Source organism: Arabidopsis lyrata (assembly GCF_000004255.2).
Source record: "Arabidopsis lyrata subsp. lyrata unplaced genomic scaffold ARALYscaffold_8, whole genome shotgun sequence".
NCBI lineage: Eukaryota > Viridiplantae > Streptophyta > Magnoliopsida > Brassicales > Brassicaceae > Arabidopsis > Arabidopsis lyrata.
This window is the reverse complement of record NW_003302548.1, coordinates 10,788,591-10,898,304: the sequence shown is the minus strand read 5'-3', so window position 1 is coordinate 10,898,304 and position 109,714 is coordinate 10,788,591. Positions and strand designations below refer to the sequence as shown.

Below are 109,714 nucleotides of genomic sequence, written 5' to 3'. Positions count from 1 at the left end.
ATGTGATACTGTAAATCTTCATCAAGTTGCATCTGATAGTCGACTGGATAATGAACCCAGTTGGGTATGAACGGAATAGGGAACGTTTGTCTTGCATTGTTGAGGTGAAACGCATGAGTTTGGAAGTTCTCGTATGCTTCGTTATCTTGAAGGTTGAAATCTGGACGAACTCCTCTTGAAAAATCACCGTGATGAATGAGAGTTGGAAGGGCGTGAATCTTGCTTGATTTGCGGTTGACCTTAACGGGACGATGAAAGAAGTAGATCGAATGCGGATTGAAGAACGGGCTGAGTCCTCCTCTTTTCAGCTTTTTGAATGTTAGATTCGTCGCATTTGCGGATTTTCGTAGTTTTCCACTCCAGACAGTTAATGGTGAAAACCAACCTCAGGAATGTTGAGAAGCAGTCTCTTTTGTCTTGAACAGTGTTGACGTAATGATACAGCCATTGGATGTCGAAAACAATTCCTACAGTGTAGACGGCACAGAGATACCAGAGGAAACAGAGAACTTCTTCTGGCATATTTGAATTTTCGATCCTGTAGAGATGTGCAAACGGATAGTCAGGATGAATTCCCATTGGAGCAATGTGGTGACAGTTTACCCCATAGTTTGACAGGATGGTAGATTGATATGAAAAGAGCCTTGTGCGTAGTAGTTCATGAAGCTTGTTTCTGCTGATGAGTTGATGAACATCTTCGGGTACGTCTGCTTCAAAGTCATAGTAGCTCTTCTTGGATTCGGATGAACTGGCCATCATGTGTATCTCGTAGGGCGTTTCTTGTTTTACTGGCTTTCGACTTAGCATGTCTGCTAAAGTGTTCTTGGTGCCCTTTAAATAGACTGACTCGAAATCGTACTTTGAGAACCATTCACTCCATCTTAGTAGCTGCTGATGCGGGACCATCTTCTGCTTGAACTGTAACATTTTGGGAAACGAAGACATATCCATTTCTATACGAAATTTGTGTCCTATTAGATGAAATTCAAACCTCTCGATAGCTTTTTTGACTGCTAAAATCTCCTTGAACGTTGAGTGATAATGTTGCTCTGAATCTTTGAAACGACCACTCTTGTATCCACAGATTTGTCTTTTCCCATCCATCTCTTCAAACAGTATTGCTCCCCAATACTTATCGCTAGCGTCTGTCTGTAGAATACGCATGCCTGAGGAAGGAATCTTTAAAGGGGGCAGCTTTTGCACTTCTGCTTTTAGACTTTTGATAGCTTCAGTTTGTCGTGATGCCCACAAAGGAGGGTTCTTCGATAACATCTTCTGTAGAGGTCTCGTCATTTTGGAAAGGTGTGGAATGAAGTCTCCCACATAATTGATTACTCCAAGAAATTGTTGAATTTGTCGCCTTGTAAGATTTTCATCGGGAAAATCTAGAAGTTCTGTAGCTAAATGGGCATGTGGTATGAAACTTCCTTCTTTGATATGCATGCCAAGAAAATCAATATTGGGCTGGGCTATTATCATCTTTCTGGCTGATAGCATGATTCCGTTTTTCTTGACGATGTCTTGAAACTGTTGTAGCGCCTGAATATGCTCTTCTTCATTCTTCGAGAAGATGAGTATGTCATCAATGTATATAAGAGCTGTGTGTAACAATGGCTCGAATATACGTAACATTGCTTGTTGAAATAGCGATGGCGCCGTCTTGAGACCAAAGGGTAAGACATTCCATTGAAGGTGTCTATTTGGAAGGCAAAACGCAGTTTTGTATCTTTCTTCAGGATGAATGCCGAGTTGCCAAAATCCTGACTTTAGATCAAACTTCGAAAATATTTTTGCACCTTGGAGATGTTGGAGGAGCGCTCTTTTATTTGGTAGTGGAAACTTGACGTCTTGCAGATATTGGTTCAGCGGTTTATAGTCAATAACTAATCTGAGTTTTCCTCTTGCTTGTTCTGCACGATTATTAACGTAGAACGCTTTGCATGCCCATGGAGAATTTGTTCTTGAGATGATACCTTGATCCATCAATTGATTGCATTCTTCATTTGCCTTCTGCAACAATGTTGGAGGCATTCATGCATGGCTTGCCTTTGTTGGTGTTGTGTGTACGTCTTCCTTGAATGGTAGGGATACGAAGAAGCTTGAGTTTAACCATAGCGGATGATTACACTTCTGAAGGAATTCCGTGTGTGAATCAGCACATGATGTCATCTTTAATTCTTCTTCAATTTTGTTGAATTCTGCAGATACTGAGTCTTCGATTGAGAACAGGCGATGCATCGTGGTAAAAGCCTTGTAGAGATTTTTCCATCTCACGCCTCTTGGTTCTAGAGAAATACCGAACTTCTTCTTCAGTATCGAATAAGTATCCCACCCAAGGATTAAGTCTTTACCAGGTGCAGATGAACCTAGTACTTCTTTAGTAACTTGACATCCAGGGAAAAGCTCTATCGTGATTGGTTTTGATTTTAGCTTAACCGTTAGGGATCCAGCGTTTGCGACTCTGAAATCTTGTTGATGAGGCATCCACATGGTTCGTGAGAGAATCTTTGGATTTATGATTGTTGTATGAGCTCCTGTGTCGAAGAATGCGATCGCATGCACTGGCTTTTCTCTTTTGGAGGGATCAAAGATGGTTACTAGTAGCTGTGGTGTCTGGAGTTCATCTTCTTGAGGCATCTGGGTAATCTTGAAACAACAATCGTCTTTTTCATCTTCGGATGAGGATTCTGAAGATTCCTCATAATCTGAATAACTGCATATAGCATCATTTTCGTCACTATCGTAAGATAGTATTGACTCAAGATCGTGGTTATCGATATCAAGATCTGGAGCTATCTTGGTTATCGAATGAATGAGATACTGCTTCTTCTTTTTAGACTTGTTTGGACAGTCTTTTGCAAAATGCCCCGTCTTTCTGCATAGAAAACATCTCGAACTTTTCTTGAAGCTTTTCTTCTTCCTAAAGAATCGCTTGCGTTTAATCTTGTTGAAATATTTCGACTTCAGGAATGATTTCTTGGATCTTCTTCGGTCTTTTCGTCGATCTTCACATGAACATTTTTTCTTTTTCGAACATTTGATGTTCAGATCTGGGCGAGCACATATCTTTGAAAGATGCTTTGACTTGTCCATGAATTCTGACCAAAACTCTTTTTGCTTACAAAGCTTGTCAAGGGTTCTGAACACGTGCTGCTGGATTTGTCCAATCGAGATTTCTTCGATTGTCTGCCCTTGATCTCTGATATACAGCTTTGTTTGTTGACTCAGGTAATCGTCTATGGATGAGAGATACACTTGCTTCAGGCTTGGATTGTTTAGACCATTGAGAGCATAATACCTTCGAGTTTGTCGCTCGAAATGCTTTGCTAAATCTCTCTTCTTCAATGAACAAAACTTTGCAGTGTAGAACTCTTCTTGTAGTTGTTCTTTTAAATGACTTGGGGTGCCAACGAATTCTCTATGTATTTCTCCAAGGAGTAGGGGTATCGTTGTCTGATACACCTGCTGCTGCCGATATTCTCCAAGCGAATTCCACCATTCTTTTAATGCGCCTGAAAGTCTCGATGTGAATTGTTGTATCACCATTTCTGTTGGGGAAGTGATTGCTTCGGACGTCATCCACGCATGAAACTCGTCGAGACGACTATTCCATTTTTCAAAAGGAATGTCATCGAATGTGAACACCATTATCTTTGATGCAAATTGTTTCTTTGGTATTCCTTGAGCTTCATAGCCCATCTCCTCGTCACTTGAAATTTCTTCATAGATTGGTGATATGTCTATATTTTACTTGTTTTGAGCATCCATTTAGCATCACTTTATCATCATTTCGTCATTGTTTCATACCATTCTTCATCATTTGTCATCACTTTGCATGATTAGGATAGTTTTACATGCATGTTGCATATTTGAGTTGTTTTCAGGTGATTTGGAGCTGTTGGTGAGCAAATTGGAAGAAATGGACCAGAACCCATCAGTATGCTCGACCACGAGGTCGAGCACCATCATCATGACCTTCCAAATGCACTCGACCACGACCAAGTCGAGCACCAAGTCGAGCACCAAGTCGATCACCAAGTCGAGTACCCTCTCCTTCACCAACTCGACCAACCACTATACCTCGTGGTCGAGTACCAGCTCCTTCACCAACTCGACCTACCACTCGACCTCGTGGTCGAGTACCAGCTCCTTCACCAACTCGACCTACCACTCGACCTCGTGGTCGAGTACCAGCTCCTTCACCAAGTAGACCACGACTCCAGATCACGACTCGAGCACGCAGTCGAGTATCCTCCACCAACTTACTCGACCAATCACTCGACTGCACGCTTTAGAGGCTTCTCAGATCCCAACTCAACCAGACACTGAGCATAAGGAAGAGAAGAAGATGAAGCGGGACTCGAGTGCATACTCGACCTAGTCACTCGATCGCATCACGACCAGATCAAGAAACCGCAAAGGAGCCAGCTTTGCTCGACTTCTTCACTCGATTGCACGAAGCCGAATGTCTCCGTAAACCGCCTTAATACTTTGTCGTCTTGTGATTTAGAGTTTCCTAGTATTTGCTATAAATAGGTAGTTTCTCATAATTTTGAGAAAAAGTTTTATTCTGTCTAAGTTTTATTCTGCAGAACAATTAGTGCTTTCTTCATATTTGTAATCCAGATTTCTCTTAATCTATTGAGTATTTGCTTTTGATTTCTTATACAAAGTTGTTCATCTTGTTGAGATCTTGCTAATATGAAGTTTTTATGTATTTCTGGGTTTGTGTTCTTGGTTATGAATTTTGAGTAGTGATTAGGGTTCTTGAGGATGGGTTAGAGTAGTTTAGAATCCTTGATCTGCTAGGTGGTTGAGTTTGATTGGTAGATCCCTTCTGGATTAGTTGGTCTTAATGCTGATTGCTTTCTGATCAACTGGAATCTGAGCCCAGACATTTCCGCACCCAAAAGGTGTTCGATGAAATGTCTGAACCACTAATTCCAGAGATTCGTGGCTCTGTACCAACGTATTGGTTACAGGGAGCGTTTTGGCTTAGACTTGTTGTTTCGTAATGCCTGTTAGGTTAGCTCTCGTCAATGGTGATTGAGTCTGGGACTAGCTTTGCTTGAGGATCTCTGTTGCGGTAGCACTTTGATTTGGCTATTGAACTTGTTGTCTAGGGATAGTTTGTTGAGCATGTTAACCACCTGTTAGATTAAGGAGACTTCACTACTCGATTACCCCATCCTCGGGAATTTCTCTTCCAATTGATTTCTTTGTTCACATCGCTATTGATTGCTTGATCTCGTTACTTGTTGCTTAGTTTTTGCATTTTTACTTATTTCACTTGAAGTACTCGACCACACCATGCGGTTTGGAAACGGACTGTGCAGTCGAGTACATTTGTTGCAGTTTCTGTTTGGTACTCGACCTGGCACTCGACCACATCCAGTGCTTGGCATCAAGCTGTGTGATCGAGTGTGTTATCTGTTTCTGTTAGAATTATTGTTTTCTGCATGATCACTGGAACTGTTAACAACATCAAAACCTGTTATTGCTTGGCTTGACTCTGTGAAATCTGATTGCATCTTGATTGCTAGCATCACACCCATTTGGATTGACACCTTAAATACTACAATGACATGATAGTGATTTAAGGATAATTGATCTTAGTTAAAATTCTACTATCAATTTGGCGCCGTTGCCATTTGGGTGTTTGTTTGTTACATTTGAGATTTCAGACTTGCTTAGATCAAGTTCTATTTCAATATTCACTTAGGTTACTAACTTTTTGTTTTTCTTGTTGTCTTCTTGATCCAGGTACAACCCTGCTGTATGCAAACTCGATCAAAAGGCAACCAGAACCTCCTTTTCAACGATAACATTGAGCGTATTGACAGAGAACTAAGGGAAAGGAGAGACACTACAGACCTTGAACACAACCATCCTTTCAGAATGGCTGATGAACAAGATGTCAACAATCTGCCTGCAAACATTGGTGCTGGAGATGCACCAAGAAACCACCATCGGAGGCAAGGAATTGTGCCTCCTACTGTCCAAAACAACAACTTCGAGATTAAAAGTGGTCTCATCTCGATGATTCAAGGAAACAAGTTCCATGGTCTGCCTCTGGAAGATCCCTTAGACCACTTGGATAACTTCGACAGGCTTTGCAGCCTAACCAAGATAAACGGTGTTAGTGAGGATAGTTTCAAGCTGCGCCTGTTTCCCTTCTCACTGGGAGACAAAGCACACCAATGGGAAAAGACATTACCTGCTGGCTCCATCACATCTTGGGACGATTGCAAGAAGGCCTTCTTAACAAAGTTCTTCTCAAATTCAAGAACTGCAAGGCTTAGGAATGAAATCTCCAGTTTTACCCAAAAGCAGTCTGAATCCATTTGTGAGGCCTGGGAGAGATTCAAAGGCTACACTATACAGTGTCCACACCATGGTTTCAAGAAGGCTTCTCTACTAAGCACACTTTACAGGGGAGTTTTGCCTAAGATCAGAATGTTGCTGGATACTGCTTCTAATGGGAATTTCTTGAATAAGGATGTTGAAGACGGCTGGGAATTAATTGAGAACTTAGCTCAATCCGATGGTAATTATAACGAGGATTTTGATCGCTCCAACAGAGGTATTGGAGAATCGGATGCAAAGCATAGTAAAGAGATGAAAGCTCTTAATGAGAAACTGGATAGGCTTATCCTTGGCCAGCAGAAGAATGTGCACTTTCTACTTGATGACGAGCAGTATCAAGTCCAAGATGGGGAGGGGAACCAGTTAGAAGAGGTCAGCTACATCAACAATCAAGGCGGCTACAAAGGGTATAACAACTTCAAGACTAACAACCCCAACCTTTCTTACCGCACCACCAACGTTGCTAATCCACAGGATCAAGTGTATCCTCCACAACAACAGCAGGGTCAGAATAAACCTTTTGTTCCCTACAACTAAGGCTTTGCTCCCAAGCAACAATTTCAGGGGAACTACCAGCAGCAACCACCACTTGGGTTTGCACCTCAGCAACACCAAGGTCATGCTGCCCCTGATTCTGACATGAAGCAAATGCTACAACAGCTTCTCCAAGGACAAGCATCTGGCTCCATGGAGATTGCTAAGAAGATATCTGAATTACACAATAAGCTGGACTGTAGCTACAATGACTTAAATGTCAAAGTGGAGGCACTGAATTCCAAAGTCCGATACTTGGAAGGACAATCTGCATCCACTTCTGCTCCAAAACCTATAGGTCAACTTCCAGGTAAAGCAATTCAGAATCCAAAAGACTATGCTCAAGCTCATGCTATCACCTTGCGCAGTGGTAAAGAACTTCCAACCAGAGAGGGACCTAAGCCAGCCACTGAGGACAGTGCAGACCAAGCTGGGGAGGATTTCAGTCTCAATGAAGATCAAGTTGACAAACCAGCTGAAGTACTCGATGGACATACTCGATCAACAACTCGAGTAGCGGCTGTACCTGCTGAAAAACCAGTTGCTGCTAAGAACAAGGAGAAGGTTTTTGTTCCTCCTCCTTACAAGCCCCCACTTCCATTTCCTAGTAGACAAAAGAAAGCGTTGGCAGATAAGTACAGAGCTATGTTTGCAGAGAACATCAAAAACGTTGAAGCCAGGATACCTCTTGTTGATGCTCTCGCGCTTATTCCGGATTCCCACAAGTTTCTGAAAGAATTGATCAGGGAGAGAATTCAAGAGGTTCAGAGAACAACAGTTGTGAACCATGAGTGCAGTGCCATCATACAGAAGAAGGTTGTCCCAGAAAAGCAAGGAGACCCTGGTTCATTTACTCTACCATGCTCCCTAGGTTCATTGACTTTCAATAAATGTCTTTGTGACCTAGGAGCATCAGTAAGTCTCATGCCACTCTCAGTAGCTAAGAGGTTGGGTTTCAACAAGTATAAATACTGCAATATCTCCTTGATCTTGGCTGATAGGTCTATTAGACTACCTCATGGGTTATTAGAAGATTTGCCTATCAAGATTGGAAATGTGGAGGTGCCTACAGACTTCGTAGTGCTAGACATGGATGAAGAACCAAAAGATCCCTTGATCTTAGGAAGGCCCTTCTTGGCTACAGCGGGAGCAATCATAGATGTTAAGCAAGGGAAGATTGATCTTAATCTGGGGAAAGATTTTAAAATGAATTTTGACATCAATGATGGTATGAAGAAGCCGACAATAGGAGGACAGACCTTCTTACTTGAGGAAATGGATCGGCTAGCTGATGAACTGCTAGAGGAACTTGCTGAAGAAAATTACTTAAAAACTGTTTTGACCAAGAGTGGTAAAGCTGGGTATCTCCCTAGTGAAACTTTGAGTTCTGAGAAGTCATTAGACTCACACAAGGTAGCAGTTGGTTCAGAGGTCTACAAGGGTCTGATGGGGTCCGAAACAAAGTTTATGGGAGGAAATGAAGTAAGTTAAACACATGCTAGACCAACTGATTCCACCAACAATTCGAAGAAGACTCCAACTTGCCCTGAGAGCTCATGCTCGACCGAACAACTCGAACAACAACTCAAAGCAAGCACTCTGGCATCTGATGATTGGTTGGAGCTAAAGGAGAGGTCAAAATGGCAAGACAAAGCCATAAGGGAGTTAACAGACACTGTGAGAGAGCTGAAGGATCAAATCAAGGAGCTCCATGGAAAAGCCAACCTAGTGCCACTCAACACCAAGGACGTCCAAAATGATGGAGCCACTACTCTGGTCAGCAAGGCGGGATGTGAATTCACATTGAAATGGTCTAGAGAAGAAGACCATCCTCTCGATCAAAAAGAAGATTTCTTCAAGGATATGGCCACTGAGTATCCAATTGCAGACCTATCAAGAGAGCATGTTGAGTTTGATGATACATCTGCTGAAGAAGGAGAGGAGACCTCATTTCCCCTCTGCAAACCACCTTAAGCCTAACGAGTGTGAGAAGTCAAGCTTAGAGACTTAAAACAAGCTCACTTGGGAGGAAGTCCCATGTCTATCCCTGTACATATTTTCTATTTTCCTTGTTATTTTTAATGCGTTTTAGTAATGTTTTCAGGAGATAAGTGTCATGAGCTGAGTGAAGTGGATTCTGGCTCTGAGTGTGCAACAGAACACTCGACCACATCCTGCAAAGAGCAAGTGTAGCTGTACGATCGAGTATGAAATGGGTCTCAGTTTCAAGATTTTTGAAGTTTCAACATGTCACTCTATTACGCGAGGCCACATGCTGATGAAGAGTTGCAGTCGAGTATGATGTGATTTTTGATCCAAATTTTTCAAAATCAAGATCATACTCGACCAACAGAAACCATATGGTAATGAGATGACATGGTCCAGTATCAAGAAGGAGAAGGAGCAGAAGCACAACCGTAAGACTCCTCAATGGCCTGGCAGTACACACAAGCAGGCATTGATGAGCACATCAACTCCTTTTTCAGTTGAGGTAACAACTCCACTTCCCCATTGTTTATACCATCTCATGTCTTCTTTCTTTATTTATTTGTCCTGAGTACTCTCTTCCAAATTTTTGTTACACAGAGGACTGTGTAATTTAAGTTTGGGGGAGGGCTCATGAAGTATCTGATGAGTTCGCGTTGTTCTTGTTTTCAAATTTTTCTTGCATTGTATATATTGTCTGCATTCATCTTTGTCATTAAAAAAAAAACCTAAAAATTTGAAAAATTTCTGAAAATGGTTTCATAAAAAGAGAGTGTTCATGTAGTTTGCATTGTCATTTTAGGATTGTTTTAGTATGCTTTCACTTAGGATTGTTGCATCATGCATATGCATAGGGGATGATAATGATATGACCTTGTAAGCATGCTCATTTACTGATTGAATTCAATGCCCTCGTTGTTAGTTGTTTAATGCTTGTGATAGAACTTGAATTAAGACTGCACCATATTTGGAATTCACAACTTGACTCTCTTGTTTTAATTGAAGCATGCTTGATGAGATTCTTTTCCCTATCTATTAGAACCTGAACTTGACTTGTAATTATCATGTCTTTGCATTGTTGTTGAACTTGTGGCTACCAATACACATACTTGGATTTTCTTTCACCTTCTACCGCTCTTGCTAATCCAAGTAGCTGATTCCCATCATTGGAACAGTTTCCCCCACCCTGAACCTAACCTTTCTTTCAAGCCCTGAATAAATTTGTGTGTGTGTGAGGCCTATTTCCGGATTGAGCTTGGTAGAAAGTGTTAGGTATGAACCGACAAGAATGGTATCCCATGTAGTTCTAGTCCACGCTTTTTGGGCTAGATAGGACTAGGTGGGAGTTTTACTTTGGGTTTGGGAATGTGTTTGGAATAAAAATGAGAAAGAAAGACAAGTGTTATTGTTCTTAGGAGATGGAAGTGAAACAGAAAAGAATATCTTGTTAGTCTAGTAAAGGATTTGGGAAGCTTGAAAATAAAAGAAGTTAGGCTCTGTGCAAAGTAAAAAGAAAGGCAAAAGCCTAGAGTTGTCTTAAGTCATGAGATGAGAAGAAGAGCTTTAGTTGTTAAAGAAAGTCTCAATCCACTAGAAAGTCTAAAAGAAAACCTCTCCTTAGAACAAAACCAAAAAGAAAGAATGGGTTGATCCAAGAGATTATTGAAACATGCCTTGAGTGCAAAAGGGTAGAATTAGGATCATTTCTGGGGTTTAGAGATAGGACCATCTATGGAGTTTGATATACTTATGGTTATTTGGGTAGATGGGGTCTGTTCTTGTATGCGTAGGTTGGTTCTAACCTTTAGCATTCTACTAAAGCTCTGTCCATTCATGAGAGTTTCCTGTTACTGTGAAAAAGTCTGAAACCATTTACAGAGGAACCATCTTTGTTTCTCAGCCTTGTCCTTTAAACCAAATGAGTTCTTTAACAATGTTTTGCTTGATTCATGGTTTGAGCTTAATCAATGTTAAAGGGAATTGATGATCTGAAGGTGTGTGTAGATTGGAACAAATGTTAGGTTGTCTTGTGATGAATATGGCTAAAGTTTTTAAGTAGAGTTTGGTCTCTAAGCATTCCACAATTACTAACTTGGACATTGAGTTCATTTGCTTTGTCTGCATGCTTTGGTTCTGAGTCCCCGCTTTCAAACCTCTCCTCCACCTTGTTCTTAATTGTTTGCTTGAGGGCAAGCAAAGACTAAGTTTGGGGGAGTTGATATGTCTATATTTTACTTGTTTTGAGCATCCATTTAGCATCACTTTATCATCATTTCGTCATTGTTTCATACCATTCTTCATCATTTGTCATCACTTTGCATGATTAGGATAGTTTTGCATGCATGTTGCATATTTGAGTTGTTTTCAGGTGATTTGGAGCTGTTGGTGAGCAAATTGGAAGAAATGGACCAGAACCCATCAGTATGCTCGACCACGAGGTCGAGCACCATCATCATGACCTTCCAAATGCACTCGACCACGACCAAGTCGAGCACCAAGTCGAGCACCAAGTCGATCACCAAGTCGAGTACCCTCTCCTTCACCAACTCGACCAACCACTCGACCTCGTGGTTGAGTACCAGCTCCTTCACCAACTCGACCTACCACTCGACCTCGTGGTCGAGTACCAGCTCCTTCACCAACTCGACCTACCACTCGACCTCGTGGTCGAGTACCAGCTCCTTCACCAAGTAGACCACAACTCCAGATCACGACTCGAGCACGCAGTCGAGTATCCTCCACCAACTTACTCGACCAATCACTCGACTGCACGCTTCAGAGGCTTCTCAGATCCCAACTCAACCAGACACTGAGCATAAGGAAGAGAAGAAGATGAAGCGGGACTCGAGTGCATACTCGACCTAGTCACTCGATCGCATCACGACCAGATCAAGAAACCGCAAAGGAGCCAGCTTTGCTTGACTTCTTCACTCGATTGCACGAAGCCGAATGTCTCCGTAAACCGCCTTAATAATTTTGAGAAAAAGTTTTATTCTGTCTAAGTTTTATTCTGCAGAACAATTAATGCTTTCTTCATATTTGTAATCCAGATTTCTCTTAATCTATTGAGTATTTGCTTTTGATTTCTTCTACAAAGTTGTTCATCTTGTTGAGATCTTGCTAATATGAAGTTTTTATGTATTTCTGGGTTTGTGTTCTTGGTTATGAATTTTGAGTAGTGATTAGGGTTCTTGAGGATGGGTTAGAGTAGTTTAGAATCCTTGATCTGCTAGGTGGTTGAGTTTGATTGGTAGATCCCTTCTGGATTAGTTGTTCTTAATGATGATTGCTTTCTGATCAACTGGAATCTGAGCCCAGACATTTCCGCACCCAAAAGGTGTTCGATGAAATGTCTGAACCACTAATTCCAGAGATTCGTGGCTCTGTACCAAGGTATTGGTTACAGGGAGCGTTTTGGCTTAGACTTGTTGTTTCGTAATGCCTGTTAGGTTAGCTCTCGTCAATGGTGATTGAGTCTGGGACTAGCTTTGCTTGAGGATCTCTGTTGCGGTAGCACTTTGATTTGGCTATTGAACTTGTTGTCTAGGGATAGTTTGTTGAGCATGTTAACCACCTGTTAGATTAAGGAGACTTCACTACTCGATTACCCCATCCTCGGGAATTTCTCTTCCAATTGATTTCTTTGTTCACATCGCTATTGATTGCTTGATCTCGTTACTTGTTGCTTAGTTTTTGCATTTTTACTTATTTCACTTGAAGTACTCGACCACACCCTGCGGTTTGGAAACGGACTGTGCAGTCGAGTACATTTGTTGCAGTTTCTGTTTGGTACTCGACCTGGCACTCGACCACATCCAGTGCTTGGCATCAAGCTGTGTGATCGAGTGTGTTATCTGTTTATGTTAGAATTATTGTTTTCTGCATGATCACTGGAACTGTTAACAATATCAAAACCTGTTATTGCTTGGCTTGACTCTGTGAAATCTGATTGCATCTTGATTGCTAGCATCACACCCATTTGGATTGACACCTTAAATACTGCAATGACATGATAGTGATTTAAGGATAATTGATCTTAGTTAAAATCTTACTATCAATTGGCTCTTCTTTTGGAATATGTGACTCATCTCCTATTGCAAACTGATTTGGAAGAGATTCATCTGTTTCTGATTCATTGACTGAAGAGGTTGAATCCGAAAGAGCTGAAATGTGAGTCATTGTAACAATTGGTAGCGACTGCTGCTCTTTTGATTGGACTTGCAATTCTTGTCTTTCGTCATCAGATGTTTTCACAAGATTGTCTAGTAAACTAGACATCGAAAACTCGATCATCGCAATCTCTTCTTCTTTTGCAACATCCTCTTTCTTTTCATCTTGAGCGTACTCGTGGCTTGATGAAGATGTGAAGCTTGGCTTCTTGGATGGATTGATGTGAAACTCAGAATCCTTTTGACGTCTTGGTTTAGCTCTTGCCACATTTGCTTTGAAATTGCTGGTCGAAGTTGTACCAAATCAAGATGTAAAGGCTTCATCAGAGGATAAGAATCCAGGTACAGGCTGTTTTGGTTTTGGATCTTGATATCCAAACAGAAATCCTGGAGAATATGATTCTTGATATGTGGGTAATCCAGATGACATATAGTCAAAAGGATTATACACATTAACTCGCCTCTGATTCTGGACTAGACTTTCTAGGCTCCTTTGAAGATCTTTGAGTTGATATTTAAGATTGGTTTGTTCAGCTTCTTTACTTTACTATTGCTCCCCAATACTTATCGCTAGCGTCTGTCTGTAGAATACGCATGCCTGAGGAAGGAATCTTTAAAGGGGGCAGCTTTTGCACTTCTGCTTTTAGACTTTTGATAGCTTCAGTTTGTCGTGATGCCCACAAAGGAGGGTTCTTCGACAACATCTTCTGTAGAGGTCTCGTCATTTTGGAAAGGTGTGGAATGAAGTCTCCCACATAATTGATTACTCCAAGAAATTGTTGAATTTGTCGCCTTGTAAGATTTTCATCGGGAAAATCTAGAAGTTCTGTAGCTAAATGGGCCTGTGGTATGAAACTTCCTTCTTTGATATGCATGCCAAGAAAATCAATATTGGGCTGGGCTATTATCATCTTTCTGGCTGATAGCATGATTCCGTTTTTCTTGACGATGTCTTAAAACTGTTGTAGCGCCTGAATATGCTCTTCTTCATTCTTCGAGAAGATGAGTATGTCATCAATGTATATAAGAGCTGTGTGTAACAATGGCTCGAATATACGTAACATTGCTTGTTGAAATAGCGATGGCGCCGTCTTGAGACCAAAGGGTAAGACATTCCATTGAAGGTGTCTATTTGGAAGGCAAAACGCAGTTTTGTATCTTTCTTCAGGATGAATGCCGAGTTGCCAAAATCCTGACTTTAGATCAAACTTCGAAAATATTTTTGCACCTTGGAGATGTTGGAGGAGCGCTCTTTTATTTGGTAGTGGAAACATGACGTCTTGCAGATATTGGTTCAGCGGTTTGTAGTCAATAACTAATCTGAGTTTTCCTCTTGCTTGTTCTGCACGATTATTAACGTAGAACGCTTTGCATGCCCATGGAGAATTTGTTCTTGAGATGATACCTTGATCCATCAATTGATTGCATTCTTCATTTGCCTTCTGCAACAATGTTGGAGGCATTCCTGCATGGCTTGCCTTTGTTGGTGTTGTGTGTACGTCTTCCTTGAATGGTAGGGATACGAAGAAGCTTGAGTTTAACCATAGCGGATGATTACACTTCTGAAGGAATTCCGTGTGTGAATCAGCACATGATGTCATCTTTAATTCTTCTTCAATTTTGTTGAATTCTGCAGATACTGAGTCTTCGATTGAGAACAGGCGATGCATCGTGGTAAAAGCCTTGTAGAGATTTTCCCATCTCACGCCTCTTGGTTCTAGAGAAATACCAAACTTCTTCTTCAGTATCGAATAAGTATCCCACCCAAGGATTAAGTCTTTACCAGGTGCAGATGAACCTAGTACTTCTTTAGTAACTTGACATCCAGGGAAAAGCTCTATCGTGATTGGTTTTGATTTTAGCTTAACCGTTAGGGATCCAGTGTTTGCGACTCTGAAATCTTGTTGATGAGGCATCCACATGGTTCGTGAGAGAATCTTTGGATTTATGATTGTTGTATGAGCTCCTGTGTCGAAGAATGCGATTGCATGCACTGGCTTTTCTCTTTTGGAGGGATCAAAGATGGTTACTAGTAGATGTGGTGTCTGGAGTTCATCTTCTTGAGGCATCTGGGTAATCTTGAAACAACAATCGTCTTTTTCATCTTCGGATGAGGATTCTGAAGATTCGTCATAATCTGAATAACTGCATATAGCATCATTTTCGTCACTATCGTAAGATAGTATTGACTCAAGATCGTGGTTATCGATATCAAGATCTGGAGCTATCTTGGTTATCGAATGAATGAGATACTGCTTCTTCTTTTTAGACTTGTTTGGACAGTCTTTTGCAAAATGCCCCGTCTTTCTGCATAGAAAACATCTCGAACTTTTCTTGAAGCTTTTCTTCTTCCTAAAGAATCGCTTGCGTTTAATCTTGTTGAAATATTTCGACTTCAGGAATGATTTCTTGGATCTTCTTCGGTCTTTTCGTGGATCTTCACATGAACATTTTTTCTTTTTCGAACATTTGATGTTCAGATCTGGGCGAGCACATATCTTCGAAAGATGCTTTGACTTGTCCATGAATTCTGACCAAAACTCTTTTTGCTTACAAAGCTTGTCAAGGGTTCTGAACACGTGCTGCTAGATTTGTCCAATCGAGATTTCTTCGATTGTCTGCCCTTGATCTCTGATATACAGCTTTGTTTGTTGACTCAGGTAATCGTCTATGGATGAGAGATACACTTGCTTCAGGCTTGGATTGTTTAGACCATTGAGAGCATAATACCTTCGAGTTTGTCGCTCGAAATGCTTTGCTAAATCTCTCTTCTTCAATGAACAAAACTTTGCAGTGTAGAACTCTTCTTGTAGTTGTTCCTTTAAATGACTTGGGGTGCCAACGAATTCTCTATGTATTTCTCCAAGGAGTAGGGGTATCGTTGTCTGATACACCTGCTGCTGCCGATATTCTCCAAGCGAATTCCACCATTCTTTTAATGCGCCTGAAAGTCTCGATGTGAATTGTTGTATCACCATTCCTGTTGGGGAAGTGATTGCTTCGGACGTCATCCACGCATGAAACTCGTCGAGACGACTATTCCATTTTTCAAAAGGAATGTCATCGAATGTTACAATGACTCACATTTCAGCTCTTTCGGAGGGTCTTAAAGCTAGCACGAACGGAGGGTCGTGTTGACTAAGTCTAGACGACGAGTCGTATTTACAAGCAAGGGTTCATATTCCAGGTAAAGGGAGCGGTTCGGGCCTCATTGTCATCTGTGTTGCTCAACCTACTATTAGGAACTGTGAACCCCGGCGAGTACTATTGACTGCCGTGTTCGACCGTCGTATTGACGGACCACTTATGCTAACCTTAAGAGAACAATACAGAATCGCGACTGTGTTTAGAATAGAAAGAAACAAGGTTTATGAAGAAGTTAGGAAGTCTGGAAAACCTAGAGAGAAGTTAGAGAAACATGAGAGAGAAAGCTTATTATGAAATTTTTATGATATTTCAAGTTCTGATCTCTTACAAGGGGTACACACTTATTTATAGGAGGATTTAAGGGGCTGACATAAGCGCTTACCTCAGCGATACATCATCGCTTACATCATTGCTTACATAATCATTACATCAGCGATCACATCATCGCTTACATCATTATTTATTTTACATGATTTTAAACATATTATATTTTATATTTTCCATACCGTTTAATGATCCATTTCGAACTCCAGCATATGTTCTTCGCAGCATCCATAATGATCATCTGGACATTCATACGAGTCTTCAATCATTCGTGCATCTTCTCTTGGTTGAACATTTATGCAGAATTTGAACTTCTCTTCGATATCTTCAACATTTACTTCATCATCTGGAGATTGAGCGTCTTTGAAGTAATCGGCACAGTAATCTTGAGAAGTCACCTGGGGAGTTGTCTCTTCTTGTTTATCTTCTTTTGGACTGCTTGGTCTTCTTTGGTCAAACTTCATCATGTGATACTGTAAATCTTCATCAAGTTGCATCTGATAGTCGACTGGATAATGAACCCAGTTGGGTATGAACGGAATAGGGAACGTTTGTCTTGCATTGTTGAGGTGAAACGCATGAGTTTGGAAGTTCTCGTATGCTTCGTTATCTTGAAGGTTGAAATCTGGACGAACTCCTCTTGAAAAATCACCGTGATGAATGAGAGTTGGAAGGGCGTGAATCTTGCTTGATTTGCGGTTGACCTTAACGGGACGATGAAAGAAGTAGATCGAATGCGGATTGAAGAACGGGTTGAGTCCTCCTCTTTTCAGCTTTTTGAATGTTAGATTCGTCGCATTTGCGGATTTTCGTAGTTTTCCACTCCAGACAGTTAATGGTGAAAACCACCTCAGGAATGTTGAGAAGCAGTCTCTTTTGTCTTGAACAGTGTTGACGTAATGATACAGCCATTGGATGTCGAAAACAATTCCTACAGTGTAGACGGCACAGAGATACCAGAGGAAACAGAAAACTTCTTCTAGCATATTTGAATTTTCGATCCTGTAGAGATGTGCAAACGGATAGTCAGGATGAATTCCCATTGGAGCAATGTGGTGACAGTTTACCCCATAGTTTGACAGGATGGTAGATTGATATGAAAAGATCCTTGTGCGTAGTAGTTCATGAAGCTTGTTTCTGCTGATGAGTTGATGAACATCTTCGGGTACGTCTGCTTCAAAGTCATAGTAGCTCTTCTTGGATTCGGATGAACTGGCCATCATGTGTATCTCGTAGGGCGTTTCTTGTTTTACTGGCTTTCGACTTAGCATGTCTGCTAAAGTGTTCTTGGTGCCCTTTAAATAGACTGACTCGAAATCGTACTTTGAGAACCATTCACTCCATCTTAGTAGCTGCTGATGCGGGACCATCTTCTGCTTGAACTGTAACATTTTGGGAAACGAAGACATATCCATTTCTATACGAAATTTGTGTCCTATTAGATGAAATTCAAACCTCTCGATAGCTTTTTTGACTGCTAAAATCTCCTTGAACGTTGAGTGATAATGTTGCTCTGAATCTTTGAAACGACCACTCTTGTATCCACAGATTTGTCTTTTCCCATCCATCTCTTCAAACAGTATTGCTCCCCAATACTTATCGCTAGCGTCTGTCTGTAGAATACGCATGCCTGAGGAAGGAATCTTTAAAGGGGGCAGCTTTTGCACTTCTGCTTTTAGACTTTTGATAGCTTCAGTTTGTCGTGATGCCCACAAAGGAGGGTTCTTCGACAACATCTTCTGTAGAGGTCTCGTCATTTTGGAAAGGTGTGGAATGAAGTCTCCCACATAATTGATTACTCCAAGAAATTGTTGAATTTGTCGCCTTGTAAGATTTTCATCGGGAAAATCTAGAAGTTCTGTAGCTAAATGGGCCTGTGGTATGAAACTTCCTTCTTTGATATGCATGCCAAGAAAATCAATATTGGGCTGGGCTATTATCATCTTTCTGGCTGATAGCATGATTCCGTTTTTCTTGACGATGTCTTGAAACTGTTGTAGCGCCTGAATATGCTCTTCTTCATTCTTGTTGAATTCTGCAGATACTGAGTCTTCGATTGAGAACAGGCGATGCATCGTGGTAAAAGCCTTGTAGAGATTTTTCCATCTCACGCCTCTTGGTTCTAGAGAAATACCGAACTTCTTCTTCAGTATCGAATAAGTATCCCACCCAAGGATTAAGTCTTTACCAGGTGCAGATGAACCTAGTACTTCTTTAGTAACTTGACATCCAGGGAAAAGCTCTATCGTGATTGGTTTTGATTTTAGCTTAACCATTAGGGATCCAGCGTTTGCGACTCTGAAATCTTGTTGATGAGGCATCCACATGGTTCGTGAGAGAATCTTTGGATTTATGATTGTTGTATGAGCTCCTGTGTCGAAGAATGCGATTGCATGCACTGGCTTTTCTCTTTTGGAGGGATCAATGATGGTTAATGGTAGATGTGGTGTCTGGAGTTCATCTTCTTGAGGCATCTGGGTAATCTTGAAACAACAATCGTCTTTTTCATCTTCGGATGAGGATTCTGAAGATTCCTCATAATCTGAATAACTGCATATAGCATCATTTTCGTCACTATCGTAAGATAGTATTGACTCAAGATCGTGGTTATCGATATCAAGATCTGGAGCTATCTTGGTTATCGAATGAATGAGATACTGCTTCTTCTTTTTAGACTTGTTTGGATAGTCTTTTGCAAAATGCCCCGTCTTTCTGCATAGAAAACATCTCGAAGTTTTCTTGAAGCTTTTCTTCTTCCTAAAGAATCGCTTGCGTTTAATCTTGTTGAAATATTTCGACTTCAGGAATGATTTCTTGGATCTTCTTCGGTCTTTTCGTCGATCTTCACATGAACATTTTTTCTTTTTCGAACATTTGATGTTCAGATCTGGGCGAGCACATATCTTTGAAAGATGCTTTGACTTGTCCATGAATTCTGACCAAAACTCTTTTTGCTTACAAAGCTTGTCAAGGGTTCTGAACACGTGCTGCTGGATTTGTCCAATCGAGATTTCTTCGATTGTCTGCCCTTGATCTCTGATATACAGCTTTGTTTGTTGACTCAGGTAATCGTCTATGGATGAGAGATAGACTTGCTTCAGGCTTGGATTGTTTAGACCATTGAGAGCATAATACCTTCGAGTTTGTCGCTCGAAATGCTTTGCTAAATCTCTCTTCTTCAATGAACAACACTTTGCAGTGTAGAACTCTTCTTGTAGTTGTTCTTTTAAATGACTTGGGGTGCCAACGAATTCTCTATGTATTTCTCCAAGGAGTAGGGGTATCGTTGTCTGATACACCTGCTGCTGCCGATATTCTCCAAGCGAATTCCACCATTCTTTTAATGCGCCTGAAAGTCTCGATGTGAATTGATGTATCACCATTTCTGTTGGGGAAGTGATTGCTTCGGACGTCATCCACGCATGAAACTCGTCGAGACGACTATTCCATTTTTCAAAAGGAATGTCATCGAATGTGAACACCATTATCTTTGATGCAAATTGTTTCTTTGGTATTCCTTGAGCTTCATAGCCCATCTCCTCGTCACTTGAAATTTCTTCATAGATTGGCTCTTCTTTTGGAATATGTGACTCATCTCCTATTGCAAACTGATTTGGAAGAGATTCATCTGTTTCTGATTCATTGACTGAAGAGGTTGAATCCGAAAGAGCTGAAATGTGAGTCATTGTAACAATTGGTAGCGACTGCTGCTCTTTTGATTGGACTTGCAATTCTTGTCTTTCGTCATCAGATGTTTTCACAAGATTGTCTAGTAAACTAGACATCGAAAACTCGATCATCGCAATCTCTTCTTCTTTTGCAACATCCTCTTTCTTTTCATCTTGAGCGTACTCGTGGCTTGATGAAGATGTGAAGCTTGGCTTCTTGGATGGATTGATGTGAAACTCAGAATCCTTTTGACGTCTTGGTTTAGCTCTTGCCACCTTTGCTTTGAAATTGCTGGTCGAAGTTGTACCAAATCGAGATGTAAAGGCTTCATCAGAGGATAAGAATCCAGGTACAGGCTGTTTTGGTTTTGGATCTTGATATCCAAACAGAAATCTTGGAGAATATGATTCTTGATATGTGGGTAATCCAGATGACATATAGTCAAAAGGATTATACACATTAACTCGCCTCTGATTCTGGACTAGACTTTCTAGGCTCCTTTGAAGATCTTTGAGTTGATATTTAAGGTTGGTTTGTTCAGCTTCTTTACTTCTGAATTGAGATGTATCAACTTTCATTTGTTTCGCCATAGCCATCATTTCTTGGTGCAAGTTGCTGAGTTTCTGTTGAATCTATGATATGGCTCCTTGCAGACTGTTGAATCTTCTATTGTTGTTCTCCGACATTTGATCAACCTTGTGGGTAATGGATGACAGTAATTGATTCTGAACAAAGGCATTTTCTGTTTGCCAGTTGAGAACCTTCTCTGCTTGGCTTAATTCGTCGGGTCCAGAGGAGTTGATGTTGTTTGGAACAATTTTTGGTGTATGCACAATATCGTCCTTGACAAAGTCTTTTGGCGGAGGAAAATCCATCTTTATCATCATGAGGTGCTGGTTTGAGTCATCCTTCTTTGTTGAATACTCGACTATGAAGTCGTAGTTGTCGTCACCAAGTGGACCTACTGTGGGATCTCCTTCAAGGTAGCGTTTATAAAGTGGATCCTTCTTTTTTCTCCGTCTTCTTCGCTTTTCATCATCTGATTCATAAGGATTAAGCAACGGGAGAGTTGTTTCTGGCAATTGATCTCCGGGAACGTATTCAATTTCATACAAGGAATTTATTTTAGAAAGGGAATTATTTCTTTGGATTTTTGGTAAAGTAGATATAGCAAATTGAGAATCTATAGAAGGATTTAGCTGAGGGTGTTTTGGAGGTTTAGAAAGAGACATGATTGAGAGTTTGTTTTCCAGAACATTCAAAACGATCAGTCATAAACAATGATTCGCTCTATCTTAACACAAGTCTTGGCTCTGATACCATTATCTTAAAGCTAGCACGAGCGGAGGGTCGTGTTGACTAATTCTAGACGACGAGTCGTATTTACAAGCAAGGGTTCATATTCCAGGTAAAGGGAGCGGTTCAGGCCTCATTGCCATCTGTGTTGCTCAACCTACTATTAGGAACTGTGAACCCCGGCGAGTACTATTGACTGCCGTGTTCGACCGTCGTATTGACGGACCACTTATGCTAACCTTAAGAGAACAATACATAATCGCGACTGTGTTTAGAATAGAAAGAAACAAGGTTTATGAAGAAGTTAGGAAGTCTGGAAAACCTAGAGAGAAGTTAGAGAAACATGAGAGAGAAAGCTTATTATGAAATTTTTATGATATTTCAAGTTCTGATTTCTTACAAGGGGTACACACTTATTTATAGGAGGATTTAAGGCGCTGACATAAGCGCTTACCTCAGCGATACATCATCGCTTACATCATTGCTTACATAATCATTACATCAGCGATTACATCATCGCTTACATCATTATTTATTTTACATGATTTTAAACATATTATATTTTATATTTTCCATACCGTTTAATGATCTATTTCGAACTCCAGCATATGTTCTTCGCAGCATCCATAATAATCATCTGGACATTCATACGAGTCTTCAATCATTCGTGCATCTTCTCCTGGTTGAACATTTATGCAGAATTTGAACTTCTCTTCGATATCTTCAACATTTACTTCATCATCTGGAGATTGAGCGTCTTTGAAGTAATCGGCACAGTAATCTTGAGAAGTCACTTGGGGAGTTGTCTCTTCTTGTTTATCTTCTTTTGGACTGCTTGGTCTTCTTTGGTCAAACTTCATCATGTGATACTGTAAATCTTCATCAAGTTGCATCTGATAGTCGACTAGATAATGAACCCAGTTGGGTATGAACGGAATAGGGAACGTTTGTCTTGCATTTTTGAGGTGAAACGCATGAGTTTGGAAGTTCTCGTATGCTTCGTTATCTTGAAGGTTAAAATCTGGACGAACTCCTCTTGAAAAATCACCGTGATGAATGAGAGTTGGAAGGGCGTGAATCTTGCTTGATTTGCGGTTGACCTTAACGGGACGATGAAAGAAGTAGATCGAATGCGGATTGAAGAACGGGTTGAGTCCTCCTCTTTTCAGCTTTTTGAATGTTAGATTCGTCGCATTTGCGGATTTTCGTAGTTTTCCACTCCAGACAGTTAATGGTGAAAACCACCTCAGGAATGTTGAGAAGCAGTCTCTTTTGTCTTGAACAGTGTTGACGTAATGATACAGCCATTGGATGTCGAAAACAATTCCTACAGTGTAGACGGCACAGAGATACCAGAGGAAACAGAGAACTTCTTCTGGCATATTTGAATTTTCGATCCTGTAGAGATGTGCAAACGGATAGTCAGGATGAATTCCCATTGGAGCAATGTGGTGACAGTTTACCCCATAGTTTGACAGGATGGTAGATTGATATGAAAAGAGCCTTGCGCGTAGTAGTTCATGAAGCTTGTTTCTGCTGATGAGTTGATGAACATCTTCGGGTACGTCTGCTTCAAAGTCATAGTAGCTCTTCTTGGATTCGGATGAACTGGCCATCATGTGTATCTCGTAGGGCGTTTCTTGTTTTCTGGCTATCGACTTAGCATGTCTGCTAAAGTGTTCTTGGTGCCCTTTAAATAGACTGACTCGAAATCGTACTTTGAGAACCATTCACTCCATCTTAGTAGCTGCTGATGCGGGACCATCTTCTGCTTGAACTGTAACAATTTGGGAAACGAAGACATATCCATTTCTATACGAAATTTGTGTCCTATTAGATGAAATTCAAACCTCTCGATAGCTTTTTTGACTGCTAAAATCTCCTTGAACGTTGAGTGATAATGTTGCTCTGAATCTTTGAAACGACCACTCTTGTATCCACAGATTTGTCTTTTCCCATCCATCTCTTCAAACAGTATTGCTCCCCAATACTTATCGCTAGCGTCTGTCTGTAGAATACGCATGCCTGAGGAAGGAATCTTTAAAGGGGGCAGCTTTTGCACTTCTGCTTTTAGACTTTTGATAGCTTCAGTTTGTCGTGATGCCCACAAAGGAGGGTTCTTCGACAACATCTTCTGTAGAGGTCTCGTCATTTTGGAAAGGTGTGGAATGAAGTCTCCCACATAATTGATTACTCTAAGAAATTGTTGAATTTGTCGCCTTGTAAGATTTTCATCGGGAAAATCTAGAAGTTCTGTAGCTAAATGGGCCTGTGGTATGAAACTTCCTTCTTTGATATGCATGCCAAGAAAATCAATATTGGGCTGGGCTATTATCATCTTTCTGGCTGATAGCATGATTCCGTTTTTCTTGACGATGTCTTGAAACTGTTGTAGCGCCTGAATATGCTCTTCTTCATTCTTCGAGAAGATGAGTATGTCATCAATGTATATAAGAGCTGTGTGTAACAATGGCTCGAATATACGTAACATTGCTTGTTGAAATAGCGATGGCGCCGTCTTGAGACCAAAGGGTAAGACATTCCATTGAAGGTGTCTATTTGGAAGGCAAAACGCAGTTTTGTATCTTTCTTCAGGATGAATGCCGAGTTGCCAAAATCCTGACTTTAGATCAAACTTCGAAAATATTTTTGCACCTTGGAGATGTTGGAGGAGCGCTCTTTTATTTGGTAGTGGAAACTTGACGTCTTGCAGATATTGGTTCAGCGGTTTGTAGTCAATAACTAATCTGAGTTTTCCTCTTGCTTGTTCTGCACGATTATTAACGTAGAACGCTTTGCATGCCCATGGAGAATTTGTTCTTGAGATGATACCTTGATCCATCAATTGATTGCATTCTTCATTTGCCTTCTGCAACAATGTTGGAGGCATTCCTGCATGGCTTGCCTTTGTTGGTGTTGTGTGTATGTCTTCCTTGAATGGTAGGGATACGAAGAAGCTTGAGTTTAACCATAGCGGATGATTACACTTCTGAAGGAATTCCGTGTGTGAATCAGCACATGATGTCATCTTTAATTCTTCTTCAATTTTGTTGAATTCTGCAGATACTGAGTCTTCGATTGAGAACAGGCGATGCATCGTGGTAAAAGCCTTGTAGAGATTTTTCCATCTCACGCCTCTTGGTTCTAGAGAAATACCGAACTTCTTCTTCAGTATCGAATAAGTATCCCACCCAAGGATTAAGTCTTTACCAGGTGCAGATGAACCTAGTACTTCTTTAGTAACTTGACATCCAGGGAAAAGCTCTATCATGATTGGTTTTGATTTTAGCTTAACCGTTAGGGATCCAGCGTTTGCGACTCTGAAATCTTGTTGATGAGGCATCCACATGGTTCGTGAGAGAATCTTTGGATTTATGATTGTTGTATGAGCTCCTGTGTCGAAGAATGCGATTGCATGCACTGGCTTTTCTCTTTTGGAGGGATCAAAGATGGTTACTGGTAGATGTGGTGTCTGGAGTTCATCTTCTTGAGGCATCTGGGTAATCTTGAAACAACAATCGTCTTTTTCATCTTTGGATGAGGATTCTGAAGATTCGTCATAATCTGAATAACTGCATATAGTATCATTTTCGTCACTATCGTAAGATAGTATTGACTCAAGATCGTGGTTATCGATATCAAGATCTGGAGCTATCTTGGTTATCGAATGAATGAGATACTGCTTCTTCTTTTTAGACTTGTTTGGACAGTCTTTTGCAAAATGCCCCGTCTTTCTGCATAGAAAACATCTCGAAGTTTTCTTGAAGCTTTTCTTCTTCCTAAAGAATCGCTTGCGTTTAATCTTGTTGAAATATTTCGACTTCAGGAATGATTTCTTGGATCTTCTTCGGTCTTTTCGTCGATCTTCACATGAACATTTTTTCTTTTTCGAACATTTGATGTTCAGATCTGGGCGAGCACATATCTTCGAAAGATGCTTTGACTTGTCCATGAATTCTGACCAAAACTCTTTTTGCTTACAAAGCTTGTCAAGGGTTCTGAACACGTGCTGCTGGATTTGTCCAATCGAGATTTCTTCGATTGTCTGCCCTTGATCTCTGATATACAGCTTTGTTTGTTGACTCAGGTAATCGTCTATGGATGAGAGATACACTTGCTTCAGGCTTGGATTGTTTAGACCATTGAGAGCATAATACCTTCGAGTTTATCGCTCGAAATGCTTTGCTAAATCTCTCTTCTTCAATGAACAACACTTTGCAGTGTAGAACTCTTCTTGTAGTTGTTCTTTTAAATGACTTGGGGTGCCAACGAATTCTCTATGTATTTCTCCAAGGAGTAGGGGTATCGTTGTCTGATACACCTGCTGCTGCCGATATTCTCCAAGCGAATTCCACCATTCTTTTAATGCGCCTGAAAGTCTCGATGTGAATTGTTGTATCACCATTTCTGTTGGGGAAGTGATTGCTTCGGACGTCATCCACGCATGAAACTCGTCGAGACGACTATTCCATTTTTCAAAAGGAATGTCATCAAATGTGAACACCATTATCTTTGATGCAAATTGTTTCTTTGGTATTCCTTGAGCTTCATAGCCCATCTCCTCGTCACTTGAAATTTCTTCATAGATTGGCTCTTCTTTTGGAATATGTGACTCATCTCCTATTGCAAACTGATTTGGAAGAGATTCATCTGTTTCTGATTCATTGACTGAAGAGGTTGAATCCGAAAGAGCTGAAATGTGAGTCATTGTAACAATTGGTAGCGACTGCTGCTCTTTTGATTGGACTTGCAATTCTTGTCTTTCGTCATCAGATGTTTTCACAAGATTGTCTAGTAAACTAGACATCGAAAACTCGATCATCGCAATCTCTTCTTCTTTTGCAAAATCCTCTTTCTTTTCATCTTGAGCGTACTCGTGGCTTGATGAAGATGTGAAGCTTGGCTTCTTGGATGGATTGATGTGAAACTCAGAATCCTTTTGACGTCTTGGTTTAGCTCTTGCCACCTGTGCTTTGAAATTGCTGGGCGAAGTTGTACCAAATCGAGATGTAAAGGCTTCATCAGAGGATAAGAATCCAGGTACATGCTGTTTTGGTTTTGGATCTTGATATCCAAACAGAAATCCTGGAGAATATGATTCTTGATATGTGGGTAATCCAGATGACATATAGTCAAAAGGATTATACACCAAAAATTGTCCAAACAACATCAACTCCTCTGGACCCGACGAATTAAGCCAAGCAGAGAAGGTTCTCAACTGGCAAACAGAAAATGCCTTTGTTCAGAATTGATCAAATGTCGGAGAACAACAATAGAAGATTCAACAGTCTGCAAGGAGCCATATCAGAGATTCAACAGAAACTCAGCAACTTGCACCAAGAAATGATGGCTATGGCGAAACAAATGAAAGTTGATACATCTCAATTCAGAAGTAAAGAAGCTGAACAAACCAATCTTAAATATCAACTCAAAGATCTTCAAAGGAGCCTAGAAAGTCTAGTCCAGAATCAGAGGCGAGTTAATGTGTATAATCCTTTTGACTATATGTCATCTGGATTACCCACATATCAAGAATCATATTCTCCAGGATTTCTGTTTGGATATCAAGATCCAAAACCAAAACAGCCTGTACCTGGATTCTTATCCTCTGATGAAGCCTTTACATCTCGATTTGGTACAACTTCGACCAGCAATTTCAAAGCAAAGGTGGCAAGAGCTAAACCAAGACGTCAAAAGGATTCTGAGTTTCACATCAATCCATCCAAGAAGCCAAGCTTCACATCTTCATCAAGCCACGAGTACGCTCAAGATGAAAAGAAAGAGGATGTTTCAAAAGAAGAAGAGATTGCGATGATCGAGTTTTCGATGTCTAGTTTACTAGACAATCTTGTGAAAACATCTGATGACGAAAGACAAGAATTGCAAGTCCAATCAAAAGAGCAGCAGTCGCTACCAATTGTTACAATGACTCACATTTCAGCTCTTTCGGATTCAACCTCTTCAGTCAATGAATCAGAAACAGATGAATCTCTTCCAAATCAGTTTGCAATAGGAGATGAGTCACATATTCCAAAAGAAGAGCCAATCTATGAAGAAATTTCAAGTGACGAGGAGATGGGCTATGAAGCTCAAGGAATACCAAAGAAACAATTTGCATCAAAGATAATGGTGTTCACATTCGATGACATTCCTTTTGAAAAATGGAATAGTCGTCTCGACGAGTTTCATGCGTGGATGACGTCCGAAGCAATCACTTCCCCAACAGAAATGGTGATACAACAATTCACATCGAGACTTTCAGGCGCATTAAAAGAATGGTGGAATTCGCTTGGAGAATATCGGCAGCAGCAGGTGTATCAGACAACGATACCCCTACTCCTTGGAGAAATACATAGAGAATTCGTTGGCACCCCAAGTCATTTAAAAGAACAACTACAAGAAGAGTTCTACACTGCAAAGTGTTGTTCATTGAAGAAGAGAGATTTAGCAAAGCATTTCGAGCGACAAACTCGATGGTATTATGCTCTCAATGGTCTAAACAATCCAAGCCTGAAGCAAGTGTATCTCTCATCCATAGACGATTACCTGAGTCAACAAACAAAGCTGTATATCAGAGATCAAGGGCAGACAATCGAAGAAATCTCGATTGGACAAATCCAGCAGCACGTGTTCAGAACCCTTGACAAGCTTTGTAAGCAAAAAGAGTTTTGGTCAGAATTCATGGACAAGTCAAAGCATCTTTCGAAGATATGTGCTCGCCCAGATCTGAACATCAAATGTTCGAAAAAGAAAAAATGTTCATGTGAAGATCGACGAAATGACCGAAGAAGATCCAAGAAATCATTCCTGAAGTCGAAATATTTCAACAAGATTAAACGCAAGCGATTCTTTAGGAAGAAGAAAAGCTTCAAGAAAACTTCGAGATGTTTTCTATGCAGAAAGACGGGGCATTTTGCAAAAGAGTGTCCAAACAAGTCTAAAAAGAAGAAGCAGTATCTCATTCATTCGATAACCAAGATAGCTCCAGATCTTGATATCGATAACCACGATCTTGAGTCAATACTATCTTACGATAGTGACGAAAATGATGTTATATGCAGTTATTCAGATTATGACGAATCTTCAGAATCCTCATCCGAAGATGAAAAAGACGATTGTTGTTTCAAGATTACCCATATGCCTCAAGAAGATGAACTCCAGACACCACATCTACCAGTAACCATCTTTGATCCCTCCAAAAGAGAAAAGCCAGTGCATGCAATCGCATTCTTCGACACAGGAGCTCATACAACAATCATAAATCCAAAGATTCTTTCACGAACCATGTGGATGCCTCATCAACAAGATTTCAGAGTCGCAAACGCTGGATCCCTAACGGTTAAGCTAAAATCAAAACCAATCACGATAGAGCTTTTCCCTGGATGTCAAGTTACTAAAGAAGTACTAGGTTCATCTGCACCTGGTAAAGACTTAATCCTTGGGTGGGATACTTATTCGATACTGAAGAAGAAGTTCGGTATTTCTCTAGAACCAAGAGGCGTGAGATGGAAAAATCTCTACAAGGCTTTTACCACGATGCATCGCCTGTTCTCAATCGAAGACTCAGTATCTGCAGAATTCAACAAAATTGAAGAAGAATTAAAGATGACATCATGTGCTGATTCACACACGGAATTCCTTCAGAAGTGTAATCATCCGCTATGGTTAAACTCAAGCTTCTTCGTATCCCTACCATTCAAGGAAGACGTACACACAACACCAACAAAGGCAAGCCATGCAGGAATGCCTCCAACATTGTTGCAGAAGGCAAATGAAGAATGCAATCAATTGATCGATCAAGGTATCATCTCAAGAACAAATTCTCCATGGGCATGCAAAGCGTTCTACGTTAATAATCGTGCAGAACGAGCAAGAGAAAAACTCAGATTAGTTATTGACTACAAACCGCTGAACCAATATCTGCAGGACGTCAAGTTTCCACTACCAAATAAAAGAGCGCTCCTCCAACATCTCCAAGGTGCAAAAATATTTTCGAAGTTTGATCTAAAGTCAGGATTTTGGCAACTCGGCATTCATCCTGAAGAAAGATACAAAACTGCGTTTTGCCTTCCAAATAGACACCTTCAATGGAATGTCTTACCCTTTGGTCTCAAGACGGCGCCATCGCTATTTCAACAAGCAATGTTACGTATATTCGAGCCATTGTTACACACAGCTCTTATATACATTGATGACATACTCATCTTCTCGAAGAATGAAGAAGAGCATATTCAGGCGCTACAACAGTTTCAAGACATCGTCAAGAAAAACAAAATCATGCTATCAGCCAGAAAGATGATAATAGCCCAGCCCAATATTGATTTTCTTGGCATGCATATCAAAGAAGGAAGTTTCATACCACAGGCCCATTTAGCTACAGAACTTCTAGATTTTCCCGATGAAAATCTTACAAGGCGACAAATTCAACAATTTCTTGGAGTAATCAATTATGTGGGAGACTTCATTCCACACCTTTCCAAAATGACGAGACCTCTACAGAAGATGTTGTCGAAGAACCCTCCTTTGTGGGCATCACGACAAACTGAAGCTATCAAAAGTCTAAAAGCAGAAGTGCAAAAGCTACCCCCTTTAAAGATTCCTTCCTCAGGCATGCGTATTCTACAGACAGACGCTAGCGATAAGTATTGGGGAGCAATACTGTTTGAAGAGATGGATGGGAAAAGACAAATCTGTGGATACAAGAGTGGTCGTTTCAAAGATTCAGAGCAACATTATCACTCAACGTTCAAGGAGATTTTAGCAGTCAAAAAAGCTATCGAGAGGTTTGAATTTCATCTAATAGGACACAAATTTCGTATAGAAATGGATATGTCTTCGTTTCCCAAAATGTTACAGTTCAAGCAGAAGATGGTCCCGCATCAGCAGCTACTAAGATGGAGTGAATGGTTCTCAAAGTACGATTTCGAGTCAGTCTATTTAAAGGGCACCAAGAACACTTTAGCAGACATGCTAAGTCGAAAGCCAGTAAAACAAGAAACGCCCTACGAGATACACATGATGGCCAGTTCATCCGAATCCAAGAAGAGCTACTATGACTTTGAAGCAGACGTACCCAAAGATGTTCATCAACTCATCAGCAGAAACAAGCTTCATGAACTACTACGCACAAGGATCTTTTCATATCAATCTACCATCCTGTCAAACTATGGGGTAAACTGTCACCACATTGCTCCAATGGGAATTCATCCTGACTATCCGTTTGCACATCTCTACAGGATCGAAAATTCAAATATGCCAGAAGAAGTTCTCTGTTTCCTCTGGTATCTCTGTGCCGTCTACACTGTAGGAATTGTTTTCGACATCCAATGGCTGTATCATTACGTCAACACTGTTCAAGACAAAAGAGACTACTTCTCAACATTCCTGAGGTGGTTTTCACCATTAACTGTCTGGAGTGGAAAACTACGAAAATCCGCAAATGCGACGAATCTAACATTCAAAAAGCTGAAAAAGGAGGACTCAACCCGTTCTTCAATCCGCATTCGATCTACTTCTTTCATCGTCCCGTTAAGGTCAACCGCAAATCAAGCAAGATTCACGCCCTTCCAACTCTCATTCATCACGGTGATTTTTCAAGAGGAGTTCGTCCAGATTTCAACCTTCAAGATAACGAAGCATACGAGAACTTCCAAACTCATGCGTTTCACCTAAACAATGCAAGACAAACGTTCCCTATTCCGTTCATACCCAACTGGGTTCATTATCCAGTCGACTATCAGATGCAACTTGATGAAGATTTACAGTATCACATGATGAAGTTTGACCAAAGAAGACCAAGCAGTCCAAAAGAAGATAAACAAGAAGAGACAACTCCCCAGGTGACTTCTCAAGATTACTGTGCCGATTACTTCAAAGACGCTCAATCTCCAGATGATGAAGTAAATGTTGAAGATATCGAAGAGAAGTTCAAATTCTGCATAAATGTTCAACCAGGAGAAGATGCACGAATGATTGAAGACTCGTATGAATGTCCAGATGATCATTATGGATGCTGCGAAGAACATATGCTGGAGTTTGAAATGGATCATTAAACGGTATGGAAACTATAAAATATAATATGTTTAAAATCATGTAAAATAAATAATGATGTAAGCGATGATGTAATCGCTGATGTAATGATTATGTAAGCAATGATGTAAGCGATGATGTATCGCTGAGGTAAGCGCTTATGTCAGCGCCTTAAATCCTCCTATAAATAAGTGTGTACCCCTTGTAAGAAATCAGAACTTGAAATATCATAAAAATTTCATAATAAGCTTTCTCTCTCATGTTTCTCTAACTTCTCTCTAGGTTTTCCAGACTTCCTAACTTCTTCATAAACCTTGTTTCTTTCTATTCTAAACACAGTCGCGATTCTGTATTGTTCTCTTAAGGTTAGCATAAGTGGTCCGTCAATACGACGGTCGAACACGGCAGTCAATAGTACTCGCCGGGGTTCACAGTTCCTAATAGTAGGTTGAGCAACACAGATGACAATGAGGCCCGAACCGCTCCCTTTACCTGGAATATGAACCCTTGCTTGTAAATACGACTCGTCGTCTAGACTTAGTCAACACGACCCTCCGCTCGTGCTAGCTTTAAGATAATGGTATCAATCCATTGTTTTTTTTTTTAGTTTATTCTAGGCTTGGGCATAAAACTCGAAAACCGAACCGAAATTGACCAAACAGTCATAAAGCCGAATGGATTTTAATGTTTCTATCTGAATCTGAACCTAACCAAAAACCGAACAGTTATCCAAAAATCTGAAATAAGATTATATATCCAATGTATATTTAGTTATAAATTTATATCCAAAAATACTAAAGATCTAAAATAACCTAAATATCCAAAAATTCATACTGTTTTTTCTTTCCGAAACAAACCGTAACTTGATGTTTACCTGAACCGAAACCAAACCGACTAGTAGTAATAAATCCGAATGGATACAACCCGTTGAAGTATCATCTCAGCTTCCTTTCTACCTAATTGCTCATGCCTCAAGGCATCAACAGCCTCTTGATACTTCTCATGAATTTTGGCCAGCTACAAGATAAAAGGAGCGATATATACACCAACAACAGAGTTGAAAGAGTGAAGCTGCTAGTGCAGGTCCTGACACACGAGCAGGAACCTTAGAAATTACTGCTTGGCTTTCCTCTATCATGTTGCTGGTCCCAGAATCATCAACCCGCCAGGACCAAAGGTGTGTCAGGAGAAAGATGTGAGAATTTTATCTGATCCGTGCACACTAGGACACTCGAGATATTAAAAATATTTGAGTACAACTAAAAATCTACTTCGACAAATCAAATACTCTTCCAAATCACTTCACTGTAAACCTAAAAGTCCTCCTAAACTATGTAAAACTTTTAGCAACAGCAAGGAATTAAAAAAAAACTTAGTGACTGCTGTTTTTTTTTTAGTTGTAATGTCGGTTGCAAACAACAGAATTGGATGCAAAGTGGATCTTTTGAAGCACAAAATATCACTTGTCCCCACTTTTACTGATTATTTTCTCAATTTGATAAGCAATTGTAGCAAATCCGAGTGGCAAGTATACAAAAATTAAAATTAAAAAAGCTGGCATACCTTGTGAAAATGCTGAAAGGTATCAAGATTTAGCTCATCTGTTTTCCTAGTTTTCTCAATTTCTACTTCACACTTCTCAAGTTTTTGTTTTAAGGTCTTCCTTCTCCTGATGTTGCAAAAAAGAAAAAACTAACTATCTCACTAGAAAACCAATTTAAAGATAGGTTGTTCGACTCAAAAATAGTTTGACAATAACAAAACGTATTGACACAACAAGTCTGTCCGGTTTGGCTTGGGTGCTTAATTACCTTAAGTGCATGTTTCCGACTAGAGAGATGTCTGGAGAAACTGTTAAAGCCTTGGCCACCAAAATATTTGCATAATAAGCAAAACCAGCTGGCAGATTTACCAAATTCACCGTACGTATCCTCTTCAAGCGCCCCTGATTCTGGAGAAGAAAAAGAAACAAAGGAGCTAGTTCAGCAACAGATTTGCTGGTTATTTCAACAACACTGTCAGAGAGAGAGAGGACAAACACACACCTGCCAGAATTAAGCTGGATGGCGTCTTGTTGAGGAGAAGAATATGAATACGGCCGAAAAAGATTGTATCCACTCTGAGGTGGAGGTAAGTATATCGGATTGCATATGCCCAAAATATTAGCTGGGGGTGGATTCTTAGAAATCCACCGAGACATAAGCAACTTGATGTCATCGAAACCTGCTTCAGAAGAAACTAAAGACTTGGGGGAATGACAGAGAGTGATTCCAGAGGAAGAGAGTGCTCCAAGGATGTAATCAGGGACGTGTGATAGATGGCCAACGGCAGTGATGGTGAGAGGACCAGAGTAGCCATATTTCTCCAAAAACCGTGACCAACAGTGACAGTTGCATCAGGAACAGGGGACGCCGGGTTGAGGTAGCTAGCAAGGCCGAGACCATCAAGGAATGACCTGACTTGCAGGCTCCACATAAGGTAATTGGAGCTGGTGAGTCTTGTAACATGAGACATATTGATTGTGAGAACAGATTCAGTGTTTAGAGGGATATTTTCAGCGTTTGAGGTTGCCATTGATGACGGCGGAAAGAAAAGAAAATTTTAGGTCTCTTAGAACGAGAGCTCTTGATACCATGTAAATATTGAAGGTGATGATTTTATTAAGAAGATGGTACAATCTCTTTATACAAAACAGAGGAAGCTAAGAAAGGAACACCTAATCATACGTTAATGCTAATGATATCCTATAAATGATTATAGGGATTGACTAATCATAATAAAGACTAAATATACTATGTACATATTTAGCTAATACTTTGAAGTCAGCAAATGAAAATAATTTCAACCCAACCAGTACAAAGACTAATTCCAAGCCAAAAATGTTGTCTTTGATAAGACAGATGAACACAATTAAGAGAAACTGAAGGGGGAAGATCATTAGTCCATATGTTATCAGATATCGAATCACCCACCTTTACCTTGAAACTGAAGAGATTTGATTTCATCCTCGGTCAATATTGAGGCGCTTGTACTGGTACGCTCACCATTAAGTGATCCCCAGGTAGATTCTGCCATATTTAAGGCACTCTCAAGCTAGACAATAAAAAATTGCAAAAAAATTTGTCTCTTTGTCTCCATCAGGAAACGACGTCGTTCACACGTGGCATCCATGTAAGCAACCGTTGACGGACTTCTAACACCGTCACGGCTTAGGTATAGATTTTCACAAATTAGTTAGTTTGGGATGTGAATTTGAAATTTCAAATAGTTATTGTATGGATTTGCACTATAGTCAGTTTGGAGTATGAATTGAACATAGTACTTTAGCTGAGGTATGAAATGACCGGTTTTCACAACAAAGGTGCAGTAAACTAGAGTATTCAGAAGACCACTGTTTCATGAAATGGAACAACAGGATGGGTAATAAAATCTAGTCAGTTTCTAGAATCATACAATAAAAACCAACGTCAGCGTGAATATGCACAATGGTCAAAATGTTTCTTGATATACAGAGCTTTAAACATCCTGGCTTTCATAATTTCTCTGAACAACACGCCATTTTTCATGTTCTGTTTCCAGGTCATTCTTCAAAGTGGACATTTGGATATTCATTGCTTCAATTGGGAACTGCAGTCAGTTGCACAATGTCAATTTAGGGACGAACATGTGTGTGTGTGTATGTGTGTCCACGAGAAAACAAAAAAAAGATACTTCCGTTACATAGTAGAACATTTAGTTTTTAACTAAGCTTTCTTCTCTCAGACTTGCAAGTCTGAAGTTCATGGGCAGATTCCATCTGCTTTACTGCAGTTTCATTCACCTGAGCTTTACTCTTGTACTGCATGATGGCTCACAAGGTCAGTTAATAGTCATGTTGAAATCAAAACTAACTTGGCCAATTCAGGAAGTACCTGGAGCATGTGGCTTTTGCTACATTCTACTTCTCCCCTCAATTTTTCAATTTCTTCCTTTGCGGTACGCAGTTGTACGGACATCTAGAGTAAATAATTACCACAGCCAAAAAAAGATTAGCAGACCACCTTACACAACCATATAATGAATTTTATATATAGCAACAAGTAAAAGGTAACTCAAACAGTAGCTTAAGCGAAAGCCTCAAATCTACATGATAAAATTCAACTAACTCAGTAATGCTTACTGCAGATCCTAAATCATGCCTGAATCTTATGTACAACTTCCAAAATAATATCATAAGCAGCCTTTTGCAAATAGATTGCAACCAGGAAATCCAAACAATACCATAATTAGGGAACTTAAATCCCCATCTCAGAATGTAAAAATGCTGAAAAAGAAAATTTGAAGGACATCACTGACCTCATTATCTCAAAGAGAGCAATTCCACCGCTGTCCATATCTAGAGCCTAAAAGTGAGAAAATGAAAGTCGTCACAAACTAGTAATAGCAAATTCCAGAAATTGATTTGGGCCTGTTCACAAGTAGTAAAATGATTTTCTGGAAATTGGTCTTGGCCTATTCACAAGTAGTAAAACCAATTGCCAAACCACATGGAAAGACTCACTTCGCAAAAGCAACACCAGAAAAATGGCAATCTAAGAAATGTCGACCAGGGAAAGCTATTAGGGTATGTAACCGAAGGAGCCGGATAGAGTTCTGATAGATGCTAGTGATGTGCAGCACTTCGATGCAGTATGGAATTGGTTCATGTATTCAAGAGTCTAAGTTATTACGAAAGGTAAAGACTTGAAACAGCACCTCAGCGACAGAAGCCTTGGACTCTTCTCTTCTACTGAGACAGCCTTCAAGGCATTACAGCATTGTTCAAAGTTTGATTGCGGTCCGAAGTAATATTCCGCGCATTCCTCCTTTCTTCTTGCAATTCTTTTTAGCTTCAGCCCTTCTCTCTGTGAATATCCCGTCCAAAACATCAGTTAACTTCTACTCTTCTACATAATATTTTTCAAGAAACTTAAAAAATGTGCAGCAAAAGAATTTATCAAATATGCTATAGACCTCAAGTTGCTTGATATGCTCCTCTTGTTTCCTTCTCTTGGCAGCTCTTGCTTCCTGAGTTTTTTTTGTTAAGTTATATCATTTTCAATCTGTATTGCAGTATAGAATTAGGAAACTAAATCAAAGGTCGTTTTCTTACCTCACAAACTTCCTTTGTACTTTGTACAGTATCCAAGGTAGCCTGCAGAACAACAGGTCAGCAAAAAAAAAGACTACGCACAACTTGAAATAGATTTGCACTACTCTCCTGTTTCCAACTTGAGGTAAAGCAGAGACTTCATCAGAAGCTCTTTTTACAGCATTTGATAACACCTCTTTTTCTTGTTTTAGAACCGCGACCTATAGATGAATGTTACTACCTCCATAGATAATTTTCTGGAGATCTCTTCCGCTGCGGGCAGAGACTCAGAATTCTCACTTAATTTCCTCTGGTTGTCAATTATTAGCTGTGAAGACTCTATGTTTCTTGCCAAAACACCGTTCATTTCTTCCCTCTAAGATAAACACAGGTAAGGTGAAAACCTTGAAGATTGCACAAGCTGTTGATGAAATGAATTTGTGACAAGATCACCTTGCATTCAGATTCTTTCATGACGCCCTCTAGTTTTTCCGTAGCAAAATATGCCCCCATCGCCAACTTATCCCGTTCAGACCTTATTGCAATTATTTCACTCCAAAATCCAAAAGAGAAAGATGAAAACAGCGCAGTTAATAATATTCTGATACAGTAAACAAAATATACAGGAAACAATGACAAAAATCGATAGCTACAGTTTGAGTTTCATGGATATGCTACATTAAGATACAACCCAGTTTTTCATGTTGTTTCTCTATGAATCATTTATTTCCATGTAACTTATATAGGACACCTACACTGGTATTGCAAACACCTAAACTCAGATTAGTATTTTCAGAAAACCACCTGCATATGCAAATTCGTTTCACACTAGAGACTACGCTTCCCACACTTTATTTCCTTTGCTATAATAGTCTGGGTTCTAGTTCTCAACTTGACTATCCAACTAGAAAATGTGTTACATATCCAGCGGTACCCTAGTTTATCAAACAAACTGTTTGGACAAAAACTAATAACTTGTTCAGCAAGTGAAAGATAAAAGACAAGAGGATGATAAAATATACCTAGCCTTTGCAAAATCTTCTTCGAGACTCAAAATGCATTCAAAAGCTTTTTCTTGGGCTCTTTTAGTAGCTTCCTGGAACAAGCAATTCAATCAATAAGGTGAATCCCAAACAACTACTTTGATACGCTAGAAAAGTGGAAAACAAAGACGAGGAAAGAAACATTTAGCAATCTGTCATACCTCAAAGCATATGTAAGAAGTTCTTCCTTCCTGGCACTACAGCTACACGAATACGTCTCTGTCAGCCATTTGAAAGCTAGTGTGCCACTGAAACTATGTTTCTGTAGGTCGGATATATATATCTTTCTGCAATAGAGTGTTTTCACGTTCCGTCTCCTCAAGTCAGCCTAAAATCAGATAAATGTATAAGAACAGCACAAGAACGCATCTTGACCATCCACTATAATAATACGAGGTACGTTTAGCTCCATAATGAACTTCTCCATATTTGATTGTTAAGAGATAGAATCATGAAGTTTTTGCTTAACTTGACAATATGATACGGTGCACCAATCCTATTATCGCAAGAGCCACATCAGGAGAAGAATGATGCGTTGACTGAGGACGTGGACGAGAACAAAGAAGAAGGGAAAGGCTCTGGGTGAGACATAGGCTTTACTGTAGAGTACTTCGAGTATAAATAAGCCGTTGGCAACTCTGTTTCTTTTTATGCTTTTTCTGATTTGTTGTGATTCTGTGAGAGAGATATTTGGTCCTGGTGATGCGCCAGAAGAGAGTCTCTATGTTGAGCTCTTGTAATCGTTGCTAGTGTGAGAGGTGAACGATTATATATCTTTCATAGATCAATTGCTACTTTGGTAATCGATCGAATCTTTCTTAAATTCAAATCAGAGTTTCTTAAAAGCTGAGTTTATACTTTATTCTTATTTTCTGGGTTGATTGAGTTGATCGGAGTACATAATTATTGAAGAAAGATCAGTTTCAATGGTCAGATGAGGCTCAACAAGCGTTTGAGCAATTGAAACAAGCAATGATATATGCGCTTGTTTTGAGTTTGCCAGATTTTAATAAGCTTTTCATCATTGAGTCTGATGCTTCTGGGACTGGAGTAGGCGTTGTTCTGTTGCAAGACAAATGACCAATTGCTTATTTTAGTCATGGCTTGACTACTCGTGAACTGTTGAAACCCGCATATGTGAGAGAATTGATGGCAATAGTAATAGCAGTTCTCAAATGTAAGCATTATTTGCTTGGAAGAAGATTCATGGTCCACACAGATCAGAGAAGTTTAAATTTTTTGTTGGAACAGAGAGGAGTTAATATGGAATATCAGAGGTGGCTCACTCGGTTGTTGGGGTTTGATATGGAAATTGTGTATAAGCCTAGTGTTGAAAACAAAGCAGCAGATGGGTTGTCAAAAATTCCACATCCGATTTCTGTGATGTTGTTAGCTATAACAGTTCCTGCAGTGATTCAACTACATGATTTGTATAAAGAAATTACAGAGGATCCGGGAATTCAAGCTCTTATTTCTCAACTACAACTTCAGACCTTAAAGAATGCGCATTATACATTGGTGGATGGGAAGTTATGGTATAAGAGGAGATTGGTAATTCCTAAGACATCAAAGTGTATTCCTCTGTTTCTACATGAGTTCCATGACAGTAAAGTAGGAGGTCATGCAGGCGTCCTCAAAACGTTAAAGAGGATTCAAGAGTTTTTTCACTGGGAAGGTATTTACAAGGATGTGCAGAAGTATGTCTATGAATGTTCGTTCTGTATGTCAAGAGCACAAGTACTCCACTTTGTCTCCAGCAGGTTTGCTGTAGCCTTTGCCTATACCTACAACCATTTGGGAAGATATCTCGTTGGATTTCATTGAAGGATTGCCAACCTCGGGTGGAGTTAATGTGATATTGGTTGTTGTAGATCGGTTGAGCAAATTCGCACATTTTATTGGACTGAAGCACCCTTTCTCTGCTTTGGATGTGGAGAATAAGTTCATTACTGAAGTGGTGAGACTACATGGATTCCCAAAATCGATTGTCTCCGACAGGGATCGTCTGTTTTTGGGCAAGGTATGGACTGAATTGTTTCGTTTGTCGGGTACCAAACTCAAGTTCAGTACAGCCTATCATCCGCAGACCGATGGTCAGATTGAGGTTCTAAATCGCTGCCTAGAAACTTATCTTCGTTGTTTCGCATCTAGCCACCCCAAGACTTGGGCTAAATTTCTTCCATGGTCAGAATTTTCATATAACACATCCTTTCATTCTTCCATCAAGACTAACCCCTTTAAAGTTGTGTATGATCGTGATCCCCCACAGCTAATTAAATTTGAAGTTGGGTCCACAGAGAGCTGGGAGTTGGAGGTTCAGCTCAAGGAACGTGATATCATGTTAGAACGGATTCAATTAAATTTGCAGCGAGCGCATGATTTGATGAAAAAGGTTGCTGACAAGAAACTTTGTGAGGTGGTGTATCAGGTGGGAGAGTGGGTGTATTTGAAGCTCCAGCCATATCGTCAACAATTTGTGGTTCTCCGAAATTGGCACAAGCTGTCTGCCAAATTTTTTGGTCCATTTCGCATCCTAGAGAGAATTGGTGCTGTTGCGTATCGCTTGAAACTGCCTGATGCGTCAAAAATTCACAATGTTTTTCACATCTCGCAGTTGAAAGCAGTTATGGGCAATCATCAATCTGCTCAGTCTGCAGCGCCACCGGAATTGATTGAAGAAGAAGTGTTCTTTCCGGAGAAGATACTAGAGGTGAGGTTTAATGCGATTGGCGGCCGCGAGTTTCTTGTCCAATGGCTGGGTCAATCGTCAGATTGCAATTCGTGGATGTCGTCGCGGGAATTTGTCCGGTTGTTTCCGACGTTCACGCTTGAGGACAAGCTCATTTTCCGCGACGGAAGTATTGATACGGTGCACCAATCCTATTATCGCAAGAGGCCACATCAGGGGAAGAATGATGCGTTGACTTGTTAGGATATGTATATTTCCATCTCTACCCTTTGATGTATACCCTAGTACTCTTTGTAACTCTATATATTGATGTCTCTAATATGAGAGGAGACACGGCAATTCATTATCCAATATGGTATCAGAGCCTTTGCTCTTCTAAAAACACTCTTTTCGTCTCCTCTTTCTCTCTTCATCTCCCTTCTTTTTCATCTTTTCGTCTCCCTTCTTCTTCATCCTTTTCTCTTCATCTTCCTTCTTCCTCAAAGCAATCCTCTTTCTTGTTATTCATCTCTAATTCTCTCTATTCTCAACGATGGCCCTTACTCCTCCCACCAATGACAAACCATTCTCTATAAGCCAAATCAAAGCTTACGTACCCATCACTCTTGACATGACCAAACTCAATTATGATACATGGAGAGAGCTTTTTGAAACACATTGTAGCAGTTTTGGTGTTCTTGGTCACATCGACGGCACCTCCTCCTCCACACCGGAAACTGAAAAGTCATGGAAGGAACACAACGATCTTGTCAAGATGTGGATCTACGGGACAATTACGGAGTCCATCCTCGAAACTGTTCTCAAACCAAAGTGCTCCGCTCATGACCTTTGGACTGCCATCGAAAGCTTGTTTCGTGATAACAAGGAAGCACGCGCTATGCAATTAGAGAATGAACTGCGAACCACAGTTATTGGAGATCTATCTGTTCATGAATATTGTAAGAAGCTCAAGTCCATCTCCGATCTCCTTGCGAATGTTGATTCACCGATCTCCGAACGTGTCTTAGTGATGCACATCCTCAATGGCTTGTCAGACAAGTTTGATAGTATCATCAACGTCATCAAACACAAATCGCCTTTTCCGGGTTTCATTGAAACACGGTCGATGCTACAAAGCGAGGAAGATCGACTATCGAAGCACCTGAGGTCTGTCCCTAGTAGCGCTCCTCCTTCTGCTTCTTCTTCTTCACCTACTCTTCTCTACACTTCATCGGAGCCATCCCAGAATCATCCTTCTACTCACGGTTCCGGTAACCACTCCTACTCCAATAATTCTAATTATGGTGGCAATCGTGGCAACCGTGGCAATCGTGGTCGTGGCCGTGGCGGTCGCGGATATCGAGGTCGTGGAGGTCGTTTCTACAACAACAATTATTGGCAGCCTCCTTATCCATCATGGCCTTCTCCTCCTTATCACAATATGCTTCAACCATCCTCGCATACTCCCCTGGGAACGAAAACAGATTGCCTCATAGGTCCATGTCTCCATAAAGATGCAAATAAATTACCGGTACAGATAAAAGATTTCTTTGGGAGAGGAAAACATATGGCTCCAGAAGCACAGAATTGGATCGTACCTCTTTCTTCTTGGATAAATTCGGCTTTCTCTTCTAATTCGGATAACACCTACAGAGCAGGATACCAAGAGTAAGTTAACCGGAGAAGAAAGATGGTAGAGCATGATTATTGGTAGTATCTTAGAAATATTTCTTAGCAATATTTAAGTAATATATGTGTAAAAGTGATTGTTAAGAGATAGTATTTTTGAGTTAAGATTTTTGTGTGATTAATGGTAGGCTTTTAACATGTGGTTCTTAGAAAGAAAAAAATTAACATAAAAATAAAATTTATAATTATAGAAAATTTAATTATAGTTGCAAATTAAAAAAATTAAAACATACATGAGATACAATTTATAACATAAATAACAGAAAGCATAAATGTTTTAAACTTAATTTCTGAAATATTTTGTCCATATATGCTCCGTGTTTAAAAAATCGCTAGGAGCTAGTCGGGCGTTCGGTATAGGCCTAGCGATTAATCGGAAAATCAGATTAAAATCGGGATTAATCGGGCATTAGTTTTATGGTTTTTTTTTATATTTTTATCGCATTAACACATAAAACTATATTTTGAGATAAATTTTTATGAGTTTTATTACAAATTTATGATTTTTATTAAAATTTGAACATAAGTTATTGTAAAACATCACAAACTCCCAATTTAAATGATTGAATAACAAAAATAAAAAGTTTTTTTATACTTGAAATCTAAAAATAATCGGGATATGTAAATTAGGCGGGGAGTAATCGGATTAGGCGAGAAGTAATCGGATTAGACGAAAAGTAATCGGATTAGACGGAGAGTAATCGGGTAACTGATTTCTTTAGAGGATTAGTCATTAATCGAGGCGAATAGGGTGGGCCTAGCGATTAAGCGGGGAGTAATCGGGATAGGCGGAGATTTTTAGAACATGGCTCTTAGCTAAGGAACGTTTCTTAACATTAAAGCACAAAATTGATTAAATTATATTGCATTAGATGTTAAGAAAAACTTAAGATTTCTATAAGAGCTTGCCTTTAATCATGCTTATGCCTAGTGAATTGTGGTTAAAAAATTACTAGTGAAACATAGAGAAATATAGAAAAAAAAAACAAAAGTGGGAAAGATTGGAAATCTAAATTCTAAACAAAGACCTGGTAATAATAAGTTAAGTAGATCATACTTTTCTATCCGAATTACCCGAATCCAGAAAAACCGGAACCAAATCCAATTGGAAATCCTGAATGTCCAGAACTACTTATTTTTATACTATAAGACCAAATCTGGACTTTATATCAAACCGACATTAACAAAAACAAAAACAGGTACATATAATCAATAAAGAATAGTTTTGTCTAATTTTAAGAATATAGAAAAGGAAGAAGGTCTTTTGCGCAATTTTGTATAAATTAGGACGTATAAATTAGAGAAAGGACCAAACAATTGCAGAAACCCTAGCATAATGGGGCGGCCGAAAGCGATACCAGATGATGACGACGGCGACGACCTTTCACAGTTCACAGGCTTCGAGCTCGATGAAAAATACATGAAGAGATTGGAGCACAACAAGAACCGCGAGGCTCTCCAGCGACACGAGGAGCAGAAGAAGAAAGGTCTCATCGACGATCCCGAGGAAGATTCTGAGCCTGAGTCTGAGCCGGATTCTGATCTCGGAAATCCAGAAAGCGATCTCAAATTCGTTGATTTGTTGCTTAAGGTAAAGAAAAAGGATCCTATTATTAAGAACAAAGATGCTAAGTTCTTTGAGTCTGATGAGAGTAGTGAAGAAGATGAGGTTGATGAGAAGGATAAGAAGAAGAAGAAGAAGAAGAAGAAGAAGAAGTTGTATTTGAAAGATGTTCAAGCACATCATTTGCTTGAGGAAGGTCCTGAGTTTGTTGAGGAAGATGAGGAGAGGAAGGTTAGGACTTACGCTGAGCAGCAGGGCGAGTTGAGGAGAGCTGTTACGGATGCTTTGGAAGCTGGAGGGAATGAGAGTGATGGAGATGATGATTTTTTGAGAGTTGTGGAGAAGGAAGGAGATGATGATGTGGAGGTTGATCAGGAGTTAGCTAAGAAAATTGATGAGTATTTTGGTGAAGAAGCTGAGGTTGTTGAGAATCAGTTTTTGAAAGATTATTTGGTGAAACAATTGTGGAAGGAGAAAGAGGAGAAGATTATAGATAAAGCAGAGTTGAAGGAGTTGAGTGAGGATGAGCAAGCTGTTTGGGATCAGGAGGATTTTGAGGCAGGAAGACCGTTGGAGAGAAGCTATAGGCATGAAGAGAATGCTGGGGACATCGTTATGGGTCAGTCTAGGGTTGTGAAAGGGTCGGTGAGGAAGAAGGATAACGCGAGGAAGGTGCAGAGGAAGAGTAAAGAGGAGAGAATGAAGATGGCTGAGATTGAGAGGAAATAGGAGTTGAAGCGATTGAAGAATGTTAAGAAGAAGGAGATGAAGGAGAAGATGAAGAAGGTGCTTTATGTTGCTGGTTTTAAGGATGGAGAAGAATGTCCGTTAGATGCGAAAGATTTTGATGATGAGTTTGATCCGGAGGAGTATGATAAGATGATGAAAGCTGCGTTTGATGATAAGTATTATGGTGCGGAGGATTCGGATTTGAATAGTGATGAGGATGATGATGGAGAGAAACCAGATTTTGACAAGGAAGATGAATTGCTTGGACTTCCCAAAGATTGGGATGTGACTAAAGGTGGGGATGTTTTTACAGCCGCTAGAGAAAAGGGTTTGAAGCACAAGGGGAACGTTTTGGGGGATGATGGAGAAGAAGAGGAAGAAGAAGTAGATTGTGGATGTCGGATTCACACACTCAAGTATTTTTATTAAGTAGGAAAGATTACTCTTGAGGGACAAAAATGAATATGTAAAAACTATAAATTGCTACGAAAATTGCTATAGTATTTCTTTCTTGAGAGGAAGATCCCCCTTACATGGCCATTGGCCTTTGTATTTATACATAGGAAAACGACATTAAAATGGCTAATTAAGTATAATTATTCTCTCTTAAATGTGTCCGTTTTGATCTTCGGCTTTAATGCCTCAACGTTTGAATTTGAATTGACTCTGATCTTCATGGGCCCCGCCTTTTGGCCCAAATGTCCTTAAACCGATTCAACCGTAATTTCGATGCCGGACTCATGCCAAAATGCAGTCACTTCGGATTCTCCTTGTGGCGATACCCACTTCGACTGTTCCCTTGGCTCACGGATTCGACGGGCTTCATCCTTTATGGGCATTTATCTTGACTACGTGGCAGTCTTTGGTTGGTCTCGGACTTCTGGTGCGGGATCCGACACCAACAATTAGCCCCCCAAGTTCTTCGAAGTGCTATTCCAATTCGGAGGACTTTAAATGCTTTAATGACCAAAGATTGCGTTCCGAGGAATCTTCTGATTTTCCCGCCAAGATCCCATCAGTCCTTTAATTTCGGTGCTACCCATATTTAGTCGCGTGACATCTGTCGCCATTATGACCGCATATCGTTTTACTATTAAAGCGGGAAAAAACCTTCCCACTTCTTCCACGATTTCCAAGACGGTTCCATCATTATCACCTAGCTTGCGTGAGGTAACCTTCTTTTTCATTATTACTTTTACTCTTGATCTTTGTGGTTAAAAACTCCTTCTACTTTTCTCTCCAAATTCTTCTTTTTCCCGAAACTTGAATTTTTCATTCTTCCCAATGACTTCCGATTCCGATAGACCCGAGTCTCCGTCTTTTGATAAGAGGCGTTCTAGCAATGACGAGTGCACCCGCTCTAATGATATTGCCGGTCCACACTATAGATCCACCTGCACCCTTCAGTCCCTCGAACGATTGAAAGAGCTCTGCCGAATTCCACCGGGAATTATGGCGGAGGCGCAGATAGCTGATCCTACGGAGTCCCCAGAAAACCATCGCGACGGCTATTTCTGTGTATATGAGATCTATTTTAAAGGTTGCGGGCTGACTTTTCCTCTTCCTGAAGCCCTAGTTCGATACCTAGCGGCTCTTGAAATCGCTCTTCCTCAATTAACCCCCAATCTTCTCCGTACTGTTCTTGGAATTATAACAATCGCGGCGGAGGCCGGATACGTTATCGGAGTCACTGAACTAAATGAGCTTCTAAGCGTGAGAAGTTCATCGAAGAAAACGGGGTATTTCTCAGCATATCCTAACGCCAACAGGAACATCATTTCACATCTTCCGAACAAGGATGAAAATTGGCATCATCCTTGGTTTCTGATTAAGAAAACTCCCGCTTCGATTGGAAATCTTGCAGATTTTCTCCCTTCGAAGTGGTCTGCGAAACCTGGTAGAGATTAGGTCGCCCGTATCTTTCCCGGTTGTTTCTTTATCTTTATTGACTAACACCGTTGTTTCATTTCGCAGCTTTCGTCGCTTCCACTCTCCCATCTGAAGAGTTCATCGAATTCTTCAAAATAATTCTTGAAGGGGAAACCCTTTGGAATTCTTTCACTCTTGAACGATTCCTAGAAGCTAACCACAGACTCAGGATGAGTCCACCAGGTCATCTTCACCAACTTCCGCCTCCTCCCTCAACTCAGGGGATGTCATCTCGGGCCCTTGCGGCCAAGCGTAAGATGCTTTCCAAGCCGATGGCTGAGGCTTGCGAGGAGAAGAAAAAAATTCTCGCGACTTCTATAGACAAGAAGGACTACAGTAGGACCCTGCTGGTTGATGATGGCAGCACCGAAGGAGCCAGATCCGTTGCTTCTTTCAGATTAACTCCTCGTCGCGATCGTCATGATTCACGTTCTCCTCGGAGGGACCGATCTCCTCGCCGTGATTCACCTCGTCCTCCCCGAGATGATTTTAGCAATGAACCAATTAAGAACTTGGTTCGCCGGAAGAGAGACAAGTCCTCTCGCAGTGATTCTTCCCCGCAAAGGGAAAAGTCAAGGGCCCGGACTGATCGTTCACCTCGATCATCTCCTCCTACTGAACCAATGGGTCCTCCACGACCGGTTGATATGTCTTCCCCTTCCCAACCTGACAGTGAAAAGACTGCCCGGAGCGCATCTCCCAAAAAGGGAGATTCTGAATCCCGAGATGCTTCCTCGAGGTTAAAGCCTGCTCTTGTCCCTCAAGTCAAATCGCTTTCAGGTTTGGTGATTCACACAGTCTTAAAAGTTTTTGTCTCTATTCAGATTCCGATTTTTACAACTCTTCTTCCTTTGCAACTATGGAGAAGGAAGGCAGCGTTTTCCGATGCTTCAAGACCCGATCGGGTTCGATCTTGCCAGACTTCGACAAGTGGCGCCCTGCGATTCGTGAACGCTATTTGCTTCATGCTCATCATTCATCCCGGGTTAGTTCCGCTTTATTTTTCCGATTATGCTGCCGTTCATCGAAATGACTCACCATCCCGATTTCATGCATAATGGCAGGCTAACGGTGAACTTAATGACATGATGGAACATTATGAGGGGCTGATCCTTGGTCGGGAAAAGGAGATTGACGCGTGGAAGAAAAAGCTTTCTGCTCTTGAGGCTGAACTAAGCTCTTCTACCGGCTCCAAGCACGATCTGGAAGACAAGGTCGACAATCTAACATCCGAACTGGCGAAGATTAAGGGGGAGCTGCAGGATCAGTACGACCAGAATTTCAAGCTCCAGGAAGAGTTTTCTGGTGTTCAGGGTAGGCTTCAAGAATCCGAATCAAACGCTGATTCCCTGAACAACCAACTTATTGAGCTTAACGCGAAGTACAAGGCGATCGCCAAATTACGTGATTCCGAGTTGGCAAGGTCGGCATCGAAGGCCAGAAAGGAGGTTAAGGGACGCGGGATGGAGTTGATCCAAGGGGCCATCCGCTTCATGCAGACCGAGAAGGCTAGGTCAGACTTGGAATCAGACATCAAGGAGCATGAGAGCAACCTGATTCTGTTGGACCAAATCCATGAAACAGATTTCTCCGAGGAGCAAGAAAGGACCGAACTGTCGACTAATCTTTCTGAAAAGCGGAGTCGCTTGGCAGCTCTTCCCACTTCGACCTTCAACCCGCATGACTTCGAGGAATTCTTTACTGAATCACCTCCTATAAGTGAATCGGGTTTAGACTGAGCAGGTAACGCTTGGCTCCTGACGCTTACCACCCTTTTCTTACCTTACGTTTTTTTTTTTTAAAATTAACTGGAACCGTCCTTCCCAGGCTCAAGTGAGACGGAAGATGTCGTCCCACCCAAAGTTCCTGTGACACCGGAGGTCATCCCGGAGGATGGTTGTACTGTGGAGAGCGGACCAGGAGTTTTATCTGACCAAGCACCTGCCAAGGAGGCGAATGAAGCTTCGACTGTTGAGCCGGAGTCCGAGGTGGCTGTTGCTCCGTAGTGGCTGTGTCCACTTTAAATTGGGAATTGTCCCATTAATTTTAAGACTTAATTTCGAACTTGTTTTTGCCTAAGGAGGCTTTATTATTTCTTTTGAACAAGATATTTGCCTGAGGAGGCTTTTAAACCTTTCTAGGTTATGACCCCAAGGGGGTTTGGTTAAAATTATATGCGGGTTTGCAAAGTCCGCTTTTAACCTTTTGTGGCCTTGTGGTTATGTTTTCGAGATTTTTAGGCTGATCAGACCTTTCTCTTTAGAATGCGAGAACTGAGCTTGGCTTAAAGCGAGTTCCCCACTTCGGGTTTAGTCAACTCGATAAATTTATTGGGCTTGAGCCTTAGAAAACTTTGTAGTTAATGCGACGGTTGCTCTTTCCCTTCTTATTTCTCAAAAGTAGGGAAAACGGCTCGTCTTTAATGCAATAACTGCCTTTTCTCGATTTTCCAAAAATGGTTTAAACCACTCGGGCACACTACCATTATTGGTTTTATGGTTCCAAGACAAACCCTAAATCATTATAAATAAAGGCTTACCTACTTCTAAGCTTTATTTAAACATGATTTTAGAATCTTACTTGAGAAATATTTCGAGAATGGAAAACGAAAAAGTAGCCCCCGTTGATCCCGGCAGCCCACTTTTCTTGTCCGGCGACGGCTTTGAACCGGCCGGCGTTCTCTTCCCTCACGCCGTCTTTCACTTTCCTTCAAAGGAGAAGAAAGAGGCTTGCGACTTTATTGACAAGGTAAATATTTAAAGTTTTTGATTTAAAAACCTTTTGTTTCATCTTATTCATTCATCTTTATGCTAGGTTGCCGACAAACACCGTCGCTTGTGTGAAGAGAGGCAACGGCTGGGCCTCAAAAGGCAAACACTCGAGGCTCGCATCGCTCGGGTGGAGAGGAAGATACGGGCCTTGGAAAGTGATCCCTTTCAATGGGAATGGCAAAACTTTGACTCTGTCGCTGAGATCCCGAAGATGTTTCGGATGTATCTCCGCGCTAAAGGAGTCCCGGGTCCCGTGAACGCCCCGGTCTATGCCGTTCCATCTGACAGCGAAGAAGAAGACGAAGAGGAGGCCAGCACCTGTCGGAAACGCGTTCGGGATCATCCCGAAGTGGATGCCAAGAACAAGGCGTCCACTTCGAAGACTAAACCGGCGATGAAGGAGCCTGTTCCTGAGCCTCTTCCATAAATGTTCTCTAACTTTTTCACTTATTTTGAACTCGTAATGGGCTTCGGCCCCTTTTTATTTATGGAAACATTTGCAATTTTCCTTATTTTTCAAATATTCTCGAAAATGCGTCTTTTAATGCAGGATCTGTTCGAGGGCATAAATCTCTCCGCAAATCACTCCATTCCTAGGATAGAATCCGCAGCTTGCTAGGGATATAACGTTCCTATAAATTATAGTCTCAATTTCCCTCTACTCCTCACCATTCTTTTCATTTTAGTAGGTATGGAGTTCAATCTTCGCTGTTCAGAATCTATGCCCGACTTCTCCAGAATCGGAATGATAAACGAAGATGTTCCAAATGAGCCAAGCAGGCAGCCTCCTCCACTTCACAGCTTCTTAAGATCTCAGATCCGAGCCCCATGTGCTTTGATCAGGGATCTCCCAATCAGAAACCAAGGAACAGCGACGGCGTTCATAGAGGCACTCGCGCTCCAACACCGGAAGCTTATGTTGGAAAAGAGGAGACTCCGGAAGAGGATTAACCGGATGCAACGCAGGCTTACTACGGTGTCAAGAGACCTTCACATCCTTGAATCTCACCCCGGAGAGTGGACTGAGCTTGGAATTTCTGACTTTGCTCGAATTCCGGACTGCATGATGCCAATCCTCGATCTTGCTGGTCAAGGAGTTGAAGTGTTCTGCTCGTCAACAAGATTTTCATAGTCCGAAGTGTACGATGAGGGACATTCCGTCTTTCGAATAAACGCTCTATTTCCAATCTCTTGTATGTTCGCATAGCCGAACCTTTATTTGCTTCACTTGTTTGCACAGTCGAACCTTTTTCCTTTAATAAAGAAATAAAACAAATTTTTATTAATAGCTGAACTCGTTTCCGAGCTGCCTACGTACCCATTTCGGGATCAAGCCACACCGTAGTTCATGTACATAAACAATGCACGTAGCTTTAAACATAAAACTTCTTTAGGTTGATCACATTCCAAGGTCGCTTGACTGGATTGTCTTCTAAGTCTTTCAACCTATAAACACCATTCCGAACCACTTCGGTAATAATGTAAGGTCCTTTCCAATTAATACCGAGTTTACCGGCACCTTCTTCCTTTTTGTTGTCAAAGACGCGCCTTAATACATAATTTCCCACGGAGAACGGCCTACTTTTAACCTTAGAATTGTAATACCGGGCTGCTACCTACTGGTAATTCTGGATCCGAATCAAAGCTTGATCACGCCTTTCATTTATGGTATCTAGTGAATCATTAAGCATTGCTGAATTTTCTTCCTCATTTAACGGTGCTTCTGTTCGGCGAAGTCCGGGCACATTGAGTTCAGCTGGTACTACCGCCTCCATGCCATAAACCAAAGAGAATGGAGTTTCTCCTGTAGGTCGCCTAGGGGTTGTGCGATAGGCCCACAGGACGGGTTGGAGTTCTTCATACCATCCTCCCTTTAGATGATTTAAGCGTTTCTTGAGATTGCTCAATATCGTCTTGTTCGCGGCTTCGGCTTGACCGTTTCCTTGCGGCTATCGTGGAGTAGAATAACTAACTTTGATTTCCCAGTCCGCACAAAAGGTATCAAACTCGTGTGAAATGAATTGTGGTCCATTATCAGTGACTATTTCGTACGGAACTCCATGTCGACATATAATGTTTTTCCAAATAAAGGTCTTCACCGCTGAATCCTTGATACCAACATACGCCTCAGCTTCAATCCATTTCGAAAAGTAGTCCGTAAGGACTAAAAGGTATTGTACACCTCGAGTTGACTTGTGCAATGGTCCAATGATGTCCATTGACCACCTCATAAACGGGTATGGAGCGGAAATGGAGGAGAATAATTCCGACGGTTGATGGATCAATGGTGCATGGAGTTGGCAGCGCTTGCATCTTTGGGCGAACTTAACACAATCTGTGATCATAGTGGGCCAATAATATCCCATTCTTTTAACTTTAAAAGCCATAGCCCTTCCTGATGAATGACTCCCACATAATCCTTCATGCACTTCGCTCATAACGATTTCGACTTCGGGCCCAAAAATGCATAATAGGTAAGGGTCACTGACACCTCGTCTATACAATGTGTCTTTTGACAGACAAAATTTCGCGCTAACGATTCTCATTTTTCTGGCCTGCCATTTATTCTTTGGGAGCTCGCCTGTCATAATGTAGTGCTTTATTGGCTCCCTCCAGTCAGCCCCCCAGTCTTTAGCCGGAATTTGGTCGACCTTGTGAAATACTCGTGGCTCCGGTTCGGGATGTTCGTTTGGTTCAAGAACATTCTCCTCGATTAACGTCTCGGTTTCTAATATCGTTTCTGGAATCACATCTTCTGCTAAGAGAACGGGTTCCTTGTCAGATGTGTTGGATCCCCTTGACTTCCTCCGTTTGTTGGGTGGAGGTTCGATCTCTGGTTCGCCACGGTCACGTGCCGCTGCTCGAGACCTTGTAACGACGAGGGTTTTCTTGTCGTCTTGAATGCTTCGCTCCGAAATGCATTCCACTGGAATAACTCTTTTCAACTCAGGATCTGATGTTGACGCCAATGCGGCAAGTGCGTCCGCAGTTGTATTCTCCCCCCGAGGTATGCGGATTAATTTGAATTTCGAGAAATTTTTAGATAGATCCTTCACCACTTCGAGGTACGCTTCCATTCTTGAGTCTTTGGCTTCATAGTCTCCATTAAACTGGTTAACTACTAACTGCGAATCGCAATAAGCCAATATTTCCTTAGCTCCAACTCCTTGTGCTAATCGAAGTCCGGCAATCAGGGCTTCGTATTCTGCCTCGTTGTTGGAGGCATTGAATAACAACCGGAATGATTGTTCTAGAATTTCTGATGTTGGAGACTCCAACTTGATTCCCACTCCAGATCCTTGCTTTGTTGAAGACCCGTCTACGTGTAATTTCCAAGTTTGGTTCTCCAGTTGCTCTATCGTTCCAGGTATTGGTAGCTCGGTTAAGAAATCTGCTAAAACCTGAGCTTTCATACTGATCCGGCTTTTGAATTCTATACCGTACTCGCTTAACTCCACCGCCCATTTCGCCAAACGTCCGGACTGACTTGGACTATGAAGTATTGTTCGGAGTGGTTGGTTGGTTAATACTTCAACCGGATGGGATTGAAAATATGGGCGCAGCTTTCGGGCCGAAGTCACCACCGCGAGTGCGAGTTTTTCCATCATTGTGTATCTGGTTTCCGGATCCGTCATTGACTTGCTTACGTAGTAAATTGGTTTCTATTCCCCGCGGTCCTCTCGAACCAAGACTCCACTAACCGCGTGGTTTGAAACCGACACGTACAAATAAAGTTTTCCATCCACTTCCGGTTTGGACAATATAGGTGGAGTGGTTAAGTATGCCTTAAGCTGCCCAAAAGCTTCTTCACACTTCTCATCCCAAAGGAATCCTTTGTTCCCTTTTAGAATTTGGTAGAAAGGCAACGACTTATCTGTTGATCTCGAGATAAAACGATTCAGAGCCGCAATCCGCCCAGTCAACCGTTGTACTTCTTTGAAGTTTCTTGGAGAGGGCATGTTTAGAAAGGCGTTAATTTGATTTGGATTGGCTTCAATCCCTCTTTCTGTCACGATATAACCAAGAAATTCTCCGGATGGGACTCCAAATGTGCACTTCGCCGGGTTCAGCTTCATTTGATATTTATTGAGAATATCAAAACATTCCTCTAAATGCTTAACGTGATCCTCTTTCTTTAACGATTTAACCAACATATCATCTATGTAGACTTCCATTGTTTTCCCGAGATGATTATGGAACATCTTGTTAACCAACCGTTGATAAGTTGCTCCTGCATTTTTCAAACCAAAAGGCATTACCTTATAACAATAGATACCTCTATCAGTGATGAATGACGTTTTTTCTTGGTCTTCGGGGTTCATCATTATTTGATTATAACCCGAGAAGGCGTCCATGAATGTTAACAGCTCGTTCCCAGCGGTGGACTCTACAAGTCGATCTATATGTGGGAGCGGGAAACTATCTTTGGGACATGCTTTATTTAGGTCTGTGAAATCGATGCAAACCCTATCTTTCCCATTCTTCTTTTTGACAACGACAGTGTTTGTTACCCATTCCGGGTATTGCACTTCTCTTATGGACCCTATCTTCAAAAGTTTATCCACTTCGTCATTTACTATTTTGGCTCGCTCCACTCCGAGCTTTCTTCTTTTCTGTTTCACCGGCTTGAAGCTCGGATCCACGTTTAGCTCGTGACAAATTATATTTGGATCTATACCAGGCATGTCTGCTGCTGACCACGCAAACGATGTTTTGTTTCTCCTTAAAAGTTCGACCAAAGCTTCTTTTATTTGGCCAGTCAAAGTTGCTCCAATTCGGACTTTCCGATCTGGTTTGTCTTCTTCCAATACCACTTCGACTACTACATCCTCTTTTTCCTGCCCACTAGGAAATTTTTGCCTTAGTCCTTCTTTTGCGGGCTTTGTTAATTGCTATTGGATCTTCAAACGGTGGCTAGCTAGGTAACACGTCCGTGAAGCTTCTTGATCTCCCCGAATTGTTTCCACCCCATTTGATGTTGGAAATTTGATACATTGATGGTATGTAGAGGGGACTGCTTTCATTCGATAAATCCAGGGAGTCCCGAGGATGATGTTGTAAGCTGCGGGCTTATCGAAGACAACGAAGTCCACGATCTTCGATACCTTTTTGGCAAGGACCGGTAGCTTGATTGTTCCGAGAGACATGGCTGACTCGCTTGTGAACGCAACTAATGGAGATGGGGGTCCTACTATGTCTCCTCGGCTGATTCCCATTCTTTCTAGAGTACTTAAAAAGATCAAGTCGACCGAACTGCCTGTATCGATAAGGATCCTTGATACTTCGAAGTTAGCAACATCAAGGGTAATGACTAGAGCATCATCATGCGGTCTTTCGAGATGCCGCGTTTCTTCTTCGTTAAATGATATTGAGGCACCTTGAAAATCTTCTTCTTTGCTCAAGCTTGCTTTGAGTAAGATATTTCGTCTATGTTTCTTGATGGAACTTATCGAATCTCCGCAAAATTTGGAACCTCCTAGAATAACATTGATCTTACCCTTCGAATTCCTTGGTTCTTCCTCGTTGGTTAACCTTGGTCTTTTGGAATTTTGATCTTTGGAACTTTCCTTTGCTTCGTGGTATTCCTTCACAAAATCTTTTATATCGAATTTGGAAAGATCTCCACTGGCCCAAAGCTCTGCGAGGTGCCTTTTAAGAACGCTACAATCCTTGGTTAAATGTCCGGTTAGTTTATGAATGTCGCAATATAGACTTTCATCACGGACCCAAGTGTTTGATCTTCCTTTCCCTTGGAATTGCTTTCCGACGGTACTGTTGAAGGGTTGCGACCCAAATTTCTTTGGTCCTTTGTTCTCCCTGGGTTCGAATTTTTTGGTAGGGACGGTGATTGCCGGCTTCTCTTGCTTATTTCTTTTGGCAAAACTTTCTTTTTCGTCCTCTACCTCCATCCAGTTGTTTGCGCGGAAGAGTGCATCCTGAATTGTGTCTGGTTTATGAAGTATTAAGTCTTCTTTAAACCTTGAATCATGTCGCAATCCTTTTCGTAGGGCAGATAAAGCTGATTGCTGCGAGATTCTTGGGAGCTTTGACAGCACTCCTTTGAATTTGGTGATGAAAACTCGAAGTGACTCATTTGATCCTTGCGATAAGTTCCAAAGATCGGCATCCGAAACGCTTTTATCCATAAGGATGGAATATTGCTTTAAGAATACGGCTGATAGTTCGTCAAAATTGCTGATTGAACCCGGCTCTAATTGGGTGAACCACATTAGGGCTTGGCCACATAGATTTTCCGAAAAAAGCTTGCAGTAACCTGCGTCCTCATCAGCTTCATCCAATTCGACTCTTCCAGCAGCGATCAGAAAAGCTGCGAGATAGCTTTTTGGATCCTCCAATCCGCTGTAAGGGTCCAACTTAAGTTTCCGGGAATCTTTGATCCTCAAACTTGCAATTCGCGAGATGAAAGGTGTTCGCCTAGCTTCTTCAATGACTCGATTGATGTCTGGCTCCGAACTTGTAGCTTGATGAAATTTTGATTTCATTTCTTTTAATTCCTGGCTAACCTTCCTCATGGTCTCGAACTGGTCGAGGTTCTCCTGCTCGTATTGAGCTGCAAGTTGTTCTTCATCTCCGAGCTGTGTCTCTTCTTCCAACGTCTGAACTACATTATCAGTAGCACCGGGAGTTGTTTGTCCGCTGGTTTCATTTCGTGCAGCGGAACTTGGCGAGTTGAATATCCCTCTTCGGATTCCCACAAGGTTTCCTGCACTTAAAGAGCGAACACGAGTTTGTATAGTACTGACGTTTTGACTAAGAGATACCTGGGATGTTTGCAACGTATCGACGGCCTTTTCCACATCCGAGAACTTTTGTGATATGTCCGACATGGTTTGCTGCATAGCTTTGAGGGTTTCGGCCAATGATGTCTCAACGGTGTCTCCTCCGGACATTGTTGCTTATCTCGGAAGTGTAATAAAGAAAAATCTGACCACTCAAGAATCCTATCTCCCCACAGACGGCGCCAAAATGTGGATGTCGGATTCACACACTCAAGTATTTTTATTAAGTAGGTAAGATTACTCTTGAGGGACAAAAATGAATATGTAAAAACTTATAAATTGCTACGAAAATTGCTATAGTATTTCTTTCTTGAGAGGAAGATCCCCCTTACATGGCCATTGGCCTTTGTATTTATACATAGGAAAACGACATTAAAATGGCTAATTAAGTATAATTATTCTCTCTTAAATGTGTCCGTTTTGATCTTCGGCTTTAATGCCTCAACGTTTGAATTTGAATTGACTCTGATCTTCATGGGCCCCGCCTTTTGGCCCAAATGTCCTTAAACCGATTCAACCGTGATTTCGATGCCGGACTCATGCCGAAATGCAGTCACTTCGGATTCTCCTTGTGGCGATACCCACTTCGACTGTTCCCTTGGCTCACGGATTCGACGGGCTTCATCCTTTATGGGCCTTTATCTTGACTACGTGGCAATCTTTGGTTGGTCTCGGACTTTTGGTGCGGGATCCGACACCAACATAGATGATGAAGAAGAAGAAGAGGAACAAGAAGAAGTAGATGAGGAGAATGAGGCAGAGGGTAAGAGGAAGAGAAAGCGAAAAACGTCACTTGTACAAAGAGCCAAAGAAGCTTTGATGGAGGAGTACTACAAGTTAGACTATGAGGATACAATTGGAGATTTGAAAACAAGGTTCAAGTATGCGAAAGTACAACCAAACAGATTCGAACTGGATACAGGAGAGATACTCACCTTAGATGACGCAGACCTGAACCAATATGTGCCATTGAAGAAGATGGCTTCTTATGTGGAAAAGGATTGGGAGGTGAATAAGCACAAGGTTAAGGAGCAGAAACTTAAGATCAGGGAGTTGTGGGAGGGTAAACACAATGAGAAGAAAAGCAAGAAGAGGAAGAAGACTGATGTTGCTGAGACGAAACCAACACCGAAAGCAGATGAGGAAGGCGAGGCTGAGGCTGAGGCTGAGGCTGAGGCTGAGGTTGAGGCTAAACTATCGAGAAAGGCGAAGAGAAGAAGGCGTCAAGCAGAGAAGAAGCTTCCTGCTAGCAGAATGGCTGCTTATGGGAAGGCATAATAAAAAATGGGAACTGATGCACCATCTCTTTTCGTTTTAAGGTTTTGGGCTTTCAATTGTATACATTTTGAGTGTATCGAATTTACTCTTTTTATCTCCTAAAGTTAATTAGATCATAGTGAGTTTCAGCTTTATCGTTTTCTACTATAAGATTCTAAGATTATCAGTTTTGTTTCATTGTTCTTCAGTGTTGGAATTGATATCCTTCATTCTTCGTTAGTCTTGATGCTTGTAGACTCAAAGCTTATTCTTAAAACTGCCAACTTTTTTTTATTTCTGTAACCCTTTGTTAAGTTATCAATCATCAACAGAAACTCCAGTTTCAATAAAGTAGAGATCATGTTCTCTTGTTTAGCAAACCTCTCAGTAATTAATTTTGTAGCTATTGATCCACATCTTGACAAGTAATAAACTACATTTCTTTTCTAAGCAACAGAGGGCACTTGATGGTTATAATGAGTTAAAATAGTGCTGCTGCAAACAAGATGTGACAAAACAAACTGCTTTATAATAACTTAGTTAGCAGAAACTTCAGTCTTAAAAGAAACCTCTCTGCCTATCTCCTTGATTCCTGCTGTTGGTGACTTGAATTTGGGAATTCCTGTTTTGAATCAGACAAAGTATGCCCCTAATGACTTTCTTAGCCTGGCCCATCCTTCTCAGGATATTTCTACGGTGTACAGAACAGGTTGCTTTGCAACTAGTTCTTCCGGGAATATCCAAAAGAAAACTAAACAAAGAAAGAGGCCAAGTAAAATCACTAGAAAGCTCAAGATGGCTGCCTCTCTAGCTCCCAAGGAAGCTGTGAATATTGAGGAGGGTCTCTGTTCGGGGTTTTTGGTTGATAGGAAGTCTGGTTTAGAGTCTCAAGTACTTGTTGAAGCATCGGGTGTACCTACCTTGAAGATGGGGTTTGAGTTAGGTTCGCAAGTCAAAAGAAAGGCTGTGGAAGAGTTGCCATGCCCATCAAAGCTCTCCAAACCCAAACAAACAAAGGCGATCCTAATGGAGGGATCGCCCAATGTTTAATGAGCATAGTAAGCTGGAATTGTCAAGGATTGGGACGGTCTCAAGACTTGGCAATTCACCGTCTCAAGGAATTGCGTAAAATACTTTTCCCTGAGATGTTGTTCTTGATGGAGACGATGCATGTTCGTGATGACTTAGTTGATCTACAGGAAGTCCTTGGCTATGCGAGGGTCTTTACTCTGGAACCGGTGGATAAATGTGGTGGCCCTGGCCTTATTTATTAAAGCTGGAGTAACAGTGGATCTTAAGTACATAGATAAGAATGTGATGGATTTTCAAGTTCAGTTTGGTGCTTTCACCTTTTTTGTGTCCTGTATATATGGAGACCCCGTTTTCAAGAAGAGGAAAGATAACTGGGAAAGATTGAGCAAAATTGGAGTGGGAAGAAGAGACCCTTGGTGTATAGTTGGGGATTTTAATGATATTCTGCATAATGGGGAAAAGACTGGTGGTCCAAGAAGGAGTGATTACATCTTTAAACCTTTCTCAGACATGTTGAATGCATGTAACATGATAGAGCTGCCTGGACATGGAAATGGGTTCACCTGGGCTGGTAGAAGGTATGATCTCTGGATTCAAAGTAGATTGGATCGATCCTTTGGAAACAAAGAATGGTTCTTCCTTTTTCCAGTCTCTAACCAGTCATTTTTGGATTTGAGAGGATCCGACCATAGGCCTGTTCTGATTAACCTCATTGCTTCCCAAGATCATTACCGAGGTCAGTTCAGATTTGACAAAAGGTTTCTGTATAAGCCAGATGTTCAGGAGACCATCCTTCATGCCTGGAACTCGATCTCTGCTTTTAGGAGTGACAATGTGGCTCAAAGGTTGAGGGTCTGCAGAAAGGCTTTAAGTTCTTGGAAAAAGAAGAACAACTTGAATGCAAAGGACAAAATCCATCAGCTGGAGCATGCTTTGGAAATGGAGCAGTCTTCCTCTTTCCCTAGATTTCTTGTGGTCTGTAGTTTGAAAAAGGATCTGGCCTTAGCTTACAATGAAGAGGAAGAATATTGGAGGCAAAAAAGTAGAGACAAATGGATGCACAGTGGAGATAGAAATATAGGGTTCTTTCATGCTTCTGTGAAGAATAGCCGTGCAAAAAAGAGGATTGACATTCTTCTAGATGTTAATGGGAATGAGCAAAAATCAGAGGGAGCCAAAGGAGAGGTGGCGTCGGCCTATTTCAACAATCTCTTCACTTCTGCAAATCCTGTCACTTTCAACCATTGGTTTTACGATTTCCCTTCTAAGGTAACATCTGCGATGAATGACAGGCTTATCCTCCCAGTTGCAAAAGAAGAGGTCAAAGAAGCTATGTTTTCCATCAAACCATCAAGTGCGCCTGGTCCCGATGGTATGTCGGCTTTTTTCTTCCAGCATTATTGGGACATTGTTGGTGATCAGGTCATAAAGGAGGTTCAGTCTTTTTTTTCTTTCTAGGGATTTTCCTGAGGAATGGAATTACACTCACCTTTGTCTCATTCCCAAAGTTCAACATCCCACAGACCTATTAGTCTCTGTTCAGTTCTCTACAAGGTCATTTCCAAGATCCTTGTAAAGAGACTCAAACCATTGCTCCCTGGTTTGTCTCGGTCTCCCAATCTGCTTTTGTTGCTGACAGGTTGATCTCGGATAACATTGTCATCGCTCATGAGATTGTTCACAGCTTAAAAACCAAACCAGTCATTGCTGTTGAGTTCATGACGGTAAATACTGATATGTCTAAAGCTTTCGACAGAGTGGAGTGGAGCTATCTCAGGTCTCTGCTTTTGGCCTTGGGTTTTCATGTGAAGTGGGTTAATTGGATTATGAAATGTGTCTCGTCGGTGACATATTATGTGCTTATTAATGATGTTCGTCATGGACTGATCAAGCCTCAAAGAGGTTTACGGCAGGGAGATCCTCTTTCTCCTTTTCTTTTTGTCCTTTGCTCTGAAGGTTTATCTCATCTGTTAAACAGAGCTCATGCTGTTGGAAGTATCCCGGGTATTCAGTTTCATGAGGATGGCCCTTCGATTCACCATCTGCTTTTCGCAGATGACAGCCTATTTATGTGTAAAGCTAACCTGGATCAGGCCGGTGTATTACAGAGTATACTCTCTAGCTATGGGAAAGCTACAGGTCAGGAACTGAATTTATCCAAATCTTCTATTACCTTTGGTGCACATGTGAATCTTGGGGTTAAAGATATCATTAAGGCTAGGCTGGGAATCTCTTCAGAAGGTGGAGCCAGTACTTATCTTGGCCTTCCGGAGTGTTTTAGCGGATCTAAAATTGAGATGTTGAGTTACATCAAGGAGAGGTTAAAGACAAAATTGTCTTCTTGGTTTTCAAGGACCCTTTCCCTGAGTGGTAAGGAGGTCTTACTCAAATCGGTTGCTATGGCAATGCCTGTTTTTGCAATGTCATGCTTCAGATTACCTAAGACCACTTGTGAAAACCTTTCTAGCGCTATGGCTGCCTTTTGGTGGAACTCACACGAACATGAGAGGAAGATTCATTGGCTTAGTTGGGATAGGCTTTGTTTGGCTAAAGATCTGGGAGGTCTAGGCTTCAAGGATATATCTCTCTTCAATCAGTCTCTTCTCGCCAAGCAAGCTTGGAGACTCATTCAACATCCTAACTGTCTTTTCTCTCAGTTCCTAAAGCACATATATTTCCCTTTGGTTGGTTTCCTTGAAGCAGTCCTTGGCTCTAGACCTTCCTTTGCTTGGCGCAGCATTCTTTATGGGAGGGAGCTGTTGCTAAGAGGTCTTCAGAAACGTGTTGGTAATGGTAACTCCATCAAGGTTTGGATGGAACCTTGGCTTGAGGATGGTATTATGAGGATTCCTTGGATGAAAAATCCCATAATTGACTTCGAACTTTCTGTGCGGGACCTCATTGATTTTGACAGAAGAGATTGGAACCCTCTGTTACTTGATGAGCATTTCTTTCCCGAAGACATTATCAAGATTAAAAAAAGGAAACCGGTGGTGGATCTTGATGATTTCTTTGTGTGGAAACATAACAAGAATGGAGATTATTCAGTAAAATCGGGTTATTGGCTGGCTTGTGAGATTTTTAGAGAAGATATTAATTCTCAGGCAGCTCTACAACCATCGATTAATCCTCTAAAAGCTCAAGTCTGGAAGTTAACTACCGACCCAAAGTTAAAAGTTTTCATGTGGAAGGCCTTAAGTGGTGCTCTAGGTGTCACAGATCAGCTAATACACAGAGGCATGAAACTGGACGGTAGATGTCAGGTGTGTGGGAAGGATGGTGAAAGTATCAACGATGAAAAAAGAAGTTGAAGTCAAAGGCAAAGGTCACTCTCGTGCTCTAGTGATCAAGGTGCCCTTCCTCAAGCAATCCGATTTGCTTTTTGGGATTTTAGAAGAACATCAGGTGGGAGTCAATCCGCTTACTGGAAGACAGAGAATTGCCCCAGAGGTCTTGGAAGGGATGCGGCAATATGTGAATGTCTCTAATGCTGATGAAAAACTAATAAGGATTGAAAGAATCAAGAAATCAGTCAGAGAAGTGGAAAGTGATCCGGTGATGGCTAAGTCCTTCTTGCAGCTAGAGTCTCCTCCGTTGGTATCTACTGGATCGAGCAAAGCTAAAGGAATTGTATTCTCTTACAATGATCAACAGGCCCTGCAGCCTTCCCTTAAGGCTCCTGCTAGCAGTTCTATTTTGAATGTCATGTTGCTAGACAAATATGGGCTTTGTCGGATTATCCCTCTCCTGAAGCTGGTTTTGACAAAGGTGCTGTTTTCTCTAATATTCATCATTTGCTTATTAATAGAGACAACAAGACTTGGCCTCACCATTTAAGAAAGAGTTTCCCATGGATTTTATGGAGAATTTGGAAAAATAGGAATCTTCTATTCTTTGAAGGGAAAAGATTTGATGCATGCCAATCAGTGGCTAAGATTCGTGAGGATGTTGGAGACTGGTTTTTGGCGCAGAGATTGGAAAGGTCTGGTTCTCCGATTACTGCAGGACAGGTGGTTCCTCCGACTGCTTCATTTGCTCCTACTGCTGAGGTTCATGATCTACAGGAGCCTTTACTTTACCTATTTGGAAACCACCCCTCAGATCTTGGCTGAAGTGTAATATAGGGGTATCTTGGTCGAAAAGGAACAATTTGGCAGGAAGTGCTTGGGTGTTACGAGATGAAGAAGGGATTGTTTTGTTACACAGCCGTAGATCCTTTACAGATGTAATCCATAAGGATCAAGAGGTTTTTTTGAGTATTCTGTGGGCAATGGAAAGTATGATTAGTCATCGATGTTCCAAGGTTAATTTTGCTCTACAAGATGTTACCTTGGTGAGTATTATCTTGATACCGATTGCCTGGCCTTCTTTCAAGTATGAGTCCTCCGAGTTACTTCGTTGGTTGGAATATTTTTTGGAGTGGAGTGTTGTTGTAGAGCTTCCACTAGCTAACAGAGGAGCCTTTCTCTTGGCTCAGAGTGTCACTAATGATTGCAGACTAAATTCCTTTGTTGCATCAAGTCACCCTGCTTGGTTGTTTGGTCTGTTTGAAAGTGAGAGAATTTCTTCCTCTGTTTAAGCTTTTTGTGATGGTTCGATTAGGCTGTTTTTTGTGTAGCCTCATTCCTTTGTATTGGCCATGTTCATATAAATGGCTTAGTATTTACTGGGAATTCGTCCCCTTCCTTCTCTGTTGCTTCAGAAGTTGGTTCTGTATTGTAACTTTAATCCTTTCAATATATTTTCTCCAGATGAAAAAGAAAAAAAAGTTTGATCAATTGTTTGGTTTAAGTTTTGGTTTGGTAAATCTCTCCAACCCATGATATTATTTGATGTTGTTTATTGTGTTATGGAACCACACACATATAGTTTATTGTTTTTTTAATTTCATGCTTGATCACTTATTACTCGATTATTTAATATACTACATGATGCGTTATCGTTAATTAAAGAATCACTGGTTTGAATCGGTTTAGTAAATTAGTAAACTGATGATTTGAGTTCTGAAATTTAATGTTTATTCATGCTTCATTGAGACTCATAAATATCTAATCTCTTTGACACATGTGATATGTGTTATTGCTTCCACGTTGACTTATGTTTCTTTATACACACATATGGTTTTATTGATTTTTTTGATCTGTTCGTATATTGTTTCATTCCCAATGAGATTGATTCATGTTGTTTGCTTTATGAGAAATTATTCTGTATTAAACATATGTTAATTCAAACTTATACTCCTTCCGTATTCGAATACTTGTCGTTCTACACTTTTTTTTTTTTGTTAATTAGTTGTCGTTTTGACATTCCAATACAACTTTTGCATAAGACTTCCTAAATTAACCTCAATTAATTGATCACAATTACTCAGTCTAAATTACCAAGAGACAAAGATGAGGTTAAAATAGTCATTTTCAACTTTTTCTTAATAAGCGTAATTATAGTTAAAACGACAACTATACGAATACAGAGGGAGTAATTTATTAAACATATGTTAATTCAAACTTATAATTTATCGTAATTGACGTTTATATGATATATGTTTTGATGATAATTGATCAAATGTTTTTTTTATTATTTCTTTGAAATGAAAGATTTAATATAAGAGATCGAGCAAATAATTATCACCAACGATGTTATTTCCATTTCAGATCTTTTGTGGTGATCCCTTCGGTTAAAAGTTTGAAATGAAGGAGTTAATATGGAAGATGTGCAAATGATTATCATCATACACTTCATCTCTGTTTCGGACGTTTTAAGAGGATCCATTCGATAAAAAGATAAGTATTTTTATAAAATATTTTATAAAAATAAGGATTTAATGGTTGTTTGGATGCTTATTATTAAATCCTTAATAGTTGGTATACCGTTGGTTTAACTTCGTAAAAACATTTTTAGATGTGACCAAAAAAAAAAAAATGTTTTACCCTTAAATTATACATATTTTTGGCTAAATTATTTGCATTGTTTATTGAATGTTCTCGCATAGTGAATAAAAATGTAATTTAAAATAATTGATGTTTTATAATTTCTCAAGTTTCAAAGCTAGAAGGGTCTAAAATGGGATTCAATTCGAGATGATAAACCTAGTGTTATTATCTCGAGGGGGAGAGTTAAAGAATCCCATATAGCATAATAAGTGAAACATCTAGAAGATTATGTTCACACTAAAACTAAGACTAATGAATTCTTCATAAAATAAATCTATGGGATTTTAGAACGAATCATGTTGAGACAACAAGAAAATGTTGAATACCCAAGGCTCTAAAAGTATTTTAGAGAAATTGAATATATACTCTATATGATTGTACTACATAAAGAGTAGTTTAATGAATATACTTGTGTATACTAAACACGAAGTTTACTAAAAATCTCATTGTTTGGCATGACCGGTTAAGCCATTCCGGTTCAGTAGCGATGCGAAAGAATAATCAGAAATTTATGAAAATATTCATTGGAAAACCTGAAGATTTTTTCTAGTAATTTCGTATGTGTTGCTGGTTTACAAAGCAAGCAGATTATATGGCTTTCACCGACCCCATGAATTTGGATAGTGTCAATTTTCTGGTACGTATATGAGAAATTATTGTGGACTGATCACCCACATTATATTCTTGCTATCGACTTGCAACCTGGAGTTTGCGAGGGTATTTGGTTAATTGATAATGGTCGTGAAACCATGTCTTAAGTAAATGAATATTATGTCAATTTATTCGCATCAGGCCAACAAGAAATAATAAGTTTTCCCCGTTACAATTGGTTTGGGTCAGAAACCAGATAGTTCTCATCTAAATGTGTTATATATATGTAGAGTTGCTCCAGCACAGTGATATATAACATGAGACATGAAAGAATGTTGGAAATATATTCGATATGAATCTCTCTCGATGATTGATTATCTTGAGCCATCAATAAAGAATTTATTTAAGGCTCGAGATGGAGACTGTCAATTCAGTGAGTCAGTCTTTCCAACATTAGGGGGAGAAAATAAACAGCTGGTAAAGAAATATATTGGAAGAAATTATCTTGATCCTCGTACTAAAGAATGTGCACTACAAGTTAAAAGATAATTCATTTGCAAAGTTAAGCAAATTATATGCCAGAAGCATTTCCTGACCTTAAGTGATAAATCAGACCAGCTGTGCTCCAATTAAAAGTAATATCCTATAAGGATAAGATCAACTGCTAGTAAGTCTAAAGATCGCCTGAAGCGTGATAGACTTATTGGTTCCAAAGAAAAGGCATCCTCGGAAAAGAAAATTAAAGGAGCGGATATTAATATGGCACCGAGGAAGCAAAGAGTCTCTAGAAGAGCTTAGACATGAGAAAGAAAGAGATTCAAGTACGTGAGAATGATAATGAAAGGAAATCTCAACAAGTTGAGTCATGTCTGGAATAAAAGGGAACCAAAGTGATGATTGGGCAATCATGGAAAGAAGTAATAGATAAATAATTAAATCTCTTGAAGAAAAAGTATTTGGACTAGAAGTCCGTACACTTGAAGGTGTAAAATTAGTGGGAGATTAGTGGATTTTTATGAGATATAAAGCACGTTTAGTGGTAAAAATAATTCTCACAAAGACATGAAATTTAAGAGAAAGAGATATACTCTCATGTGGTGGATGCAACTATATAAATCCATTATCTGTTTGACAATGTGAAAAAGACTTGATTCAGTCTGCCCAGAAGGTCTTAAAATGTCATAAGCAGCCCTGGAAAATAGAAGTTGCCTTGAAAGATTCTATTGCCAGAAGCAACAAATTATAGTTCTCGAGAACATAACTATATATGTGAAATTAAATCGATATTGTTGTGAATTGAAACATCGGGGCATATATAAGATAATTGCCTTAGTTGGTACTTGTTAAAAGAAGGCTACAAGAATAAATATAGAGTACGTTTGATGATTTAAATATTATCGGATCTCCTGTAGAGATTTCATATACAGTAAAATATTTGATGAAAGAATTTAAGATGGAATCATTCTTATGGAAGATGTTGAAATAAGATTGTGCATGAATCCGAGTCTTCATGAAATTCCTCAGAATTACAAATTGGACATTTAGCAAAAGAGATATTATTTCAAAGATCCTTGCAGGATTTTACATGGAAAATGCTCACATATATTTGGTCCAGAAGAATCATAATAAGAAGGAAAGATAAAATAATATGGTTTTGCAAGGAGAATATACATAACTCCTATGTAAAAGATAAAAGTTTAGAAGATTGTATGCAAAAGATTATTTGGACCTGAAGTCCAAGTAGAGAATGGAATAATCTTCCATTCGAAAGAGATATTATGAACTAGAAGTTCGAAGACCCGAGAGGTTATATGACAATCATACCAGTTTGTTCACTAAGTTTTCGAATATAGTGATTACCGAAAAGATGGTATATATGACTGGAAAGCATATCCTGAAGAGGAAGATTCCAGGGGGAGAAATATAATTATATGCATGGTTGTACTCTTTTTCCCTTATCATGGTTTTTATCCCATTGGGTTTTCCATGAAAGGTTTTTAACGAGACAACAAAGAACACGCGAATGATAGACACCTAAAGAGAAATGTTGTGATTCCAATGATGAAAGACTATAATTCTTCAAAGTCTTTAACATACATTGATGAGTTCGTGAGAAACAAAGATAATGATCAAGACGAAGTACATACAAGACCAATGAACTGCAGAAGAATGGTGATGTATGTGTCCTACAAATTCGTTCAAGTGAAGATTTGACGAACCTTATTTACCAAGGCGTTTCCAACAACTACTTTCAAGAAGTTATTTCATCATATCTGATTGTGTCATCTCGAAGATTCAAGTGATCTACTCATGAAGGGAAGTAAAAGCGCGCTGCACTCTTTTTCCCTTAACCATGATTTTTCCCATTGGGTTTTCTTGGTAAAGTTTTTAATGAGGCAGCATCTCGCATGCGCATTTGAGACCATATTTTTAGAATGGTCATCCAAGGGAGAGTGTTATGAATAATATGGGTATTATGTGGATGCCCATTATATGGCCCATTAGTAGGTTCTAAAAGACCTAATCTTTAACCTAAACCCTAATGATTCTATCCCTATATATATGTTATATCTTGTACAATTGATCAATAACAGAGAGAACAATTCCCTAAAACCTCTTTGTTCACAACACATACCTGAAATTTTACAATTTTACAAATTCCCTTCCAATTTTAAATTTTCACGTCGGTTAACAAAATGACTTGAAAAAAGTGACGTCTCTTAGCATATTTTTTGTAGTGTACGTTGTGAATTCGTATGGATTTGATATTGTTTTAGGCATAAGAAATAGTTTTTTTTTTTTTTTGGCAAAAAAAGTTTTTTTTTGTGTTTTAAAGAAAAAAAGAATAAAAATCCCTCCCATCACATTTAAATTTAATTCTTATATCTATATTGGTTAATTTATTTCTTACAATTGATAACGCATTACAAGAAAACATAGGTTTTTCCTACCAAATTGATAATGCATTAATTTTAAGTTGCTTTTTAAATTTAATTTTTTCAAAAAACTAAAATTTGCAACAAATAAATATAAATAATTTTATTAAAATTGTCTCTGAAATTTCGAAGGATAATGGTAGGAGGCGTATTGTAGTAAGATAATTTTGGTAGGTAATTGGTGAAGAATATTTCGTAGGAAAGTTGAAGGACTAACTTTCCAACAAAAATTTGGAAGGATAATGGTGAAAAGGCCCTACCAATTTCCTACGAACAAGTTTCATAGGAAATTTCCAACCAAATTTTCTACCAAATTCTATTTCCTACGGACGATTCCCTTCAAAGATTTTTCGTAGGAAATTGGTAGGAAACGTCTATTTCCTACCAATCTCGTACGATTTTAGCTGTATGAAACGTCTATTTCCTACCATCTCCTACGATTTTAGTTGTAGTGATTGATCAAATTGGTGTAGAAAAGGTTTTTTAGGTGTTAGAGTATCAGTAAAAGATTACGGAATCTTATTATATAAAGCCTGGTTTTATTCTTTTTTTATCATTTGGTCTCTTCTTTAAACTCTTTTTTTTAACTATAATATTGATCTCTAATTAACTCACATTAAAACTCATATGTAATTTTCAAATTTTAATGTTACAATTAGAAGAGACAGTTTAAGAATAACAAAAGTTACGGAAACAAGTAATTTAGATAACTAAGCCAAATCACACATACAAATAATACAAAAAAAAAACAAAATAATAGAACCAAAAAAAAAAACTTACTAATAGAGAAGTAATTTGTTTAGCGCGAATACTCAGCTAGTGCCAAAATATAGATAAACATCATTTCGGTTACAAAAACAATGCCACATGATTTATTCGTGAATCAAACAATCAGTGATTTAACTGCACTCTGGAGGAGCACCTTGAGGAAATCTTTTCTTATCAGTGCAATAGTTGTAGACCATGTACTTTCTCTGTGCCCATTTCACTCTATTCTTGCCTTTGAAATCAAGTACTTGAGTGAACCATGAGGAATGCGCAGAGCATGATGATTTTCCATGAGCCCATACACATGCATCCACATTGTAGTTTCTGTAGAAAGCGGTGAAAGGAGCTTTAGACCAGTCTGTTTTCTCTAATCCTCCTCTTGTGGCCCAATGCTCGGCTTCCCAAAGGCTCGCATAGAGTCTCATTGGTTGATGCTTTGGGAAGGGAACTCCAACGGATTCGGAGTTCTTGAATTCTCTTATCGGAATTCCATCTATTGTAAAACTGAAAAAGGAACAAGAAAAAAGGAAGGAAAGAATTAATGTTGGTTCATGAGGTCATAGCTTTAAAACATATAAGATTATACTATGTGCAAAGGATTAATGAAACCATTAAAAAAGCTCCACTTACATGACCCTTTGGGGATTCCATATGATACAATAAGTGTGAAAGTGTACAGTTGGGTCAAACCATAGATGAAACTGTTGTTCTTTGTCTCCTGTGCCTTTTGTGTAAACATTAGTATGAAGTGTATATGGATGACCACTTATGTTTCCCAAGAACTCAAAATCTATCTCATCCCACGTAGTTCCAGGCGATTTTAGCTACATAAAGTCATCATAAAGCAAATCGTTAAAGTATATGAAATCTAGTAAATAGCTAAAGACGGCAAGAATGCTTTGAAATTGTATATTACTTACATAGAATGTTGTCACTGTTCCAGCAGAGTTACCAGGTACAAGTTTCATTTGAACCTCAACTTTTCCATATAGAAACTCTTGATGGGACTGAAAACCGGAACCAGAGAATTTATCGAGCGAGAGAGAAAGAAGATTTCCGACATTGTCGAGAATCTTTCCACGGCCATCACCCCAGTGTATCTGAACGTCCTTGTGAAAGCTACCAGCATAGACACGCTCATATTGTGCAGCGAAGAGAAAGATAATCAGGAATGCGAACCTTCTATCGCAAAATGACACCATTAAAATTGATTTTGGAAAGAGAAGTTATACTATCTTAGATGGATCAGTGATGAGAAAATGAAGGTAAGGGACGTTAGCATATATAGCTGTTGGAAATGATAAAGAAAGAGAGGTATAGGTCTTATATTTATTCTTTGATAATACAAAGCAAGAAACACTAAATACTGTATATGTTTATAATTGGTTGGTATGTCGAGTTTTTAATTAATAAAGAGCTTAAGTATATGTTAGTTAATTTATAATCAGGGTCACCTACTTGTAAATTGTAACATACAACTATGAGTGCCCTATGGATTGTTATATACTTTCCGACTATTTTGACCATAAATCATATTTATATTGAAAGCATTATTCATTTAGATATTTGATTTGCAAAATTTTGTCGGTCAAAAACTTATAGTCGGAATTCTGCATTCAAATTTTCCTCCAAAACATTCCATTTTTTTTTATGTACATATATATCAAATAATTTTAAGGGTAATATTATAGAATAGCCAAATAAAATACTCAACTTAAGAAAATATCAGAGAGAAAGTTTTTTGTTGCAAAATAGTCATGGATCCACGTGGTTAGATGAAGTGAAATAACAAAATTATCCTTTCTTTGTTGCAAGATCAACGATATGCGAGACAGTTTCCTGAGCTTTTTTAAAATAGCATGTTATATTTAACTAAAAGACATGATATTTAAAAAAACATAGTGAATTTTTAAGAAAAAACATTGTTACGTAGTGTTTTTTAAAGAAAAAATATTGTTCTAGAAATTTAATCTGAATAGAATCTTTTTAAAAAGAAATCACATATAATCTTAATAAAAATCGTGTATTACTAAAAAATAATCATCTTTCTTAAAAAGAAATCACACGTGATCTTAATAAAACATGTGTATTATTACAAAATAACATGATAAAGAGAGATATTATACTGAATAGAATGTTTTTCCAAAAAATATCATGTGTTGTTTATAAATAACATGTAATACAAAAAAATACATGATAAAAAGAGATACAATTATGCTATCACATGTAATTTGGAAAAAAGCGTGTTACAAAAGACATATACGTAATTACACAGACATTCCGATATGTTACCGACAGGTTACTGTAGCTCATGGTTAGTTTTGTATATTCTTTTTGAATCCATGGTTACTTTGTATAAATTCCCTAATTTTAATCATTCACCACAATCAGTGTTCGTAAATTAGCAAACTATATGTTACATAAATTCAGAATCGGGTAAGCAAACCCTTTTGTAAACAAAATATTAAAGAAATATCAGAAGCAGGTTTACGGAAGCTAGCATTTAGAAGTACATAAGTGGTTTCCCAAAGAAATATTTTTTAGGGATATGTACTTCTATAAACGTCTAGCTACAAATTGCTTATATATTACATATATCATTCAATGATGAATAGAAACAAATCAAATACCTTCGAAAAATATATTAGATTGTATACAACAAAAATAATTAATCATATTACACATTATAAAACAGTTTTAGAATATATTGAAGAAATAATTTTTTGAATGATTATACTAAAACGTAAGTAAATATCCTATCAGAAACTTAGAAGATAACATATGTTTAAAATGCCTTCTTTTTTTTTCTTTTTTTATTTTGGACAAAATCTGTTTAAAATGCCTAAAGTTAGCAATTCAACTAAAAAATCTACATGCAATATAAACATATTGGATGAATTTTTAGTATTCCAAAATATCTGAACCAAATCCGAATCCGAATTTCCATGACCAAATGGTCAAATCATTTAGAGGAAAAACGTTATTGTTGCATGAGTTTTGGTGACACGAGTAAAAGGTTCCACAACCAGCGATGAAGTTAACTCAACTTCTTGCCGTGTATAGCATCTAACTTCTTTTTTGGTTTCATGTCTTTTCCTTTGGTGTTTAGAGTTTCATTATTTTGATGTCTATCCTTTCATATTCTTAACTGTCTATAGATTATGAAATCTATGAAGATTCGGAGGCACTATCGTTCTTAGAACTGTGTTAAAGAGATTTGTTGAGTTCTATTTTAATATAAAAACCAGAAAGTTTAGTTTCCTATAATTACGGGAACTAAACGGATATAAAGGCTTGGTTTACATATGTATGTCCTAAGAATTCACAGTTACCTTTGTGTTACCCACCTACTCGTTATGGTAAAGTAAATCAGTAATACATACCCGATGGTTGCCGACTAATTTGACAAGTAATTATAATCATTTTTATTAGGAAAGCATTATTCCTTTAAATATTAGATTTGCAAAATTTTGTCGGTTAAGAATTTAAAGGTCTCCACTATCTCATCCTAATCATTCATTCTATGTAATATTTCTGCTTAAAAAATCTGTTAAAAGTTTCAACATTCTATTTACGAACAAAAACATACATTATCGATTTGTATATGTACTAATGTACATATATTAGAAGTTTTAATCTTAATTAGTTTAAACTAAGAACTACCAAACGAGAAATAGAGTTGATTATCTTATTCCAAATCTAGAAAACAAAAATACATATATGTAAAAAAAAAATAATTAACCTTTCACGACACACTGTAGTAGGATAGTGTTTTTTTTTTTTTTTTTTGTCTGGTAGAATTTTTATAAAAGAAGAACCAAGTTACAAAGTCGGCGATTAAAAACATAATCCCGAAAACTAAACCGGTGGAAACAATACATCCCCGGAAACTAAGCCGACGGATAACATGATATCCTCGGAAACTAAGCCCAAAAACATGGGATTCAAACATCAACACTACTAATGAACAAACAATGCCAAAACAAAGAAGGCAACGAAGCACAAAGAACATGAAATACAACTCTAACTCAGAATCTAGCACATCACACCTTGCCTACCAACAAACCAACAAAGAGAAAAGCTTGAAGTAGTTGCTAACCGATGGAGACGAGAAAATCCACGACACCGGACAGCGGCTCCTCCTATAACAATGAAGACTACCTCACAAATTAAAGAGAACTAAAGCATCTTTACCAGCAAGTAGAGAACAAGAACCCAAACACAACTCCTGGAAACAGCGAATTCGAGGCAAGCTTAATAACCACGAAGAGATTTCGCCTAGAAAGATACCAATGCAATAGAGAGACCTCGATCAGGTCTTGACCGTAGAGACAAGGACCGAGCCCAAACAATCCGAATCAAACCGAAAACTGGAGACGATAAGAATGCGAACTGGATCGAAAAATAAGCATACTCAGTAGGGCAGAGAATAGGCAAGAGATCAAGAAACTCGACCACAAAAGACTGAATACATAGCCAATTCCAGAACAGCACCAAAACAACCAACGTTGAAGGCACAAAGACCCAAAAGAGAATTGAAGAGCACCAACACAAATTCGCCTAAACATGTAACCAACAGAAACGGTAATTCACAAAACGGCATAGAGACAAATCGATTCAGTACACATACACAAGGTTTGAAACTAAAGAATGGAGACCCGTAGATCGATTAAATCAGGTGTCACCCTCCTCAAACCAAAACAAACCATGATCAGGAGATCCACCGCAAAGCTTCAGTCATGAGCGAAGAGGCAGATCTGAAAAGGATTCGTCCTTGCAACTTGACCAAGACCAACACTGCCATGAGTCACACCAACGCACACAGAGCAAACCAAAGACCAAAGTTTCCGGTGACAAAAGGCCACTTTCAACCAGATCTGAGAATCGAAGGCGGCCAAACCATCTTGCCAAAGCCACCGTGCAAACACCGCCAAAGAAAACAAAGACCAGAAACAAAAAGTAAGAGAAGAAGAGAAACATGACCGGCGATGGCACTAAGTAAGCCACCACGCGGTGGTCAAAATCCAACCAAATACGAAGAGACGAAGGATGCGGCGATTAGATCACGAAAGAGAAAAAAAGATGATAAGATTACGTAGTAGGATAGTGATAACATGGGATTTTCGCCCATATTTGCTATTGTTTTCTTATGTTTTAGGGAGCATTTGGAGTGATTTCAGAGCTAAGAGGGAGTTATTCAATTATTTATGGAGCCAAGAAGGTTTTAAGAGTTTTTGAGCTTTAAAGACCAAAAGGCGATCAAAACCCGTTTCAAGACAGTCTCTGTACGTCAGAAGTATGGCATCTGTTCAAGGTCTTTCCGGTTACTAAATCAAGAGATCTCGGTGGCTATGGAAATCTAGAAGAGTCAAGATTCGCCTCGAAGTGGAATCAGAGCTTTTCATTGAGCCGTTCAGATGTTATGACTAGAAGAGTGAAGACATGTCCAGACCGGCCATAAGCTATGCAACCGTTCCAGAGCTTCTAGACCGCACCGGTCACAAGGACCAAGCCCAGGCTGTCTCCTACTCTCCACCCCGGTCACTAATGCCTCTACCCTGTCCAGAGACGCGAGTTGCACTTAACCTAATTTACGGGAAAAGACGCTTTTACCCCTAGACCTAATCCTTGGTTCCCGAAACCTATAAATACGTGTTGAAAGCCCTAAACCTAGGGTGTCTTCGAAGTGCCTCTCAAGTCTCCGTCAAGCTCGTCCCTGCCCCTGCAGCCATCGACCTTGAATTTTTGAAGTTCCACCAAATCTCTCTCTCTTTTCTCTTGTTTTCTCTAAGATCTATTACGGTGAAGTCTTACCTCTTGTATTCTACATTCAAAGAAATAATCTCTAAACCCTATTCAGTTCTTATTCTTCTTTTTCTTATGAGTTTATCAAACCTTACTTTGATGATCTCTTTTACCATGCTAGAGTAGTTTTCTAGTTTGGTTTAAAGGGTTAATCAAAGGGGGGGGGGGAATATGTCGATCGTTTAAGTAGCGATACTTAGGGTTTTGTTTGATCGTTTACACTTTTTTCTTTCTAAGTAAGTTGTTTCTTAATGCATGTAGTTAGATTCATGTCCTAACTCGTGATCCCAAGTGTTTAAATTGCTCACAAGGTTGTTTAATACGCTAGACCTAGCTTAGGAATGTGTATCGTGTTATAACAAGCACACACCACTTAGTTATAGGTCTTTATGGACTAGAATCGAACTTGATCTTATTGCTTTGATATATGCGTCGTTGCTTGCGTTAGGTGAGTAACGGAGTATAAGGATTTTAGCCGACTGATTCTATAACATAGGGTTAGCCGAATCTTAGTGTTTCGTATGTCCGAGACTTGGAAGTAAACAAACCTAATTCTAGTATTTCTTAGATAGCGATCATTGAACCCCCTGCGATACCCTTGATGCCCAACGTTTGTCTCCCATAGTTTTCTTGCGTTTATTTTCTTGCGTTTATTTACTTGTTCTCTTATTTACTTTTACTTGCAAATCGTGACACCAAAATCAACCCCTCTTTTTTGTTTTGTCCCAGCTTTACTTGTCTTAATAGATTTGTCCGAACTACTTCTCTCCCTGTGGATTCGATACCCTAAGTACTACAACTGATTCGCTGTGCACTTGCAGCTTATTTGTTGTGCTCTTAAGGATTTTAAAACCTGATACACGCATCCGCACACATCAGATAGTGTATAGGTCGGATATTTTATAAAACAACAACAATATCCGCAAACCACTTTTCTCAAAATACAATGGATATCCAGAAAAGTTTTGAATATCGGAAAGTATTCTAAATTAGCTTTTCTTAGAATATAATAGAAAGTGAAAAAGTCATTTATTATGATAAAAATATTTTTATATAAACCAACAAGTGAATAAGTGAAATAATCTAGTTTCTTAATATAGAAAAAAATGTAAAAATTAAAATTAAAATGGTAGAAAGAAAACATTTTTGTCTTTAAAATAAATAATTAATGATAATACTTCACTTAAATTTTGGTATAATTATTTTAAATTAAATATAATATGTTACGAGATGCTGCATTTTTAGAGACAAACCAATTCTTAGTCAATCTAACTGTTTTTCTTTTCTTTTCTTTTATCAATCTAATTGTTGTCATGAAAACATATGGATCTATTTTAAGCTCATTATTAGTGATATAAAACTGTACAACTATCAGTCTCATTCTATTTTTTTTTTTGTCAACCACACAATAATTAAAAAACTCTTTGGTTGGTTACCCAATTAGGAGGAGAAATGTTTACAAAGGTAGTTTCAGAAAATAAAAATCTAGAAGAACGGGCTAAGCAGTCCGCTTTAACATTACATGAACGTGAAATAAGAGAAAGCGAGAAAGAGGGAAAAGTGACACGGAGCAAACCAAATTCGTCTAGCAGGTTGGAGAAAGTCGGCCATTCATCAGGTGACTGAACCATCGAGACTAACTCTGAACAGTCTGTTACGCCTGACCATCAATCTTTCTTGAAAGGATATTCTTCATAGCCCAAATTAAAGTTTTCATCAGTCTCATTCTTATTTTTGTTATTTTGTCGATCAAATTTCATATTTTTACCTTGTTCCAAAAAATCTTCTGACGACCAGTTTTGCGCAATATGGATCTCGTTGAAGTCATGAGCCGAAAAAAACGTCCACGATACTTATTTTTGGCCAACAACTGGCCATTTTGGGATAGTTTGGTTTGGTTTGTGAGGTTTCATTTTGGGATAGCTCATGGATTTGATCGACGAGTCGCTCTCACATGACGCGGAGGGAGTATGTGATCGAGGACTTTGAGTTTCTGCCGTTGACGGTCCATCTTCGAACCTCCAGTGAAAGGCTTCTAGTGCTAAGAGTCTTGCACATTTATGCGTTTTCATGTTGTAGTCACCCTTCTTTCGGCATCTTATTTGGAAAGAACTTTCAAAATCGTCATCGCTTCGTCTAACTCCTTCGGCTTCAACGCTTTGGTCGAGTGGATGGACCGAAAATTGTCAAACTACAATTTATGCTTCCATGTTTTTATTTTTTTTGCCATGAGACCATTTGTATAGGTTTAAAATCTTAGATTGTAAACCTAAACTGTTTTCATTTTAATGAAATATTTACATTCTTAGCAAAAAAAAAAAAAAAAAAAAAAAACAACTGGCCATTTTAACGGGAGAAGGGTGCTATTTAAATTAGACTGTTACGTATGTTTAGAAGAATTCTCGTTCATGGTGAATGCCTCGAAGAGCCACATTTCATTGTCGTATGTGATGAGGTTGAACCTATTGAAGAATCTACGATTCTTATTTTCTTCGTGGAAAATATTTTGTTGATTATTTTTTATCAAGGCATGTGCTTGATTATTCGATTATGATATTATGGGTCAAATATTATTGTGTATTTTTTATTTTTTTTTTTATTTTTTTTTATTGTGTATTCCTTTTTGAAAAGAATATATTTTTGCGTTGTTCAATGGGTATAATATTAAGGATTTATGAAATTATTTGATTGTTTTTGCTCTGTTTTAGAGGAGCCGTTGGTGTCTTTTGAATATAAAAGGAGAATGTCAGAGACTAAAAGAGGTGACGAGACAGAGAGCAAAGATAGAAAATTATCTTGTTAAAAACAGATCTTAAAACAAAGAGGTTGTGCTTAAATCTTTTGTGTAGTCGCTGCGTTGGGAGAGGTTTCCTTGGAAAGAGATTGTTGCCGGTGTGAGGAGCATGGATCGAAGACTTTCGCAAGAGAAGACGGACGTGATTAACGGGGAGTTTGCTTTACTCTTCTGCTCCTTAGATCAAGATCTTGTAGAATTTAGACTTGTGTAAAAGCTAAATTCTAGCTTGTATTCGTTCTACTAAAGAAATCTAATCAACTGTATTTGCAGCCGAGAATTAGTGGCCGGTTAGAGAGAACCGGCTGAGACTTCGTTAGATCGTTGTGTCGTCCCATTTATCGTTTTTACATATTTTATTCGCTTCCGCATAGAAACTTTGATATTCTAGCCCCTTAGAAATTTAAGAGAACCGTTTGTGGCTAGGGTATTTTTTAGAGGGGGTGAAATGATTTTGGACTAATGTGGAAAAAAGAAAAATGGGAATTGGAAATAAGTTTTTTCATACTCTCTGTAATGTCCTGATCGCCACCCTCAACAAAATAAGTTTTTTCATACCTCATGTAATGTTCCGACAGCCACCCTTAATGGGCCCTATGTTCTCTTTCAGCACATGGGCCCACCTGTGTCTCGGTGGCCGATCCATTATGTCTGAGAGGCTTTAAAGACTTGTTTACCGAACCTACAAATCACCACATGATCTTTTCTCGTGTTTTGTCCTCACTCACACGGTTCCGACAATCACTTCCCGGAAAGTCATTCATCCTTAAATTGGTCCAGTACAAGCACGGTTAACTGTAGAGTTCTCTCATGATGTTTCACTGAAAATGAAACAACCCAACCCCTTTTTTTATTAATTAATTAATATCACCATTGATAGTAGGTTTTTTACTCTATTTCTCAATCCCTTAAAACACTATCATGTCATTGTAGTATTTAAGGTTATCAATCCAATCAGGTGTGATGCAAACAAATGAGATATGATTAGAAATTATTAAGTCAAGCCAAGCAGAATTTGGTTGTTTTTCTAACAGTCCTAGTGATTGATGCAGAAAGTAGTAAAAAGACACAAAAATGACTAATATACTCGATCACAAGACTCGCTGCCAGAAGGAGGATGTGATCAAGTATAAGGGTCCAAAAACAGACAATTATCAAAACTCAATAGCAAGTAACAGAGAAGGTGAATGCAGCAAGTAAGTAAACAGATAAATCAATTAGATGAGAAACTCCTAAGGATGGGGTAATCGAATAGTGTGGACTCCATAATCAATTTCGATGGTTAACAATTCTCAATGAAGCTATCCCTAGACAACAGGTTCAACAACAGATCAATTTACTCCCGTAATAGAAACCCTCAAGCAAAGCTAGCCCAGACTAATTCCCATTAACGGAATCTAACTATGCAGGCAATAAGAACTGACTGTTAAAGTCAATAACCGCTCTAAACGGCCAATCCCTTGGGATAGAGACTATTATCACTGGAATTAGTGGATCAAGCATTCCATCAAACACCTTCTGGGTGCGGGAATGCTTTTGATCGAATTCCAGTTGATCAGAAAGGAATAAGCAGTAAACACAACTAATCCAGAAGGGATTCAATAAAACTACACTTAACCATCATAATCGACTAAGGGTCTCACAACTACTCTATCCCATCCTCAGAAATCCTAGTCACTACTCAGACAACTTGCTCAAAGACATATAAACGATTGATGATTGCATAACTTCAAAGATTAAAGGAAATGAAACAGAAATGAACAAGGGAATGAAAGCAAAATTTCAATAACTTAGAAGAATCGAAAATACAAAATTTCAGAAGCAAAAGCGGCTACTCTAAACAATACTGAATTCAGAAAAACGTACTAGGTTGCTAGGTCTCTTTCTAAGTCTAAGTGTGTCTCTAGGGAAACCCTTAGAGATTTATTTATAACAAAAGTGACAAAGATAAGTAATTGGGCTTTGAGTCCGCTTTACACGCCCATGGACAACGTGGAGATCGAGTATATCAGCTCAAAGTGGGCTTCATGGTCGAGCGTGAATCGAAGCCGCGATCAAGTGGTTCCTTCTCTCCTCTTCTCTTTCCTATGCTCAGGTTGTCTGGTTGAGTGCGGATTGATCAGAGGGTTGAGGTGGTGATCGAGTAGATTGGTTGATGGCATGATCTGGACTGCTTCTTCAACCCTGCGATCGAGTAGGTTGGTAGACTGTCAGGATGGACTGCTCCTCTTCCTCTGTGATCGAGTATAACAGTCTGGATGGACTGCTCCTCTTCCTCTGTGATCGAGTATAACAGTCTGGATGGCCTGCTGAGCTGACTGCTTCCCCCTCAGCTACTAGTGATCGAGTATATTGGTCAAAATGTGACTTTCAGCTTCGTTTTTCCTCTTTCTGAACACCAATAGCTCCAAAGTACCTGAAACAACTTCAGAATGCAAAATGCATGCAAGACTAATGCTAGACACACCTAAACATGCAAAAAGTACAAAATGATGATGAATGCTATGAAAGATGAATGAAACTAGACTCAAAATGGTGATAAGTGTATGTGTAAAACATGCAAATTATAGACATATCAACTCCCCCAAACTTAGTCTTTGCTTGCCCTCAAGCAAACAAGTAAACACAAGATGAAGTAGAGGTTTGAAGGTGGGGATTCAGAACCAAAGCATCAGATAAAACAGATAAAATCAGTGTCCAAGTTGGTAGTTCTAGGATGCGATATGATCGAACTCTACTCAAAAACGTTAGCCATGCCTTCTTATAATTCAATCCGACTCTTATACTCGACCTACACATGCTTTCAAATCGACCTATCCCTTTAACATTCATTAGTTTTGGGACGTGAATCAAGCAATGCACCATCAATGAACTCATTTGGCTAAGGTTAAGGTTAGGAGACAAAGATAGTCCCTTTAAGGTAGTAACAGGGGACTCTCAAAAGAAATGGACTGAGCTTTAGGAGAATGCTAAAGGTAAGATCCAACCTATGCATACAAGAATAGTATCTCATCTACCCAATAACATAAACCGTGTATACACCAGCAGATGGTACTACCCTCAAGCCCAGAAGATGATCTTAGTTCTACCCTTTGCACTCAAGGCATTTTTTTCTCATTCTTATCTTAGATCAAATCACTCTTTATTTTTCTATGACTCTGTTCTAAGGAGAGGTTTTCTTTTACTTTGATGGATCTAGTGGATTTTGGTTTTCTTTGACAACTATGGCTCTTGTTATCTTCTTATGATAAAGACTTCTCTAGACTTTTGTTTTCTTTTATTACAGAGCCTATCTATTCGACTTTTATTTCCCCAAAATCCATTACTAGACTAACTTGTTTCTCAACTTCCTTCTCCTAAAAACATCAACCTTTTTCTTCGTTTACTCATATACTTGACCCCACCCAAAAATAGACTCCCACCTAGTCCTATCAAGTCTAGAAAACATGGACTAGAACTACATGAGACACTACTCTTGTCAGTTCAAACCTAACACTTTCTACCAAACTCAATCCTGAAACAGGCCTCACAATCATACACGAGATATTACAGGGCTTAAAAGAAAGGTTTGGTTAAGGGCTAGGGAAACTGCTCCTATGGTGGAAGCAGCTACTTGGGTTAGCAAGGATTGTGGATGTAGGATTCACACTCGATTATCTTTAAGTATTTTTGTGGAGAAAAACTCTTGTAAAATCAGGAAATGAATATGAGAATTCGGAAAGGAAATCAACCAAGAAATGAAGTAAAAAAATTTGGTAGGAACGTAGTAAAAAATGCCTTGCGAAAGTAGTAAAGAGAGAAATATATTGTATTGCTCAGAAGTGATGAATAATGAGATCTGTCCCCCAAACACATGCGTTTGAGGTTATTTTTATAGAGAAAACATGATCAATGCGGTCATTTACTGCTCATAATCGCATTGATCCGCATTAATCATGTAAGTTACATTTTGACCGAAACGGCTTGAATTTGAACTATCTTTGGGCTTCGCGTGGATCTTCCGAACTCTTTCTTGTTGATTTCGAACTCCCGCGTCTTGACGTTACCGCGAGCCTCGAACAATATTCTCCTCGCTTTGGCCTTTCTCTATGCGAACTGTATGTTGAATAAGAGCGAACTCCGTACTGGTAAAGATCGAACTCTTTTAATAAACTGAATCGAACTCCCGATTGGTTAAGCTTGATTCTCATAATAAAATATCTTAAATTCCAATAGGATTATTAAGTAATAATGACGTGGACAGATCCAAGTGGATCCTACCGAAAATGTGTGGGATCCGACCCCAACATTCAGCCCCCCAAGTCTTGCGAGCTGAGTGGTCGGCTTGGAAAACTTAAGTAAACAGTAATTAATGACTCGAGATCTTTCACATTCCGGAATTATTCCATGTTTTATGCTATTACGCCGATCTCGGATAATCAAATGATTTGATATCCCTGACAACCGTCATCATTAATTTTCTAATTTTATATTAATACTGCGGGGAAAACCGTCCCACTTCCCAATATTCTCGAGGCGGTTTTCCGCTAAATAAGGTTAAATGGAACGACGGCTTTTACAGCAGCGTACATTTACCCCTAAAAGCTTTTACCAAACTAGAAAAAGAGAAATCTCTTAAAAAATGTCTTCCCCAGCCGTCTATGTTTCGAACAACGAAGATGACAGTCAAGGAATCCCTGTTCCCATAGGGGACGAAGTCTTCACCCAAAGGGGAGACAAATTTGGTCTCAGTCGACCCCTGCTTCCCTTGGCGCTCTTCGCCGCCTTTGTAACATCCCTCAGGAAATTGAATTCTCTCTTCCTAGACCCAACGAGTCTCTGGAAGTGGTGCGAGAGGGTTACTGTTGTGCGTACGAAGTCTATTTCAAAGGTTGCGGTCTGTTTTTTCCCGTACTGGAAGTTCTTCTTTTGTACCTCCTCCACCTAGGGATTGCCTTTCCCCAAATGGCTCCCAACTTTCTTCGATACGTTCTGAGCACCCTGACTGTTTCGGTAGAAGCAGGCTTTTCCCTCACTACTAGCGAACTCTTAGGGCTATTTCGAGCCCGTGAATCCGCAGCAGCGGGTATTTTTTCTATGAAACCTATTCTTGACCGTAACCTGATTGACGGAATGCCCTCGAATGATGGGCCTTGGAGGAAATACTGGTTCTTTTTCCGAGTCAATCCCCATTCCGTTCAAGGTCTTTCCGGTCTTCTTCTCGCCAATTGGTCGGCTAAACTTGGTTAGAAAAACAACCTTTATTACTTTCCACTATATTGTGTAAAAGAAATAGAATTCTTAACTCAACACTCTGTTCCAGGGAACCAGACGATCCCCCGCCCAACTGTTGACTTCTTGTCTTTCTTTCGAATCGTTTCTGAGGGTGAAACAAATTGGAATTCCTTCACCCTTCATAAAGCGGGGCTCGCCATCAAAGACGGTCAAACTCACCCCCTCGATCCTCCTCCCGAAGAGAAAGAAATCTCGAGCCTGAATGCTCGAGATAAAAGAAAAATGCAAGCCGAAATCAAGGCTCTTAAGGATCAGTTATCCGAAATCGGGAGAAAGAAGCGGATAGCCGCAATCTCCAGGGTTGGTAACTTCCACAGGAAAACCCTCTTGGTTGATGATGATTCATTAGAAGCGGCCCTGTCAATCGCGGTGGATATTCATGGAGCCGAGATTCTTAACGACCCTCCAGTCGCCACCACAATTTGCCCTTCCGAACAAGAGCAAGAAGGAGGAGTAACTTCTTCTCCTGGTACAAAGAGGAAGGCTCCAGATTCTGATACTCTATCAAACGAGAGACTCAAAACCGTGAGATTAAGTTCTCTGCCACGAGTCCCTAGCCCTCCGCATTCTGTTTTTCCCTCTTCAGAATCTTTAGACTCTGAGCTCCCTCTTCCGGGAGACAGAGTAATTCTAGAGAAAACCGATGAGCCGAGACCGGAGGCTCCCCTATCTCAAGGACTGAGTGTTAGGACTCAAAATCCTTTACCCGCTTCGATTTCAGGTAAGTTTTTACTTAGAAAGCGAGCATTAGCAAAACTTGTTACAGATTGCATCTATTTATTAATCTGCTATTCTCTTCTGCTTTGTAGGCGGAGAAGAGATTGGAGACATCTTCCGAAGTTTCCAAACCAGGGAAGGGGCGTCCCTTCCTCCTTTTTCGGTTTGGAGGCCGGAAATCCGTCAGATGTTCGCCAATCGAGCCTGCTACCTATCCCAGGTTCGGATCTTTTAGATTATGACAACACCTCTTTCTTAGGTAAAAAACTTTTTGTCTTAATGACACGTTTTTTTTTTTTTTTTTTTGAAAGCGTTTATGGAGACTAATGGAATGATCTTCCATTATGAGAACCTTCTTCACCAAGCGAAGAGAGAGACCGCAAAGGCTAAGAAGGAGGTTGATGAACTTAGATTAGTCAACCAGTCTGAGCGACTTGAGCGAGCAAAAGCACTCGAGTCATCTTTTGAAAACATGAAGAAAACTCTAGCAGCTAACGAGCAACGCATCAGAATGGCGAACGCTGAAAGAGATTCTGCGAGGTCTAATGCTCTTCTCTTGGAGGCTGAGCTAGAAGAGACTACGGCTTTGTTTGAAGAAGCGAATCAGGAGATCGAGCTTTTAACTAGGAACAGGGCTCGCGATATCGCTGAAGCCGAACATAACGCTCGAGAAGAGATGAGGGGATTCGGTAGGTAACTTATCCAATCTGTTACGAAGTTCAACAAGGACGAAGAGGTCTGGAATAAACTTCTAACCGATCGAGCCAAACTGAAGAGCAATCTAGACCTGATTAAGGAACTAGAGACTGGAAGAGTTTCGTTCTAGAGCAAGAGGAGCGCAGTTGCTGCCGAACTCGCTGTGGTTGAATCCGAGCTATCCTCGGCTTCCCGTCCTACTCTCGATCTGAAACAATTTTCTTTGGTATTTGGAGACTCCCCCTCTCAATTCGAGGTAGGCGAAGGTTCTCGGCCACACGAGGGTTCTCCTGAGGCAGAGGAACGCTCTTAAAGAATTGTTTTGTTTTATCCATGAGGACTAATCCGTTTGACAGAAATGTTTTGTTTTTGATTAGTGTGACTGAACACCATTATGTATATATATATTTTGTTTAAAAGTAAAACGTTTGGATGCGATTCTAGGTTTGCAAGTCCTAGCCCACCAAAGAGGTTTTATGAATTGTGAGAGATGAGCTGATCAGGCTCACTTGCTTTTTTTAAAGAAAAAATCTTAACAAGTATTTTTCCTCGGTCTCTCGGGTGCGAGGATAGAGCTCGGCTTAGACTTTTTATCGAGGGATAAGGTTTTTATAATTCATGAGAATTTTGTCATAAGAATGACCAGGCAATGGTTTCGATCACGGCCTAAAAAATGGCTCCGAAAGTGTAGGGCCATGTTTTAATTGGACCCGAAATCTGCTTAAGCTGGTCCATTATATATTATTTCTTTAAAGAGTCCGAACACTTTTCTTTAAAAGAATTCTGAAAGACTCGCAGTTTATTGTAAGAGAAACAAGACTATGCCGCTTTCAGATCTAGCTCAAGAGTAACAACTTCAGGCGGGGATCCATTGTTTGAATCCGAAGACGGATTTTCTCCCAAAGGAGTTATTCACCCCAAGTTTTTCCAATTCCGAACGGGGAAAGAAAGGGTCCAATGTTATGACTTCTTGGAAAAGGTTCCCTTTCTAATCTCTGGTCTTTTCGGGAGACTATAAACTCTTTTTCGACCAGTTAACAAAATGTTTGTTCAAACAGGTTGTTGGGAGACATAAAGCTTTATGTGATAAGAGAAAAAGAATCGGAAGAAGGCGCCGTGCTCTTGATGAGTGCATAAAGAGGATAGAAAGAGAGATCCTTCGCCTAGAATCTGAACCGTATGAATGGGAGAGGAACGGTTTAGACATCGTGGCCATTATTCCTACTTGACTCCGAGGATTCCTTCGTATGCTGGATAAGTTTTTTCATCTATCCTTGGCAACCGGCGACGGATCCTCTTTTGCTTCATGTTCTTCAGAATTGCGAAGATTTCCGATGTTAAGAACTGAAGAAAATGAAGGACCAGAGGAGAAAACTATTGATCATCCTTCTGGTCCCCTCGATTTATCTTCCGACGAGGGACTCTCTTCAGAAAGCTGTTCTGGATCGTCCACCTCGCTGGAATCGTTATCGGGCAAAGATTTCTGATCGAACAAGTCCCTTGATTTATATATATATATATATATATTTTAGTACTATGCAACATACTATTGGGCTGATGGCCCAGCAATATTAATTACATTCCCCTTTTGCTTTAAATTTGCCGATTTACTCAAATCTTATTTAATGCGTTTATCTTGGGACTATAATTAGTGATTAACTCGATTACATTTTCCACGAAAGTAGTAATTTTAGATTTGGGAAATCATCAATTAACCCTCTTAATTGTGATTGAGTATATTTCGAATATAAAACAGATGTAGATCGTTATTGAATTTGATCAACAACAATTCTACAAAAATGTTTGAGGAATGTAATTTCTCAGAGAAACCTTCTGACTAGTTTAAAGTGATAAGTGATGATCTTCCGGAAACGTAAGACATCGATCTTGTAAAAACGGAAGCCAACGGTGAACCAGAAGAGTTACGCCCATTAGGGTGGGGAACCAGCATTCAGGTTCCAAATGTGTTAATTGAGAGATTATCAGCTCAAGATCATGTCAAAGCTACAAAGTTTATTAACAAGGTATTGTTAAACCTAGTAATTTAACTCTTTTTGTTATTGCTAAACGAAGCGTTTTTCTTCAGCTTATCGTGCGGCACGACGAGCTCGAAAATGAGAAAAAAGAGATTAGGCAAAGGATAATGGAACTAGAGAAGCGTCGCATCGATATTGCTCGCGAGCTTCATCGCCTCGAAGCCCATCCTTCCGATTGGGACGAACTAGGACTTCAGGAGTACGGAAACATGCCAGGTTGTATTATGAGCATCGTTGACCTTGCAGGTCAAGGAGCAAAGTTATTCCGTAACTCAAGACCCTTCTAGATCTGGTTCTAGCTTATCTAGAATTATTTATTTATACATTGATCGCAATGTATTTTTATATTCATGATCGAATATTGAATTTATAAAAACAAGACTCCATGACTAGAATAATATTTTTATTTTTATGTTATAGCTGGACTCGTGTTTAGCGAGCTGCCTACGTACCCAAAATAGGATCAAGCCAAATCGTAGTTCAATTGTGTTTGCTTTGGCAATAGAACTTTTTCAAGTGATGATGTTCCAAGGCCTTTGAACGGGATTTCCGTCAAGGTCTTGTAAACGGTAAACACCATTTCGGATTTTTTTTCTGTAATTTGATAAGGGCTTTCCCAGTTAATACCGAGTTTTCCAGCTCCTTCTTCTTTTGTGTTATCGAACACCCGCCTTAAAACAAAGTCTCCTACATTTAAAGGTCTGTTTTTTAACTTTGAGTTTTAGTACCGAGCGGTCAATTGCTGATAGTTTTGAAGTCGAATAAGGGATTGATCTCGCCTTTCATCGATTGTATCAAGAACGTCTTTTAATAATTTAGAATTTAGTTCTTCGTTAAGAGGAGCTTCGCTCCGGCTTAAACCATGAACATTCAGCTCGGCTGGGACTACAGCTTCCATCCCATATACTAATGAGAAAGGAGTTTCTCCCGTTGCTCGTCTCGGGGTTGTTCGATATGGCCACAACACAGGTTGCAGCTCGTCATACCAACCACCTTTCCGAGCATTCAAACGCTTTTTCAGATTGCTGAGAATGGTTTTATTGGAAGCTTCCGCTTGCCCATTTCCTTGAGGATACCTTGGCGTTGAATAGCTAAGTTTTATTCCCCAAGCGGAATAAAAATCTTCAAATTCATTTGAAATGAATTGAGGACCGTTGTCCGTTACTATTTCGTAAGAACTCCATGGCGACAAATAATGTGTTTCCACAAGAATGTTTTTACCACAGAATCTTGTATATTTACGTAGGCTTCTGCCTCGATCCATTTGGAAAAATAGTCCGTTAGAACTAATAAGTATTGGACACCTCGCGTTGAGCGATGCATCGGACCAACTATATCCATTGACCATCTCATGAAAGGGTATGGAGCGGATATGGATAATAAAATTTCAGATGGCTGGTGAATAAGAGGAGCGTGCATCTTACACTTTTTACACCGTTTGGCGTAATCGATGCAGTCAGAAATCATAGTTGGCCAGAAATATCCTAACCGTTTGATTTTGAAAGCCATTGATCGTCCCGAAGAATGACTACCACAAAGCCCTTCGTGGACCTCGCTTGTCACTATCTCAACCTCAGGTCCGAAAATACATAAAAGATAAGGATCACTGACGCCTCGCTTGTACAATGACTCTTTAATTATACAATACTTAGCGCTGATGATTTTTAATTTGCGAGCTTGCCATTTGTTCGATGGTAGTTCTCCATTAAGAATGAAATTTTTGATGGGTACCCTCCAGTCAGCCCCCCAATTATTAGCGGAAGTATTACCCTTGAGTATAAACTTCCTTGGTTCGGGTTCGAAAGGAATATCAGGATCTTCGATTGTTTCCTGAACTTCTTCATCACCTGGAGGTGTCTGTTCAGTTCGAGATGGTTCTTCAGCGGGAACCTCTTGATCCTTTAACTTTCTTCTCGGCTTTCTTTTAGGAAGTTCCAGTGGTGAAGTAAGTTCATCATCCTGAGATTTTACTCGCGATCTGGTGACGACCAATGAACTATTTTCATTTCCGGATCTTAATTTTGGAGTTTCGATATGCTCGGCCTCCAAAATGTTATCGTTTTCTGTTTCTTCAACCGAAATACTTCGCGAAGAAATACATTCAACTTGGATAACTCGTTTGAGGTCAGGATCCGAGGTAGAAGCTAGGGTAGCTAAAGCGTCTGCCGAAGTGTTTTCCCCTCGAGGTATTCGAACTAATTCGAACTTTTTGAATTTTCTGGCTAATTTTTTGACAGCCGAAAGATAGGCTTCCATTCGAGGAGCCTTAGCTTCGTAATCTCCAGCGAACTGGTTTACAACTAGCTGGGAATCACAATAAGCTATTATTTTTTCTGCTCCAATTGCTAGAGCAAGCCGAAGTCCTGCTAAGAGAGCTTCGTATTCTGCTTCATTGTTCGAAGCCGGAAACATTAATCGAAACGACTGTTCGATTATTTCCTTTGTCAGAGTTTCGAGCCTAATACCGATTCCGGATCCTTGTTTAGAAGAAGAGCCATCTACATGTAATTTCCATGTAGAGTTTGTTTCAATAAGGATTCCATCATCAAGTGGCAGCTCGGTAAGAAAATCAGCCAGAACTTGTGCTTTTGCGCTAGTTCGACTTTTATATTCTATATCGTACTCACTGAGTTCGATAGCCCATTTCGCCAATCTACCGGACTGACTTGGTCCGTGAAGAATTGAGCGAAGCGGATGGGAAGTCAGAACTTCTATCCGATGAGATTGGAAATAAGGTCTTAGTTTTCTAGCAAATATGACTACTGCTAAAGCTAATTTTTCCATCATGGTATATCTCGTTTCCGGACTGGTAAGAGATTTACTTATGTAGAAAATCGGCTTCTGATCACCTCGATCCTCTCGAACTAAAACCCCACTTACAGAATGATTAGAAACCGAGATGTAAAGATAAAGTTTCTCATCTGACTCAGGTTTTGAGAGAACAGGTGATGTTGTCAAATAAGTTTTTAGTTGATCGAAAGCTGCTTCGCATTGATCATCCCACCAAAATTTTTTGTTCCTTTTTAAAATCTGATAAAAAGGGAGACATTTATCGGTAGATTTCGATATGAAACGATTCAACGCAGCAATTCTGCCCGTCAATCGCTGGACCTCTTTAATGTTTTTTGGTGAAGGCATCGTGAGGAAAGCGTTAATCTGATTAGGATTTGCTTCTATTCCTCTTTCTGTGACTATGTAGCCTAGGAATTCTCTGGAAGACACACCAAAAGAACATTTAGCGGGATTAAATTTCATCCCGAATTCATTCAAAATTTTGAAACATTGCTCAAGATGTGTGATGTGCTCGGATTTCTTAAGAGATTTTACGAGCATATCATCGATATAAACTTCCATCGTTTTGCCCAAATGTTTTGAAAACATTTTGTTAACTAAACATTGGTATGTTGCCCCGGCATTTTTTAGACCGAATGGCATAACTTTATAACAGTAGATTCCTCTATCTGTTATGAAAGATGTTTTCTCTTCATCTTCGGGATTCATCATGATCTGATTATATCCAGAAAATGCATCCATGAATGTCAAGAGTTCATTTCCGGCTGTTGATTCTACGAGCCGATCGATATGAGGGAGAGGAAAACTGTCTTTTGGACACGCTTTGTTAATGTCAGTGAAATCGACACATACTCTCCACTTTCCATTTTTCTTTTTGACTACCACGGGGTTTGCTAACCAGTCCGGGTATTTTACTTCTCTAATCGAACCAATTTTCAAAAGCTTATCAACTTCGTCATTGACCACTTGTGCTCTGTCAGGACCCAGTTTTCTTCTTTTTTGCTTTATTGGCTTTAAACTAGGATCGACGTTTAAATCATGGGTAATGATATTTTTGTCGATTCCAGGCATATCTTTCGCCGACCAGGCAAAAGTATGTCTATTTTCTCTTAGGAAGGTTACCAATTGATCTTTGATTTCTGAATCCAAAGTAGTCCCGATTTTTACTTTTCGATCTGGAAATTCGGGATCAATTTCAGTTTCTGTAGTAACTTCACTCGAACTGAGACCACTTGGGTAACGCGAGGTGCTTTCTTGCTTAGCATTTATCATTAATTGCTATTTGAGCTTTAAACGAGGTCCCATGAGGTAGCAAGATCGCGACGTTTCCTGATCTCCTCGAATGGTTCCAATTCCACTAGGAGTCGGAAATTTCATACATTGGTGATAGGTTGAAGGTATAGCCTTCATTTGGTATATCCACGGAGTTCCGAGAATTATGTTGTAAGCGGCCGGACAGTCGAAAACAATAAATTCTACGATTTTTGGAATCCCTGCTGCAAGCACTGGTAGTTTAATGTTTCCTAAGGACATAGATGTGTCACTCGTGAAAGCTACTAATGGGGCCGGTGAACCGATATGAGATCTACCGAGCTTCCAGTATCAATTAGACACCTTGTCACTTCGAAGTTCGCAACATCTAAAGTTATCACAAGAGCATCATCATGAGGCCCAGCTAATCCTTGAGTGTCTGAATCGTCAAAGGAGATAGAAGGTATTTGTTCATTTGATTGAAAACCCACAGCAGTTTGAATTGCTGCTGATTTCTTATGCCTCTTGATCGATCTGATCGAATCTCGGCATAATTTGGACCCTCCCATTATAACATCGATCCTTTTCTTAGGAGTGTTCGGAGTTCCGGGCCCATTGGGCTTATGTTTCTTTTCAGGAGGATTAGAAGCTTCAGAATCTTCTTTTTCTTTGTGGTAAGATTCCACAAATTCTGCTCTCCAGCTGCCCACAGTTCGGTGAGGTGCTTTTTGAGTACGCTGCAATCTTTAGTGGAGTGCCCGTTTACTTTGTGAATATCGCAATAGGCGCTTTCATCTCTAACCCAAGTATTAGGAGGATTGTATCTTCCTCTGCTTGGGGAGGGTTTTCCTACAGCATTAGTAGCAGGATTAACTCCGAACCGTTTTTGATCTTTTGGTTCAAACTTTTTAGTTGGATTCGCAACGACTAATTTAGCTGGTCGATGCTTTTTAGCGAGACTAAGCTTTTCTTCTTCTGCCTCCATCCAATTAGTAGCTCTAAATAAAGCATCTTGGATGGTACTTGGACGGTTGACGATGATTTCTTCTCGAAATCGAGATTCATGCCAGAGTCCGTTCCTTAAAGCAGAAAGGGCAGCAGCGTGCGATACCCCAGGAATTTTCGCTATCATTTCTTTGAATTTAGCGATATATTTGCGAAGTGGTTCATTCTGACCTTGGGTTAAATTCCAAAGATCCGCATCAGAAGTTGCCTTTTCCATGAACATGGAATATTGTTTTAGGAATGTAGAGGAAAATTCTTTAAAACTATCGATAGTTTCTGGTTCTAACTGGGTGAACCATAACAGAGCCGGTCCGGAAAGATTTTCGGAAAATAGTTTGCAAAATCCGGCATCTTCCTCGCCTGGTTCTAGATCAATTCTGCCTGCGGCGATCTGAAAAGCAGCGAGGTGATTTTTAGGATCTCCTTTACCGTCATAAGTTGATAACTTAACCTTTCAAGAATCTTTGATCCGAAGGTTTGAGATTCTCGAGGTAAAGGAAGTTCGACGAGTTTCTTCGATTACTCGATCGATCTCAGGCGCCGAACTGGTCACCTGATGAAATTTCGATTTTGTATTGGAAACGTCTTCAGTTCTTTGATCCATTCTGTGGTGCGAAATCCATCATTGGCTTCATTAAGCTCTTGGCAAACTTTGTTGGTCAGCCATAATTTCTTGGTTGGGAAAGAAAGATTTTGAGATTAAAGAGTTTTGTGGTAACTCCCCACAGGCGGCGCCAAAATGTGGATGTAGGATTCACACTCGATTATCTTTAAGTATTTTTGTGGAGAAAAACTCTTGTAAAATGAATATGAGAATTCGAAAAAGAAATCAACCAAGAAATGAAGTAAAGAAATTTGGTAGGAACGTAGTAAAAAATGTATTGCTCAGAAGTAATGAATAATGAGATCTGTCCCCCAAACACATGCGTTTGAGGTTATTTTTATAGAGAAAACATGATCAATGCGGTCATTTACTGCTCATAATCGCATTGATCCGCATTAATCATGTAAGTTACATTTTGACCGAAACGGCTTGAATTTGAACTATCTTTGGGCTTCGCGTGGATCTTCCGAACTCTTTCTTGTTGATTCCGAACTCCCGCGTCTTGACGTTGCCGCGAGCCTCGAAAAATATTCTCCTCGCTTCGGCCTTTCTCTATGCGAACTGTATGAGAACTGTATGTCGAAACTAACACAATCAAGATTTGTCTAGGGTTTTATTTTAGGGATACGATAATCGTGAATTCTCAAAGAACAACAGAAACGATTGTAACCAAAGATGGTGTTCTTGATATTATTAAGAAAAAGATGACTTTGATCGTACGAGAGTTTGATCGTAGAAGGAAAAAGATGTTTGTGCTGTGAGAGCTTTGCGTAGTGTAAATTCTAGAGCGATATTGCTTGCCCTTTCGTTTGAGCCTTGAATCTCTTTATATAGGGATGATAAACCGCCTCTCCAGCGATATTCTCGGAAGATTTCCATTTATCTTGAAGTCGGCCAGAATATCGTGGATTAGGACAATTTCCTTATTCTTCGGAGTTTTCGGAAGATTTCCTGATTTGAGTTGATCCTTCGCGATTCTTCCTTATCATTTCCGAGTTTATCGGAAATGATCCTTCTTTTTCGAAAATGATAACTTGCTTGGAAATGATACCTTTAAAGAATAAAATTTACTAAGTCTTTGCTTCGGGTGATGACGAATACTTCGCCCTGGAGAACTTATGCAATCAGCTCGGGTGCACAGGAAGTTGGCTCGAGGTCCTGAGACGACTTGTTCGGGTAACCCGAAGTGATGGCCTCGGGTACACAGAAGGAAGTGGCTCGGGTATCTTGGCGTGGACCGGTTTGGGCGGTTGAAGAGCTGGCTCGGGTTGCGAGTTCACATGTGGACCCCGAGGCGTTCGGCATGTTGTCCCGAGGCGAATGTCTTGTTGCCCCGAGGTGAATGGCTTGTTTTACCGAGGTGATTGATACGTTTCCCCGAGGTATATTTCAGAAGTTCCCTGAGGCTTCCAAAATCCGGCTCGGCGCTAAGGGATGGAATCCGACCCCAACAGTTAGCCCCCCAGCTCGTTGATTTGAGAGGCAAACAATGAGCTTCACGACTGTTTAGTCCGAGCCGTTTTAAACTTTGTTCCGAGCCCATCCTTGTATGCCGTCAAGGTTTTCCATATTTCAAAGATGGTCCGTGTGCTTCGGTGATTGGTATTCCTTGACGCTTCACGACTGTCGATTCAGATTTCCCTTTGACGCTTCATCTCCTTCTAGACGTATGACGGTTGAGATTCTACCTCGAGAAGTGGAAGAGTCCTCTGCTGATTCCCGAGACCCGTGCGGATGCGAAGTATCTTAATATTGGTCACGCGCACCCGACGCGCCCGAGACTTGGGCGGATGCGAAATATTATTAAACTCGTGTGTACCCGACGCGCCGAAGCGTTCTATAAATATCCGACGCCTGCTTCATTTTCTCATTTCGCAATCTGCAAGGAAAATTTCTAAGGTTCGCTTCTTTTCTCTCTGATCTTGATCTCTTTAATTTCCTCTGCTTTGCTTTATTTTCCGTCGTTCCTCCGCCGTGCCAGATCTTAGATTTGGTTTTTCCGATTTCAAATCTTGTTTTTCCGATTCTTTTTGATTCACCCGAGCCGAAGATGTCACTCTCTGATTCAAGTGATTCGTCCCGAGGCAGAAAAATTCCTGTTCATGAAAGGAAGATGGTTTGGAGCAGTCCCTCGGGAGGAGCCGAGGCTAGTTTTTCAGATTGCTCCGAGCGGAACGGCGATAGTGAATCAAAATCGTCATCCGTGGACCAAGATCCGAGCCAATTTGTGGCTCGGGAAGATACAGTTGCGAATGTGGCTCGGGATGAGGATCTCCCTGATGACCCCGAGGCAGCTTTAAATATGGGGAGAACGCATCCTCCGTCTAAGGACGAAGCTGGGGGCTCTCGTTGGCAAAGAGCGCCCGAGCCGTCTTTGCTCCCTGTAAAGGCCGAGGCGGTTCACTATGATTCCGACGCGGAGGCGAGAATGCTTCAGGCCAGGATTCAAGCGGCTAAGGCTCTGCAGCAGAGGACGAAGCGAGCCAGAAAAGTAAAAAGGCCCGACCCCCTGGTTCTACGCTATCCACCGAGGACTCCCTCAGAGAATTGAGAGTTCGGTTCGGTTTCAGTGAAGGAGTCACGATGAGGCTTCCGACCCCGAGTGAACGAGCCGATAATCCTCCCGAGGGGTTCTTCACGTTGTACGAGGGGTTTTTCAGTTTTTGTTTCCTGTGGTTCCCTCTCCCGAGGCTGATCGTTGAGTATTTGTGGTCGTACAAGATTGCGTTGGCTCAGATCTCAACTCGTGGACTGCGGCATCTTATTGGGATCTTAGTAAGGAGTTTCGAGGCGGATAAAGTTTTGTCCCTCGGGCATTTAAGGAATTTCCTGGAGGTCCGTCGTAGCCCGGGTCCTCTGGAAAGATACTACATCTCGCCGAGCAAAAATAAAAAGATCATTGGCGGGTTCCCGAGCAAGGATGAGAAATACACTGATCATTTCTTCTTCGTCGCGATTGACGAGGACTCCGTCCCCGAGGGATACCTTGATAAAATTGTTGCGAAATGGGGCAAAATCGGTAGTTTACCCGAAGCGTTTGAGTTTTTCTTTCTGTCGTGATTTGATCGATTTGTTCTGACCAGTTTTGTTTTCGTTTTCAGATCGTAACCCGGCATTCCTCGAGCTTATCCCCGAAGATCTTTTAGAGATTCACGAGGAGTTGGCTTCCCGGAAGTGTAACTGGACCAAACACTTTACGCTCAAAAGAGTTGAGAAAGCGCTGAGATGACTCCGAGGCGTGTCATGTTCATCATCGTCATCCTCTTCGGATCACCGACTAAGCGGCTACATGAAGATGCAGAAGGCGAAGATGACGCTAAGGGAGAAAAAGGCTGCCGAGAAGGAAGCGGCCGAGCAGAGAAGAGCTCTCGAGGCGGCCTTCAAACCTTTGGCCGAGGGGTCTAGAAGGCCCGAGGCGTCCGATCTTCCCGAGGCGTCTGGCAGGCCCGAAATGGTTAAGGGCCCCGAAGGATCCGGGGTTAATCTAGCGGCCGCTTCGGTTCCTCCCGAAGCGGTCGACGATGTCCCAGCTGGGGACAATGGAGTTCAAGCTCCCGAGGTCGAACACACCGAAGTTGTGGTCGGCTTGGCTGCTGGTAGACAGGCCAAGTCTAAGGGAAAACGTCCTCGGGGCGACCACTCTACTGATAGGAGGAAGAGGTCGAAGAGCGATCACGGCAGCTCTCGACCGATTTACAAGGACAAGGTGGCTTCGGCCAACCTTGTTGCTTCGTGTGCGTGGCCTTTGTTGACGGCCCCTGAGAATGTAGCCGAGGCGGAGAGATACGCCGAGACTTCGGCCAACTTTCTGAAGGTAATAATAATTTTTTTGTTGAACCTCTTGTTTCGAAGTTCTTTTCCGTTCCTAACATGTCATTTTATCCCCAGGCTTTCTCCTCAATGAACACGCTGGTTCGTTCTTACGAATCCATGAACCGTCAGCATGAAGCTGCCAGCGAGCAGTTTGAGATAGCTCGTGCGGAATCGGAGAGGAGAATAGCCGAGGCGGCTACAGCGAAAGAAAATGCGGAGGCCCTTGTCGCAGCTGAGCAAGAGGCGAGGCAGAAAGAGGCCGAAGAGAATGCTCGAATTCGGCAAAAAACCGAAGCAGAGGTTGAGCGCCTCAAACGCCTGCTCGCCGAGGAGAAGTCTCTTCAGGAGGTCGAGGTAGCCCGAGCCAGGAAAGCTGCGAAAAGGGCGGTTACTGAAGAGTTCGCCAAGCAGATCGGGACGATCGAGGCGAAACTGGAACAGTTTGACCAAGTTGTCGACCGCTACATGTACTTCTCCCAGGCCAAAGCAAACGCCGAGCTGATTGCCGAGCTCGAACGTTTCAACCTCCAAGCTGAGACAATGAAATATGCGCCAACGCCAATGTTATTGGGTTTCGGTAGAAATGACTTTTGGTTCAATAGAAATTAATCCCCGAACCGTGATGATGAGTAGCGTACCAGTGTTGAGGTAATTGGGTTTTGTGGGACTAATCTTTATCGGTTGCGACCCGAGGTGATATAGTCGATTGCCAGTGCTTAGAAGCGAACTGGGGTACCAGTGTAGGAGTCAACTGGGTTTTCCGAAGACAATCTCTTGGTGGTCGAATATCTCCGACCGAATTGTCTCGAATACTTATATAGCGCGCTGTAACCGAAGTGGTGAAAAGAGCTTTTTCTGTCCGAGGACGTGGCCATCGTCCGAACGAACTTTTAGCTTTATAGGTCGATAAGATGACCGTTAAGATCTCCGAGGTGGATAAAATTGATAATCCGAAGGGTAAAAACTTAGAGAAACTGAAAAATTTAGTGGGAGTATATATGTATACGGACCCACTCCCCCCCTTTTTTAATTAGGGGGGATAGCTGAACTCGTCCGAGGACGAGCTGCCTACGTACCCTTTTCAGGGATCAAGCCACCCCGTAGTTCAAGTACATGCGTACCTTAGGTTTTTAGCGGTAATATTTCCTTAGATGCATTGCGTTCCAGGATCTAGGTACCGCTTTGCCGTTCATGTTGATGAGTTCGTAGACGCCAGGACGGATTACCTTTGCGATCGTGTAAGGTCCCTCCCAATTCGTACCGAGCTTACCTGCGTTCTGCTCGGCGGTATTCTGGAAAACTTTGCGCAGTACGAGCTCTCCTTCGTGGAAGCGGCGATGCTTCACGTGAGAATTGTAGTACCGAGCCGTTGCATTCTGATAGTTCTGCATACGGATCAAAGCTGAATCTCTTCTCTCGTCAATTAAGTCCAGCTCGTCCAGCATCATCTGAGTGTTGGAATTTTCCTGCTCGGGGAGAAAACGTCTTCTCAGTCCCGGGATCTCGGCTTCGGTGGGAATCACACATTCCGTGCCGTAGACAAGGGCGAAAGGTGTTTCTCCCGTGGCCCGCCGCGGCGTGGTTCTGTGCGACCATAATACTCCTTCCAATTCGTCGGCCCAGCGGCCTTTCTTCGCGTCGAGACGCTTTTTTATTCCGTCGAGAATCGTCTTGTTGGCTGCTTCGGCTTGACCGTTTCCCTGAGGGTACCGAGGCGTAGACTTGCTGAGGCGAATTCCCCATTTCTCGTAGAATCCTTCGAACCGAGACGAAATAAACTGCGATCCGTTGTCTGTAACGATCTCGTAAGGTATCCCATGGCGGCATATGATGTTCTTCCAGACGAAGTTCTCGACCTGCGCATCTTTGATGCTGGCGTAAGAGTCCGCCTCGATCCATTTGGAGAAATAGTCTGTCAGTACGAGGACGAGTTTCTTCTGCTTGGAGTTGTGCAGAGGTCCGATGATGTCCATGGACCATCGCATGAATGGATAAGGCGAAGTTATAGAAGAGAGGATCTCGGCGGGTTGATGAATGGTTGGTGCGTGCCTCTGGCATTTATCACATCGTTGAGAAAATTTCTCGCAGTCTTTGACCATCGTCGGCCAAAAATATCCGTGGCGTTTGAATTTTATAGCCAGGGCTCTCCCGCCAGAATGGTTTCCACATGATCCGCCGTGTACTTCTTCCATGACTCTCCGAGCTTCATTTCCTTCGACACAGATAAGGAGGGGGCCAGAAAATCGCCATTTAAAGAGCTCTCTCTCGATCAGAGTATACCGAGCCGCTTTGGCCTTAAGCTTCCGAGCTGCCCACTTTTCAGTAGGAACTTCTCCATCGGCGATGTAGCTTCGGATGGATCCGATCCATTTGGCGTCGCTTCCGTATTCGGGCTCGGTTGCGTCCGTAGTTTGCTGGTCTAGCTGTTCGATGTCCATTTCTTCCGGTTCTTCTGTCTCCCGAGCTGTTAGAACTTGATCCTTGCTATTATCTTCTATGCTCGGCTTTTCGATGAACTCAACCGGTATGATCCTCTTCAGATTTGGGTCGGAGGTTGAAGCTAGAGCCGCTAAGGCATCGGCCGATGTGTTCTCACCTCGTGGGATTCTGGTTAACTCAAATTCTCCGAACTGTTTCGCCAAGTCTTGCGTGAGAGTAAGATACGCTTCCATTCGTTCGTCGCGAGCCGCGTATTCTCCATTGAATTGATTAGCCACGAGCTGGGAGTCGCAAAAGGCTCGCAGCTTGTTGATCTTAAGTCCCCGAGCCAGCTTAAGTCCTGCTATCAGCGCTTCGTACTCAGCCACGTTGTTAGTCGCGTCGAAATTTAGCCGAAAGGATTGTTCAAGGATTTCACCCTCTGGTGATGCGAGGCGGATTCCGACGCCAAAACCTTGTTTTGAGGATGAGCCGTCGACGTGGAGGATCCAAACAGCGTTGGGTGACTCTTCTCGGACGTTCTCTGTTGGCAGCTCGATGATGAAATCGGCCAGGACTTGAGATTTCGCGCATGTTTTGTTTCTGTATTCGATGTCATACTCGCTGAGTTCTACTGCCCACTTGGCCAAGCGTCCGGATTGGCTCGGACTGTGCAGGATGGTTCGGAGTGATACGGGCGCCATGACGACAATTGAGTGAGACTGGAAATATGGCCGTAGCTTCCGAGCTGACATTACTACGGCGAGGGCGAGCTTTTCAGTTTGCGGGTAGCGTGTTTCCGCATCGGTGAAAGTTTGCGAGACATAAAATATCGGCTTCTGCTCCCCTCTGTCTTCCCTGACTATGACTCCACTTATAGCCGTATCAGAGACTGCGATGTACAGGAATAATGGCTCGCCCGGGACTGGTTTCGCTAACACCGGTGGATTAGCCAAATACTTCTTCAGTTCCTGGAAAGCTTCTTCGCAGCGATCGGTCCATTCGAATTTCTTGTTCCCGCGCAGAGTATCGTAGAAAGCAAGGCATTTGTCAGTGGACCGCGCGCTTGTTCAAGTCTGCGACTCTCCCGGTGAGACGTTGGACTTCGCGCTTGTTCTGTGGTGAGGGCATGTTTAGTAGAGCATCGATTTGCTTCGGGTTTGCCTCGATGCCTCGGTGAGTTACGAGATATCCCAAGAATTCTCTAGACATTACCGCGAAACGACATTTTGCCGGGTTAAGCTTCATGTTGTGCTTGTTGAGCTGGCGAAAACAGTCGCGTAGATGGGCTATGTGATCGCTTTCTTCAAGGGATTTGACTAACATGTCGTCGATTTAAACTTCCATCGTCTTCCCGAGATGTTCGGAGAACATCCTGTTGACGAGCCGTTGATACGTTGCGCCAGCGTTCTTGAGTCCGAAGGGCATGACTTTGTAACAGTAGATACCTCGGTCTGTGATGAATGCTGTCTTCTCGCGATCGTCGGGGTTCATGAGAATCTGATTGTATCCTGCGAAAGCATCCATGAATGATAGCAACTTATTTCCCGCGGTTGCTTCCACTAAACGATCGATATGTGGGAGTGGAAAACTGTCTTTAGGGCAAGCTTTGTTCAGATCGGTGAAATCGACGCAGACTCTCCACTTGCCGTTCTTCTTTTTAACCACGAAAGATTACGTCGATGGTGCTGCCGGTGTCAATTAATACTCGGTAGATATCATGGTCTCCTATCACTAATGTGACGACGATTGGATCGTTATGAGGCATGTCGAGCCCGTTTGTCTCGCTTTCTTCGAATGTGATCACGTCGTTAGGTCGATCGAAGCGTCTTGTCCAGTTGCTAGGCGTCTCGGCTCGGCGTTGATAAGCTTTGATTGCCGCTACGGTGTCAGGACAGTATGGCGATTCGCCCATTATGGTAAGAACCTTCTGCCGCATACCATCCCGGTCTTCGTCTTCTGACCCCCGGGTTCTTTTCTGAGACTCCTGGTTCCTTGGTTCGGGGTCTCTTCCTGGGTTGGTCTGCTCGGGCTCCGGTTCTGGCTCGAGGTCCTTAAGAGTAACGTTTGTCCCGAGCTCTCCAGCTAGGAATTTGGTTGCTAACTTGGCTCCGAGGCTTCGGCATCTCGAGGTATGATGGCCGAAAATTTTGTGGTGTTCGCAATATTCTTGATCATTGCTCGGTGGCTGATCCCTTGTCCAAGTGAAGGACTCTCTTCCTCGCCCACGGCCTCGGCCTCTGCCGCGGCCACGGCCTCGGGGCGTGTCAATCTGGTAGCTATGGTATCCTGAGAAATTACGCCCTTCGTGATGCGTATACGTACTGCTCTCACGTGTCTTTTTCTCGACCGGAGGCGTCGCTTGGGCTTTCTCGGTTTTCTCGGTTCGGGGCGCCTGTTTTGTTGGCTCGTGCCTCTTTGCTAGTAGCGCCATTTCTTCTTCGTGGGCGACGAAATCCAAGGCTCGATGCAGCGCGTCGCGAATTGTTGTTGGTTTAGACAGGTTCAACTCTTTCCTGAATTCTGACTTGTACCAGAGAGCTTTCTTCAAAGCCGAGAGAGCTGCTACATCTGTAATTCCTTCGACCTTGGCTAGCGTCGATTTGAAGGTCTTGAGGAAATCCCTCAATGGCTCGGTGGGCTGTTGGGACAAAGACCACAGATCCGCGTCGGAAGTTCCGGGGTCGATGAGCACGGAGTATTGTTTGAGGAACAATGTCGACAGCTCGTCGAAACTATCAATCGAGTTTTGTTCCAATCTTGAAAACCACTCTAATGCGGGTCCTTTGAGGTGTTCCACGAATAGTAAGCACAGACCCGCATCCTTTTCCCCGGGCTTGAACCTGGCTCGGGCCACAGATATCACGAACGATTTAATGTGGCACTTCGGGTCGGTTGATCCGTTGTAGGAGTCGATTTTGAACTTTCCCAGGTTGGACATCGTCGTCTCAGAAATTCTTTTGGTGAAAGGCGTATTCCGAGATTCTTCCAAAATTCGGTCGATGTTCGGCGCGGAGGATGAGACGCTATGTATCTGGGTTTTGACGAGCTTCATATCGGCTTCCGCCTTGGCTAGGGAGGCTCGAATCTTGCTTAGCTCGTCTTCTCTTTCGGATTCTTCGGCCCACCTTATGTTCTCCTCAGTTTCTTCATCGTCAGTGAGATCTGTTCGCTCGGCGGAGTTAGCTCCGGCTCGGGTACGCTCATCTTGCAGATCATCTGGCTCGTCAGTCAAGTCCACTGCGTCTGGCTCGGTGGGATCATCTTGGTTCTCGCGTCTGGCAGGGTCGGCTCGGACTGCGACTCTGGTGTTGCCGGTTGTTGTCGCGAACGTGAGTCTCGTTGGGTTGATGCCAGGCAAGTCCCTCCGAGCTCGTGGCGGCCGAGTCTGGAAACGTGTGGTTTTTTGTTGCCCACGTGTTGCGATTTCGTCGACTCGCTGCGCCAAGGTTTTGTTAGCTTTCTCTTGGTCGTCAGCTTTCTTCTGGAATTTAACCATTAGATCTTTTAGTTCGGCTGGAGTTGCTATGATCGTCGGATCGGCTTGAGTGGCGCTAGAAGGAGGGTTCGGAGGGTTCGGGTTCCCTCCTCCGGCTGGTGGTGTCTGACGATCGTCTTCGTTCACCATCCTCTCTGGTATTCGAGTCTTGCGTTCTTAGGGTAAGAGAATTCTAAAGTAACCCCCACAGGCGCCAAACTGTGGAAGTCGAAACTAACACAATCAAGATTTGTCTAGGGTTTTATTTTAGGGATACGATAATCGTGAATTCTCAAAGAACAACAGAAACGATTGTAACCAAAGATGGTGTTCTTGATATTATTAAGAAAAAGATGACTTTGATCGTACGAGAGTTTGATCGTAGAAGGAAAAAGATGTTTATGCTGTGAGAGCTTTGCGTAGTGTAAATTCTAGAGCGATATTGCTTGCCCTTTCGTTTGAGCCTTGAATCTCTTTATATAGGGATGATAAACCGCCTCTCCAGCGATATTCTCGGAAGATTTCCATTTATCTTGAAGTCGGCCAGAATATCGTGGATTAGGACAATTTCCTTATTCTTCGGAGTTTTCGGAAGATTTCCTGATTTGAGTTGATCCTTCGCGATTCTTCCTTATCATTTCCGAGTTTATCGGAAATGATCCTTCTTTTTCGGAAATGATAACTTGCTTGGAAATGATACCTTTAAAGAAGAAAATTTACTAAGTCTTTGCTTCGGGTGATGACGAATACTTCGCCCTGGAGAACTTATGCAATCAGCTCGGGTGCACAGGAAGTTGGCTCGAGGTCCTGAGACGACTTGTTCGGGTAACCCGAAGTGATGGCCTCGGGTACACAGAAGGAAGTGGCTCGGGTATCTTGGCGTGGACCGGTTCGGGCGGTTGAAGAGCTGGCTCGGGTTGCGAGTTCACCTGTGGACCCCGAGGCGTTCGGCATGTTGTCCCGAGGCGAATGTCTTGTCGCCCCGAGGTGAATGGCTTGTTTTACCGAGGTGATTGATACGTTTCCCCGAGGTATATTTCAGAAGTTCTCTGAGGCTTCCAAAATCCGGCTCGGCGCTAAGGGATGGAATCCGACCCCAACAGTGGACAGATCCAAGTGGATCCTACCGAAAATGTGTGGGATCCGACCCCAACAAGGATGGTGAAAAGTTGAAAGAAAACCCAAGTATGTATATGGTATCCATGAGGTCAAATTTGATGAACATGATAATTGTAAATCAGATTCAGGTCAAATTGATAGGGAATGGTATCAAATCATGACAGTGTGATCGAGTAGAGCATTCAAGACATGGTGCAGTTTACGCATCAGACAACTAGCAACGAGGGCATAGAGTATATCTACTGAACCAACATGCTTACATACAAGGCTATCTCATCATAATCTCTTATGCATATGCAACAATCCTATATGAAAACATACTAGACTCGATCCTAAATGTGATGCAACTAAATGAACACTCTATTTTTGTGGAATACATTTTCAGAAATTTTTCAAAAAAAGTTTTTGTTTTTTTTCTATGCAAACTCAAATATATGTAAAATGCAAAAATTTGAAGATAAGAACAAAATAGACTCATCAGTTTACAAATACTTCCTGAGCCCTTACTCCCCCAAACTTAAATCACACAGTCCTCTGTGTAACCAAATTTGGAAGAGAGTACTCAGGACAAACACTTCACAGAAACAAAATAGGAGATGGTAATGTACAATATTGAAATGAGCTGCTTACCTCAATGGAAGAAGGAGCGGATGTCATCATCAGTGCCCGCCTGCGATTCCTGCCAAGCCATTGAAGAATCTCCTTGTTATGTTTCGTCTCCAACTCCGCGTGTATACTCGACTTCTTCTCGTCTGATGCAGCCATCACCGCGGTCGAGTAATCTCTTATGGTCGAGTATACTGATGCTCACTCAGAGCCAGAATTCACTTCACTCAGCTTTTCGTACTTATCTCCTGAAAACACTACCAAAATGCATTAAAAACAACAAGGAAAAACAAGGAGAAATGAGCTGAGGGTGCTAGAGCTTTGTACTGTGAGAGATGAGTTGGTGTGTTTAGTTCTCCTTGGAAGTGTTGTATATATAGGGGAGTGGTGTGAGTGGTTTGCCCTTGAAGATGTGGAGGAGAATGAGTGAGACTTTAGGTTTGAAATCATGTAGAGGGGAGTTGAGCTCTCATTAGAAACATGGGGAAAGGAGGTGGGCAAGCTGGTGGCATTCAGCTTGGTGGGAGACATGATGGGATGTAGGGGACATGATGGGATGCCTCCATTGACTTAAGTTGAGAATTCCTTAAGCACCATTATCAAAATAGCAGCTCATTAACTTCATTAACTAAGTTGCTTACTGTACCTCCAAGCTTGTTTTAACACTTGATCTTTCTTCTATTTCTCAGCTCCAAAACAATCAAATTGCACCATATTGACCATTATACTCGATCTCCACGTTGGCAGGGTGCTCTGTTGTACACTCTCATCGTCTTGTTCTCCTTGTGATCGAGTATGTGGTGATGAATTGGAATTTTTGTGAGCAAAAACACACATACTCGATGACCCTACTCGATGGCGTAGTCTCCGGGTGCAACAAAAAAAATTCAAATTTTTGGACTCCAATGGGCTGATATACTCGATCACGAGGTCCTTGGTAGAGTAAAATTTTTAAATTTTTACTCTATCTCCAGATTGTTTCTCCATTCCTGAGAACCACAAACACAACCTAAACAAATCAAAAATAACAAGAAAGGAATAATTTATTTACAGAGATGGTCATGGTACTTCCTCCCAAGTGAGCTTGTTTTAAGTCTCTAGCTTGACTTCTCACACTTATTACGCAGAGAAAGTGTGATAGCAAAGACTTAAGAAGTCTTCTTCTTCACTGAGCTTATCGTCATACTCAGCATCCTCCCTTGATAGTTGCGCAGCTGAGTACTCAATTCCTCTTTCCTCAAAGTAAGCCGCTTCCTCTTCTAGTGGATAGTCTTTTTCTACTAACCATTCCTAAGTGACTTTCCCTCTTGAAGCAATGTCAATGTTGAGCTGAGGTTGGGCTTCCCTTTGAACTCGATTCAGCGTGTCTCTAAGCTCTTTGACAGTGTAGGCCAGCTTCTGTATGGTTCTCTCTTGGAGATCAGACTTTCTTTTGAGTTCTAGCCAATCGGGTGCGAGAGTGGACTCGATCGAGTAATTGAATTTGAAAGCTTAGTTTGAGCTAGAGTTGGTTCCTTTACTCTTGTAGTCTCAAATCCTTCCCCTGGGACCGCTCCCCGGATCTCAAAGGTCTTTCCCTCTATTGTTGACCTTCTCGAAGTTTTGTTGATATCAAATTGCAACTTGATATGCCACCCAAGGTTGAGTTCAATTTTCCCATCTCTGACATCTATGACTGCTCCCACTGAGGCCAAGAAAGGTCTTCCTAAGATCATAGGATCCTTGGATTCTTCATCCATCTTAAGCACAACAAAGTCGGTAGGCACTTCTACTTCATTGATCATTACAGGCAGATCCGCTAACATGCCAAAAGGTCTCCTGGAACTCCTATCAGCAAGAATCAAGGTCAGTTCACAAGGTCTGTACTGAACGAATCCCAGTTTCCTTGCTACAGAAAGCGGCATTAAGCTAACTGAAGCTCCCTGATCACATAGGCAATTGCTGAAAGATAAATGCTTAATGGAGCATAGCAGAGTGAAAGATCCAAGATCTTCCAACTTTTCCTGAACAATCTTCTCACCAGCAGCTTGAAACGGTGTGGCATTGTATTCATCATCTGAATCGTGATACCTCTTGATTCTTTCCAGAATTAAGTTTCTCACGTCTTTGTGAGGATCTGGAATCAGCTTGAGAACTTCTGTTAATGGCATCACTGCTTCGATCCCATCTAGTTGTTCCTCTACAAGAGACTCATACTTCTCTTTCCAAGCTTCCTTGAACTTCCCTGGAAGAACAAGTGGAGGTAATGGAGTTGGCTTAAACCGTGTTACCATTCTCTTAATTATGGCTACTCTATCTTCCACGGTGGTCTGAATTTGATGGCGGGATCCAGCTGAGTTTAGTTGAATAACTGAGATTTCAATCCGCTTAGAAGCCTCCCTTTCCTGAACATCACTGTCCCCGGTGAGTATTTTAGGGGCATGACGAGTTGGCAGCTCTCGATCATGGCAGATAGTGATGGCATTAGCAGTGGCATACTCCTTGGGGTTCTGAATTGACTTCCCTAGAAGTCCTGTAATCTTGGGAGCTTCTTAGCGATCTCCATTGAGCCTGATGCTTGTCCTTGAAGAAGTTGTTGGAGCATTTGTCTCAGTTCTGAGTCAGGAGCTGGAGGTTTGTTGTTGCTGTGGCACAAACCCAGGTGGTGGATGCTGTGGTTGATAACTTCCCTGAAACTGTTGCTTAGGAACAAACCCTTGACTTTGGTTGTATGGGACGAATGGTTTGGGTTGGGTGTGCTGTTGTGGAGGGTAGACTTGATCCTGCGGGTTTGGAACATTGGTACTCCTGTAAGACAGGTTGAGATTGTTCTGCTTGAAGTTGTTGTAGGCCTTGTTGTAGCCTCCCTGGTTTTGCACATAGCTCACTTCTTCTGACTGGAAAGTCTCCCCATCCTGGACTTGGAATGTCTCATCTTCATAGAGAAAATGGACTTGCTTCTGTTGCACTAGGAGTAGCTTGTCCAGCTTGTCATTCATGGCCTTCATGTCCCTGCGGTGCTTCTCCTCTAAGTCTGAGCTTCCTTTGATGACTCTATCATAGTCTTCATTGTAATTGCCATCAGACTGAGCTAAGTTATCTACCAGCTCCCATCCTTCTTCAACTTCCTTGTTCAGGAAATTCCCATTGGATGCTGTACTCAGTAACATCCCAATCTTAGGGAGGACGCCTCTGTAGAGAGTACTCAGAAGTGATGCTTTGGAGAAGCCATGGTGAGGACATTGAGTCTGATATCCCTTGAAGCGCTCCCATGCTTCACAGAAAGTCTCAGCATTCTTCTGATTGAAGCCGGAAATCTCATTCCGGAGTCTTGCAGTCCTAGAGTTGGAGAAGAATTTAGCCAGAAAGGCTTTCTTGCAGTTCTTCCAAGGGGTGATGGAGCCTTGAGGAAGCGACTTTTCCCACTGATGGGCTTTGTCTCCAAGAGAGAATGGAAACAATCTGAGCTTAAAGCCATCTTCACTGACTCCATTGATCTTTGTTAGACTGCAGAGCCTATCAAACTCGTCCAGGTGATCGAGTGGATCCTCCATGGGGAGGCCGTGAAACTTGTCTGGACCATGGCAATGAGACTACTCTTGATCTCGAAGTTGTTGTTCTGCACTGGCGGAGGCGCAATGCCATTACGCTGATTGTGGTTGCGTGGAGCATCGCCTGCACCAATGTAGGTTGGTAGTTCTGGGTTCTGGTCATCAGCCATAACGTCTGTGTTGATCGGTTCCCTTAATGCATGAGCAATACGGTCGATGTTGTCGTTGAAACGCAGATTCTTATGTCCTTTAGATCGAGTATGCATGCAACAGATACCAGCTCAGCTTGAGCAGAGTAATCAGAGATAGTACCTGAAACACACAAACAGAGAGAAAGACACAGAGTTAGTAACCTTGTAATAAACGAACTTAATTTTAACGTATCCAAAAATCTCAAATATAGCAAAGAAAATACCCAAATGGCAACGGCGCCAAATTGATAGTAGGATTTTTACTCTATTTCTCAATCCCTTAAAACACTATCATGTCATTGTAGTATTTAAGGTTATCAATCCAATCAGGTGTGATGCAAACAAATGAGATATGATTAGAAATTATTAAGTCAAGCCAAGCAGAATTTGGTTGTTTTTCTAACAGTCCTAGTGGTTGATGCAGAAAGTAGTAAAAAGACACAAAAATGACTAATATACTCGATCACAAGGCTCATTGCCTGAAGGAGGATGTGATCGAGTATAAGGGTACAAAAACAGACAATTATCAAAACTCAATAGCAAGTAATAGAGAAGGTGAATGCAGCAGGTAAGTAAACAGATAAATCAATTGGATAAGAAACTCCTAAGGATGGGGTAATCGAATAGTGTGGACTCCATAATCAATTCCGATGGTTAACAATTCTCAATAAAGCTATCCCTAGACAACAGGTTCAACAACAGATCAATTCACTCCCGTGATAGAAACCCTCAAGCAAAGCTAGGCCAGACTAATTCCCATTAACGGATCTAACTATGCAGGTAATAAGAACCGATTGTTAAAGTCAATAACCGCTATAAACGGTCAATCCCTTGGGATAGAGACGATTATCACTGGAATTAGTGGATCCAGCATTCCATCAAACACCTTCTGGGTGCGAGAATGCTTTTGATCGAATTCCAGTTGATCAGAAAGGAATAAGCAGTAAACACAACTAATCCAAAAGGGATTCAATAAAACTACACTTAACCATCAGAATCGACTAAAGGTCTCACAACTACTCTATCCCATCCTCAGAAATCCTAGTCACTACTCAGACAACATGCTCAAAGACATATAAACGATTGATGATTGCATAACTTCAAAGATTAAAGGAAATGAAACAAAAATGAACAAGGGAATGAAAGCAAAATCTCAATAACTTAGAATAATCGAAAATACAAAATTTCAGAAGCAAAAGCGGCTACTCTAAACAATATTGAATTCAGAAAAAGGTACTAGGTTGCTAGGTCTCTGTCTAAGTCTAAGTGTGTCTCTAGGGAAAACCTTAGAGACTTATTCATAACAAAAGCGACAAAGATAAGTAAGTGGGCTTCGAGTCCGCTTAACATGCCCATGGACAACGTGGAGATCGAGTATATGGGCTCAAAGTGGGCTTCATGGTCGAGCGTGAATCGAAGCCACGATCAAGTGGTTCCTTCTCTCCTCTTCTCTTTCCTATGCTCAGGTTGTCTGGTTGAGTGCAGATTGATCAGAGGGTCGAGGTGGTGATCGAGTAGATTGGTTGATAGCATGATCTGGACTGCTTCTTCAACCCTGCGATCGAGTAGGTTGGTAGACTGTCAGGATGGACTGCTCCTCTTCCTTTGTGATCGAGTATAACAGTCTGGATGGACTGCTCCTCTTCCTCTGTGATCGAGTATAACAGTCTGGATGGCCTGCTGAGCTGACTGCTTCCCCCTATGCTACTGGTGATCGAGTATATTGGTCGAAATGTGACTTTCAGCTTCGTTTTTCCTCTTTCTGAACACCAATAGCTCCAAAGTACCTGAAACAACTCCAGAATGCAAAATGCATGCAAGACTAATGCTAGACACACCTAAACATGCAAAATGTACAAAATGATGATGAATGCTATGAAAGATGAATGAAACTAGACTCAAAATGGTGATAAATGGATTTGTAAAACATGCAAATTATAGACATATCAATCAACAATATTAATTACTTCTACCGATTAAATAAAGACATCCAGGGGTTGAGTACAATGGAGATTGAAAGTAGACTGTTAGAGTACAATGGAGATTGAAAGTAGACTGTTAGAGTAGGTTGGTAGACTGTCAGGATGGACTGCTCCTCTTCCTTTGTGATCGAGTATAACAGTCTGGATGGACTGCTCCTCTTCCTCTGTGATCGAGTATAACAGTCTGGATGGCCTGCTGAGCTGACTGCTTCCCCCTCTGCTATTGGTGATCGAGTATATTGGTCGAAATGTGACTTTCAGCTTCGTTTTTCCTCTTTCTGAACACCAATAGCTCCAAAGTACCTGAAACAACTCCAGAATGCAAAATGCATGCAAGACTAATGCTAGACACACCTAAACATGCAAAATGTACAAAATGATGATGAATGCTATGAAAGATGAATGAAACTAGACTCAAAATGGTGATAAATGGATTTGTAAAACATGCAAATTATAGACATATCAATCAACAATATTAATTACTTCTACCGATTAAATAAAGACATCCAGGGGTTGAGTACAATGGAGATTGAAAGTAGACTGTTAGATTTAGATTCATGGCTTAATCTGTGAGGCTGTTCATTTCTGTTATTTTTCTTGATTTTTCTAGTTTAGGTTGAAGGTTGTTGTGGTTGGTTGTAGAGTAAGTAAGAGAGGTCGAAGGTTTCTTAAAAAGTAAAGTACCTTCAAGGAATCATTGTGAGTAAGGTGAATGCGTGACCATGAGCTTATTTAAGTGATTGAAAGTAATTGAGTTGTTTTTCATGATATGTAGGCTGGATTTTTTATGGATCCAGAATCGAGTTCATACGGTGGTTGTTTATTGGTTTGGTTTTTCCTTGGTTGAATGTGTTGTTTGTGTTCTTAATTTGCTTGTGTGTATAGCTCGTACATAGGAGGACCGCTTACTAAGTATTTATTGTATACTTATGCATCTCTTTTCTTAGTGTAAGTAAAGAAAAAATGTGACTTGGAATTATGCCGAGGAAAAGAGGATGATATAGGGTCTCGTTTCAGTGATGTTGGTATTATTGTAATATTTTGAGTATTGTGGAACCTTAGATTAGAAGCTTATTAGGTTTGTTGGATAATTTGCTGGTTTATGCTGGTTAAGTCATAATAAAGTGAATTATATTTTTGATGCTAGTTTGTGTTGGTTTTGGCTTGATTCTAATGAGGGGAATTAAATAATATCCACAACATAAATATTAATTAAGGCAAAACCAACACAAACTAGCAGAAAAAATTCCATTCAATTTATTATG

General features: G+C 40.8%; 5 protein-coding genes and 1 long non-coding RNA gene across 6 annotated transcripts; 4 read left to right on the top strand and 2 right to left on the bottom strand.

Annotated features, from left to right (window-relative positions):
• Positions 1-32,140: 32,140 nt before the first annotated feature.
• Positions 32,141-34,661, bottom strand: LOC9301670. The gene is made up of 3 exons (XR_002331564.1): positions 33,566-34,661; positions 33,332-33,471; positions 32,141-33,189 (listed from the first exon to the last, which is right to left on the bottom strand). It is a non-coding gene; the product is annotated as an uncharacterized LOC9301670 (long non-coding RNA).
• Positions 34,662-43,366: 8,705 nt separating this feature from the next.
• On the top strand, positions 43,367-44,323 carry LOC9299931 (protein KRI1 homolog). Its single transcript, XM_021015723.1, has one exon. The coding sequence runs from the start codon at positions 43,367-43,369 to the stop codon at positions 44,321-44,323; it is 957 nt and encodes a 318-aa protein (XP_020871382.1).
• A 36-nt stretch (positions 44,324-44,359) lies between these two features.
• Positions 44,360-47,991, top strand: LOC110225753 (protein KRI1 homolog). Its single transcript, XM_021015722.1, has 4 exons — positions 44,360-44,671; positions 47,220-47,237; positions 47,317-47,633; positions 47,676-47,991. Exons 1-4 carry the CDS (start codon positions 44,360-44,362, stop codon positions 47,989-47,991), a joined length of 963 nt encoding a protein of 320 aa, XP_020871381.1.
• Positions 47,992-68,245: 20,254 nt separating this feature from the next.
• LOC9299930 (xyloglucan endotransglucosylase/hydrolase protein 20) lies at positions 68,246-69,695 on the bottom strand. Its single transcript, XM_021013520.1, has 3 exons — positions 69,258-69,695; positions 68,968-69,161; positions 68,246-68,841 (listed from the first exon to the last, which is right to left on the bottom strand). Exons 1-3 carry the CDS (start codon positions 69,537-69,539, stop codon positions 68,469-68,471), a joined length of 849 nt encoding a protein of 282 aa, XP_020869179.1. The 5' UTR covers positions 69,540-69,695; the 3' UTR covers positions 68,246-68,468.
• A 6,345-nt stretch (positions 69,696-76,040) lies between these two features.
• On the top strand, positions 76,041-76,458 carry LOC110225672. The gene has a single exon (XM_021015542.1). It carries the CDS (start codon positions 76,097-76,099, stop codon positions 76,280-76,282), a length of 186 nt encoding a protein of 61 aa, XP_020871201.1. The 5' UTR covers positions 76,041-76,096; the 3' UTR covers positions 76,283-76,458.
• A 5,422-nt stretch (positions 76,459-81,880) lies between these two features.
• Positions 81,881-85,946, top strand: LOC110225752. Its single transcript, XM_021015721.1, has 7 exons — positions 81,881-82,160; positions 82,239-82,931; positions 83,020-83,109; positions 83,239-83,620; positions 85,380-85,435; positions 85,502-85,647; positions 85,710-85,946. The coding sequence occupies exons 1-7, from the start codon at positions 81,881-81,883 to the stop codon at positions 85,944-85,946; spliced, it is 1,884 nt and encodes a 627-aa protein (XP_020871380.1).
• Positions 85,947-109,714: the final 23,768 nt, after the last annotated feature.

Excerpts from the sequence above, each read along its gene's own strand:
- LOC9299931 (XM_021015723.1), top strand. The coding sequence starts at position 43,367 with ATGGGGCGGCCGAAAGCGATACCAGATGATGACGACGGCGACGACCTT.
- LOC110225753 (XM_021015722.1), top strand. The coding sequence starts at position 44,360 with ATGAAGGAGAAGATGAAGAAGGTGCTTTATGTTGCTGGTTTTAAGGAT. Across the intron at positions 47,634-47,675 it reads CTTATTGAGCTTAACGCGAA|GTCGGCATCGAAGGCCAGAA; the intron begins GTACAAGGCGAT and ends CGAGTTGGCAAG.
- LOC9299930 (XM_021013520.1), bottom strand. The coding sequence starts at position 69,539 with ATGGTGTCATTTTGCGATAGAAGGTTCGCATTCCTGATTATCTTTCTC. Across the intron at positions 69,162-69,257 it reads GAACAGTGACAACATTCTAT|CTAAAATCGCCTGGAACTAC; the intron begins GTAAGTAATATA and ends GACTTTATGTAG. Across the intron at positions 68,842-68,967 it reads TGGAATCCCCAAAGGGTCAT|TTTTACAATAGATGGAATTC; the intron begins GTAAGTGGAGCT and ends TTCCTTTTTCAG.
- LOC110225672 (XM_021015542.1), top strand. The coding sequence starts at position 76,097 with ATGACGCGGAGGGAGTATGTGATCGAGGACTTTGAGTTTCTGCCGTTG.
- LOC110225752 (XM_021015721.1), top strand. The coding sequence starts at position 81,881 with ATGGCTCCCAACTTTCTTCGATACGTTCTGAGCACCCTGACTGTTTCG. Across the intron at positions 82,932-83,019 it reads TTTACCCGCTTCGATTTCAG|GCGGAGAAGAGATTGGAGAC; the intron begins GTAAGTTTTTAC and ends TCTGCTTTGTAG. Across the intron at positions 85,648-85,709 it reads CTACAAAGTTTATTAACAAG|CTTATCGTGCGGCACGACGA; the intron begins GTATTGTTAAAC and ends GTTTTTCTTCAG.